At 44.9% G+C, this 144,179-nt stretch overlaps 1 protein-coding gene across 1 annotated transcript; it reads right to left on the bottom strand.

Annotated features, from left to right (window-relative positions):
* Positions 1-34,215: 34,215 nt before the first annotated feature.
* LOC119178717 (thiol S-methyltransferase TMT1B) lies at positions 34,216-118,386 on the bottom strand. The gene is made up of 4 exons (XM_037429953.2): positions 118,334-118,386; positions 68,843-69,542; positions 52,341-52,490; positions 34,216-34,603 (listed from the first exon to the last, which is right to left on the bottom strand). Exons 2-4 carry the CDS (start codon positions 69,248-69,250, stop codon positions 34,370-34,372), a joined length of 792 nt encoding a protein of 263 aa, XP_037285850.2. The 5' UTR covers positions 69,251-69,542; positions 118,334-118,386; the 3' UTR covers positions 34,216-34,369.
* Positions 118,387-144,179: the final 25,793 nt, after the last annotated feature.

Below are 144,179 nucleotides of genomic sequence, written 5' to 3'. Positions count from 1 at the left end.
AGAATTCAACAGAACACTGTGCAAATTAGGTACTTCAGTATGGGAGCACCTAAATTCTGCATTGTATTGTTTTTGTAGCCGTCTCATAGCCATAAATAGAAAACTATATTTAGAGCGGTCATTAGTACCAAGCTCATGCGCATGTCTGATACACGGCAAACACATATCTGTATATATGCATGAGTGACAATTTCACATGGCATCCTAGGTCCAATGACAGTCTATTTATATGGTGTTCACCCGTGCAGCACATTCCACAATGCTAAGAGCCACACAAATACTCTAAAACTGTATTAATTTCTTTCTGCACGTAAAGACTTGACTTCCATGAGCTCAAGCTCCTACTGACTGCAATGTTGACAGGTGATGCAGATTACAAATGGTTTTATAAATTTCATTTACTTGTGCGGGCCTCATAGCTTGCCAAAGCTTTAAAAGTAGCAAAAATTGAATGGCTTAGATTTTGTGAACTCTGCATTCAAAGGTAATCATGCAAAAATTACCAATTGCTTTGTTTAGTTTCAAATGCAAGGCAAAACCTTCAAGAGTCCTAGATAGTGCACTAGTAAATATCAGTGCACCTCGAAAAAATAAGTACGCATTAGTATCAGTTCCTACTGTATCCTGACACCATGACATGATGCAAGCTTTTCGTCACATCTTCACCCAAGCTCAAGATATTGACACATTTTTATTGTTGGCTCTGTTGGTGACATATAAGCAGCAATTTCGTTTGTTTTGTCCCTGACATCATCAACACTGCCCATACTGGTGCACGGTGCCACCAAAACCACACTATCGGGTCAACATCACAGCGTGCACCAAGACAAGTTAATATTTTCCACCTTTCTCATGTTTCACAATAGCTCAGAGTCATGTCCACATAAAAAAAAAATATTTGTCTGGCAGAGTTAAGTCAGCTTTGAAAATTGGTGTCTGTAACCTTTCAATAGATGCAATTTTTTTGCAAAATATTGCATTGTGCAGCTTCAGCAGGCTATCCACCTGTGTCCATTGCAGTCTAGTTGTTAAAAGAAAATCAAGAACTAGCACAAAGCTTCCAATCTGCTTACAGAGAGGCCAGAAGGCATTACTGCTGAATTTATCAATACAAAATTCAAGATCAGCATTGTCATCGATGACTTGAGGATCCTCAGGAACTTTTTGACTACTTTCCGAACCGTGAACTTCGCTTACTGTTAAAAAGAGAAATCATCCCATATAGTTGCTTCATCTTCGAGCACAACAATATTCTCAGCAAGCTCATTTGAACTTGCCTGCGTAAAAAAAAGAAACAATGCAGCAGTAAGACACTAATGGGGGTTTATCCATTCAAATGTTAGGTCATGAAGTGTAGGCACATAAGGGAATTTGTAGACAAAGCAATAAATGGCATGAGATTGACATGACAAAGTTAGCCGTCACCTATAGAAGCCGAAACCCACGGCAACGGTAGCTGTCGATTATTGTCGGTATGAAGGCAGCAGTACACACTGAAGCTGGCATGACACATGCTCTAACAAGTTAACCATGTTTGTTTTTTCGCTCCTTCAATGTGACCACCCGTATAGCCTGTTATTAAAAAGTACATACTATTCAAACTTCGTGCTACTGACTGGTCTCTTATAGCAATACTGGACAATAAGCAATATATTCTTAATTTCTGCAACTAAGCAATCTAGCAACGGGAACGAGCTAGGGATCAGGTCATGTAATAGTCTATTTCGTGTCATGCCACTTTTGCATTCAAAATAGCTTTCATATTGGGCTTTAATTGATTGCACTCACAACATGACAGCTAGCAGATGTGAAACTGAAAGTGAGGACAGCAAATTGATGCGATCTTAAAAAGATCACAGAAGCTACAATACCGGACAAGTCATCAGAACACACCATTCATGGTTCTGGTAAACAAGAGTATTAGTCATATTCACGCTGTTTACTCTAACATTGCCTTTTCAGAAGCTAAGAATTTTGAATAACTAGAAACACCGAATGAAAAAGACATCACAGCCCCGCTCATTTATTATTCTTTAAAATGATTTCTGATTAGGTTAACTTTTTACGAAAAGTACACAGTAGCTTAAACAGAAAGACTCCACGCCGAAAATTCTTCCTATCTCAGCATTCACTGAACAATAATTACTTCATTCATATTATTAAATTAGAATACAAGCTGCATATATAGGCTGCAGAACTCTTAGTATTAGACTAGAATTCCCATTATTACACTACTACAATCCCCCCCCCTGCTCCTCGCGCTGGGTGCCCAGCTGCTGCACAGATGTGAAACAGCTGACTGCATCGTCCCGCAAACAAAAGCTGTCAGTTACGGCAAAAAAAAAAAAAGCGGTTGCCTCACATGAGCGCGAACGTAATGACCCCATGTGAGAATCGACATTGCTAGATGACAATAGTTACTTCAAAATAGCACTTACCTAGGCAGCATCTAGGGTGGCAGACGATCTTTTTCTGGCTCACACATTCCGCAGAGGAATTTTGATGAGTCGTTACGCGCCGACGATTGTGACTGGCCAACACTGCCAGTACCTCCACGGGCCCATCATTTCAACAGGTGCACGGTACGGACGCAACCAGAAATAACACCTGCGCACGCACGTATAAACACACATACGCGCACATACACGCACCATCCTATATTACTAAAATAGCAGTATTTTGTTGTACAATAGTACATGTGTTGTTATTGAACGCCACTCCTCGCTCTGCTGCGATAGCTCCATTCCACATCTGGTGCTCTATTAGACCAGACGCGGGATGGCTTGCTCCTTGCGAGGAGAACAAACGGCCGACGCTGGCCGGATGGATGGATGGGTAATGCTGTACCCTTTAGATCGGGCGGTGGCTAGCGCCATCAAGCCGTAATACTTAATGAACCAAGAACTAGATTTATTTTTTCCCTTAAATAGTGAGGTTGACGATTCGTACTTTGCAGCAAAAGGTTCAATTTTCACTCGTGCCTTGACTTTAGCCACCAATCAGATAACCTCCTTCTAGTTAATTCTACCCGCTTAAAGTCTATTTTGCACTCACTGTCCCTAAACCCCAGTGCTTTCAAAAACTCTGCGCCACCAACCTGAACTAGAGGGTGAAGCCCTTTACAGAACATTATCAAGTGTTCGGCAGTTTCTTCTTCCTCTCCACACGCACTGCATACCGTGTCTACCCCTTCGTATTTGGCCCTATATGTCTTAGTTCGCAATACTCCCGTCCTGGCCTCAAACAGTAGAGAACTACCCTGAATATTATCATAGACCCTTTCCTTGGCTGTTTCCTGCTTAAAAGTTCGATTAAGAAGTGCGGACTTCTTAATTATGCCAATTCTCCACATATCGGCCTCAGCTTCTTTTTGGTTTGGCCCCCTGCTGTTTTCTAAGTATTTACCAGTCCATTTTCTGGTTCGCTTCCGCCATTTTGTATCAACATTATTCATGTACAAGTAGCTGAATACCTTCCTAGCCCAACGCTCCTCCCCCATTTCTCTCAATCACTTATCAAATTTTATCTTGCTGCTAGCTTCCCTGCCCTCAAATGATGTCCACCCATATCACCTTGTAGTCCCTGATTTGGTGTATTCCCTTGAGCTCCTAAGGCAAGCCTACCTATTCCACGTTGCTTAATTTCTAATCTTGCTTGAACTTCTGATCTCATGCACAAGACCACATTGCCGAACGTCAGAACATATGGACCCCTTTCCATATTCCTCTCACAACATCGTACCTATGGGATTGATTGATTGATTGATTTGTGGGGTTTAACGTCCCAAAACCACCATTTGATTATGAGTGACGCCATAGTGGAGGGCTCCGGAAATTTTGACCACCTGGGGTTCTTTAACGTGCACCCAAATCTGAGTACACGGGCCTACAACATTTCCGCCTCCATCGGAAATGCAGCCGCCGCAGCCGGGAATCGAACCCGCGACCTGCGGTTCAGCACACGAGTACCTTAGCCCCTAGACCACCGCGGCGGGGCGTACCTATGGGATGAAGCTATTTCGTACCCTCCTCCGGGCTACCGCTTTTTACTGCCGACTTTGCCGACTGGTGAAGGAGTGGAATTTTGTGTTTTTCTCCACGGAGACCCATCGAAGAGGCCCTATCGAATCGAAGATTACCGGGAACCTCCTGAAGAAGCCGGCGTGCTCAAGGCCGTAAGTGGTATAGGTGCGTTCCAGATGAGCCATGTCTGGCTTGTCAATTTTCGCACGTGACAGGCAAAGAACACTGTGGTTGGCAAAGGAGGCTTACGTGTGAAAGGTAGATGTTGTGCAATAATTGATCCTTGTAAGCAGGACATTACGCTGAAGATTCACTGGGTGCCTTTCCACATCTCTGGAGAGGCTCTGCGAAAGGCTCTGAGTGAGTTTAGTGAAGTGAAGGACGTGCGTCTTGACGAGTGGCGTGTTCCTGGATTTGAGTTCGCAGAATCGACAACACAAGTTGTACGGATGGTCCTCAATGAAGGCGTGTTAGTCGAAAAACTACCACATCTGTTCAAGTTCTACAACGGTTCTGTACTTGTCGTTGTTCCTGGACGAACGCCAGTTTGCCTGGGGTGCCGAAGGCGTGGGCATATCAGACGTGATTGTCAGACGCCACGTTGCACGGGGTGTCGTGCTTTTGGACACGTCAGGGAGGGCTGTGCTAGAACGTATGCAAGCGTTATTGGCGCGTCTCCTACTAGAAACGACAGCCACGAGAACAATATAGACGCCGACGAGGCTGAGACTACGGCACCAATGGCGGAAGACTGTTCTCCGCAACGCGGACCAAGCGGACAACCTGAGCGCTCTGAAAGTTCGCTGACAGAGCCTGAGGTCACCAACGAGGAGACGATCGAAGACCAAAACGCAGTGGAGCAACAGGAATGTGGAGACTACCGCGGCTGTGACCTGTCGAAGGATAGCGTAGCGCCGACAAAGCGCCCGAGGACGGACACTACCTTGCCAAGAGAGAAGGCATCCGACTGCAAGCAGCAACGCCGTGAGCGTCCGTCGCCCAAAGCCGGTGGTCTGAAGGGCAATACATATGCAATGTCTCGATCGGCGTCCTCGTCGCCTGCGCGCGGCGAACGGCGCAGAAAGTGAGCGTTCTGGCCTTGAGCCTGGACGCACACTGGTGGTGTTGAGCTAACCGTGTAAGTCTGTTTACACTTGTGCAAAATGATGCGTCTGAGTGCCATGATTCGCATAGGCACGCTTAACGTGCGTGGATTGTCTGCAAGGCGTAAAGGTGTAGGGGGAGGCGTCTCATTGACGAAAAAAACTTGGACATACTTGCTGTCCAAGAGACAAAGGTCGAAAGCGAGAGTGGAAGTGAACATATGGTTGCCCCTTTCACCACGCGTTATAACGTGTGTGTTAGCCATGAAATAGGAACTTCTGCAGGGTGTGCAATATTTCTTAAGAAATGCCTAGGCATTGGTAAAGAAACAGTGGTTACATCTTTGTATGGAAGGTTTGTTTTTTGCGATTTTACATATGAAGAGGCAAAATTCAGAATAATTTGCGTGCACGCACCAACAGATCCTCGTGATCGCTTATCTTTTTTTCAAGAACTGTGTCCTTATTTTGAAACGAATAGGCTACTTGTTGTTTTTGGTCATTTTAACTGTCTGTTCAGTGCAGATGATCGATCTAGTTGCTTAGAAAGAAAAGATGACAGTGCTAATTACCTAAAAGAGAGTATTGACAGGCATTCCCTTCAGGATGTTGCTTTCTTTGCTAAAGGCGGATTGCGGCGTCATTATACCCACTTTCAGGGATCTAGCCACGCTAGAGTGGACAGAGCTTACGTGGTATTAGAAGTGGCAAACTTTTGTGATGGTTATGATGTTGAACAAGTCTCATTAAGCGATCATTCACTTGTTATGTTTTCCTTAGGCCAAAAAGAAGCGCCTAAACGTGCATTTATATAGGACCTCTGGAAGTTAAATGCCAAACTACTTAGCGATGATAAGTTTTTCAAATGTATCAAAAAAGAAATACACAAACTTTGTCACGTGTGTTGTTCAAGTACGACGAACCAACTCGCCCAATCTTCATAGCGCTCTGTCCTCTTGTGTCGGTCTGCTCGGCCGTTTCTTCTTCCCCATAATGCGCTATACCAGTTCAAGTACAAACTTTGCACCCTTGCATTTAGTAACTGGTCGAAAAATTGGGAATCTTTTAAATCTACTGTGAAAATGTGCGCCATGGAAAGGGCTGCAGAATAACGGTACAAGGAACGAGTGGAGGAGGACAGTTTAAAGATGTTGCTTCTAGAATACAGCAAGGCAAAAACAGAAAACCCTGGATTTTACGACGAAGTTATTCGAGATATTAAAAACAAATATGAGGTCATTGACGTCGCTAAATTTCAAGGTGTGGTTGTAAGGGCTCGTGCAGACAGGTTACTTGAAGATGAAATGCCTAATCAGAGATTTCTCACTCTGGAAAAAAAGTATGCGCGTGCTAAAGACATCCGAGAAATTGAATATAATGGACAGTTAACGACTGAACCCGAAGATATAATCAATGCATTTACAGAATATTATCGCGAATTATTTTCCAATCGTATACCTAAAGAAGCCACTTTTAAAAAAGATTTTCTTAGCTTCTTGCAAACGCTAGATCACCAAGACACAGAAGGTATATCGGTTGATATAACTGTGGGAGAGATAGAAATAGTTATGTACCAATTGCATAGCAAGAAATCTCCTGGCCCAGACAGGTGAACGGCCGTATTCTACAAGATTTTCAAGGCAGAGTTAGCCACTGTTTTACAAAAGGTTTTCGCTGAATCTTTTAACAAGGGTAGCCTACCACCTTCATTCAAGAAAGCACACACTGTTCTAATCGCGAAAAGTAAAGACCCTTTAAAACAGAAATATGTGTCTGATTATAGGCCGATGACATTGACAAATGTTGACTACAAAATACTAATGAAAGTTCTGGCGATGCGGTTGCAAACAGTCATATGTACACTGGTTGGCCCACGTCAAACCTGTGGAATAAGAGGAAGATCAATTTTTACGAACATACATGTAACACGAAGCATATTGGAGTGCTGTGACGCTGACTTCAGAAGGGTTGCAATGTTGAAACTCGATCTAGCGAGGGCTTTTGATCTATTTTGTCATAGCATTTTGTTTAAATTGTCAGATCATGTTGGCGTTGGCTCTGTGATACCAAAGGATGTTGATATGGCTGACGACAATTGTTCAACCAAGTTGATTGTGAACCACGAGTTAAATAGAAGAATTAATGTATGTTCATTTAAAAGGCAAGGATGCCCACATTCAATATTATTATTTGCTTTGTACCTGGAACTTCTGTGTGTGGACATTACAAAAAATTCAAATATACAGGGTTTTCATTTAGGAGCGTGTGAGGTAAAGATATTGGCATATGCTGATGATGTTGCAATACTCTGCACTAGTCAGGAGAGCATATCCACATCCATGAGCATTGTACGAAGGTTTTGTTATGCTACTAGTAGCATATAAACATAGACAAGTGTGTTGGACCTTGGCGTGGAAATTGGGAAGCGTTCCCAGTGGTTTATGAACGGATCAAATGGTAAAGCAAGCCTAACACATACCTCGGTGTTCGCTTTACCAGTATAAGAACAACGATGATCTGTGTGCCGAGAAAACCAAAGGGCTATCTGTTTTGACACGGAAATGAGGAGGCCGTGATCTGTCCATCTTTGCTCGCGGGACAATATGCAACGTCTTCTTAGTATCGTGGCTGGTTTACTTGCTGCAAGTACTGTCATGTTCCAGGATCAATATCCAGAGGATTCATAGGCTTCTTGCTGTTTTCGTGTGGCAATCCCAGTACGAATGAACAAGCCGCAACAACTTCTTCTTAAGACTAAAAAGAGGTGGTTTAGCATTGCCACACTTGTTTTTGAGGCAGGCTGTATCAAGGTTTCTCTTTCTACGAGACCAACAAAATCCGTTTTTACACACATTCCTTCAAATCAGGCTAGCATCGGCATTGCCGAACTTTGTTACCTCAAATGATGAATTCCGCTATGGTGTCAGTACCTTTCTTCAAAAAGTTGTTGTGGCTTTTCGATTTCTTAGTGTCAGATTTATTTTGGAGTACTTATCTAATGTCATTCAGAAGCGTTTGTCGAGAGACTTGATTGAAACTGTTTTTCCTGTTCCTTTGTACTGTTCTATGTATAGTTGAAGCCAAGGAGAAGACGTTTTGAAAAGAGTTAAAAAGATGTTCGTACCAGCTGGAGTTAAAACATTCTTTTATAAGATGCACATGAACACGCTGCCGGTTAAAACGTGGCTAGAACGTAGAGGTGATTTTTTACCCTGGGGATTCAACTGCCTATTGTGCTGAAAGCCTGAGTCGGTAGAGCATGTTTTTGCAGATTGCTGGGACGCATTTTTGTTCTGGGATGTTCTACAGAGAAAAATTAAGAAAACTTTACCTCTCACTTCACATGAAATTTTATTTTTAGCAATAGAACCTGGCCTACTTAAATGTATGTTCTTTCTCCTTGGCTTACACAGCATATGGCTAAGCCGCATGACAGTCAGACATTGTGATTTAGACGCGCGGCCAGTACGTATTTATATTATTAAACATATGTGCATGTTTTGAGACGTTTTTGCGAAACTTTGCTACAATGATGAACTACTAAATGTTATGGATGAACTATGTCAATTGAAACAATTTTAAGTATGTGTGGCAAATGGCTCATCTGCCTTGAAGCCATGAAGTTGACCTAGAAGCTCACTCCGAGTGTGTTTGCTGTTGTTTGAATGTCACATGCTGCAATAAAGACAAAAAATTCCTGCTTTGATAGCTCAGTTTATTAAAGCACTGTCTCCGAGTACGTGACTCTGCCAGTCGCAAGCTCGAATCCTAGATGTCATTACTTTTTTTCAAGTTTTTTTAAATGTCAAATTGAAGCAGAGTTGGCCTGACTGCTTTAAATAATTCGTTCTTGTTTTTTTTTTCAGAAGGAAATCAGGCGGAAGGCTGAAGTTGTATTTAAAAGGCCCGACACGTACGTCATTATTGCTTTTTCTGCTGGTGCGTCATTTGAATGAGGCACCAGTGTGATCTTGCCAGCTTAATATATTCCTAGGAGAAATATTCTTGAGCCCAGAAAAAAAATAGTGGAAATCCTTGGCGCACTAATAAAAAATCCAACTAGGTTTGGTGTCGTCTGAAACAGAAACTGAATATGCAAAAAACTATGACAACATAACGAAATATTGCTAGTGTTTTTACGCTTGTTACTGCTATGTTTACGGTTGTAAGTTCTGGTTCTTTCGAATGAAAGAGCAAATTTGATAGGTTAAAAAGATTTATTGCTAATATACCTTTTAATCTTTGCCGTGAAACATTCACTTTTACGGCTCTGTTAGCAACACTGGCGTGTTTTCTTTTTCATGGCTTTCACGAAAAGTCTTGTGTGCGTGAAGGATCGCTCGCATGTCAACTGTTGCGCAGTTCTTTTACATATTAAACCAGTTTGACACGATCAATAGGGTTGTAAGTGCGAAGAACGTGTGGAACCTCTGGGGTCGCCAACAGTGCTTACAGGGAGCACCGATGAAAGGAACAAAGGCTGCCGCTACGACACCGTACTTCTGCATACAACAAGTGAAGTAAAATTCGTAATTTCTCATTACATGGTCCGCGTTTTGTGTGCGTATGTTTAATGTCTTTTCTCGCTAGGCTCGTCCAAGAAGAGAATCCCCCCCCCCCCCCCCCCGTACTTGCGAAGTGCTCAACTACGCCGTGTTTAACCAACTAGGTCACGTTCCATAGCGCTTGCTGAGCGCTCGCTACATGTAACCTGCGTATCGAATACCGTGCGCAAAGCTTGCAGGTGTAGCTTTGCGAGCGTCTAGTAAAGGAAGCCCGCAAGAGGTTGGCTCAGAATGCACGCGCATGACAAACGCGAAGCTTTGCGTGTGCTGTTCTAAAACTGCATATACAACAATATGTGCTCACGTAGAGCTGCCGACGACGCGAGAGAGGCATGTCAGCGGACGCTACGCTTTACGCAGAGTGCAAATCTATGGAACCATTGTTTGCGAAGATTTTCTTAATCGGAGTGATCCTACGATAGTATTCAGATGACTTGTCGAATACCGCAGTTCTTGATCACGTGTTTTGTCCCGAATGGAGTGAATGTGACAGGCGCAAGCGACTGATTATTATTATTGAGTTTTTTAGGTACTGCAGCCCAATTCAGGGCTAACAGGAGTTGGGTACATAATTACAATTGGAAAGAATAACGATAACAGCACAAGTTCTTCAACAGAACAAATATTGTACATCCTAAGCATAACAGGGTACGAAATGAAAGAAATGTACCCTATAGGTCATTCAAATAAATATTAATGCTCGAAAAAATAGGAACATAATATTACATGTAAAAATGGCCTTAAGATAGTACCTACGTCTCGTTGGAAGAGCATTAGCATACGCGATGTGATTATCATTAGATAACTAACATATGTTCTTAAATGCGCTGCACCACAGTGCTCGTGCTTCAGGAAAAGCTCGAAACAAGCATGCGACCTGCGAAGCCCGAAGCTTACCAGCTTTTAGGTTCCTTTAGTGCCACTCATACATTATTTTGCTCCGTGTGAATATAAATATTTCTTCAGGTGTTTGTTCATTAGTCGTTATTTTTCCAACTCAAATGAGCAAGGTTGCCTGTGTGTCGACACCACCCTTTTGCCGCTTGTGTCTCCAATGATGGACGTCTCGTCTTTAGGTGCTATCATCATTGCCTAATATTCCCAAAAATTATGATCAGCTCATGCAACTCAAGAAAAAAATACAAGGAGTCTCACCGTCACTGCCATGCCACTTTGAGGCTATAAAATTGCTATGCTTAGTGAGACCGTAAAGTACTCTCATATGACTATGCATATTATTTTAGATTTTTTAGCGGTAGCTACATTGGCTACATTATCGCCGTTTTGCTGCATCAGGTGGTTGCACCACTCACCGCGTCATTTGGCATGTGACAGAAAAGAAGCAAACCCCATTGCAACTGCATTTACAATTGAAAGTCAACATTGTGCGTGCGTGTTCTACTCTATTGTGCTGTTAAGACTCAACAAAGGAGAACCTGACATTGCATCGTAAATATAGAAGTGACGGCTCAGTCGGAATCGTTGGCAGATATAAAAAGTGAGTCGGAGCCATGGGCTTAGAGGAGCCGTGGACTTCAGAACGAAACCAAAGAAAGGCAGCGAGCTAAGGACACAAAGGAAGAATGAGCCACATCCCTTCACAAGCATACCCGTGCAGAGAACCAATTTGAAAACGACAGATTTAACGGGCATACGCAGCAGCTCGGTGTATCCAGCCTGCCAGTCATTTCCTGTGGCAGGCTGTGTTCACAAAGCTACTGAGGATGCCAGCTAAATTTCTCCAATAAGAATAACTGCACATCTCGCTACACGCACCCAGGCATAGCTGAATTAAGTCACAGCCATTTTTAAGTGGCATTCTATGCCAGCCAAATCAACCAGACCATCACGATTATGGCTGAAAAAAATTTCTTATCTTTCTTAAAGTTCGAAACTCGTCCTGCTTCCCTGCAGGACTGTATTATCGCTCATTCACACTGGCTCACCTGGGGCAGTTATCGCTATAAGTGAGACTTTTTTTTGCCAAGTCTTGACAATAGTGGCACTATATTTATTAGGTGGATGTGACACAACTGGTGCTCTAGAGGTTGTTGCTGCTTATCTCTTATAAGTTAATTCTCCAGGAAACGTTGCACATTTTGTTTCCAAGTGCGTGAATTGAAACTAAATTTTGTGTGGTTCAGTACAGCATTTATTGTGTGGTTTATTTTACAGCACTTAAGTTTATTTCTTACTGTCCTCTCAAGGATAAATCAGTGCGGGTATACTGCGTGTGTTTTAGTTCATAGTGCAATTCAGAGCTTATGAAACTCAGCACACCGTTTCAGTCATTGGGATGAAGTAATCAGTGTTGGTTTGCTGTTTTATTGTGGAATAATTTTCGGTTTGTGTGTGCGCAGGTTCACCTAGCTAATGGTGTGATGCTCTCGAGTGCCGCCTAGAGTCGGCTGATATGAGGTCCAAGGACTTCCATTTGGTCAAGTGGTCTACCATCACAATGAGGCGGACCGAGGCCGGTACGGCACGCATAGGAGCTTCACGGAAACTGTTGGAATTTGATTGCGCCAGAAGGCGGCCAGAAGCCTTCGCAGCAGCAATTGCCTCCACAGGAAGAAGCATAGAGAGGTTAGTGAGGAAGCTTGCTGATTTCAATGGAGCGTATGTTGTGTCATGCATGCATTTTATAAGCCGATTCCAGTTTGGCAACTACAGTGCACAGCTGCAAGTTATATATCTAGCCACAGAATTTCCAGCTATCAGCACACTTACCTTGAATGCTTCGACGCAGCTCCTTAACTTGCATTCACTGATGCCAGTGCTGCCAAGTGTTGGGCTCTGCATGTTTGCCTCAGCTTATAGTATATATGGAGCGGGGGTTGTATTGAGTAGTAAATTTTTGTTTCATGTCTGCCTGACCGGTGGATTTAATGCACTCACTTGGCAAATCTATTTTTGCCATGTTTCGCTCATGGCTATATTCAACGCACCACCATAAAATTCGTTGCCATATGCTTGTCTATGCAATGAAGCATTGTGTGTGACAGCTAACACACCATTTGTTTTCGAAATTGCAGTTGCTGCTTGAACAAAGTAATATATTCGTACAGAAGATCAACTGCTTGCTCACCACATTTCAGATTGAGTTATAGTGGAATATTTACAAGCACTATGAGTGTGAGTTTCCTCTGTTTTTCCAATACTTTACTTTTTTAGCAGCAGTATCTATTTCAAACCACAAAGATGCGTGAGTTGTCCCACACGATGGGTCATTGCTGAGATAAGCATTGGCAATGATTTTCATGGGCTTACGTAAAAATATCCGCAAGCAAAATGTGGGAAAAACGGACCAGCCAAGTGTGTTTTCGACCTACCAGTTAGGCAAAACTGAACTGGAAATTTACTGGAGAAATCGACCCGCACTTGAACTATTATTTGTTGCACTAAATAAACCGTGTCCAACACTTGGCACGGTTAGCATCAGTCGAAGCAGGTCCCATGTGGTGGAGTAAAGCAGATGCTGTACAGCCGTCTGCACCTTTAACTTGAATGGTCCGATGCGTGGCCTCAGCTCGCTTGAACTGAGGTCAGCGCCACCAAGCGTTGAAAATGATATGCTTGCTGCAGTAAGGAATAGATGTAGCAGGCATAGGTTTCACAAGTAAATTTCTGGTTCCAGACTGCCTGACCGGTGGGCCGAATGCATTCACTACGCATCCCGTTTTGGCCACGTTTCGCTCGTGGCTACGTTATCGCATGCACCCATGGGCGCCCATGGCATTCGTTTTCTCATTCATTTCTCGACAAAGAACCATTGCGTGGGATAGCTTACGCACCTTTCGTGATTTAATTGGAGTTGGCAGCTGCTGGTAAAACTCATCACACGTATAAAAAGCAGAGCAAACGCACGCTTAAGGCATTTGTAAAAGTTGCACAATACATCTGAAATTCAGTAGCATGGTTAATGTTCTGATTCAGCAATTTTAAGACAGCATGAATAAAACTGCTCTCGAAATTTAGAACGTGCCTTCCTGCTCGTTTTGCGCTGCACGGAAGATGTGGTCTTGGGGCACAACCTTTGAGTGGGCAACACTACCTGGCCTTTAGCATGCCTACTACAATTTTATTATGAGATGGCAGTTTAAGCTTTTATGCGATAACTACGCACAAAAATCCCTTTGTTTGTGTTGTATTTTTGTGCCTTTCTTGCTGAAAACACGCACAAATATTGCACTCCACATGACTTATTCCGTGCAGCATGAACCGAACAGAAAGGCACACTCTAAATTGCGAGAAAAGTTCAATTGACGCTGTCTGAAAAATATTGAATCAGAACATGAACAACGCCACCACATTTGAGATTTCTTTATTGTGCAACTTTTACAAACGCCGTGAACGTGCATTTGCTCTGCCATTTATACATGCGATTCCTTGCTGCGAATTCAAACTCATAAGAAGGGTAAGCTACCTCACGCAATGGCTCATTGTCGAGATAAGCATAGAACAAGGAACGCCATGGGCGTGGGCGATAAGGTAGCCACGAGCGAAACGTGGCTAGAACGGGATGCGAAGTGAGTGCATTCGACCCTTCGGTCGGGAAAACTCGAAACAGAAATTTGCTAGTGAAACCGACGTGCGCTAAATCTGTTAACTGCAGCAAGTATATCATGTTGAACGCTTGGTGGCGCTGATCTCAGTTCGAGCGAGCCGAGGCTACGCATCGGAGCGTTCAAGTTGAAGTTGCTTACGGCTGCACATGCCTGGTGGGGGAAATGCTGAAAGGCATCGCTACTTTGCTTTTGTCATTAGCATTTAGAAATAATTTTGGATTGTTGAAACTTAGGTAACATCTACTTGTTGCATGTTCTTCATTGTCTTTAGTGGTCTGCGGAAGGAAAACCTCAACTGTGATCCATGATTGTACCGACATTCCAGCTGTTGCTGGTTCATGATGTGTGAGCCTTTCCTTACTCACGGTTTGTTTGAATGATAGTCCTACCTTTAAAAATGAGTCCCTCAGTTGGCTAGGCTGTATGAGAAGCACAGTAGTCTTTACAAATGAATATTTACTGCTAGTGCTTCCTTAGTGAGCTGATAATCAACTGCCATAGTTCAGCGACAGGCGTTTCTTAATAAACAGAACTGAATCTGTGTTCTTTATTTTTGTTGGAGCTGTGCGAATAGCGAAATTTCGTGTGCGAAACAATTTCCAATAATGAAATGTGAGTTTCAATCAAATACTTTGAACATTCGTTGAATATTTTTAAACCTCGAAGTGAAGAAAAGTTGCTAAAGATTTCTAAGCACATAGAAATATGGCATTGTTTTTTTTTTTTGCTAGGTTGGTGAATATCAGGGAGGAACGTGCTCCCTTGTTTTGTCTAAGATGAGTCATTTCAGACCAAATCGTATTTATTTATTATAATTGGTGGAACCAATGGCGTGTCGACAGCAGTTTACGCGTAGTGAAAGGTTGCTCCCCCCCCCCCCCTCCGTCAACATCTGTGGAGTCCCTTCTTTGGTAGACAAGGGCGTGATCCTTTCGAATTTGGAGTTGCTGATCTGCTATGCAGATGTCTGTGTATAAAAACACCTGAAATTTCACATGTACAGTTTTTGTCGGACTTTTTGGTCTGAAACATTAAACAAAGCTTCCACCCCTGCCATGCAGGTTTGAAACAGCGCTTTCGTGGGTCAATCTGATTATTCCCGTAGCGTAGCTCATGAAGCGATGAAGCATATTATTAAAAATGAAGGGGTGACTGTAACGGAACAGTGCATCTCTTCATGTTGGAACCAGCATTTTCTCGAATCAATGCATTTGCTACTGTAGCCTGGAAGGCAGCTTTGCCAAAAACTGAGGTTGTAGTGAGGTGAAGCAATGAAAAAAAAATCTGATGGGCTGCATTCAATTGAGCATTGACTGTTGTCTTTGGGAAGTTCTAATAGTAAAGCTTTCAGCGGAAAATAATCGACTAGTAAGTGCTATACGAAAAGTGTTTGAATAGCCGCGCAATGTTATTTTTTTTTCTGAAAGTAACAGCAAAAATCTCCAACAAACATATTTCACTTCATTTATCAAATTGGGCAATGTTGTAATGAATTGTTCCTCTTTTCCATGCCTTGCATTGCTGCCTGAAGCCTTGTGGAAAAGGAAAACAATGCAGACCAACTCAAGGATCAAGCTCAGATGGAAAAATAAAAAAAAAAACAGAGAAGTCAATTTCAGTCCTTCACTACAGTGCAAGCCTGCTAGTTTTACCCCTGCGCACGTAAAAGTGCATGTTTACAACCACAATACATTTATTTACGTAAAGAGAAGGAATACACGAGAACCCATCATGCAAAAACACAGCAGCCCGGTTCTTGCCGAACCACACAAGTCCGGGTTTTCCCAAAACACACCAGCCCCGGTCTTGCCAAAACACACCAGTCTGTCACACCAGAAAACGGCCGTGTACACCAAACGGGCCGTATACGCCAGAAACCGTGTCTGAATTTCCGCTCTGGTGTAAACGGGAAAAACACACCAGACACGGCCTGGTGGATTTTCGACTGGGATCCGTGCATCGACACAACAATAATGAGCACCGAACGCGTTATTCTAAGGTCGTAGGTTCGATTCCTGCTCACGGCAAGTTATTTTTTCACCCACAATTCTTTCTTCTTATTTACATTACATTGGTTCTAATATCTAATAACTTCCCCTATACATCATACCTTGGCATTATTATCTGTTACATCTCATTCATATATATATATATATATATATATATATATATATATATATATATATATATATATATATATATATATGTGCACGCATTTAGGTCAAACGTCACCGCACCCTCAACAATATTCATGCAATGCCCCTGTAGGACCGCGGTAAGAATCGGTAGCGCGGCAATTTTGGTGTGCTTTTATTTGCTTTGCGGTGTAAGCTTGGGAGGGCATGCCAGCCGCGGGCAGCCAGCGTTGCTTGAGTGACAAGCGGTCGAAGCGCGACCGACCGGTTTTGCCGCGAGCGCAGACACGCGGCGCCAGCATATTACACTGCTTTGTTCAACGCCAGAGACGGTCGAGCGTTTCCAGTTACTACTAACTCAAGGAAAAGGGAACCAACCGGGGCAACGAAAGGGATGAGATTATAAACGTCGGTGTGACGGCCCCCTAATTGCCTCTCGGAACGGGCAGTCGGCGCATCAACGGGCCTCTTCCGAGACCCCGCGCACCGCGATGACTCCTCGCATCGGTTCGGCGTATGGCCCGGCCACGTACTGTTTGCGCGCCTGCAGAATCAGCGGCACGCGTTGCGAAAACTCCGAAGTCACCGACGACCTTTTCTGCCTGTCCGGCTTTGGTCCAGTAACTCTCAGAAGCGGGCTCGCGACACGGGAAATGGTGACGGCCGCCCGTTCGACGCCTGGGTTGCCTATTGTTGAATCGGGCATGTCTTCGACTGCGTCCCCATTTATCTGGGCAAAGGAACTCGTAAGCAGAAACATGCGCGGTCAGCGAGCGGTTCCTCGTACGGCGCACAGAGGCAAGAGGATTATAGCCCCGTCGTCAAGAAATTGACGTGGTAGGGGGAAATCGCCCTACGGCCGCAATACCGAGTACGGCTAGCTCTGTCTAGATAATTGTGCGCCGCGAAGCTGGCCCTGGCCTCTATGCTTTTTCTAGTTTTGTTTTATTTACGTTTCGGTTGTTGTGTTGTTTGGGGAGAGTGCATGAGTCCCACGTGCACGAAGGCGGGATCCTCGTGGCGTTTTTTTTTTAATCTACCCGATGTACTGTCCAATCAAAGGACAAGCAGGTGATTATGTGCCGAGAGTGTGGTAAGGGCGGAGCGCCAGGAAGGGATAAGAAGAGGCCCCGTGGCTCCGCCGAGTGGTCTGAACCGAGCTTGCGGTGTTAGGCACGATCCGCTCCGCCGAACCCCGTAGGGTCGCCCTACAGAAGTCGGTTCATTTCCAAGTTGTTTTTCTTTTCTTTTTTTTTTTGTAACATTGATGTCCATTGTTTTGTAAAATCTGTAAATACAAGTTTTTCTCAGCCATCTAGAACTTCTTCAGCGTTGCTTCTGCTTCCTCGTCAAGCGACCAGCAGGCCAATAGCCGCTATTGGGATAGCGGCGTACGTTTCTTCTCCCACTTTGCTACACCACCGCGGGTGGTGCGCCTCGGGCGCCGAGTGGGGAGAAGTGGTTTCTTCTACATCGAGAAGAGAACCTGATTTTACTACCCTTAGAACAGCCGCTATTCTTACGCCGTGCATTCTCTGTCCAACTACATAAGACTTGAACTAGTTTTGAAACCTCGTACTGTCGAAAAGGTGAAATTTACCGTGCCGCATTAGTACAGGGGCACGCTATATTCAGCTTCGCCAACTGTAAACGTTCGGCGCAGTGCTACCCAGGATTTTTTTTTTTTTTGAGGAAGGGGGAGGGGAGAGGTGCAGCTAACTTTGGCAAATGGTGGTCACTGTGAACACGTGTAAATATTTTATTATACCCTGAAAAGGTAAATTACGAGAACAATTCGTGGTGTAAGGTGCTCAGGTTCCATTCCTCTCCGCTTTTTACTTGTGGCTTTCTGGTTCTTCGTGCCTTTGACATGGTATTTTTTTTCTCTTGTCACAGCTTTCTGAGCGCAGCTAACTGCCAATAAATCGAATCAGTTATTCTTAATATTGTAGACGCCTGCTCAAACAAGAAAGAGTTGAGAGAAGAAATCAGAATAAGACACGCCCTTCTAAATAATTTTTAATATCTCGCAAGGACTTTTATGAAGCTCAAATTCAGTAGATTAGCGTGTCAGACTTCAAGGGTTTTTGCATCATGTGCTAGACATGAATGATGGGAATGTACGAAGAAATCTGCATCAAAAAAGCGCACCGGAGAAGCCGAAGCGCATAGCACTTCCTGCGCGCGGAGCGCGGCTATATCACTACTATTCGACTGCAGCGCCGCTGCTACGGGCAACGCGGAAGGCGTCAGGCAGCAAGGCACGGCTTCATCACTCAACACTTCTAGTACACTCTAACTTCGTGCTGCAGCGGATAACAGCCCACATCGGAATTCACGGCAACCAGTCCACCAACCAGCTGGCGAACGCGGCGCACGCAGCGGCCACGACCACAACATCGACGGTGAGCCCCTTCGATATAGCGCGCAGACGGGTTTCCCTTGCAATCACCTCCCGCCACCCGGATGCACGCGTGGAACCGGCTCTGACAACGGCACCGGATTGACTATGAGAGAGCGTGCTTTCCTCCTCCGCCTCCTCGTCGGTCAGCCAAGAATGGCGGAAAGAATGCATCGGCTAACATGAGAGAAAAGCCAGTCCTACTCGCATTGCCCGGGACCAGAGACTTAGGATCACATTCTGCTGCGGTGCGGTGCCTGTACTAATGAGCACCGTGATCTCTTTGCTGCGTATCGTCCACAGGGGTTCGTCAATTCCACCGAGGAGGAACGCTTGTTCCAAGGACGCACGCGAGTGTTTACAAGTGCGTGCTCGGAGCGCTTATCTCGTTCTTCGTGGAAATGCACTCCTGTGACTTTGTGGACGTGCGTGTCTTGATTATTTTTTTTTCTCTTCACGGACACGGCGCTCTTCGAGCGCCTGTGACTTCGAGGACGTGTGGATCTGTGTTCTTTTTTTAAATGCGAAGCATTCCTTAGCGAGCTTCGGTGACATTGAGCGTATCTATCTATCTATCTATCTATCTATCTATCTATCTATCTATCTATCTATCTATCTATCTATCTATCTATCTATCTATCTATCTGTCTATCTATCTATCTATCTATCTAGCCGCTTACGACTGTTAGCTCTCCTGGCCGTTTAGTTAATGGTATCAATACCAAATTTGGTATGGCATAACATGACTGTATGACAAGCATGACTATCATGACATGTTAGTCGTTGATGTCATGATTTACGTTTCAAGGTCTTGCGGTGGTTTCGTTCAAATGACATGTTGCGAAATTGGCATGGTATGACATGACTGCATGGCGAACACAAGTGACAGACCCTAACGTGAAAATCATGACATGCATGTCATGTAAGTTATGATTCATGACTGCGCGCCACGCTCATGGTACGCTCGCAGTCGTTTCGCTAGCTTCCCATATACCAAATTTTCTGTTACGGGACATGCATAGATGACGAAGGCATGTGACTGGTGCAAACATGGTAATCATGACATGCGTGTCATGTAACAACATGACTCGATGAAACATATTTCATAGAGATTCACAGATTTCATAGAGATGACACAGATTTCTCAGAGAATCGAGGACAGAAATTTCATAGAGATATATACACGCACACACATTAAATGCATAATACAACACCACTCGAACAGATCGCACTTTTTTTTTCTTACAGACTGCACGCGTTCTTCAACTGTACTTCGATAATCCGATATATATGGGCACAACTTTTTGACCGACCATGTGGTACCAGTAGGAGAGCTGTTTTTTTGCATCGATTTACAACAATGGTTATATCAGCAAGCGTAAACTTGAGGTGGGCTGCCGGCCGCTAAATGTCACACCAACCTTTTATTATAAATCTTCCCCATGTTATCTTTTTGGTTATACAATAATTACTTTGCACACCGGGCTCTTGGCCCCGCACGTGTTAGCACTGCTAATGTCCAAGTCCATAAAATATACCTAAGTACATACAAACCATGGCAGCTCAATGATTTTTATTGAGCGATGGTGCGCAAACACATACGCAGATGTAATCATGACAATGGACATAGAAGAGCGGTGCACGCCTGCATACAAGCTGCTTACCGACGGCGTACTAGACCTTTTCGAGGAGCAGGCTATGAGATGAAACACAGCTGGCGATCACAGAATACACATCCTGCGATAATTTCGTAGTCATTTTAGACACAAATGAACACGTGTCCGCTATCTGCGGAGTCTTACGGGGACGGGGCGATGTATGTACTTCCAAAGAAAGAGACGGCCCGTCTTGGTTTTCTTCGTGCTCCCGTGCAGCCGCTTGTTGGTTCCGTCTGGCTCGTATCGGTGTTCACCTTCATGCTACATCTTTGGCGCATGGGGTGGACAATAAGGGCTGCACTTCACTCCAACAGACATTCTCTTCTGTGGAATCAAGTATATGCGATGCTTCATTCACCTGCCCCGGCGACACACTCCCACTGGTCACTGGCAGCGCGGTTCGGTGCAGACGACAGAGTGAAGCATTTTGCTTATCGCTTCTCCAGGAAGCAACCACGGACGATGACACCACATTGATTTTGTTGCCACTGGCCGATCTTCGCGATTCGGCACGGAAGCGAAGTATCCGGGATGTGCAGATTCGGAACCGCTCAAAAGCGCTTGGTCGCTCAATGATGTAGGAAACACGTGGCATCCATCAGCTCAACCAGACAAACAGATCCCGAGCTTCTTGCACCGTCTGTCTTCAAGGCCACCGCAGAGCAAAGGCCCACAATTTGCGAAAATATGCAGCGCAACTTTCCACAGCAGGTTTTCTTTTTTTTTTTTGAGAGCCGCCCCTTCCCCCCCCCTTTTTTTTTCGTTCACAGAATGCTGTCCTCGCTCGTTGTGCTTATGCTGCCCCCAGTTGCAGTGAAAGTGCGTTGACTTGACAGTCATGAGGCATGACGATGCAAAAAAAAATATATCTGTGGTCCTCGGGTACCTTCAGGATTCACTGAGAGCGTTACTATAGGGGTGTATGGGGCAAAAGCCGCCGAAGCAGCTGCACCTTGCAGTCACGTGGTAATAAGCTCTGAAACGCAGGTTAGAAATCACGTGATAGAAAACTCCCTGCGTGGTAAAACACATCCTTTTACTACGTGCCTCAGAGGTAGTGGTAAAACTATGTCTTGTACCATCTTTTACTCCAACAATAGGTAGTAATTTTAAACGCGAGAGAGTTTTCAGAGGTCATGAGCTGAAAAAATCCCACACTCGGATAGTTTTTGCTTACAGCGTAATGTAAGAACATGACTACGTGCCACACTCAAGGCGCCAAAACACTTCGACGTGACCCGGCGCGCGTGCGCGTCGGCGTTCGTTTTCTCGCGTCCCGCTGGCGATGCTGTGCCAAACGCCAATCTGCCTGGCATATATTCGCAGGCGCACGTCGCGGTGCGTTGCTTTGACGCATGCGCGTTTGAGCGCGCCCGGCGTCCTTTCGTCACGAAGACGCGGTGCTGTCTATTTAACGTCGTCAGCGAGAAATGCAGCAAGTCGCATTTCGAGCCAGGTGCCGCCGGGCCTCGCCGACAGACGCTCGTCGCGCCTTGTGTCAGACAATAGAGTGCTCGCGTCAGACGATAAAGTTCTCAAGATTCAGCATTCATGCTTGTGCGATTGTGAATAAAAAAGTTGCGAAAAAAAGATGCGAATAAATGATTTTAGCGTTTATGCACCACCTGTTCGGTCGTTGCTGTATCATCCTCGTTTCGTCATTCGCAGCACAAGAAAAAACCATAATCTCCCAATATAAGCAATCGTATTGCCGCCATGCATCCTTTTTAATAGATGTGGGCGTTTTAGCGAAGATTTCTATTGAACAAATATTGAACAAGTACGCCGTCGTGTACAAAGCACCGGGTTGTTGAGCCAGGGTAGCTAATTTTTTAGTTAAGCATTTTACGTTTCGGAAGTACCATTTCCCTGCTTCAGTAATATTGTTCATCATTGTATGCGCAGCCTGGATGTTACATTGACTGGGAACTGAGGCTTTTGATCAAGTTTTACACTCCTAGCATAAAAAAAGGCACGGTTATTGACGCAGCCAGCTTGGTGTACAAGAAGTGCGAGGAGCTCTCTTATGGCACCTAAATAACGACACCAAGGACATCAAGGAGTTCATTCGCGCCTTGGGCATCGACTTTAGCGAGCACTATGCGAACTTGCCCAGCTCTCGTCTTGAATTCACGGTACACGTCACGTTGCAGTATGGGGTTCGCCCGTTTGTTTCCTTCAAAACGCGTCTCGAGTACAAGGTGCCTGCAGGTAAACCGAGTGACGTCGTGGTGGAGGTATACATTACTGCTTGGTGAATGCGCTGGTGCCAGAAAGTGATTACGTGCGCTAAAGGCACGGAAAGCGCAGAAATTTCACAGCCCAATTAATACTGCGATTTTCAAGGAATGTTCTCGCTAGTCTGTGGGAAAAATACTCAAGAATGTTTTGGTTCAATTACTCGGCTACAGCTGTGTTATACATATTTTGGAGAGCTTCTCTTTCGGGACTGGGAAAAGCAACTTTATTTTTAATTTACCGTTAAAACAATACATTTCGTCCAAAATGAACAGAATACAATATTCGCATTATTGTGACCTATCTCCCCTAAATATTGATTTATTGTGTTTATGAAATGAAACTGGCTTTAATATGTAGAAGTTACACTCTAAATAGCAATACCTCGCGTTTAAAGAAAAAGGGCCAGTATTATTATAATCATGTAATATTATCTATTGGGCCCACCGTTCACCAGGTACATTACTGAAATTGTTGCATTTTTTCTGATAAGTGGTATTAGAAAAAATCATTTTAACTTGAAAGGAAGCGCTGCTCAACTGATAAATAATAAAATCTCTACTTAGTAGCTGGTAATATGCCCAAATATCAAATTATAGTCGTTAGAGTTTATTTATCCTTCAAATTAATTTCAGAAACTGTACCGCGATGTGTTTGCACATCTGACAAGTATACTCATTCGCTAATGCTTTTGTAAATACGCCCTTGTTTAGGTGCCACTCACTGAGTGCCACCGAAACAATGTCATTAATGGGGATTATAAGGCTCCATTTTTTCTATTGCCTTATTGAGAGTATGAATACGGTCTATTGTGCGTACGCTTATACGAAATCTTCCTTGGTCCTTTGGTTGACAAAAACCTAATGTCGCCTTATTTATCAGCCAATATTTTTGTGAATGGTTTGTAGAGGAGGGACAGTAGGATGATCGGCCGGTAGTTTTTCAAGTGCTTGACGTCTCCTTTCTTGTGGATTAAGATGGTGCTGGCGTTCCATAAGACTCAGGTGGCTTTCTTGTTAAGATACTCTTCGTATATTTATTTAGTTAAAATACCTTACAGACACAACAGGGCATTGTGTAAGGGGATCATAAAAGGAAAATATACCCGAATTGGCACAATTTCCATATAAACAATAACATAAACTAATTGTCAATTATTAAACAAGTCCTAACAGGTATAACAATGAGAAAAAATTAATGATAATTTAATAGGAATAGAACAGCAATGAAAATCAGATCAGTATACATTTGAGATAATGACTTAAAAGGAGGTAAAAAGCAAACACAAATTGTGAAAAGACTTTTCATTATTCAAAAGAAAACATCGCTCAAGAATAGAAAACAGAACTGTATGGCAGAACTGTATGTAGAAAACAGAACTGTATGTAAGTATTGAAACCTTCAAAAAAAGTTTAAAGTAACAGGGGAAAATGCGACATACTAGTAGAGAATAAACGCGTGATTGCTGATATTGATATGAATAAAACGAGTAGCTTATCCTCGAAATGCGTAAGTAGAGAGTGCCGGAATTGTTCTCCATTGCGTTCAGCTACGGTTTCATCAAGAAGGTTGTTCCAAATGCCGATGACATGGGGGAGTGCAAATTAGTTAAAATTCTGTGTTTTACCTTAAAAGCGTGTGAATGGAAAATGATTATTCAGTCTGTTTAATGTGATTGCAGATGTTTGCAATGTCAGTGATAATGGCCTGGTTTCATGTACGTATTTATTAAATATTGAGAGAAGGTTTATATCACGTCGGCTGCTCAAAAGTGAAAGTGATAGGTTTTTTTTTTAATTTGTGTTATGCTTGCGCTATGATCGTAGTTTTGTGGGATGAATCTAGCGGATCTATTCTGGATTGACTCCAGCATGTTAGGTAAATAGGTGTAATAGGGGATCAAACTGCGTAAGCGAATTCGAGCTGAGGGCAAACAAATGTTACGTAAGCTGAAGGACGTATATTTGTGGGCGTCTTACGTAGATTGCGGCGTATGTAGCCTAATGATCGTGAGGCGTCACTGCAGATGTTGGTTATATGGGTAGTCCAGAAAAGGGTAGATGTGAAGGTTACACCTAAATATTCTAAAAAATTAACCCTGGATACGTGATTGCCATTAATAAAGTAAGAAAAATCAAAGTTAGAATGTTTGCGAAAGGACATTACTTTAAATTTACTTGAATTTAGGGAGAATAACCAACAATCACACCAATTGCTGATGAGGTCAAGGTCATTTTGAATTATTACGTGATCACAAGTACTAGTTATTGCTCGCTAAATTATGCAGTCGTCAGCGAAAATGCGCACTTGTGAAGATAAATTACTTGGCAAGTCTATAATATAAATAAGAAAGAGCAGTGGACCGAGAACACTCCCTTACGGCACACCAAAACAAACATATGAAAGTGGGGATGAAAAATTATTAACAAGGTGAATTGCTGCCGGTTTAAAAAAGTTCTGTATTCATGACAGAGTAGATGTATCTATACACAAAAAAAGAGAATTTAGGGCTTAGGCGGCAGTGGACAACACGATCGAAAGCTTTGGAAAATACCAGAAAAAGACAGAAAATTTGCAGGTTTAGAACTAAGCGATGACATAGGTCAGTCGTGAATTCGAAAAGCTGTGTTTCGCATGATAGGGCCTTTCTAAATTTATGTTGGTTTGGGGAGAAAAATTCATTCTGCTCTAAGTGATTGTAAATATGGGGAGCGATTATTTGCTCAAGCATCTTATAGCAGATGGATGTCAGAGAAATGGGTCTGTAATTTTGAGGTGAGTTTTTATTGCCGCTTTTAAACATGGGGATGACCTTTGCAATTTTCCACTCATGTGGAAGCTGTCCTGTTGATAGTGGTTGCTGAAAGATGTGGCATAATATTTTACTCGAGGGTGAGGCTGTACTCTTTAGTATCTTCACTCTAAAAAAAGAGCGAGTAAAAAGGGTGTCTTTTTGTCCCACAACAATATTCGTCATCTATGTTGCGTTCCATCCTTGCGCTATCGCCCCGCGCCCGGTACATTCCGGTCACGATCGACATGCCCATTATCAGGGATACATTGCATTCTCGATAGGAAAGCGGCCAGCGTCGAGTTTTCAAGAAAGGAAGCGCACGCAAGCCTGATGACGATTATTGTTGTGGGACAAAAAGACACCCTTTCTACTCGATATTTTTTATAGTGTAAGGCAAAAAGGTGTTAAAAGAGTGTGTGGTTCATCCCTTTTGGGACTAATGGGGCTGCCACAATCATTAATCCCTTTAGGACTAACGGCACCGGGTCTAACAGTTATTCCCCACAGATGAGCTCAAGGGATTAACATTTAGTCCTCACACTTACACCTTAGTGAGTAACCGTTAGCCTCACAATTCACCTCAAAGGACTAACATTCAGTCTTCACGTTTCCACCTTATAGAGCAACTGTTTATCTCCACATCTACACCTTACCGGGCAACCGTTAGTCCTTACAGTTGCACCTTACCGGACGAACGGATGGTCTACTCTAGTACTCCAATCGTATGAACCCCCGTTCAAACATTGTTTTTTGTTTATTTTCCGCCAAGCTTGGCACTTTTTTCACCTGTTTTTCTGTGCAGTGAGCAACAAATTGCACAGAAAAGAACACGCGAAAAAGTAGTTAGCCACCTATGTGTAACTGCTTTCGCAATCACGGCCACAACGAACGACAAAAGTGAGACATAGAAATATTTTATTTTTCTACATACAGATGAAGTTTCTCCATTCTTTTGGGTTAATTCATGGTGAAGTGTACAAGTCCAGTCTCATTGTCAAATCTTGTTCACTCCTTGGGGAGCTCCTCCGACGGAAGTGATGGATGACAGGCATTGCAGACGCCAGCGCACGCAGCCTTCTGCCTGTTGTGCTGCCATGGCTGCACGTACAATAATATAGTAAAAATAGTTAGACACACCTGACAGAAGATGAAGATGCACGCATATGACAAGTACGTGTACGTTAATATAAAAACAAGCGTTAGATTATGACACACAATTAACTTTACCTTCAGATCTCGCACAGTCCTTCTGAAGCTGCTCTGACGAAATGGATGGATGACAGGCATCGCATACGCCAGTGCACACAGTCTTCAGCACGCTGCTTGCCCACGGCTGCACAGTAAAATAGTGAGTCACACGTGGCAGAGGATGAATACAAATACATATGAGAAATACGTGCAAGGTGAAATGAAAACATACGTGAGATATGACATACTAATAATTTCACCGTAATGTCACACATCGTCAGACTCATTTCGATCCCCGTAGCGCAACAGCTCAGGAGCGGCGGCTGCAGCCACAAATCCGCGAACCTCCGTGCCGCTAACAAGTTGGTGAGTCCTAAGCGAGCGACGTCGTTCAGCTCGAGCGAGCGAATGCGAGACCAAACATGGCGTTGCACGCAGAGTGTCTGCCGCCAGCGAACTTTGAACAGGAAAGCAAGCGTACGCTTCGCCGCCGCCACGAACAGCGCCGAGCAGGTTTGGAGCTAGCGTCGAAGAAATCGACGGTAATGCGGCCCTTTTCCACTAACTCGAGCGAGTGCAGCGCGCAAACGCGAGTCCACCACTGTGGCCAGCGGACGGCGCCGAGATTCTTGCGATCGACTGTAAAGGCGACCGATTTTCAGTGAGTTCCGACGCGAGTGAAAGCCCCGCCAGCCCGTGCTCGTGCACTTACAGCGCGCGACATACTACAACCAAGCTCTTTGCGAGAACCCGCAACGTGTTTTCGACGACTGCCATACAGCGACGAGGTCTCAGCCCAATATCGTCAGCCCGGAGCTCATCGCGGCGGCGAAGAGAGGCGAGCACTCGATGAGCGAGCGTACGGGAGGCCGACGGCAATGGCGGCCAATTTCAAGGTGGTCGCGAAGCACAGGCGAACTGCAGGCGCCGAAGCTGACCTTCGCGATGCATTTCGTGCATGCGATATACAACACGACCGAGCCTGTTGCCGGTAAGCGCGATCCGTATCGCACACGAGACAAGTATAGTATAATAAAGAATGATAACCTACTTGCCTTAGAAACCAGCGCTGTTTTTTGCCCTGAGTAGGACTGAAGTATATATCTGATAGGCCTGTTGACTTCTCGGCCGCCATATTGGCCTCCCAAACTGTTGCTGTCGTGTGTTGGTCGTGACTATCTTGAAGCCAGAGATATACAGTGTGGCGTGGTGACGTGTCGAGGCTTGCATCAGACTTCATGGGTGCAGCGAAATGCAAAAGCAGCAGCCCACGCTCATCCAAGCGTATGCACAAGTACCACGTCGTAATTCTTAGATCGTGGAATCCAGGCGGCCGTGGTCGAGCACTCCGAGCGCGACGCACTACGAACCGTCGCCGGCAAAATATGGGGAAAGACTAGCCAGTGGAGAAGGAAAAGGACATGTGTTCTGTGGAAAAGGAGGGCTAGTCACCTAGGCAACGCTTTTCGCGCTGCCTGCCATCCCCGGGCGGTTCATCCCTTTCGAGAATAAGTGCTTTCGCGCTGCACGTTTTCCTCTGTGGTTGCTCCTGAACGGTCTATCCATTCATAGCCCCTGCCTATTGGGCTCCGTTACTCCTTTTTTGGGTAATTTTGCCTTAAAGTGTAAGTATTAATCTCGTGAAGGCCCGCTGACGTGGACAGTTTAAGATTATTTATTATAGATGCGATTCCGTCAACAGTGATTTCAACGGGCTGCAGAAAGGAATAGTGAAGATCGGCTACATCGGGGACGCTTGTATGATCTTCAGAGGTGTAAATTGATGTAAAAAAAGTATTCAAAGCGTTAGGACAGCTTTGACCTGGAATGGGAATGTGGTCGTCAATTTGCAACGTGATTTTGTTATCGTGACGTTCTGGGCACACTTGTTTCCAAAACGTCTTTGCGTTAGTGGTGAGCAGTGACGGTAGATTGTGAGAAGAATAGTTATGCCGGGTGGCGCCTATCGCAGAGCAGTAGCTATTCAAGAAGTCTCTATATCTTTGGCACGACGCAGCTCTTTGCGCGCGTTAAGTGACTTATTGAACCATAGATTTTGTTTATCAGTTGTTATTTTGATTGTAGGAATATGTCCACAAACTAATGAAGCTAACTTGTTTTTGAAGAGGGTCCAATTGTCTTGTACGGATGGGTTATGAAAGGATGGCAAAATTACGCTCTCAAAAAATGTACATATCTCATCATTTATAAGAATGTATTTACCTCTATTATAATCGCGGATTGTGTTTGTTTTAGCTCCAGCGAGACGAAATGGGACGTTAAGAATGATTTGCATTAACCGGTGGTCGCTGAAACCATCAATGTATGTTATATTTGATATAGTATTTGGTGCCGTTGTTAATACCCAGTCAAGTATATTCGAGTCACGAGTGCATTGGCTTATGATCAGGGCTAGGTTAAAATCTAATGTTAAGGCAATGAACGCAGTGGAGACGGGACAATTCGATGAAAGCAGCTTCCAGTAGATTGAACGAAAATTAAAGTCGCCAAATGAATAAACGAGCTCAGTTGTACACGTCTTAACAGCATGAGTTATGGCGCTTCGCAAGTCGCTTAGAATTGATGGATTAGTGTCTGGAGGGCGGTAGCTGGAACCAATCAATAATTTCTCAAATCCAGCTCTGCAAACAACCCATACGATTTCTATACTTGTAGCACGCGCCATTAGATATGTGGTGATTGCCTTTTTAATGCCTATAATTAGGCCTCCACCCCTCCTGTTAACGCGATCACAACGGTAATTGTTAAAATTATTTGGTAGGGGAATAATTTTATTGTCTAAACTATCTGCATGCAGCCATGTCTTAGTGAAGATAATTATGTCATAACCTGTGTCATCAAGGAAGGAACAGACCTGGTCGAGCTTTAGCAGAAGGCTGCGAACATTGGTAATTAATATGGTGAGTGACGATAAATTTTGAGGCTCAGGTGCCTGCTTGAATTAACAGGTGCGAGTACCATGCCTTAGCTATCTGCCAAGTCGATTTACCATGATTGTTGCGTGGTCGTACACGTATGTTGCGTCGTCCATGCGCAATCTGTCAACAGATAGCTTAAAGAATTTTTTTTTTCTGGCCTTGGCGAAATCGATAAGCTTTCTTCTTGCCTCTCGCGCGGCAAGAGAAAAGTCTTCCCGAATAGAAAACTTGTACCCTTTAAGCTTTCTTGCAGCGGACAAGATGCACTCTTTGTCCTTATAGAAGGTAATTTTCGCAGTGATAGGCCTCTTTTTGCTGTCACTATTCTTGTCTAACCTGTGCACTCTTTCGAAATTTGTGCTGGATAAGTTAGGAGCGACAAATGAAGTTTTACTCCAAAAGCTGTTATGAGATCAAGCCTCGAGTCACGCGCAGGTGTCTTCAACTGCCGCCTCCGGTGTCCGTAACCACATCGCGCGAAATTTGAAAAAAAAAAATTGGCAGATCCCACGTACAGTGGTAATCGATGATATGCGAAGCACGAATGAGAAATGTTGATATGTCACTTTAATATTAGCTCAACGTTACGAGGTGGAGGTAGATGTTGCCGTGCATGAATTTCCTGTCATGATTATTATGTTTGAATGTATCGTTTACATTCATCATCTATTCACGTAACGTGATAGAGAATTTAGTATATGTGGAGCTAGCGAAATGGCCGTGAGCCTGCTATGAGCTTAGCATGTAGTCATGTAATAACATGACTACATGCTAAGCTCATAGCAGGCTCACGGCTATGTCCGGATTATCATGTTTGCACCAGTAATATAATTCATCATCCATTGACGTCACGTAACACCAAATTTGGTGTATGTGGAGCTAGCGAAACGGCCTCGAGCGCCTAATGAAGGGCCCCATATACTCCTATGTAGCGTTGACGCGCAAGCACGCTAAGCACAGCGACGCTGCGTTTGCGAAACGCAAGCACTATATATTCTGACGCCAGGTGTGACCAATGAGCATCGGCACGGCCCGACTGCAACCGGCAAGAAATCCGACATGCTGCATTTCGTACCGATGCGTTACCCAGAGAACACTACGTCTCCCTCTTTTCGTGATGGAGGGACGCCGGACACGCTGAAACGCGCATGCGTCAAAGCAACGCAGTGTGCCGCGCGCCTGCGAGTATATGGCAGCACCGGTGCCTGGCGTGAAAACGCTGGCGTGACGCGAGGAAATCAACGCCGGCGAGCATGCGCACCGCGTCACGTCGAAATGTATTGGCGCCTTGACTGTGGCATGTAGTTATGTTCTCAAATGACACGCATCTCATGATTATCATGTTGGCACCAGTCACAAACCTTCGTCATCTATTGGCATCACATAATAAGAAAATCGGCATTTTTGAAGCTAGCAAAACGGCCGCGAGCGCATCATCAGTGCGGCATGTAGTCATGTTATTACATGACACGCATGTCGTGATTATCCTGTTTGGGTGTGTAATTTACCTATATCATCCGTTCGCATCACGTAATACCGTGTTTGAAACATGTGAAAACTACCAAACCACCGCGAGCGCATCATGAGCATAGCATGTAGACATGTTGTTACGTGACACGCATATCATGTTTATCATGTTTGCACCAGTATCATACCTTCGTCATCTATTCACATCCAGTAATACCAAATTTCGTATAAGTGAAGCTAGCGAAACGGCCGCCAGCACATCATGAGTGTGGTATGTAGTCCAGTTGTTACATGACACGCTTCTCATGAATATCATGTCTACATCAGTGACATACCTTCGCCATTCATTTAAGTACTATAATACCAAACTTGGCATATGTGAGGCTAGCGAAACGGCCGCGAGCGCATCATGAGCGTGGCATGTAATCATGTTACATAACACGCATGTCATGATTTTCATGTCAGGGTCTGTCGCTTGTGTTTGTGTTAGAAGCTGCCACTCTAGCGTCGCCAGTGCGAAGTCAGCGACGGGAATGACAGCAGGTTAGTTCGTTCCGTACGCAAGCAGAGACAGTGAAGAGATCAGAGACGCGAGAAAACAAAACAAACTTTACTCTAGTGATATTGCAGCACACGGCATGTAGTACAACACTTCAATACAACTAACAAAATACGTCAACACTTGATACAACTAAGAAAATACATATAAAAAACAATAAATCAGCTTACGAGAGAGAACTATTACAAAGTACACAACAATAGAACTACGGAGGAGAAAGTTCGAAGATATAAACAGGTGAAGGCATACGTGTGATGACCGGCAGCGTTGCGTCCCCGATGATCGGATGCGAGAAGTCGAAGAGAGTTCTGGCCCGACTGCGATGTCGGCGGTGTTGCAACGCTGGTGGCTCCGGGAGGCTAGTGCTTGCAGGTGACCTCGGGCAGGTTGAGCTAACTCGAGGCGAAGTCCCGATGTCTACGTTGCAGACGTTAATATCGCGTCACAACTAGACGAACGGCTAAGTTTAGGTGGCCAGCCGATACAGAGCCACACTAAAAACTTCTAGAAGAGATACTTGTTGATCTGCTTCTGAACCATGTTGGTCAGCGGCTAGTCTGCCTAGCAGGGCAAAATCCTGCGCTAAAATCCCCCTCGTGTCCCCTCGCTCTCTTTCTTGGGGACAAGAGACTTATACATGGGTCCGATCATGCACGTTTCATTGATGGAAACTCCGCCCCAAAAATATATTGACCCCACCCCTTTTTAATTAAGAGAGGTCCCTCAACTAGCGAGAGTGACAACCTGTTGGGGTGCTGTCATACGGCTTGGCCACCAGAAGTTTTCCCGCGGTATTCCCGTGGGAACGGTCAGACAGTTGGACTCTCAGCCGGTGTGTACCGTAGTCTAATCCTTGTTCGGGGTACATCGCGGCCTTCCACGACCCTGCAGACGCCGCCGCAGTTACAAAGGATCAAACGTCGGCGGCGACGTTCGAAGAAGAGCACCCCATTCTGCACTTCTCGGCTCTGTTTCATGCGCCCGCCGTTTCCATGGTCAGTGGGGGAGTACGGCGCCCGTTAATTGCCGTGACGCGGGATCGCCAAAAATGGCCGTCCGTGAGAGTTTGCTATGCAATCATGCCATACCGTACCAGTTTTGCTACATGCCATGTGAACGAAACCACAGCAAAAGCTGCAGGACCATAAAATGCAAATCATGACAATAATGACATATATCCCTATTGAAACGATCCGTAAGCGATGTCCAATAATTCCGTATGTTTCCGTAAGAATCTCACAGAAATATGTGGAAAATATATAGGAAACATATGTGTTTATACGCAAACATACGGAATTATTGGACATCGCATACGGATCGTTTCAAAAGGGATGTCATTATTTCTATCTCATTAGTGAAATGCGTTCTTCCTACAGTCATGTTATGCCATACCAATTTTGTTATCGATACCTTTATCGAAATGGTCAGGAGAGCTAAAGGTCGTAGGCGGCTAGATAGATAGATACATACGCTCAAAGTCGCCGAAGTTCACTAAGAAATGCTTCGCATTTAAAACTTGGTGCCAGCCTAGTATTCTACTACTGAGCCACACCGGTGCTTGGGACTTGTTGGCAAACTTGCCTTAGGCAGGCTTGATGTCAGGGAAGCATTGTGTTAATACAACTTATAAAGGGCTTTAAAACAGCGAAAGAACAAGCAGTCGTCGCACATTGCGAATGGCGTAAAAAGTGGGTCATTCAATGCTCAACCTATTACAAAAGCTTGTTCTTAATCTCCTATCAACAGTGGTGCTCAACCACTTCAGCCATTTTTTCATCGTCGTTAGCCACTGTATGAACAATTGGCGCAAAATTCCTTGCAGGTGTTTAGCGGATGCGACGCTTTTCAGAAGAATGACGAAAAAATAGCACTGCGAATGTCGGCCTACTACCTAAGAAAATTTATCATTATTGGCCTACTGGGTATCAAGAAAGTGTGCTTGCAGTTGTTATCCAATGAGTGTTTTGAAAAGCTCTGAAAGGCCGCTCTTTTAGCTTTCGCTGTGACTATGCTACACCTTCCGTGCAGGTCTGGCGTTTTTTTTTTCATTCTCTTCATTGGCCGTTCTGCTTTACGGTCCCCCATGCTTTGCTTTCTAAGTCAGGGTACTTAGGTTCCTATAAGAAGGAATAACTATACACTTTTCATGAGAATGATGTGTGCAACGTTTTTCTGTAATTACCTAATGAAACCCAAGAGCGTTTGTATTACTTCGTGCAAAGTGAGACGACGTAGTTGCATGAACACTTGCCAGGAAAGTCATACACGCTATCGCAGTCACCTTTTTGCTAGACTAGCCAGACTGTAATTGGCGATTGCTTTTGTACGAAGATTCCTTCCTGGCTGGCTACTAAGAGGTACACAAACAAAGATGGGAGCAAAACAAGTGAACTCCCACATTGGAAGTAGTGCAAGTAGCCCACTGCGCGTCTAAGGGTGGATTCTGGGAGGAGCGATTTCGACAATCGTGTGTCTGCGGAGAAGTTTATAACATTGTACTGTGTGGATCCAACGACAGGCATTAAAATCTTTTTCTTTAATGTGAGGCATGCTGTGAAACTGACTGAGTAATCATAAGTACTGCAGCATATTTTATTTCATCCACCAAGCACTCTATATGACAAAACGTTCCGCGAAGGAGCCGCAAAACCTAAAGAAGTAGATTGGCGTTGTGTAGCGAGGACGTTGTAAGCAATTATTGCGGTCAAACAGCTCGCTTTATTAGACATGATTCAAGCCGTCGCTACACCGTAAATGTTATGGCTAAACATTAGAGGCACATTGATGTCAGCCGTGTTTATATCTATCCTGGAGAAGCCAGCGCTTCTCAACAAAACGCCGCTTTCGCGATTCAGGTGGCAGCCGCAGCCAAAGTTCTTGGTCAGTGGAGTCAGGAGATCCTGTATAAACCTTGAAAGAGTGCCTTTCTTGTGAGCGACATGCTCGGCGAACAGAAAGTGACCACCCTGAAAAAAATAGAATGAAGACACATGTGTACGTGCTAGCTAAATTAAGGTGAATAGAAAGGATGAATCTGCTGCCGAACTCACAGAACCTTGGTACGATGAGATTTTCACGTATGAGGCATTTTGCAACGTTAATTAATTTATAAACAAAAACAAAACAATGGTTGCCACAGTTTGTCACAAGAGCCACATGGACAACGCGCGGTGCGAGTCTCCACGTGAGCTACGGTGAAGCACTTGCCATGTTTCTGAAATGAAGAAATGCTCCGAGTGGATTAATGATATTTTCGCAAAAGCTGCGTGTCTCTATTCAACGACTAAGAGTGAGCCACAAATCTTTTAAGAACCTTATGGCGACAATGAAATATACAATTTTGGTTGGTCTGCAGGGTGGAACTGTTCGAAGCGACTGAGTCTATGCGAGACTCCCCGGTGGAGTGCTCATGATATATCAGATCACCTAGGATTCTCAAACGTGCACTGATATACACAGGCATATGAAAGTCTGGTACTTTCGCCTTGATAGAAATGCGACTGCCGCAGCCGGGATCCGATTGCGCATCCTTCAGGTGAGCAGCAAAGCGCGATATTCACCAGGCCAAGGCGGCGCTACCTAAATGGAACAGTGGTGTTGTGGCTTGGGTTGCCGTCACTCAGTGCTGCAGACATTCTTTTTCTAGTGTCAAAAATTAGTGTACAAGAGCGTGTGGTTGGATTAACACACCTTGAACCTAATGGATTATAATAGTCGTACGTGACGCACACGTGCCTGGTAGTTTTGTTGTTGTCTTTTCTTCATCCCACTTTTGAAGTTTTAGAGTGTAAAACGTATGACATCAATGAAAGCCAGAATATATTGAATCCAAAGAAAAGTATAGGGGACTGTAATTGTGCCGTTCAGGTGTATTGTAGTATTTGTGTCATAGACGCGAAGAAAGTTAGGTGGACAAAAACATGACTTGCCTCCAGAAGGGACTAACCCAGCAACATTCAGATTACGCCGCCAATGCTGTTAGTCATCGACCTAAAGCGGCGGTGGTTCATTGGTCCATATTTCACTGTATTTATGTGCATGCAAACTCTGGGAGTGTAAATCAGCGCAGCCTGCAACCGTGATGTTTAAGCACTCATTCGGCGCCATATACACTGGAGAACTCGCCAATTTAAAGGCAGTTGCGTGTGAAAAACTTTCATTACAATGTCAACATGTTGTTTTTACCACAACCCAAGCTTTCAAGCTAGTTGCAGGAAATAACTTCCCCCAATTTCACTCAATTCACAGCTTATTTGAGTCGCTGTCAACGTACTGCCATCGTTTGTCAGCTATACTCCAGCGAACGTTTTGTTCTAAAGAACGCTGCTATGCGATCTCGGTTGACATTCGCGCTGTACGATGCCACATATTTGAAATCGCAGCATTCTTTAGTGCTTTACCCTCCTACTTTTTGGTCTACAAACGTTTTATTGCTATTTTATACCTGCAAGTTTATTGAAATGAAAAGAGAATGGTAGAAATCAAGCTGAAAAAAATGCCCACACGTTCCTGAAGGGAAACGTGAGGAAATGCGAATGCATTGCGTGCGTCCATAACTGAGTTTCTCACGTCAAAACCAAGCGTTACAAGTTTTTTTTTTCTTACACCGTGCAACCAATAGCACCGTTCACTGCTCTAGTAGTTCACCGGCTCAAGTAGTTAGCGTGCAAGGTTAAAAAATACTATGCAGTGAAAAAAAACATATAGCGTTCTCGGCTCTGCATTGGCGTTTCACAGTGGCGCCTCGAGCACACATTTCCGTATGTTCTTGAGAGGCGCCCAGCCAGTGAACGGTCGAGTGTTGGTGGTGATAGTGGTTAGAAGAGGAAGAAGGCATCTAATTTCTGCAGCCCGGTAGGGGGCACGGCGCAGTGCCTAAGAGAGTGAGGTGCGAGCGTACGGGAAAGTGTGACGAAGAAAGGAGAGAGACGGATCAGCGAAGCACTGCACCTACCCTTTTTTACACTCTCTCGCACCACATGCAGTTGCTAGGGGCAAATATAAGCGCGCGCGCCCACAGCTGTCGCTATGGTAGATGGAGTGATCGTGGAGAGTGAGAGGGGCGCCGCGGTGAACGTGGGATGCTTGTCACAGCCTGACCAAGAAATGCATTCGCATTAAAAGCAATGTGAGAGCCAGAAGTGCACTGACTAGATGCCGAACTTTGTCTAAGGTCACCTACTCGTGGCATGTTGGAGTCATTGAATACTACTGCCGACCAGAGCAGAACGCAATGCGCGTCGTGCATTATCTTTGGCCGGCCGCAATTAATCGCGGGGCGAGCTTATTGTGCAAAACGTACCTATATCCAGGCAAAATAGGCGCATTCCAGAGGTTGATTGATCGATATGTGGGGTTTAAAGGGGTTGTGTAATGACCACTTTACAACGACAATGCGGCACAATTGGCAGCTACATGCGCTAACTGTGTCATCAGCCCGAGTGGACCTGCATAGATGCTTTGCGTATCGTGGAACGCGGAACTCTATGGCATATCGAGCACGCGCAAGAGGCGCTCATCGACATCTGCCATAAGTGATCCGCGACCTACAAAGATGCTGCTCAATATGACGTCAAAGTTCGAGTTAGCGCTGACTGCGTATGACAAGGACGCTGATGTGTGTCCCAGTTGCACGCATTTGCAAGTACCGAAGAGTTGCGCGTTCCTCAATAGGCAAAGCATTACTTGTGATGACGTCACCTAGTTAGTGCATGTGGACACCGGTAGCTTTGCATTGTCGCTTTAGAGCAATCGTTTCCCGACCCCTTTAACGTCCCAAAATCACCACATGAATATGAGAGACGTCGTAGTGAAGGGCTCCAAAAGCGTTGACCACCTGGGGTTTATTACCGTGCACCCAAATCTCAGCACACCGGCCAACAGCGTCTCTGCCTCCATCCAAAATGCAGCCGCCGCAGCCGGGATTCGATCACGGTCAGCAGCCGAGCAGCTTAGTCACTAGACCACCATGGCGTAGTATTCCAGAGGTTGCAGAGCTATGTTTGGTATGAATGGATGCCTTGAGTGGCGCCGACGCTCGCGGTAAGGTCGCCACCGGGGGTGTATTAAGGTGTTCACAAAATAGAATGATACGGATCCTTAGAAACGACGCGTTGAAAGAACTACTGGCAGATTTCGCGGTCATACCTAATTACTGCACTTTACCAAGAACGCTGTGAGAGGACAGTGGTAGATACAAAAGGCGTATTTTAAACGCATAGGTTGTGTGGCAAGAAACAATATGACCATAAGCCGTGGATATCGTGCCCGGCATCTGTTGTCGTGTACCTATAGGTCATAGGTTTGACTACTGTTGACGGAAGATTTTTTATTTGTCGTCGTATCATAGTTATTTTTATGTGCCATTTCTGTCACATAAATAGATCACTCAAGCTTTAGTGGACCCCGTCGTGCTTTGTTGAAGTGAATTAGCTTGACTAATCTATATAAAACACTGTCCTAGGTTCGTATCACTGATCCGGTGACAGACGCAAAAGGACGGACACACAGATAGCTTGGGAGACCAAACTTTTTGCGTTCTGGCATTCCAAGAAGTACTATCGTCTTTGATAGTTGTGGAAGGCTTCAGTTCTCGCTCGGTAACAATTCCTATAGAGTGCTTGGGCAGTGATTAATATTATTCTTATTTTTATTATTATTATTATTATTATTAATATTATTATTATATAATTTATTCATAAATGATTTTACTGCTGCTGTTTCAAAATGTCTTGTATTTCAGTATGCAGACGACCCTGTTCTGTTAACGAAACATGTATGTTACAATAAAGCGTTGTCACTACTACAAAACAGTGTTTATGAGGCTGCGTCATCATTTACGGATAATTGCCTGGTGAATATTCAGAAAAAAAACGAAGTTATTTTGCTTTAAAATTCATTGAAAGCAATGGTTACGAATGCACCTCTAATTCTTCATGCCCGTAATTGTGCCTCCTGTAAGTGTACACCTATTGAGTATGTTAATTCTATAAAATATCTTGGTGTGTTTTTCGATAGCAACCTGTCCTGGAATGATCATATGGCTCACATTTGTGACAGACTACGAAAAATTTCGTGGTTACTCTTCAGTATTAGATCAATTGCACCCACCAATTTTAAAGTGACCATCATGTTTGCTCTTGCGTATAGATGCTGATGGTGATGACCTCTGATGGATGACGCTTACCCACAAAGGGGGATGGGCCAAGAACCGGGTGGCAGGATACTTAAATGAAACTAAAATGAAAATGAAGCCAATCTGAAAATGTAGCTTAAATTATTACTACCAAAAACAAAAATGTTTGCTGCGCAAGTGGTCAAACCATCTTTTGTTTTTGAAAGACATAACTACGAATTATAAACTAAAGATCTGAAAAGGTAGGGGTTCACTAGCATGGTAATCCTATAGTTGCGTTGATGTAATCAAACACAGCGAAGCCTACATCCCTGTGGCAGTAACGAAATGAAGTTCCGCCAAGTGATAAAATTACTGGTAGATTTACTTGTATTCCTAGCTTTTGTAATGGGGCTACTAAAAGTATTTTTCTCATCTAAGAATAACGATCTCAGAATAAAAAGAAATGTTCAATTGTTTCAATTTCGTTGCACCAAATGCATAGCGGTGACGCCTTGAGCCGAGCTTTGTTAAGGTAATAATTTAGTTGTGGAACTGCACAGCGCAATCTGGTATAAGTGACCTCTAACTGGCGAGATACACACCACTGTTTATTCCAGCAATAGCTCAAATGCTCGAAGTCTTTGAATTTATCCAAATTACCTTTTCCCCATTGCAGGCAAGCATTTCGGAACCTTAGCGCGGTTACGTAAGCCGTATCTGGCAAAACTGGGATGGTGGGCCCACCCAGGGATACTGCTGCTAAAGAGTCCGCCATTTCGTTCAAATATAATCCGCGGTGGCCTGGTACCCATAGCAAATGCATTTTTTTACGTTTTTCGGTACTAAATGTCGAAACGTATTCATCAGCTCTATAGATATCCTACGATATGGCATCACTTTATTTGCTTTCTCTTCTTCGCGAGGGCAGCGTCGGGTTGACAATGTTTTAAAAGTATGTTGAAATTCATTGTGTACAATGGTTCCTCAACAGACAATGTAAATTTATTTTCTCGACTTCGCCTGCCGTCTTTCAAAGCGTCTTTTAACCAAACTGTCGCATATTACGGAATTTCTGGGGTTCTCAATTAAAAAACGAATGCATTGCTCCTCGTATATTCAGAAAAACTTCCCGCTTTTCTGTACCATTCGCCAAAACACGATATGGCAAAGCTACTAGAAAGGTCTATGTCCCTACTGTTTTTAATGACATCCCCGACAGTTTTTTCGGCAACGACTAGACGCAGACTACGAAAGAGCCTAAGGTCTCTTTAATGCTGCATCAGTTATCGCATTATGGGTAAAATCTGCCTAAAATTTCTCAATACTTATCTTCACACTTCTGCTGTTTAGGTAGTACTGCTTCCGCTGATTTGATTCTTGACTGTTATTGTGTTTTTATGTAGCGTCAATGAGTTACATGTATTCTTTCTCTGATTGTTTACGTGAAAAGCTTTTCAATATGTATGTCATATCTCGTTTGCCGATGTGCCGGGCCAAGTCCTCCAAGCCACCGTCTGGCTTTGACAGGCCTGTTATTTGTTTCGAACAACTCAAGATGACAATAAAGATTATTATTATTATTATTATTATTATTATTATTATTAAATTTTGCTATCGTGCACGTACAGAAGTCAGTGTGAGCATCCCACGTTCGTGAGGCCTAATTGACTTGCTTGCAATTCACTTAGACGTTTCCTTGGGCCATCAGCGTAGTTGCCTGAAGCTCTTCGTAATTGTTTATTCTGAAGACGTCCAATTTGTCTGTTGCTGCACTTCGAGGCAGGAACAAAGCGATTTGATATGACATGATGGTGACGGCATCTGTTCATTTCAGTAATTTCGAAGTCTTGACGGCCAAGCGCTTACATAGGACGGCTGATTACAAATGCTTGTACCTATAGTGAACTAGAGTATATTCTAGTTCACTGTACTTGTATCTGAATGAAGAATGGTGGCTGCATGAAAATAACAGCCGTTTTATGAATCCCTTCCTCCATTCTTGTAATTTTCTTTCATCTTAGCGGGAACCATTTTTGTGATATATGACCATGCATGTAATTCAAGCTTCTTTTGTACTCTCGCTTATACCACTTTGACGGTACAGTTCACCCGGTAATTGCTTTTTACCCAGAAGCCAATGTCTCTTTCTTTGTTAACTTCATGTATGGCCTTTTCGTTGGAGGTTGCGTTGACTGGTGCTATTGTGCGTTGACTGGTGCACGTTTACTGGTGTGATATGGCGTATTTTTGTTTTGTGCAAACTCAGACTTGTCTTGTGCAGAATTCATTTCGCCGTGGACTGTTGAGAAAGCAGCCATTGCATTTGCCGCGTCCCGCAGTGTCTGTCGCTGCGCCCTGCGTTACATATAATGACCTGCATGGCAATTTATTCCGCCGAAAGAGGAGATCCTAGGTTGTTGATATTGTCAAACGTGTGTCTGCCGCCTTGTGCATGCGCATGGTTAACGACAGCTATGAAAGTGCTGTGATCATCATTCGGCGCAAAGACATGTAGAGCGTGCTTCAGTGAATTCTCGAGCAGCATGTTGCTTCTTCCAATCAGTACGGACCCCTCAAATGGTTGGCCAGACATTGAAGAAGAGAGGAAACCGGAAATGCTTCCAGTTAGCTGCTCCACATCTAACAATTGAGTAACGAACACAAATCAAAGAGAAAAGAGGCAAGGAAATAAAAAAAAAAACAATAGAAATGACATACGCATGCAGGACTGCACCACAAGTCAGATATGTTCGCACAGTGACCCCCCCCCCTAAAAAATGACGCAAGAGTGCCGCATTTGGCTTGTGGGCTTAGATGGTGTTCTAGAAGCGCATGCACGAAAAGTGGCCGATTGTCCAGTCGTCACAGCTTGTTAGAAGGTGCTTTATTTCCGAGGCAATCAGTGGCAATGGACACTCCTGGCTGATTTAAGGACACGCCTGGTTAATTTTTGCCGTTGTCATCACCGTCAGGTCCCAGGTATGTATATTTGTCTATATATAAAAGCCACCGAGAAAAATAAATCAGAAGAAAAAAAATGTCAGTTTTCACCTACAGTGGGAAGTAATGATGTGCAAAGCATCAATGAGAAATGATAATATGCCACTTTAGAATCAGCACAAAGTTACGAGGTGGAGGTAAATGATGCCGTACATGACTTCCGTGTCATGATTATCATGTTTGAATGTGTCGTTTACCTTCATCATTTATTCACGTCTCGTGATACCAAATTTAGTATATGTGGAGCTAGCGAAATGACCGCGAGCACGCTATGAGCGGGCCATGTTGTCATGTTCTTACATGACACGCGTGTCAAGATTATCGTGTTTCCACCAGTAATATATTTTCGTCATCCACTAAAGTCCCATAACACAAAATTTGGTGTATTTAGAGCTATCAAAACGGCCACGAGTGCATCATGAAGGGCCCATTATACCCCAATGTAGCGTTGACGCGTGTGCACGCTGGGCACAACGCCGCCACGTTAGCAAAACGCGAGCACTCTATAGCCTGACGCCACGCGCGACCAGCGTCCGTCGGCGCAGCCTGACGGCAACCGGTGCGAAATGCAACCTGCTGCATTTCGCGCAGATGCGTTACCCAGACAACACTACGTCTCCCTCTTGTCGTGACGGAGGGACGCCGGACGCGGTGAAATGCGCATGCGTCAAAGCTACGCAGCGCGCAGTGCGCCTGCAGGTATATATCAGGACAGGCTCATGGCGTGGCAATACCGACGTGACGTGACGAAATGAACGCCGGCGAGCACGCGCACCGCGTCACTTCAAAATCTATTGGCGCCTTGACTGTGGCATGTATTTATGTTTTCACATAACACGCATCTCATGATTATCATGTTTGCACCAGTCACATACCTTCGTCATCCATTAGCGTCAGGTAATACCGAATTTGGCATATGTGAAGCTAGCGAAACGGCCACGAGAGCATTATGAGTGTGCATGTAGTCATGTTGTTACATGACACGCATGTCAAGGTTCTCATGTTTGCATGTGTCATTTACGTATGTCATCCATTCTCGTCGCATTCTACCAAGTTTGGTACAAGCGAAGCTAGCAAAACACCCGCGAGCGCATCATGAACGTAGCATGTAGTCGTGTTGTTACATGATACACATCTCATGTTTATATTGTTTGCACTAGTATCACACCTGCGTCATCCATTCACGTCCCGTATTACTAAATTTGATATAGGTGAAGCTAGCAAAACAGCCGCCAGCGCATCATAAGCGTGGCTTGTGGTCATGTTGTTACATGACACGCATGTCATGGTTTTCATGTTAGAGTCTGTCGCTTGTGTTCGCCATGCAATCAAGTCTTACCATACCATTTTTGCAACATGCCATGCGAACAAATCCGCCGGAAGAGCTGCAAGGCCATGAAATGTAAACCATGACATTCATGACATACATGTCATAATTTTCATTTTATGACTAGTCAAATGTAAGTCAGCTATATCACCTATCTTACTATCTTAGTTGCCATTTTTCAGCAATTGGTTGATACAGCATTCGTTCCTGACACTTGGAAAACTGCGCGCGTGGTTCCTATTTTTAAATCCGGCGATTCATTGATGGTGTCTAACTAGAGGCCTATTTTACTAACAAGCATATGCAGTAAATTGCTAGAGCACATCATACCATCCACTGTCATGACATTTCTATAGGAACAAAGTTTTTTCCAACAGTCATCACGGTTTCCTTCGCAGACGTTTATGTGAAACTCAACTGTTTGAATTCATAACGAATTCACACGAAACCATTCACGCTGGTTTGAAAATGGACGCTGTATTCATTGACTTTGCAAAAGCATTTGACAAGGTTCCACACATCCGCGTAATAATGAAGGTAATGAATCTTAAGAGGAACAACAAAATAATTGCATGGATAACTACTTTTCTGACCAACCGCAGCCAATCAGTTTATGTCAATGGACAAATATCTTCACTTTCACATGTAAAGTCTGGTGTTCCACAGGGATCGGTCTTTGGACCAATTTTGCTTCTCATGTACATAAACGACATTGGTGATGGTTTAATATGTACAATCAAATTATTTGCAGATGACTGGATTATTTACAGAAACATTGATAGCACCACATTTAACGATATAATACAGTTCCATCTTAATAAACTCGCCCTTTGGCGCCACCAGTGACAAATGCAAATGAACACCTCCAAAGCTAAGAACATGAAATTTTCAAGAACTCATAAAACAGAACTTAACCAATATAAAATTCAAGGTGTCCCCATTGAAAAAGTATCCACGTTTAAATACCTCAGAATACATTTATCATCTGATGTATCATGGAATGAGCACATAGATAGAATAACTAGTAAGGCGTCGAAAACACTTCGATTTATTAAAAGAAACCTGTACTTGACGAACTATACCACTAAAAAGCTAGCATACATTACGCTTGTCCTTTCAAAGTTTTATTATACATCCATCTTCTGGAACCCACATCAATCATATCTCATCGATTAACTCGAATCAATACAAAATAGAGCTGCAAGATTTATCACCAAGCAGTATTCTCGAAACAACAGCAATACAGATATTAAATACACACATTCATTACCCCCTCTTGAAAAACGCAGACTGTCATCACTGTTGTCACATTTTCATACATTTTGTGATTGTAAATTCTGCTTTGATTAAGCCCACATAAAGATACCTTATAATATTTCCAAACTTGTTGATCACCAATTGAAAATACAGCCCTTCTTTGCACGCACAAACACGTATCACCGGTCACCATTACTTCGAGCCATACATCATTGGAACACCCTACCGGGTGACATCTCTTCAATGATTGATCATGCTACTTTTGTAAATGAGTTGAACATTTTTTGACATATGACTAATCTATGTATGCGTGTTTTATGCATATATGTTCATTCGTTCATGTTATTGTATATTTATGGCAACTTTCTGTATATTCATACTTTTTTTCGCACGATAGTCGTGCGAAAAAAAGTATGAGTTTGGAGTTTTCATTCATGTCTCCATTTCTTCCCCTTCTGAATTTTTGCCTGTAGATCTGTATTTTACTTTGTTTAACATTTTTCATTATATATTAACAATGTTTTGATTTGGTAATTTATTGTACAACTAGAATACCCCTATATATTTCCCGAATGGGCCTTTGGGGTATATATGAATAAAAAAACTATGTTCTCCATAGAGTCATGTTACGCCATACTAAGTTTGGTATTGATATCATTATCGAAACGGCCAGGAGAGCTAGACGTCACAGGCGGCTAGATAGATAAATAGATAGATAGATAGATAGATGGATAGATAAATAGATAGACAGATATATAGATGGATAGATAGATAGATAGATAGATAAATAGATAGATAGATAGATAGATAGATAGATAGATAGATAGATAGATAGATAGATAGATAGATATGCTCAAAGTCGCCGATGTTCGCCAAGAAATGCTTCGCATTTAAAACCATCTGCCGGTTGAAAACAATTCAGGGCTGAAAGGGTTAACAAAAGAAATGTCGGCGCAATGGGTTTGAGCGCAGCGAGAACATACTCGCCTATTTTACAGCGAGAACATACTCGCCGAGACGCTCACGATTTCGCGCGCGACATAGCAGGTGCTTTCTCGCTGTTGATATGCCATGAATATTGCTGTCTTCTTGCAGAAGGCACATGAGGCGTCTCCTGATAAAAAAGTGAAACGGAGTAAGCGGTTGCCGTTCATTTTGGCCGCTATCAAAATACGTAAGAGCTTGACTGTTCATGACCCCTTCCACATTGCATAACACCGTAGCGAGTTCCTCGGCATCGAGACTGTGGCGCCCAAGTTAGTGTTTCAATGGGTTCTTTGTCGATGTAATGGGGCGCTCTCATTAGCCGCCCCACCACGGAGCTCTCTAAGCGATGAACTTCCATTTGATCTTGATGTTGGCCGCATATTCTCGCAGAGCTGGCAGAATGGTATGGAGAACTCGCGCTGAGCCGTGAAAAGACAGCCTTTTATCTGAGTAAACGGTGTCACGGATTCCACGCCATGAGATAAAACGGCGGAAGATGAAAAGAGTTGTTGTCGTTGTCATGTCGGTCGTCAATTCCAAATGTATAGCACGAGTGACAGCACAGGAGAACATGAGTATGTGTGCCTTTTTGCTCGTAGCAGCCGTGTAACGCGTGCAGAGAGGTCCGCAGAAATCTAAAGCAACGACTAAAGAGGGACTTGCTTCCGTGATGTGGTCTCGGGGCAATGGGGCAAATGGAGATGTCTCAGCGACAGGCTTGAAGCGTTTGCAAGACAAACAGTTTCTCAGTACACTTTTAACGGTCTGTCGTCCCTTCACAACCCAAAACTTCTCTCGAAGCTGGCAAAGCATGGCCTCTACTCCGCTGTGAAGGACGCGTTCATGCGCGGCTAAAACCACAAGATGGGTCAAGGTTTGCTTTGCTGGTAACAGTATTGGGTGCTTGACATCAAAAGAGTCGGCTAGCTCCTACAGACAGCCTCCAACGCGAAGCAGAGCACCTTCGTCCAGAAAAGGATGTAATTGAAGAACTGTGCTTGTGGATGGTAGTGTTTTTGCTGCGCGGAGCGCCTGCATTTCTTCGAAGAACATTTCTTCTTGGACTTTTTGCAACCAGTAATGTTCTGCCTTGCGAAGCTGTGCTGATGTTAACGGTCCGACTGTAGAACACTGCTTTCTTGACGCATTTGCGGCGAAGCGGTAAACCCATCCGGTGACTCTTAGCAGTCTGTCTGGGTTGCTGTACTTGCTTACAGATGATATAGTGTTCACAACAAAGCCCGTGAGACACACCGACATTTCTTCTGGACTTTGTTCGAAGACTGAAAATTCGTCTGTGAATTCAGCGCACTCACTAGGCATTGGCTCTCCGGGATCATGAAGCCAAGTTGGACCATGTCACCACATTATTGACGGAAGAAGATGAGGTGATGAAACCCCTCGTGCAACCAAGTCAGCGGGATTGTCCTTTCCGGAACAATGATGCCACTGTGTCGGCGTGTAAGGCTATGAATTTCGGAGACTCGATGACGTACAAACGTCTCTCTTTTGGCAGGCGTGTTCCGAGTCCAATGCAAAGTCACGAGTGAGTCGGTCCAGAAGTGTTCAGGAACAGAGCTTAGCACTGGTACTGTCTTCACGTATGCGCACAACCTTGTGCCGACAACGCATGCCAAGAGCTCTAGACGTGGCAGCGAAATATGTTTAAGTGGTGCCACGCGGCTCTTGCTTATGAGGAGCTGTGAGTTGTAGCCGCCATTCATTGAGCGCGCCCGTACGTAGATGAAGGTGCCATACGCTCTGGGACTTGCGTAGCAGAACACGTGTAGTTCGATTGAAATCATCGCATCAGCTGCTTGCAGGAATACGTAATGGTCCCGGGTTTCGGCACCAGAAAGAGGTCGCGTACTCAAGACCCGAGCCCTACATCAAGAACGTCCAAGTTTATTTCTACCACTTGTGCCCTACCATTCTTTCTTTGTGGTTCTCCTGCTTGTTGTTGCGTGGCCGCAATCATCTGCAACGTACTCTCAAAGGGCCAAGACGATCACGAGGCAGTCTCACTAGTCGAGATCACGTGTGTCGCTGACTTGCCTCGGGAATATAAGCTAATTGAACCAGTAGCTTTCCTTGTCTATCCAGAAGCTAGTCACTCTAAAGCATGCACGCAATATCGTTCTCTCCAGGGCGCGCTGACCACCACATTCAGATATTAGAGCACTGAACGTGCGCTATCATCAACACAGGAACACACTTCGCAGCTTCTAACAGCGAAGCCTTCGGCATTCAAGATGTAGCACAATTGACCGCTTCGATGTCTTTCCTGCCAAGTGGGTGATACAGTATAACCGGTACTCCGACCAAAGATCACCCCCGAACTTCCACTGGACGACTGCTTGGCTCTGGAAGACGAGCGGCAACTGCACAATATCAGCGTTGAGCTTTGAACCCTTCAGCAGGGCATCGTTGAGGCAGGCATGACCTAGCGCGTGCGTTGGGGCGTCAGACACAGCACGAAGCCTTGGTGTGACAGCATTTCATAAATGACTGCACGATGAGGCTCATAATATCACCGTCTTGTGGCTGTGGTATTTCCAATCGCCTTGTCTGTTTTTCACTAAACACCATTGTGATCGCCTTGCCGCGGTGTCTATACAGTTCAGAACGTTTCTTGAACCAGTTCAATTTCACTTGTCGATAGTCTTCCCCTAATCTTCGATTATCACTGCCTGAATGTCTACCCAAAACTTGTTGACTTTAGCGGAACCTTGTAGCAGCCGTCAAACTTGATGATGCCCTGTTTAGATGCCTCAAGTTCTGGTGGAGCCATCCTGTTTTTCTCCGCAGGCGCCTTGATCTCCTTGACGCCGAGATGCCAAATTGCGGAAAGATCACCATTAGGAACAAACTTCGTGCTACGGAACAGGAATAGAGCGCTCGTGTACGCTGAACTTCTCTCGCGTTCCATGGTGCCCTGAACGCTCCAGCCGAACTTGGTTTTTATGACCGTAAGATCACCGAACAAGTAATGTATACAGAACAGGAATAGAGCGCTCGTGTATGCTGAACTTCTCTCGCGTTCCATGGTGCCCTGAACGCTCCAGCCGAACTTGGTTTTTATGACCGTAAGATCACCGAACAAGTCATGTACCCTTCCAGTTGCTACCTTCCAGAAGACGTCGGAACCAAGTAAAACGCTTACTTCCTCTGGTTGCCAGGGGTCGGGATGAAGTTGGGTTGCAGCATCATAGTTCTTGTCGCACAAAAGCAGCGAAACATCAGTACTGAGCAGCGGACTGGTAACTGCACACACTTTGGGTACTTCGAACGCCTCTATGGTTATCCCCATGTCCCCATGTTGGCCTCATAAAATCAAGGCTACCCGTCGACTGTGTGCTACTTCACGGGTCCTTCAGTGGCCGAACGTAACCAAAGAATGTTCTTCAGTTTCGATAACCGGGCATCTGAGGTCCTTTGAGACATCCGCTCGGATGAATGTGCACTGGCTGCCGCTGTCAAGAAGAATGCGAACGAGACGCTTTCGGCACCCGCACTTGATCTAGACTCGTCCTGCCTGAACTTGAAGAAGAACGGCGTTGATTCCACTCTGGGCGCTTGGGGCCGATGTCACTGAAGGCGTGTTAGTGCCTCGCCCGGCGATGCGCAGGTTGTCCTGTTTCATTTTCGTCGTCATTGTACGGGTTGGGGCTGCCGGTGTGAACAATTCACAGACGATAGTGAGGTGTCGTCGGTTGCACTTACTACACGTGATGATTCGTGCATGTCGGCAAAAACGTACCGCGTGGTTTTGCAAACCAAAACAATAAGAGCAGCGAGCAGTGCGCAACCAAGCCCATTTTTCCTCAGCCGAGAGTTTAACGTGGCAGCTCAGGATGGTGTGCTGACAACTGCTGCATAAAGGGCACACCTCTTCCGTAACAGTAACAGATTCGGCAGCAAGTGCGGATGCCGTAGGCAAACGTCCTATCGGTGCCAATGGAGGTTCGACCTCTTCAGGCCGCGACCGCGAGAAACCACACGCCGTTTGTTCTGGCTTACTTTCCTCCGAACCTCAATCTGAATGCGCAGAAAATTTTAAAATTTGGCAGCCTGGCGAGCTTTCTGTTCAGGTGTTGCGATGCCGGACGTTTCCTGCGGCGCTTCCTGCACCTTTTGGTGGTAGAAAATTGCGAGATCAACCAGCAGACACTTCAACATAACGCGTTCAGGACCACGTCGTACTGGTCCCGAGAGGCGCCCAAACTAGTCAATGCAAATACTAGAAAGTTGACCTTGTTGTAGAGCAAACGAAGCTTGTCCACGTCTGCCGACGACTTGACTGGCGCTAAGGTGAGCTGGTGGTTACCGTTCTCATTGACAAGCAAGTCGCGTTGACCAAATCGCTCCCTCAAGGTCTTGGTCACAATGTTGTAATTGTCCTCGGTTAGTCAGATGCCTTCGATTGCTCTCTTTGCTGCACCGCTAAAATAGGACGGAAGGTACTTGAACTTCTCGATCTGTAAAAGATTCTCATTCAGGTGAATCGTGGCACTGAAATGGTCCCAGAAGGACTGCCGATTGGGAAGTGCGCCCAAAAACTTCGGGATCTGTAGTTTCGGCACGACCGCCATGTGGTGACGCGGCATCCTTTCTTGACTGGGAATCGCATAGTCTACTCGAGAAGAGTCACTGCGGTAGTGCCAACACCGCAGACTCTGGTCTGCCGTGTTGGCACCACCGGTGCCGGCGTTGGGTGATGTAGCCATCGACCTCGCAGCACTCGTTACTGTCGCCTAGCTTGCGGCCTCTCGAAGGAAGAAACGCACTCGGGATACGGCGTAAGAGACCCTTCGGTCATTCTCTTCCGCGACCTCGAGCTCTTCCACGTTGTCATCGTCAGTCGCATCGAAAATTTCTTTGTTGAAGGTGACAAAATCGGCTTTCTTCTGAGTGAAGTAGGCAACGTGGGAGTCGACCTGACTGGCACCGGGAATGGAGGCCTGCAGCTCGTCGGTCAGGAGCGTGATAGTTTGTGTGACGCAAGGCCTGACGACGCACACGGTTCTTTCCGCAGCCGCTCTAAAGACAGACGCCATCGGAAGTAGAATCAGAAGTAGAAGTCTTGGAAGGGCGTGACCGGTGGGGGGGGGGGGTATGGCACCAGAAAGATGTCGCACATATTCAAGAACCGAGCCCTACGCCAAGAACGTCGCGTTATTTCCACAGCTCGTGCCTAAGCATTCTTCTTTATCCTCGGTTCTCCTGCTCGTTGTCGCGCGGCTGCAATCATCCGCAACAGTACTCGCATCAATAGACAGCCAAGGATGTTGCAAAAGCCACGCATGCAACATGTGCTAAGACTGAATCAGTCGACCACTTCCTGGTAAAGTAACACTTGTTCAATTTTGATAATGTGAAGACACGGACACCGCAAGAATCCTTTGTAGAAAAGTTGAAGAATCATGGTTCATTCATCTTAATCTAACTTTACGTAATCCGCAGTCCCCTGCCAGACTTTTACAGCAACATATCAGTAAGATGTGTTCATTCATTGGAAGTCTGTTGTGTAACTACGATGGCACCCGCTAGCGTGACGAATCGTTGTGTTTTGTTATTTTCATTATTGTGTAAAGCCAGTGATAAAAAATGTTGAGTAAGATTCCCCTGGCTTTCCAAACACTCACCCAGTGTTATGTTATATGCTATGACAGGTAAGTAGACAATACTTTGTGCCTAAGTGCCATAGCTTTTAGTGGTGCTACCAGTATGGTGTGTAATACATATCCACTGTGATCGTGCCATACGCAAGCGTCTTTCCATTTCACTTAAATTTGTAACAGCAACAACTCACCAGATAATTTTTGCTCCAAGTACATTGCGCTGCATTGAGCTCCTCAATACATTTAAGACGTGTTCATGCTGTACAAGTTTTAACTCACAAAACGAATACAAATAATCAACACCTTGCAAACATACGTTTATATTGCGATCTATTAAACAGAATGCGAAAGATCATTACAACATTCGTGCTATCTTTATGCACGACGTGTCAAAATAAATGCCCTACCAGCGTTATTGCAGCAGCACACCTTTCCAGTGATCGGGTGCTACGTAAATAGTAACATGTGTTGTGGACAAGGCAAAGCAATACAACCATATTTTCACAATCGTGCATAGGCTCCCTGTTCACGTTCTTGCAACTACGCAAAGACTTAGGTGCCAGTTTACCGGCCAACTCCATCATTTACAAGAAGGATAGGCATTTACAAGAAGAAAGAGCTTTGCTGCTTAGCTGCTAATCCCACCCTTCTAAACTGTTTTAGAATGAAGACATTCTTTCAGGAAGACGAAAGTGACCATATTATGGACATAAAAGAAAGTTGTTTGGACAGATTAGGTCGCGAAGAAAATACCTTGGCGTGTACAGGATTGTTGATGCGTTTTGTAAATACATGATAAACACAGAGTAAAGTTACCACTGAGTCTTAAGGTTTAAACGGAATGTATTCGACATGAATTGACTTCAGTGGCACCTTTGATGGGAAACTCCTATTCTCGTGTCATCTTGCTGACACATTTACCTTGAAATTACGTTTTCTCTACAGCAGTGCTTCGCACAACTTCACTGAAATCTTTAGTACTCTGAGGCGACTGGAGTGAACCTTCAGTGAGTTTACCGTTGTGTTTCAAGGCAAGCGCAGAACCTGCAAAGTTTACCAAGGAACATAGAAGGCAGCAGACGAACATAATTTAGCTGCTCAAGCTTTGTGCATGCCTGTTGTTTTACAGCGAAATCTGTTATGAGGTTGCAACACTGGCCACGCGCGGTGCCGTAGTTGTCCGCTCTCAAAGGCCGGTATTCTAGATTTCGCTGTGACTGTGCTGCGCGTTACACGCAGGCCCGGCGTTTTCTTTTATTGGTCTTTAGAACAAGGAAAGGAAAAGTAGCGTCTTCTGGAGTAAGTGACGAATTGCGTGTTCAGAACCTCCAAAGGCTGAAAAGCAGCAAGCTTACTAAATGGCGAATGCCAAGGAGTAAGAAATAAGTGTTCACCTTCTTAAGTACACGCTTGCATTCACTCAGGAGTTTCGAGCCGTCCTTTGCAGAGCAGAGGACATAAAACAGCACAACAGCGTCGAAATGGCCGTCGGGCAACATGCTCATGTTTTCTCCATGTCCAAAGATCAACCACTTCAGCTCCACCTGATGAAGAAAAAAAAAACAACACTTGTTTTGCGTTCGCAGATAACTAGCACCGATGACGTCATTGCAAAAACTGAAGGTCCGGCCTTTTAACAAGTAAAGTAGTTCTACATGCACCCCATGATTGCATGAGGAAAATCTCAAAAAAGAAAGAACTCCTATCGACAAATTTCAGTGTACGCAAAGCGCTACCTCCACGAAACAAAACTGGTGCGAGATACGAGTAGCACAATACTACTGCGGTTCGTTTTAAATGAGAAGCAGGTCCTCGACTAGCTTGTGGGACGCTGTCCCTCCACACCAGGGTGGTGCCAAGTAGGCCACGCTTTCCCTCGCAGTGCGCGCGCGTGACGTCACTCTCTTTCTAGTCAGTCACCATTTGCCGCCTGCCATCTCTCTCGCTTCATCCTCTTCACCGCTCTCAACGCTCGAGCGCGCTCCTCACGTCAGCATCATCATCCCCCCGCGCCACCTCTCTCGAACTGTCAGCGAGAAGAAGCCGCTGGTAGGCACGCTGCGCACGCCCGTGCGCTGTCGTCAGCCCGGCAGTGGTCCCACGGCGCCGGCAATCTGGGCAGCGCGCCGCTGCTTGCCGCGCGATGACACCGACGGGCGGGACGCCGCCAGGGCATGCTTCCCCCTAGTGTTCGCGTACCTTTCCTGGCCTTCGCTGGTTTTGCGGGCTAGCGAAGCCGATCGCGTTCGTGAATGGCGACATCGCGCCTGGAACACCAACGAGCCGCGAGCCAGGGAAACTGAACGCAAGCGTCGGCAATGAAAGACCAACGGCACCGAGGAAGTGCGAGTCAATAGCGCCGATTGGTTTAGAGAACAGAAACGGCGCGCGGGTAACACCGATGAAACGCGAGCCGATGAAGCGCAAGCATCTTCAACGATTCCTTCTTCCCATGTCTTTGCTTTTCAAGCAGACGTTTACTCAAGTAAACGCTACACTGAGTTTCGCTTCAAACCGTTCGTTAGCAGCTGCATCGACGCCTGGTTCAATCGGGTCAGTGCCGTGCGATCACTGCCGCTTCGCATTCCATCAGGGTCCCAATCGAGGAGATGGATGAATGGATGAAAGAAAGTTATTAGGCTGCAATAGGTCTTACTAATTTCCTAGCCCGAAGCGGGCTGCTCCCACGTTGGGACCGAAAGACCTAGCCTTTCAGCGGCTTCGCGGGCCCGTTGGACTGCCCATAATTGTCCCTCTACTGAAGTACTGCACAAAATGGTGTCCGATTATCCTTCAGTATTTTCCTTGACGCTGCGTAACGCGGAGCAACGCCACAGCATAACAGCAAGATCTAGGGTGTCGTGGCATTTATCGCATGTTGTAGGAACATACTACTCCGGATATATCTTGTTAATTAACAAAGGGTTCGAATAGGTTATTGTTTGTAATCGCCTGAGTGTAATGGCTTGAGCTTGGTTTAGTTTATTGTGTCGAGGGGGAAGACTCTGCGTCCTAGATAGAAATGTTTCGTTAGCTCGTTGTACGACAGGAAGTGAACCTTGCATGCTGAAACCTCACCATTTTCTCGCTTTGTGGTTGCATGGTTGACAAGCTCTCGTGCAGCATTGTGGGCAGATTTGTTGAGGTTAGCTGGAGCACCATTGATTTCTCCTATGTGAGCAGGAAACAGAATATTCCTGTGTGGCTTGATTACTTTTCTCTTGAGCATTGCCAGAGGCTGTTTAGAGATGGCTAATGCTCGCATGGCTGCTCTGGAGTCGCTGTGGATTATCGATGTATTTGGGTTCATAAGTGTCAATACAATCCATCCCCTGAGTTTGCGGCCTCTTCTCCTAAGCCTGTATAGCAAAAGTTCAGATTTATTGGGTAAGCATCGGAGTCCCGTTCGAATGAGGTGCTCGTCTATCATGTTTACAGCTTCTTGTAATTTCTCTTCTGTTTCTCAGTGACTGCCTCCAGTACACCATATCGTGACGTCATCTGCGTAAATAGTTTACTGTATGCCTTCGATGTGTTTAAGTCTCCTGGCAAGAACTATCATAGATATATTGAAAAAGGTAGGCAAGATGACCGCTCCGAGGGGTGTGTTCCAGTTGCCTAGCTTTTTAGCCTTCTCTTGAATTCAATATGTTACCCTCAATAACCAGCGGTTATTCTGCCTGCGTGCTGTGTCCAGCTCATGTCCATTTATTCTCCTTGATTTGAAATATGTTATCTTTAACGTTGGTTTGTTTCCTGGGCCACTCTGATAACTTCCTGTCTTTTAGTTTTACACATATCAATTCACTTTCCATCACTCGCTGCGTCATTCTCATTTTAAGCGGAACCCTCTTTCAAGCCTCCAAGTTTCTGCTCCATAGGTAAGTAATGGTAAGATGCAGCTGTTATATATATATGTTCGGTTGAGCGTTAGTGACAAATTACTGTTCATGATTTGAGAATTCTTGCTGCATGTGATCCACCATATTCTTGTAGTTATTTCAGTCAGAGAGCCTTCGCGCACCCGCACCGAGAACTCTCGCGCTCGGAGGCACTAAAATTCCGACAGTTGCAGACCGAGTGCGTGCTGACTCCGGCTCTGTCCCGACACATGTGCACCGACATGTTCGTGGGCGCAAAATGCAGTGAGTGCGAACGTGAACTAGCTACTCTCCGCCACATCGTGTGGGGAGGGTGTAACAGTGCTATGCACAGTGGGAACGGGCAGTGCCAGGACGCCACGTATCCCGAAGAGGTGAGAGCGTAAATATGCTCCGAAGACCTGAAGACGCAATGAAGGGCCATTCAGTTGCTTGAGGAGGCTTTCGTGAAGCAACGAAGAAACGGAGCCGACGACCCATCTAACAGGTGCGGAAGCACCCGAATAACCGTCGCCTAGTCGGAGCAAAACATCCTCGAGGTCTAGGCTCTGAGATTATCGGACTCTAATAGCCGTAATCATAAGATAGGGAACATCCGCGCCCTGTGAGGCCGGGAACTTCCTTCACGCCGGATGTACAATTAAATGTTATTTCTCTCTCTCTATCTAATGGTTCGGCTCCGCGGTTACCTCCTGTCCTAAGTAGGCATATTTCTTACAACTTCCAGCGTCTCTCCACCTATTGCAAAGTGCTGTTTTATGCCTTCACAGTTGGGCATTACTTTAGTTTTGTGCATATTAATTTTAAAACCTACTTTTTTGCTTTCCGTGTCCAGTTCAATAATCATGAGCTGTTATTCGTACCCTGAGTTACTGATCAAGACAACGTCGCAGGTTACTAAGATACTCTTTATTAACTAATATTCCTCAGCCTTCCCAATCTAGGGCCCTGAAAACCTCCTGTAAACATTGCGTGTTTGCAGGAGAGATTGCAGGATAGAATTGGAGAGATAGCGCCTCCTGCTTTACAGTCTTCTTGATTGAAATTCTGTCGCTTTCTTTATAGACAACTAGAATGGCTGTCGATTCACTGTAAACTTCTTCCGGTACGTTAATGTAGGGTTTGTCGATGCCATGATTCCGTAGTGCCTGCATTACTTCTGATGTCTCGATTGAGTCAAACGCCATCTCGTAATCTATGCAAGCTATGTATTGGGGTTGGTTCTATTCCGCGCCTTTCTCTACTACTTTATTGATAGTATGAATATGGTCTATTGTAGAGTTGCCTGTACAAAATTCTGCTTGTTCATTTGGTTGTTTGAACTCTAGTGCGCCTTAAGTTTATTAGTTGTTTTTTGTAAATAGTTTGTAGAGAACAAATGTTAAGCGTATCGGCATATTTTTAAACTCTTTGACGTATTCTTTCTTATGAATTAAGATTACCTTGGCGTTCCTCCAAGAGTCTAGTAGCCCTCCCATCAAGAGACTCTTTGTGTATAAGTTGGCGAGTTTTCTTAACTCGATTTTTCCGCCATCTTTCAGCAGGTTCGTTGTTACCTTATCCTCACAAGCGGCGTTGGCTTTCGAAATTATTTTAGGGCATTGTTATTTCCCTTCTCATTTATTTATCTTAGTTATGGCATCGCCTTCATGATCCCTGATGCATACATATGATTTTTGCCCATGCACAAGCTTACCTTTGCAGCTTTCAGGCTTTGAACACTTCTTACACTCTGCTCATTTCTCTCCTTGTTATACCTTCTGATGTCGGCTGCCTTGCGTCTATTGATTAACTTCGAAAGCTCTACTAGCTCTCTATTGCCGGTTGCATTTAAGACTTTTCTTGTTTATTGCCTCTTAATGAGATTTTTCATCTCCTCAGATAGTTTGCCAGTGCCATGTCTAGTGACTGTACCTCCAACTTCCGTTGCACACTCTTTCATCATACTAGTAATATTATCTTTCACTGTGTCAACCGTAACGTAAGTTCCCTCATTTAAAACCTCAAGTCTATTCTGAAGCGATACTCTCAATTCCTGTACTTTTCCTCTTATCACTAGCTCAATAGCTGCCTTCTTGCGTTTCAGTTTATGGCTTCGATTTTTTTTAAAATCTAGGTGAATACGAGATCTTACTAATTTGCGCTCACTGCATCAGCTGTTGCAATCTATTTATACATCATTTTTTCTTCTTCATCCTATTTTACTTTCATTTTTACCATTAGGACGTCGCCAAGTCCACTTACGGTTAACCCATTTTCTGAAGAAGGTATTCAAGATCCATAAACTAATACGTGCTGCGAACTCAACGAATAACTTTCTTCTGGCATTTATATATACGTTGCCATATTCCCCATCTGCATAGTCTTCGGCCTGTTTCTTGCCTACCTTAGCATTAAAGTCACCCACCAGAATGGTATACTATGTCTCTAATAAAGGCTGACTCTACGACTTCATAGAGGCGTTCCACTAAATGATCGTATTGGCTCTATGTAGGCGCGTAGGCCAGTACCACCTTCATCTTATACTTTTGTTAAACTGAATTATGATTCTTGCCACACTCTCACTGATGCTGTAGTATTTGTCTATGTTGCCAGTGATATTCTTGTGTATTAGATACCCTGCGCCAGCTTTTTTCTGTCAATTAACTAATCCACGGTCGCATATGACGTATCGTTTCTTTAGTAGTGTACAAGCCTCACTTTTCCTCCTAACTTCTCTGAGCCATCTTAAATCCCATTTAACACCCTCTCATTCCTCGAACAGCACAAGTAAACTAGCCTCATTAGATTGAGTTCTCGCATTGAACGTTCAGATTCCATTGGCGACCTGTCTGAACCCAAAAATTCTTAGCACCCTCCACTGCATCACAGGTTTGACCGCCACCTTGTACAGTTGTTTCGCAGTTGCTGGGGACGGAGGGCCAAGGGTTGATTTGTAATTTCATAAGGGAGGTAATCGCCAAGTACTGCACTAAGGTGACCAAACCTGCTCATTAACGGTAGCTGGTCACCAGTGAGGCCGCACCCCAGACCTCTTCTTATTTTAAACGGATCCTTCACCCAGCGTTTTAGATAAATATACAATTGAGAATGATGCAGCATCTGTACTCGAACGAAATTTTGTAAATTTATGTTAGGCTGCTCCGCTATCTTTAAGTAGAAGGCTTTGTCGCACTTTCCTAGCACTGCAAAATGCCACCTGACAGCCTAGCAGCTCTTAACCTCACGTGACTCGTAGGTCGCTTTGCCTTTCATTAACTGTTTCAAAGTTCATATATCCATTAAAAAAGAAAAAAGGTCCTGGTATGAACTTCTCACCTTGCGAGCTTACTTCTATTTTCAGGTTTCCTGCCAATTGACGAGTGGCGCGCTCCTGTTGTGCAAACGAATTGACTACTTCTATCTGATTGTTACGTTGGGCGTATACATCGCAGGCGGTTGGAGAGCATCAAAAGTAAACGCGTAAAGTTTACAACGGCTGAAAAATAGATTGGCGCAACCTTTAAGGCTGTATGCTGCTTATTTAAAACTCTGGTAATTTCCGGTAAAACTCAGGTAGTATTATTTAAAACTCCGGTAATTTGATATAGTGGCTGTCTTCAGTCGGAACTCGAGAGTAAGATTTACGTACTAGTAATTACATATATGGCTAGCCTAATAACGTAGAATGGCAGATAAAAGAAAAAACACGCATTAGTTATAATTCTAGAGAGCGGTGAAAGGCAACAAACTTCGTATGAAAGAAATGACGTGTTAGTATCACTCACCGCAAAGCATAATCTTTAACTGATAGACCTTGACGACTCTTGGCACCACACACATACAAAACGGTAAGTCCACGCGACACGGTGTATTATCGCAATGTGAAAAAACGTTAACGGCGCGGAGGCGTGACTTTGTCTAGACTCAGTCGAGCTTCGACGTGCCTTGACTGTCACAAGGCGAATCGGCGCTTTCAACCGGCGTCACCGTAGGACTGTAAAGTCTTTCTCTTGGCTGGCACTTTCGCACCGCCTGTGTGTTCCGAGTGCCCTACAAGGCTGGAAATTGGTAAGAACATGCGGTGGATGAGCGCAAGTCAAACCGCGATTCTAGCACTACCTTCGCGCCATTTTGAAGCAGAAACTCGGTCTAGCCATAGGCAAGGTATGCAGTAGTTCGACAGAGTCGAAATCAATGCTTTTTGTTGTTCGCGTTTTTTTAATCGTAATAGTTCGTAGCTGATGAAGTTGCTTGCACAGTTTCCATTTTACGTAGACATTCCGTGCAGTAGACATTCCGGAATGTCGAGGAAGGTCTTTTAGGCTTTTAATGCGAAAACAGCAGAAAATTTCAGAGAATGAAAAGCGTGAAACATGCTTGAAAATCGTGAACAAGAAGCTGAAACATGAAAAGCGTGAACAAGCTGGACTCGGCTTGTGAATTTTTGTGTTTGATTGGCGCAGCGTCTTCTCGCATGGCAGTTCAGGGTGTTGCTTCACCGCGCTTGCAGCTGATGGTGCGACAGGCATTTATCTCAATATGACAGAATGAAGTGAGCTCACTGTGTTCCGGTGTATATATATAGTGAGAAAGATTCGGTGCCTGATTGCGCCTTTCAATACCGGCGTAGAAAGCCACATATGTGGGCTTCGAAATCAACCTATTCAGAAATTGGCGCGCGCTACCTTCGATGGTATTATGGGAAGCCGGAGTGCCGGTGTAGTGTTTCCTGCTCGTGGAAGCGTTAACTCACCTCCTTTCCAGCCGCGCACGGTCGTACGAACACATCGTCGTGAGAATATCACACGTATAACCCTATTTAAATATGCACTCACAGTAGACCTACACCTGGGGCAACTTGAAGTCAGCAAACACTAATATTTACGACTTATTAATGACCCGGGAAGATCCTCGCGTACCCTGAAAAGGCCCTTCGAATGGGACACTTTCCTCGGCTTTTGCGGCGAGTGCCCTGTGCTTCGTTGATCGTGTTTCCACGTAGCGGAAGCTTTGCTCATTTGTTTTATCGTTAGCGCAGCCGTACGGCTTTATTATTAGTACTTTATGGTGGACACTATCACTCGTGATATGCTTTCACGCAATACGCAGTGCGAGACCGTCGCACTTCGCACGAGATAATATCAAAATCATAGCCTTAAAAATGGGGTCGAGCCCCCATATGCTGTGTAGCTTTAAATACTAATCGCCTCTTTTAAATGTTAAGTGTGAGTAACTGTGCACTTCAGACGCTGAGAGTAGCAAAAACCAGCTACCAGCACGCCCATTGAGCGGACATCAAACGAGGGCTGTCGGGTACGGAGATAGCATATTTATGGCGCAGTGTCGCACTACATGAAGCGAGAATACTCTGCAGCGTTCAGTTCGCATGTAGTATTTGTTTTGAAACTGCATAAAACATGCCCTCTCTGTGCAGAAATCCTTGTTTTCACTACTGTGAGTTGGAAACTAAGTAAGGAATTCATACACCTAAGTGCGCAAAAGGTCGTGGCTACTTAACATTGGGAAGAAATATATAACGAAATTAGTGTTACTGTGGATAATTTACACAATAGTCTATTTAACTGCTGGATCCCCCATGATCACTTGTTTCATTGCAGCTTATGATTATGCTAATTTAGTAATTTGTTGCTTGGATGCAGAAGCGTCTCCCAGCTCGAAAAACACACAGCCGTTCCTGTCACCTTTGTCAAAAGGGACACGGACAAAACTTCTGAAGGAGTCATCACATGCGTATCCAGAAGGGAAACTTCCACAGCATGAACATTATTATAGTGCTAATAAGCACTCAGTATCAGGGGCAGTATGTTGAAGGCGCAAAACTTTCATATGTAATGCAGTTCAAGGCTCCTAATAGTGAGACTGACACTTTATAAGCAATGATGAAAACCTCATTTAGTGTGAGAAAAGTACAGAAGGCTTCAGCCAGCAGCAGATTCACTGGCAATTTAAAATTGACTGACGGTGAGTGGTGCTTTTGTATCAATATTATTAAAACTACAACTAGCACTTTTTGCCTTGACACAGAGAAAAAATTGAGATGCGCGAAGGCAACATAGGTAAATCCTCTAGGTTTATGGTGAACAACAAGCAGATTTGATATAACATAACCATGCAGTAAACAGCGAAATAAACACTGCGTAGAAGTTCCATAAAACGCAGGGTTTCTTATGCATTCACTTAAGACGACTTGAAGGCGTAAGTCGTCTTCTTTTTGTTTACGGTCAACCTATTGGTCCTTTCTACTTTCCTGCAAAAGTTTTCTGCACCTAAAGTGGCTCAGCTTTGGTTCTTTGACCGAAGGCATTACAGATCATTACCACGTCACCTGCTTTTGTTGGCCCCGTGATTGGTGGGCCAATCACAGAGACAATGCTAAGCGACGATGTCGTGTGATGACGTGATTCTGAGACCGTCATGATGACCTTACATATTCTGGTGATGCGTGATCTCACGATGAAGTCATATAGTGACGCTATTCGGGGATAACTTTTGCATCACTTTTGTTGGTGCCGTCACCACAGGATGCCAGAGCTACCGACGATAAATTTTTATTTTAGGGCAAAAATCTTAGATGCCGCAACAAATAGGGAACTTGACTTTTTCCGTCCCGCGTCAGCTGCATCGAGTGATCCGAAATATCACCGCGTGATGACGACAGCATGACATTAGACATCGCCGAAAATTGTGACTTCGTTAAAACGTCAGGTGACTTTATGTGATCACGTCATCGTATGACATCCTAGCTAGGTAAGAAAGAGGTGGTCTCATCATGGGAACAATTCAAAAATATGTTTTAACTGCCTTCGAATTTGGGAGCAGTGCCAACCCATTTGGGTGCAGCAAGATTTCCAAGTGAATGGTGGTGGGAATGGGTGTCGGCCGCTGGTGCAAAAGAGGCACTGATTCTCTAGCAAGCCACTTCAGCACTTGCCCACACCCAAGTTATACCAGTGCTCTGCCCCTCCTACAGCTGTGATGCAAGACAGGTTTGCACCCAAGGCAAAATCTCGCTCACATTCGTGTACCTGCTGGGTAAGAACAGTACATCAACTGAGAAGAAAAAGAAGATGGCCTTTGCCGTCAAATTGTTTTAGGTGGATGGGTGGGGGACCTAGTGAATTTTTAATGAGGTATGTGAGTCTCTAGTTTTAATAAACTTGCGTAGTTATAACAAAGTATGCTTCATATATAAAATCTCAACCCCGCAATCACAGTGAGTAAGGACACAAACACCTTAAGAAAGGTCAAACTGAGCTGCATAATTACATAAATGAACGTCCTGAACTCGCAGCGAGCAAGAAATGACGTCCGAGGACTTTCGCGTATCTTCACATTGAAGAACCGAGCAAGTGTGTGTAGAAGAAAGGAAACCTCCTCCTTGGAATCATGGAAAACGGGGCGACTATATTGCCCTGAACACCGTTGCAACTCGTTCATTGTCGGCCGTTTCAAAACAGTTTATTCACGCACCACGCGATAGTCCCGCAATCATCCTTTACTTCTTCTAATATTTAACACACTTCGGAGCCTGAGGTGGCGAGATCTAAAAGATGCAGTTTTCGCACAGGTCTGAGCAGCTGAGAGCCATTAGGCATTCTTAATCGACATGAGCGAACCATGCTATATATAAAAATGGACGCGAGACAATGAAAAAGTCCAATTACCCTTGTTCCAAGCACACGTTGGTTAACCAGTACTTGTACAATTTTCAGGTCAATCAGTTTGTGACAATCCTCGTTTCTTCCTGTGCCTACTCTTCCATCAGTGCTTCTGGTGCTTGTGCCACGCTCGTGCTTTAGAACACGTCGCCTTCGGTGATCTTGTGCTTTAGAGGATCGGTTTTCGTTTGCGAGAAAAATTCGTTATGCCAACTCTTCTACGATGTTCTATTTGCGCCCCTTCTGAAGGGTGTCCTCGAATTTATCGTCTACGCTTCATTCACCCTATAGACACTAGTCTTCTCGCTCTGCTGGGCTCTGAGCTGTCTAAATCGCGGTTGTGATGCTGTGTTGGCGTTCTTTGATGTCGCTTTGGAGTAGCTGTGCAAAAAAAAAAAAGCCATAGGCGTCGCACTGGGTTTCCTGTTACACCTTCCTTCACGTGTGCCGCGAAAACTAGACTCGTTTTGCGCACTTTTGTCGTGGTCTTCTACCTGCAATCGCAGATGGTCTAACAGGTGCTGAGGCTCCACCTCTAAAGAATAAGTCTCATTGTGCCTTTCTGTAAACTCTGTCGTTTGAAGTGGTCCATCACGGTGTCATTGGTATCACCTTGGTAGGAATCTCAAGAAGCATCGCAGCGTCTGAAAGTTACGATCGTCCAAGAGCCTTGAGACCTCTCACGTTTTTGGTCCCCGTGTCTAGGAGATTTCTCATGGTGGTCACGTGAGTGGAACTTCGTACAGGCTTGAGCGTTCTAAGGTTTTTCAAGTACTTCAGATAAATGATCCTCATATTTCTGAAGCAGTTGTTCAGGACTTTGATGGCATCTGCAAATGAAGAACCCGTCCCCTGAATTCTCTCGATTGTTCTGGCTGCCTTTCCAACCAAATTGGATATCAGGTAGTGAAATCTTTCAGCGTTCATAAGCCCGGCGGGTGTATGAACGGCATGCATAATCACGCCCCAGAATGGCTGCCACTCTATCACTGCTCCGTTGAAGTGCACTAAGTCAAGCTTCGGTAGTCTCCGTGCATGACCAATGGAACAATTTCCCGAAGCTGTACCTGGAGTCGCATTATTGTTGTGTATCGGTAGGCCTTAGTCCATCGTAGTTCCAGGCTGAAGTTGCTTGATGCGATACTAAAGAAGGGACATCGTTGTTGCTGCGTAGTCTTCATACTCGAAGACTGATAAGTATTTCTCAGCTGTTTGGTCATCCGCGAGGAATCCCTCCAGTTGTTCGTTGAGCCCGCGTAAACCACCCTTGAAAGTTCTTCAGTCGTTCGTGCACAACTCGAAGAGCGGGAGCGATAACCTGGCTTGATTCTATGAGTAGGCCTGCCTCGTTACGCAGACGCGTATGTAAAGCTCGTTGGTTCGCTTGTTTGCCCTTTATCCGATCCATATTCGTAGGTGAGGAAGTCCTTTCGTAGCGGGGTCAATAATTTCACAAAACCCGAGTTTCTCGGCACCATAATATGCAGAATAAAGGAAGCATCTTCATTGTAAAGATGAAAAACAGGGCGTCTTCATTGCCCAGAGCGCCGTTGCATAAACGCATCTATTGTCGGCCGTCACAAATCAGATAATGATGATGATGATGATGGTGATCAGCCTTTAGCTTTGCTGGCACTCGCCCACAAAGGGGGATCGACCAAGAACTGGGCGGCACGATCCTCAAGTGAGTTAGTTATGAGTCAGACATTCAGGTAGCCTCGTAGTCGGAAATAATATTAACGATAGACTAACAAGGTAATCTTTTCGTTGCCATTTACGCACACACAGCGCAGCAAACTTCCGTGAGGCTATAACCTAATGTAATCCCCCCGAAGGATAAAATAAATCAGTTAAGGCACGCACCACACGCTCCGCGCGCTAGTCCCATCATCGTCCTTCTCTTCCAATATCTAACAGTGTGCACGCCTTCCTTCTTCGGCGTTTTCAGTTATGATTACGGTTATAAGGGACAAACAACACAGCCTACTTTGCGTGCACGAAACTCAGAGTGGTCCTACAAAGCCGCTTCTTCACAACAGGAGTTCCTTAAACCAACAAAAACCACTCACGGCGCGCGATGAAAGCAGAAGAAACCGGGAAAGCGTCGCCTGCTTTGCCCGCTGGCGCTCCGCTCTCACACAATTCCTCAGCGCCAACCCACCAGGAAAAGGTGCGAAGCTGTGATTACTGGAAAAGTTCATCGCCGACTACGGAAGTTGTGCTTTGACAAGTCGGTAGTAAAGCAGGTAGTCTCTAATGTACTCGTCTAAGAGCGCTCCTTTATGTTCATTTTACCAACCTCATCCCGGTGATGTTAAATTCGTGTAACATATGCAGGTCGATGTTACTTTTAAATTGCTCTCTTTATTTTGTGTCAGGTTTATCTGACACTACATTTTATTAAAAGTTCAAATGTAATGTTTTATGTAACGACACGTTTCTATATTGAAAGAGTGACTGCAGCGAGTTCCTTTTTGATTTACGAAACTTGTTACGGGAACTGGTTTCAATATTTGGAAAGAAATGAGGAACGAGTCTACGTTACTGTTAAAGAGAGTATGTACAACACTTTTCAAAATCACACAGTACACGGGTTTCTATTATTTAACCTCCATAGAAATGCTCGCATTCATTCCAGTGGCTCCAAAATAAGCCGCCAACACAAAACTACGCGGAGGCAAAACAAGTGAATGCCAGTGATTACAATGAACTAGCCCGCATTACCACCCATTGAAAGTGACCACAGCGGCCAGCATCGAAACCCGGACCTTCGGATCAACAGCCATGAAATATTACCACTGCTCCAGTATGGTGGACAGTCCAAAATGAAGCGCTGTCATGTCGCCAAACCATCCTTGATAACATCAATAACTTTGCAACGTACCTCATACACCCTCAAACGATAACGTTGCAGGTAAGATTCCTGCGTCGATTCAAGACACTTATTGCTTCAGAGAAAACGATGACACAAGTGACGATATCCAATGGACGCGAAAGTTGAAGATATCCATGGAAGGGACACAGCGTGTCTTCACAGATCGCGTGAGCATATTTTCCGAAAGTCTGCGCTGAATCACACACTTGTGTAATCTTACGTTCTTTTCAAGCGTTCATTAAAATGCATCACTTTAAGCAAGATTGCTTTGTTCTCATTTTCTAGATATTGCTAACATGAGATAGCTCACAAGGCAAAAAAAAATAAACACCAGTGCAATTGGGAGGCATGCACTGCGCAGTCGCTTGAAACAGACCTAAGAATAAATGAATATAAGCTGCAAAGCGGCTTTTATGTAATCTTATATGCGGTCAGGCTTAGTCTGCCTGTCCTAACTTGCGATAAATTCTGCGCTATTGGCATCTCTCGGGTTTCTGAACACAGCTTGACGTTCCATTCATTCATCTCTTTATTTGCATCGGAAGAATAAACAGCGCGGCTATAAGAATAACACAAACTAACACACCACGGGTAACCATCCCCAAGTAGTGGTCAACTTCAATTTCTTCGTTTATATTTTATTTAAAAACACACCATAGTAAAGAAAACAGTCTGCAATCAGAAATAAAAAAACCTCCATTTAGGCGATTCTAAAGGCAAGCTGGCGTCACTCACAATCTCTAATTATGATTAGAATTGTACCTGAGTGCTTCGTAACGTGTGGGCCTCCAAAACATTCACTAGTTGCGCATTACACACGCTGTTATGCCTGTACGACTCTACGCTTCTTCTACAGAACATTATGTCTGCCCCGGTAAAGTAGCGGTTAGGATGCTCGGTTGCAGATCCGAAGGTCACAGGTTCGATTTGATAGAGGCAAAACGCTAGACGCCCGTCTACTGTTCAATGTCAATGTGCAGTAAAGAACACCGGGTGGTCGCAGTTTCTGGCGCTCTCCGCTACGCCGTCTCAAACGATAATGTTCATATCGTAGGTTCAGGACGTCAAACCAGAGATATTGTCCACAGAACATCACGCGTGCTAGTGTAAATCTTCAAAAGGAAGGAGTCTAAGGAAGATACAAGCCTGTGATGAAAAAGTTGGGATGGGTTCTGGATGCAACGCTTCTTCTTCAAGGGTGCAGCCTTCAAGGGGCCAACTCTGCTTGTTTAAACGTCACCTTCAGCATAGAAGCCCTGTTTACGACTCCTTGAACCTGACCTCTTGCACTTCATGACGCCTGTCTTAAGCAACGCAAAATGAGTGGCACGGCTCACTGGTAGAACACGTGATCACGATGCAGAAGTTTTCCCACAACTGCTAATATTTGAATCTATGTGATTCTTGGCTAGTAGCCAATGACGCCGGCAACAAATTTCTGCCACGCTTGCTCTTCAACGCTGTCGCGTTGCAATATATAACGCACTGCAAGATTTAGGTCGGAAAAACGTGTGCAGATCACTCACACTCACTCATGAAACATATTTTGCGCTAAGGACTTGTTCGGACTCAAGTTCACCAATTGACCTTCTTTGTTGTCCATTATGCCTATGCTATATAACACCAATATATCACGTGGTACCTCACATGGTACCCTTGAATACTAATTATGAGTGCTCCGGAACCAGTAAGATATTTTTTCTTAAAAGAGATGACAACATAAGATCTATTAATCTGGAACGTTCTTGGGGGAGTTCGCGAGCAATGGGTAGTCAAGACACTCCTTTACGTTATGCAAGCCTCCGATCAATAGATAATAAAATCGTGTATGAAAGAAACTGCTTTGGAATGCACGTATGTACACCTGAGTATAAACATGAGTCCAGGTAAGGCTGAGAATAACGCTGAAGATGAGTAGGTAAGACTATAGGTCGGCAAAAAATAGGTGGAACTCACTCAGACTCACTCAAGAATCGTGCGCTTTGGATTAACTCGGAGTAAGCGAAGTTTTCTTTTGCGGACTAACTTGGACTCACACTCACAAAAACTTTGTTCAACAGAACTCACTCGAACTCAGACTCGTCAAAATATTACTCCTCGGACTCACTCAGACTCAGACTCACGGCTCGATTAGAGCCTGAGTGAATCAGCGTGAGTGCACTCATGAGCGGGTTTGCCGACCGATGTGCGGTGCTCATGTGAACTTTCGCAGACTTGTGTTGGAAGCAACTACACTGTCAAACCTGCGCAAATTTCTCATAAATATAGAAAGAAGCATTAGGATGCGTCGCGTTTAACGTTTCCTATGCTGATCCCAATCAACAATTATTTTTTCACAGTCAAGAAATAAATGCCAATTTAAGTTTTGAGCCCCATCTATTGTACTCACTTTTCATTTCAAATGAAAGTACTCAAAGCTTTTAAAGAAAACTGCAATTAAAAACAAAACACAAACAAGTTCGTGTTCCTAGAACCAGAAGCCACTAGAAATGATTGTTGGCGCGATGGCGCACTACTGATGGCACACAAGCTCTGCCTTTCAATGTGTCGTATCTTTTCAACAAATATCAGAAAAAGCGTTTCAATTTTAGCATCATTACCAAAAAAATTAACACGACCTTTTCATGTCTGATTTGGCAAACAACACTACTGTTTTATTATTAGTAGGCATTTATTACATTCTTGGTTGTAATACACTAATTGAAAAACTTGCACTATCATTCTAGGTAGCCATGACAAAACGGTAAAAGCAATCATGTCTAAATATACTGAACGATGTTTTCATTGTTTAGCGCAATTTCCTTTCTGTTTTCACGTATCTAAAGTGTAAATTTTATGTTTAGCAGTATTTCTGTCTTCCTAATTTGTTTTTTCTGCTATGCAAAATATTGTTTGATTACTAATTACAATCATGTTGAAAAATATGTATGTGAACACTACTTTTTGTACAAGCCGGCACATTCAGGTTGCATTTTTGGAGCTTTTTGCTTCGGGTGAACCCCAAGCACTACTGGTGGAACTAAACTTTCTTGGTTCAACGTTTGTCACTTTGAGACGATATGAAAGAGCAAGTACTAAGACACCTGCCTTCATATTTTCAAATACAGGAGGTCTGTTTATGTGTCTATAGTTCCTTGTAACGTCGAATTTGAAAAGGTAATAAATGTATTGAACGAAAGTTTCGTGGTTTCGCTGTATATATGAGTAAAATTGGCTTCTGTAATACAGCGGTTTTACTCAAAGAAGTCTGAATTAGCAATCAGTGGTAGTGTACTGTGCTGTTGGTTTCCCTGTGCACTTGTTGTATTCCTGCTGTTTCATCTTTAGTACTAAATATGAAGAACAAAGCTACACGATTTGCCCCTCAATATCACCCAATCCTTTCCCCCCAAAACCTTGGTGAAATGGTATAGTGATGAGGCTCTACAGGAAAAAAGTAATGTCATTATTATCTACAAACAAAAAAGGGGAATACAAACTTTTGAGTTTTTCTTGATGTTTTCCATGAATGAATCTTTGAAGCTCCTGTTGGGTTCCACCACCGAGTACTCAATGGGTCGCTCGACGAACTCGAGGTTTGGTCCATACGCCACACCAACTTCCAGGACTCGCACCGAGCCGTGGGCCTTCAAGGATGGCTCTTGCGACGACAGGCTATCGAGGTGAGACATCAGGAAACGTCGAATCTCACTTACCTCATCATTCATATGTCGTTGCAAAATAACGTATACAAAGGCAAAGAAGCTTTCTTGGAAGCGGTGGCTGACGATCAGCAGGGGCAGGAGCAAAATGCCTAATATCCCAACTAAGCCGAGCAAGGCGTAGTTTCTCAGGAGTCTTGACCACTTCCGGCCAATGGTGATGACTGATTGTGTCCGGGTCGGCATACTTCTGCGTATTAAGTTTCTCCTCAAAGTACGTTGGGCGCGTGAGCTAAATTCGTGTTTACAGACTACGCTTCGCCTAGTTATAGTGCTCGCTTGCTTATATGGAGTACAATGAAAGTTTTGTTCCTGACATTTCACCCAGGGTTTGGAACTCTATCAGGAACAGAGCATCAAACTTAGGTAGGTAGCACTGGAATGAAAACTTGAATTGATGTAGCCTCCGTTTGAGCGCCAAACATATCGCCGGGAACGCCAAAATGATAAGGACTATCTTGTGCTCTCCGTTTTGCTCCTGCAATAACAAAAAGGGCACACAATTACACGGGAAGGAGTTAAAAAGAAAATAAACATGAATGGCAAAGTTTTTATTCGCCGCTTCGAAGCATTCTACTTTGCTGATGATGGTTGACAGGCGTGAAAAGCCCGCCAATTTATTGTCTTGTCATTTTCTTCATTGGCGTAATTTTATGAGTGGCTCACACGATTTCATTGCCGTTTTCGCTTGCAATAATAATTTGACATGAAATTTCAAAACAAAACGACATGAAAAATGGCTACACAATTTTTGTGTAGTAGTACATGCAGTTGAAATTAAATTTGAGGAAAGGTGTAGAGCACGTTGCCAAAGTATCTATGCTGAAGTTGATTGTAACTACTGCTCTACGATTTGAACCGTAGTTCATGTTTGAGTATGGCGGCAATCACATATTTCTACTAAAGCACTATCGAGAAATATATCGGTACATCCCATGCATGGTGGAAACAAATTCTTGTGACGCATTCAACGTTAATCTACCTCTTCATTTGGATTTGGACGAAGCGTTGTGAGGACAATGGATATTTTATGTAAATTGAGGCCGATCGACTACCGTGTGGCAGCATAGGATCGCGTCCAAAGTAACGTAGGAACAGGCGTTCGATCACTTACGTCAGTTTTATAGCAAAAAAACGGCACAACCCACGCAAAGTGTGAATCAATGATATGCAAAGCACGACTGAGCAAGGTTGATATGTCGCGTCTCTCATAATCATATGGTGATTTTGAGACGTTAAACCCCACAAATGAATCAATCAAGGTTGATATGTCACCTGAAACTCAGCACAGCGTTACCAGATGGACGTAGATCATGTGGTGCATGACTGCAATTCCATGATTATCATCTTTGGACGTCTCATTTACTTTCGTTGTTCATTCATGTCACGTTATATCAAATTGATTATATGCGGAGCTAGCGAAAAGGCCGCGAGCACTCTATAAGCGTTGCTTGGGGTCATGTTTTACATAACACGCATGTAACGATTAACATGTTTGGACGTGTCATTTACTTTAATCATCTGTTCGCTTTTGTAATACCAAATTTGGTATATGTGCAGCAAGCGAAACGGCCGTGAGCGCATCATGAGTGTGGCATGAAGTGATGCTTCTACATGACACGCATCTCCTGATTATCATGTTTGAACCAGTCATTCACCTTCATCATCCATTCACGTAATGTTATACCAGATTCGGTGAATGTGAAGCTAGCGAAAACACCACGAGCGCACCAAAAGCATGGCTTGTAGTCATGACTTAACACGCATATCATCATTTCCACGTTAGGGTCTGTCACTTATGCTTGCCATGCAGTCATCTCATACCATACCAGTATTCAGTATGTCATGTGAACGAGACCACCGCAGAGCAGCAAGACAGTGAAATGTAAATCATGACATACATGTCATGATTTTCATGCTAAGTGTAGTCAATTATGCTCGTCATACAGTCATGGTAGGCCTTAGTAATTTTGGTATTGATACCATTACCGAAACGGCCAGGAGAGCTATAAATAATAAGCGGCAAGATAGATAAATAGATAGATAGATAGATAGCTAGAGATAGAAGAATAGATAGATAGATAGATAGATAGATAGATAGATAGATAGATAGATAGATAGATAGATAGATAGATAGATAGATAGATAGATAGATATACGTTCTTAGTTATAGGAGCGGTCAAGGCGCTTTGAAATTGCCAAGAAATGCTTTAAAATAAATAAATAAGATTGGCATTACAGCACTCTGAAACGCGATTCCGAAAACACAGCGCGGTTTATTAATGCATCTCTGCCGTTGTTCCAACTATTTCTTCCTTTTTTTTCAGCAGACTACCCACTACTAGCTTATGTCCCAAGTGTGTCGTTCCAGAAGAAGAAAAAAAGTATGCCACAGATAGCCCCCCCCCCCCCCCCCTGCAGACAAGTGGCCGTGGGTACTTGAAAAAAAAAAAGATCAGACGGAGCTTGTCAGAATGGGTGCCGGCTTGATCCTTTCAATGCTGACTGTGTCTTCATGCCAATTACGCAGGATTGTAACATGATGTTCAGAACGCTTGATGACTGGGAGAGGACCGTCATAGTGAGGCTGAACAGCACGGCGAGACGCATCGACACGAACAAAAACGTGTGAAGATGTCTGTAGGTTTGCCGGCAGAAAAACGTAGTTCTTTGTGTGAGCTTAAGCTGGTGATGAGTGCAAGTGTTTCATGAAGATCCGCAGACACTGGGTGAAAGAAGATGGATTCGAAACACTCTGGGTAGTAACGGGGCTGATGAGGTCACCAGGCAAACGGAGTGTGCAGCCATAAACCATCTCGGCTACAGGGCAGGCCAGTTCTGGCCGAAGTGTTGAACGGAGGCCGAGAAGCACGACGGGCAGGTGTGATACCCAATCTTCGGCGTGAGGCTGCGAGGCGAGTGCTGCTTTTAGATGACGGTGGAGTCTCTCCACTAAGCCAATGGATGCTGGGTGATACGCTTGTGCGAATACGCGCACAACCAAGTAGAGATGTGACAGAGGTGAAAAGCGCTGACTCAAACTGTCTGCCTCGATCAGTAGTCACCGTTGATGGTACAGCAAAACGGCTAATCCAGGTAGCAAGAAAGGTACGAGCAACTGTTTCTGCTGTGATGTCAGGCATAGGAGCTGCTTCAGGCCACCTAGTGTACCTGTCAATACACGTAAGCAAATACGTATTTCCCCGACATGGAGGTAATGGCCCGACAATGTCCAAATGAATAGTGTCGAAACGTGCATCAGGGAGAGGGAATTTTCCCCGTGGAGGCTTGGTGTGCCGTTGCACCTTGATACGATGACATGCTCTACAAGTGCATGTACGCGTTCCGCATAGGTATGGCCGACACCGCCGACTGTGAACAATGCGGAGATGAAGAAACCATTCGGCATATCCTGTGTGACTGCCCTAAATACAACCTGGAAAGACAACAGCTTTCCAATAAACTAAACAGGTTAGATGACCAGCCGCTGTCAGAAGAAAATGTACTGCGCCATCGTCATGACTCATCGTCACAGAAGAAAGCCGTCCAAGCGCTACTGGGCTTCTTGCGAACTACTGGCCTGTCGGAACGCCTCTGAGTGGACTGATTTTGTGTGTGCGTGTGTGTCGGTTTTTTTCTCTTATTTATTTTTTAACTCTCCCTTTCTCTTTCAACCCCCTATTCCCAATCCCAGTGTAGGGTAGCATACCGGATACTAGCATCTGGTTAACCTTCCTGCCTTCCTTTTTTTCTCGTTTCCCTTCTCTACAAGTGCGAACCCAGTCACGAATGTTAGACCGTATGCGCCGCCAGACATAGTGTTCAGTGACCAGATGTTGCGTAGCTCTTACGCTTGGATGGCAGATGGAGTGGAGGGTGTCAAAAACAGCACGACGAAGCTGTGAAGGAACATAGATATGAGTGCAGTTGTGTGAAACATCGCACCAGAGCGTAACATCGTCGTCGGGGAAGTTGACTTGTTCTTGTCGGAGGGAAGTAGAGGATCGGAGTCGTGGAAGCTCATCGTCTAATGCCTGTGCCTCCGCGAACGAGGACAATGAAAGGTCAGTGGCGCCTGTCGTGGCATTGATGGTAATACGACTGAGAGCGTACACTGCACTGTTAAAGCTGCCTTTTACGTAACGTATGTCTGTGGTGAATTCGGCGATGAAAGCAAGGTGTCGAAGTTCTCTAGGAGTGTGCGTAGCACTGCGGGAACGTAAAGCCGAAACAAGGGGGTAAGAATGGCAAATTGTCACCCTTCAAGGAAGTACCTGAAATGCTTCACCGCAAGGTGGGCCTCGAGGAGCTCCCGTCCGAAGTACTATATCGGCGCTCAGTGTCGCGTAACTTGCGGGAAAAGAAGGCAATTGGAGCCCATGCACCATTGATCCATTGATGAAGAGCGGCCCCAACTGCTTTTGAAAGAAGCGTCCACCATGACGCTAGTGGGAGCAGTTGGTGAAGGGTAATGCAGGAGGGTGGCCTGGGCGAGCTTGGTCTTAACGGCGGCAAAAGCTTGATCCGCGACTGTGTCCCAGGAAAGTGCAGCTGACTCGGCTTGCGAAGTCGAGAGTAGTGCTTCTAGAGGCTGCAGCAGTGTAGAGCATGTAGGGATTAAGCGGCGATAAAAATTGACGAGTCCGAGAAAACGTCGTAGACTGCGTATGGACGTGGGAGGCGGGTACTCGAGGATAGCTTGAACCTTGTCAGGTAGAGGAGTGATGCCATCTTTAGTGATCTGACGTCCGAGGAATGCTATCTCCGAGACTTCAAACTGACACTTTTCTACATTGATGGCAAGGTCATAATCACGCAGTCGAGTGAAAAGCTGACGTAGATGTGCCTTGTGCGTTTCAGCGTCCTTGCTGGCAACGAGATGATCGTTGATATAGGCGAAACAAAACGGTAAGCCTCTTGTGACTTCGTCTATAAAACGCTGAAATGTCTGAGCTGCGTTTCTCAAACCGAAAGGCTTTCGTAAATACTCATAGAGCCCAAATGGGGTAATTAATGCAGTTTTAGGAATGTCAGAAGGCTCAACGAGGATCTGGTGATAAGCTTTCACATGATCAATCTTTGAGTATACAGTTTTGCCGGTTAAAAAGACAGTACAGTCCTGGATATTGGGTAACAGGTATCGATCTGGAACGGTGACTGCATTGAGAGCCCGATAATTACCACAGGGCCGCCAGTCATTGTTCTTCTTGGGAACCATGTGTAGCGCCGACGACCACGAGCTTGATGACGGACGAATGTTTTGCAACTGTAACATATGCTGAAACTTGTTGCGAGCAATTCGAAGTTTATCAGTGCCAAGTCGGCGAGGGCGGCAGTAAACTGGTGGGCCTGTGGTAACGATGCAGTGGGTCACAGTGTGCTTGGGGGTCTTATCCATGGGAGACTGCGTTGTAATCTCCGGAAACTTGTTGAGCAGAGCTGTATATGGTGACGTGGGTGGTTTCAGGAAAGTGGGGTTTAGGGCCGTATCGCGTGACAGAAAACCATTGACCGATAAGCCGGTATAGCTATCCACCAGGCGACAGCGGCTCATATCCATGAGCAGATAAAAATGCCTTAAAAAATCGGCGCCTAAGATTGGGTAGCGTACGTCTCCTATCCAAAATAACCACTGCAGTTTCCTCTTAAGACGAAGATCAAGGGTCCGAGACTTCTGTCCGTAAGTTTCGATGACTAAAGTATTCATCGCTTGTAAAGGAGTTGACTTCTCGCGAAGACGCCGGTCAGTTTTGGACGCGTGAATTATGCTGACTTCTGCTCCAGTGTCCACCAGCAAGCGCAGACCTGTGGTTCTGTCGGTGATGTGGAAGAGGCGGCTTGATGCTTGGCCTTGATCACCCGCCGCTGTTATTGACGAGCGGCCGGAGCATTTCCCATGCGCCATGAGCAAGGCAGCACACATCTGCGAGCCGTGGCACGAAAACGCCGGTAATAATAGCATGCGTTCTGCGGTGAAAATCAGTGCTCGGGCTGGTGGAGTGGCCGTTGCGGAACAGCCGACGTGAGAAATGGTCGATGTGGACGAGGCTGGTCATTTAAGTTGCGAATGCTCAGCAATTGCAGACGCAAGTTGGTGACTTCAGCTGCGAGATCTTTTACCGTTTCTCGAAGGGAATCTACTTCGGAAATCGTAAAGGTGTAGGCAGCGTTTATGACTGCCGGAGCAACGTTCATCATGTCATCGGCCATTTCTGCCAGCTCCGACAGCGGCTATCCTGAGCTGGGACAAGAGCCATTCGCATGGTAGGTGGAAGACACTGTAGAAACAACTCACGTAGTATGGATGTTTCCGAGCCATCCGGCTGGTCTCCAAGCAGGTGCTGCAGGTGACGTAGAAACTGTCTGAGACGGCGGTCCCCGAGCTCTTCGTTGCACAGAAGTTTCTGATCGCGCCGATGCTTAGGCGGAACGAGTCGGTGAAGAAGAACCTAGTTGTCTGTCGTATATGGAGTGTCAACAGGCGGGCCCACGAGGATGTGGCGTATTGCGGCCATTGCCTGTGGCGGCAACGCTTCAACGAGGAGCTCATGCTTGCGAACTTCTGACGTGATGCGATGGATGCGGAACTTGTTCTTGACTTGAATGAATCATAAGGAGGGATCGGCAAGCCACAGCTGTGGTAGCGTCATGGTAGTAGTACCTCCAACAACACCCGGAGAGGGTACATGGCCGGGTGCAGTGGCAGCGGTACCACGGCTGAGGCTGTTGAGACGCTCACGTTGCTCCATGGAAGTTCGCGTTTGTAGTCCGGGTCACCAATAAATATAGCACTCTGAAACACGGTTACAAAAACATAGCGCGGTTTATTAATGCATCTCCGCCATTGTCCCAACTACTTCTTACTTTTTTTCTCAGCAGACGACCCACTACTAGCTCATGTCCCAAGCGTGTCGTGCCAGAAGAAGAAGAAAAGTATGCCACAACATAAACACGAAACAAACATAAACTAGGTTAATGGGCATGCAAAGAGCCCCCTTTTGGTTTGAACGCTGCTTGTACAGTAAGGCAGCCAATCGTGAAGCTACAACAGTGGTGTGTATCTCTGAAGTTAGAGGTCATATATAACTGATTGCGCTGTACAGTTCCACAACTAAATTAATACCTTTGCAAAGCTTGACTGAGTGCGTCACCGCTGTGCATTTGTTTGCAAAGACATTGAAAGAATTCAACATTTCCTTTATTCTGTCGTCATTACTCTTATCAGACAAAATGATTTTAGTAGCCCTATTACAAAAGCTAGGAATACAAGTAAATGTATCATTTATTTTATCACTTCACGGCACTTCATTTGGTTACTGCCACAGAGGCATATGCTCCCCTGTGTTTGATGACGTCAATACAACTAAAAGATTACCGTGCCAGTGAACCCTAACCTTTTCAGATCATTAGTTTACAATTCGTAGTGATGTCTGTCAGGAACAAGAGGTTATTTGACCACTTGCTCAGCAATCATTTTTGTTTATTGGCAGTAATATTTCTAAACTAAATTTTTATAGTGGCTTTAATTTCATTTTAGTTTCATTTAGGTATCCTGCCGCCCGGTTCTTGGCCCACACCCTTCTGTGGGTGAGCGCCATCCATCTGAGGTCATCAGCATCAGTATCAAGATCGGGTGTTGTCTCTTTTCTCTCAGTTACAATGGCGCAGTCGTCAAAAACGAATCCTTTAGAAAGTCACCACCTGTGTTCGCTCGTGCATCCTGAGCATTCCGGACCCGCCAGCCAAGGCAAGCCATCCTTCAAAATACGGAGTCTCAATCGCCACTGTTAGTACCGGAGGCCCCGTCATCTCCGTGGTCATAGCTCCTGGTTCCTCGGGCTCCTCGCACGCCCTACCTACACACGTCAACAGGCGACATTCTTGCTTGTACAGGAACTAGAACGTCACGCGCTGCGTACTACTGGGTGTCTGTACTGCACACTACCATCTACAGTTGCATCGGAACAACCAGAGCTCCGAGGGTTCCAAGACGACGCCGTTCTATGGGTCGAAACGGTGATTTCTCTTGGTAGCCGCTAAGCCTGGCCAGATTATTGGAAATAACTGGTGACAATTAACCGCCTTCGCGATGCTGCTAAAGCCTGGCACAACTACGAAGGCGTGCAACAACAGTCCTGTCATCAATGATGTGCCAGACTGACTTCTGTTTTTCGGTCGCTTTCGTAGGGCATATCTGATCTCACTGCCGACTCAAGTTGTCCCATGGGTGCCAGAGGGGAGGCACACCATCCCGACATTAAACCATTCCGTCAAAGATTGCTGCCTGACCCTATTCTTGTCGACCAAGACTCAACCGTAGATGGGAGCACTGCGACTCACCATCGACAGTGCACCTCTTAGAAACCTATCTCGGGAAAAACATCGTCCCGACGGCGCAGCCCTACCCCCTGCCAACCAACCCTCTTTCGGAGAAAGAGTTTGTAAGAGATCTTCGATTGCCCATCTGTTGCCCTGGGCCTCTTCGCAGACATAACAGCGGACGTGGTAGGAGACGCGCTTGACACCGACACCGGCCACGAGCAGGACTCCATAACACAAGTTTCGGAATTCGTGACTTCTGCACCACCACACGAAACTACCACCCACAAGCCCCAGCCAGAAGAAGCCTATATCTGCCATTCCCGGACCCTGGCATGTGAGATCATTCCCGAGAACCATTACTTCATTCAGACTGTCACTGTAATACCTTTACGCCGCATGGCCCACAGCACCAAACTTTCTCGCATGGCATCTGTCGCTGATCGACCGGGTGTCGACAAGTTCACAGTGAGAAGCACTACAACTAAAGTACTTTTGGATAGATGTGTCAACCTTGTCGAGGCGAGCCGAAAGGTCCGAGCTCCTTCGCAGCCTTCTTCTAGCCAGTGTGTACAGTATCTTGGCGTAAACGTGGAAAAGAATCACGAACTACCTCATACGTACGAACGCAAACTGCATGCGGCCAGCTGAACCATGCAACCACAACGACACAGTCAGTGCCGCAAACCAGAATCATCGTCAGGGGCAGCATTCCAAGCCAGACCACAGCACGTTCGGAACCAGTGCCGACTGCTACGACGTAACCATTGCCGCCCACCAAATACGCTCATGGAAAATCCGCGAGCCAAGTAGCAGCGAGGCCAAGTGTGACCACTGCGATGCTGCCAGCCACGCCCACCAGAACTTCACGCATGTGCATTTTCGGCCGAGTGTAAGTAGGGCATTTCCGCTAGGGCTTTGGCACGGGTGCATACTCGGCTAGAAAAAAGAAGAACGAAGTCATATAATGAACAGCTGGCCCAGGATCAAGTGTTGTCTCTTTTGTCTCTGTTACAATATATATATATATAAATAAATAAAGAAATAAATAAATATATATATATATATATATATATATATATATATATATATATATATATATATATATATATATATATATATATATATATATATACGCCGCTGTGGTAGCTCAGTGGTTAGAGCATCGAACGCGTTATTCGAAGGTCGTAGGTTGGATTCCTACCCACGGCTGGTTATTTTTTCATCCACTTTTCTTTCTTCTCATTTACTTTCCGTTGGTTCTAATAACTTCCCCTGTACATTCCTTGGCATTACTGTCTGTTAGATCTCATTATTGTGTTAAAACACGGAAAAACGAGCCCTTAGGTATACACTTCTTTCCCTTATATATATATATATATATATATATATATATATATATATATATATAAATATATATATATATATATATATATATATATATATATATATATATATATATATATAGTGGGAGTAATAATTCAATGGGCCAGTTAGTCTTCGTGAAGGTATGGGATATGGCACAACGGGAGCGTTATCAACAAGGATAAATATATTTATTTCCCAACAGTTTCGGGAGGGGACCTCCCTTCATCAGGGGATGAGTTATACTGACATGAACTTCCTTGCTGCCGCGTCCCTCTCGCCTTGAAAGACGTTTGCGAGAGTGAGAGGGAACTGGAAGAAGGAAAAAAAAAAGAGAGAGAAAAAAGACGAAAAAAGAAAGAAAAGAAAGAAAGTAAAAAAAAAAGTAAAAAACAGGAAGAACCACTGTCAACACTGAAAACGAAGCCAACTGTCCGTCTACATCCACCTACGGTTCATATCACGTGCTGTTCAGTTCTTGGCGTGTGTCGGGCCACCCGAGATTGTCGCCGCGGTGCCGGGAGGGTCCTGGACGGCGTGCCTAAAGAAAGGGGTTTCCCCGTAATTGGTCGTTCGGTCGTTCGGCGGGCGGCGGGCGGTGTGTGTAAAGGAAAGGTTTCTCGTTAATATATATATATATATATATATACATATATATATATATATATCGGTATTGTTTGTATGCAAATTGTGCAAATTGGTGTATCCTTTTTATGCTCCGCTTACACAACGCTTTTTGGGGTCTGTAAAGTATTTTGAATATACATATAAATATATATACGGAGAGAGAGAGAAAGGTATGAAGGAGGCACTTCAAGAGAACTTCATTTATTACGTTGACATTTCGGTCAGAGCCTAACAAAACAAAATTTTTGCCTCTCTCTCGTCTCTTATGTACACAACAAACGAGAAAAGATGAAAAAGGGAGAGAGGGAGTGGGAGAAAGAAGTGACAGCAGTAGGACAACGCCACCGACGACGGAGGGCTTCGCGAGAGAGGTTCTGCAACGGTCATCATTCCTTGTTGAACGTCGTCGTTGTATTCTGTCACGCAGGCGTACGAACAGCCGGCGAAAGTGAAAAACAGCCACTGCGCGATTCAACCTCCCTGATTTTAAAAGGGTGGTTGAAGTGGATGCAGCTGCCGAAGCGGCATTGGAAAGACCGTGTCCGTGAGATCTGCTGCTGCGGCCTATTGTCTTTTTGGGCAATTCAGAAAGACAGCCGTTTCTGCCACCGACGTGCTGAGCGTTCTCGTTTGTCTTATAACAGACGCGCGCTTCTAAAGCGAGAAAAAAGCGTCCAGTGGAATTAGTGACTTCCGGTGTAGAAGTCACTGAGGAAAGCAAGGAGAAAAATAATGAAAAAAGAAAAGAGGGCTTGGCAAAAAAAAAAAAAACAGGAACAGAGTGCTTACAATGTTCAAGTACGACTCTCGCCAAGAGTTACGATACAACAGAGTGGTATACAGAAGGCGGCACACATGAAAGGGTGAAAAACACTGCAGGGGACGCTACCGAAGGCACTGGGTCGCATATGCATCGTCCCGCCGGTTTCATGAGAGGGAGGGGTGGTCGTTTATTTGTGCATTAAGGCTCGTAAAGCACGAAAAGCACTCAGATGCTCATTCATTCAATGTTCAACCTTGTTGAAGTTTTATACTAGGCATTATTCTCGCTGTTCCTGTCCTTTCTGCGAGAACTAACTCGCTTGGAGTAGTGTTATTTCATTGCAATCAAAGCTGTGCCTTTCTGACTTAGTATGTTTGGAAATGGGAAGGTTTGGTTGTGTGTTCACAAGCGAGCGGTGATTGTAGAATCTCATTTCAAAAGGCGTATCACTTTGTACAATATATTCTTTGGCGCAGATGCCACATCCCTACAGGTAGGCAACGTTTGGGGAGTCGCAATCAAGGTCGCAATGTACGATGTGTGTAAAACTATTATGCGTAGTTTCAGCTATCGCGGTTGTTTGTGCATGCTTGCGCACCTGACATATATATTTCCCGCAAAAAAAAACCACCGACTCGTCCTACTATGTTTGTTTCAGAGTGTACAACGCAGTCCTTAACATTTTTCGGGCATCTGCGTACCAACCGCGGCGAAATAGTGCAGTTGTTTTTTGTCTTTTAGGCCGTCACTTTGTTTGATGATATTGGAGTGTTATTTTTGACTTTTTGTTAAAATTCGGTGCGTTAATGGGTAATATGTGAATCGGGTTGCTTCGTTTCTCCTTACTTTCTTTGCTCCGATTGTGCAGGATTTGGTGGCGGTTCAGATTTCTGCTTTTTGTATCGCGTCGCCGATGATAGGACGTAGATAATGCTGCTTTATAAGGACGTTGCCTAGGTGACTCGCGTTCTCTCTGAAGCATTTCGTTTGTGAGCAGATTCTTCTAAATTCGTGTGCCAGGAATTATGGGATGCTGCTTTTACAATGCCGTGGATGACATCTCTTAAAATGGAGGTTTAGTTGTGCGTCTCTGGGCTTCCTGTAAATACCACTTATCAGTTTATCCCTTTGCACATTTATGTTAACCTCAAGAAAGTTCACTTGAAATTTAGATAATGTATACATAACAGATATAATTCTGTGAACATTGTTAAGTGCGTCAATCAAATTAATTAACTTCTTCTTAGAGCCTGTTCAAATAAGAAATATGTCATCCAGGTATTGCTAATAAAGAGCGGGGCACGTGGGATATGTTAACAGAAAACATCGAATCAGTCTCCTACACTGATGTATTGGCATGATTAGATGTCATTCTCGTTTTCACCGCCGTTCTATTTGTTTGAAGGAAATATAGGTTGTTGAAGTCAAGGCTGTTTAATTCAAAGATGATTCTAGCCAGATTATCAAGCACAATTGTTTGCGGAGAAGTTGGTGCATTTTCTCTGTTGCCCCGCCGCGGTGGTATAGTGGCTAAGGTACTCGGCTGCTGACCCGCAAGTCGCGGGATCGAATCCCGGCGTCGGCGGCTGCAATTCTGATGAAGTCGGAAATGTTGTAGGCCTGTGTGTTCAGATTTGGGTGCACGTTAAAGAACCCCAGGAGGTCGATATTTCCGGAGACCTCCGCTACGGCGTCTCTCATATTCGTATCGTGGTTTTGGAATGTTAAACCCTCAATAACAATCCATGAATATCATTTTTCCTGTTGCATTCGCTTGTTTTCTTCTCCTCTCGTTTGTTGTAGATATAAAAAAGAGAATAAACAAATACATTTTGTCTTGATGAAGGTCAGGCTCGCACTCGTCGGCGTAATAGGTAAAGTTTTCTTGAAGTGCCACCTGTGTCTCTCTCTCTCTATTTCGATCACAAAAGGCTTATGTTATGGCTTACATTACCAACAGGAGTTAGATGGCAGATATATACGCTAAATTTGCAGTCACCGCTGAAAAGTGTCGGCCCAAGTAGCCAATGACCAAAGCAACAAAATCGCGGATATTGTTGGAAGTTATACAACTACGATAGGCTACTTTTTCTCGGCCTTTGCCCCTTAAACAGGTGTATTGTTTTGCTACTCTCTTTTTGACTACTGGGATTCGGAAATAATACTCGCAATGTCACAATTTTTCAGCTGCGGTATTATGCACCTATGCTAATCAGGCATATAACAGTTTGTGCTGATCCTTTTCTGTCGGGTACCCTTGGTTTGCCAAGGAATGCTTCGCATTCATAATAACCGGCAGTGCCTTAGTAAAACCTGTTGGTTCATGGAAAAAAATTAATACTTAAATTAACTGAACGAGTGCTCTTGCGTTCAACACGCTGTCTAAAGAAAGCCAATGCAAATAGATCCGACAACATTGCTTAGCAACATTGCTATTGATTGTTGGTTGGTTGGTTGGTTGGTTGGTTGGTTGCCGAACTTTTTTTTCATTCTCAAGGTGCTTCCTCACGTGACACAAGAGATATTGATCATCGAATAACATCGCCTTGACTTCTGTTCTTACAGGTGCCGAAAAGATGTCACTTTGCTTTCGCTACATATTCGACGCCCGGTTGCGAGAGGAATTTTTCGGCTTGATCCAAGTCACCAACCTATCTGGGCAAAGCCTCGCTTCATCAATCCTGACAGCTCTCGTGAGCGAATGCGTTGACGCATTCTATACGTGTGGACAAGGCTACGATAGAGCAGCGAATATGTCGGGCCGCTTCAATGGCGTCCAAGTTGTAATTCAGAGATGGCTTTATCGGTTCACTGTGCATGCTACTCGTTGAACCTCGCAATATGCCATTCCTGTAGTGTGCCTGAATTATGTAAAAAATATGGTGTATTGCAGGAGGTGTGCACATTCTTGAGGAAATCTGCCCCAAATCCAGTTCTGCTAAAGGAAAAACTTGGTGATCTATGCTCACGAGTACACAAGCAACGACTTCATTCATTATGCAAGACACGTTCGGTAGAGCGTCACGAGGCTATGCGAACGTTCGTGGAGCTTTTGAATACAATTGTTTCAGCACTTGAAACTGTTCAGGATGGAGGTCCCAGGAACGCATTCACCAGAGCACACCAGTTACTCACCTGTGTTTTGACTGCCACTTTCATTGTCAGTGTACACATTACGCCAAAGTACTCTCTGTAACGCTTCCGCTTTCGAGATTGCTTCAGTCTAGCTCTCTGAACCTAGCTGCGGCCTTGGTGTATGTCGACGACGTCGAGGCTGCAGTGCTCTAGATGCAGGAGTCTGGATTTAATTATGTATGCGATGTCTCTGTAAAGGCTGACGAGTTCGCAAGTGTTGAAATCAGCATGCCGCGTGTTACTGGTAGGCCACTTCATCTAAGTAACGCGCCAGGGGTTAGCGTTGAAAAGCAGTTTAGGCGTTCTGTATTTCTGCCTTTTCTGGACTATCTTAAAATCCATATAAATGAGCGCTTTGAAAGGCATCGGAACACCTTGTGGATGCTTTCTTCCCTTCCGCCGCAGAACATTTCCGAACCTACCAGTCTTCCCAATGCCGAAAAATTCGCTGACGTGTACTTGAACAATATTTCAACTTCTGCATTGCAAGGGGAGTTAGCAGTATGGGATGCGAAATGGAAGCGTGAGAAGCGAGAAATACACAGCACTTCTGCGACACAAATGGTTGACAATGGCCCAGATGTATTCTTTCTAAACGTGCAGTCTCATAAATATTCTGGCAACTCTCCCCTTGAGCACAGCTGAAGCGGAATGCTCTTTTTCACCGCTGAAACGCCTAAATACCTGAAAGCTACAACAAATGAAGGATTGGTTGGCATTGCTCTTTTAAACGTACAACGTAAAATACAAGTCTGTCCGGAAGATATATTCTCTGTTCTTTACCGGGAACGTAGACTGCTCCAGCTGAATGTGAAGTATCAACCACAGCCACCCGCTGAAAATCAAAGAAGAAATTTAGGTGAAGTTTCTTTGGATTGAAGTTTTCTGAATACCCGCAAAAACGTAGTTTTTATAAATAAATTGATAGGGTTTAACATTCTGAAATCACAAAATGATGATGAGACACTCCGTAGTGGAGGGCTCCAGGAAAAGCACCAGTTCGGGTCCAAAACCTGCACCTAAATTAACGTGCTCGGGCCTCGGGCATTTCGGCCAACATCAAATATGCGACAAGAATTTCATTCCGCGACGAGCAGGTCATCAATGGAGCTCCATAACCACTGGTCTAGCATGGTGGGTAGTAAAAAAAAGACAGGTTTGGTAAAGTTACTATGCACCACTTTTTATCCAGCTGTAAGGATGCAAGTTCAACTGATTGAGATATATTGCTGAAAATTACTGTCACACCATGACAGAGTGATCTCATTTTCTACCGTTGCCAACTCCTTGCTTTTCGATGCCACCTTTCACTTGCAGACGAGGTTGGTGGATATGAAATGACGGAACCACACAATTCTCGCAAATTTTGGTTATCATACGTGGCATATAGTATGGCATGTATTGCGCAAAAAGAAAATTACCAGTATTCCGCTATGCGATGTGTCTGCTGCGTGAAACGTTGTTTGCAGAGAGTTTATTTCATTCCTTCAAAATATTATGGTTACTGTGTATATTGTTCTTTATTTTACATGATAAACATGTCCACTTATAATTTTTTGTTTGCATTTCTTGCTGTGCGTTACGTTGCTATAGCTGCAGAAATCGCTCGTGCCCTTCTAGTCATGTCAATGTAAAAAGACGAACAGAGAAAACAAATCAATATATATACATATATATATATATATATGTATATATATATATATATATAAATATATATATATATTAGTCCTATAAATACTCACTTTATGCACCTTATTCTTGCATTGTTTGCCACACTGCTGAAAAAGAAAACTTGTGCTCACTACAGCTGTCCACACTGCATTTCTCTACACTGCTTTAGATTTATGACCACCATCTTTATAATTATCAGCTTAAGTACTTGATGAGTAATTTAGCTGGCCTTTCTAAACTTTTGATTGGCCTGCTCGTTTGTCTGTGTTCCACCTTCGTCACTAGACAACACTTCGTAGTGCCTTCAGTAGTTACTGCATAGTAAGATATGTTTCACTGTATTGCACATTCGCATAGAAGCGAAGTTTGGTGGATGAGCCAAATATTCTGCCACGCGCGCACACGTGCGTGTGTGTCTGTTGAGATGTTAGCGGAACGCATACAGGTTCAATACAAATGTCTGTGTCTGGCTTGTGTGTACTTCAGCACACGTACGAAGAGTCAAATTGTAATATGTTTGAATGGGGCCTATCAGACTTTGGAATTGTCTCTCTCTGTGACAATTGAAACAAACATGTGCCTAGTGTAAACTACTGTAGTGATTGACTCCGGCGAGTTTTCTTCAAGGGGGTACAAGTATAAACACCACTGCAGCATTAATCGTGTCGCCGAGCCAACTTAAAACGTTCGCGGTAGAAACTCCTGCTGAAAATTTCAGAGTGGCAAAGCCTTGACAAACACCGCGACATGTTTTTCCTTATGCAGACATTATTGACTCAAAAAGCACCCAGGCCTAATATTGTGATAGTACAACCGCTTAGTTTCTAAAAAATGTCAGCGCGAAGCGATGACAAAAAAGGTAGGTAAGTGGCAGGGGGGGGGGGGGGCATCGCGCGAAACCTTTCAGGAAAAGTTTAAACCCCTCCCTCCCCCCCCCCCCGTGGCTACGCCTCGTCTTTAATCTGGGGGCCTGCCATTTCGTTGTTCGGATTGCAGAATTACGGCCGTGAAAATTTTAGACCAACATGGAGGACCACTGCTGTCGCATTCCAAGGACTGTTTAATTCTTATCATTATTTTTGCGAAGCTAGAAAGTTGGAACAGCTTCAACATATTTGCATTGTGCAAGAAAACGCGCAGTTGCAGCGTAAATATCTAGGCAAGAGACATGGAACGGAAACAGCGTTGACTTGAGCTAAATTTCACTAGTACCTGAGGCAAGTTATTTTGGGTAGGACGGGATCACTACATTTACACTTACGCATTTATACATGTCATGATTTTCACGTTAGGGCCTGTCACTTTTGTTGACCGGGCATTCATGTCATACCGTACCGCGTTTGCAATATCTCATGTGGACCAAACCACCGCAAGAGCAGTAAGACCATGACATGTGAACCGTGACATACGTGTCATGACTTTCATGGTATAGCTAGTCACTTATGCTAGTCATACAGTCATGTTATGTCATACGAATGTTGTTATAGATCCCATTATGGCAACCACATGGAGAGCTAAGAGGTGCAGGAATAAACCGAGAGATAGGCTGATATGGTCAAAGTTGCCGAAGGTTGCGAAGAAATGCGTCGTATTTAACAAGTAAGCATTCTCGAGTGGTACAACGTAGTCAGCATAAATACGGCACGACCGTTTCCATGGGAACGGCAGTGGCTTGATTTGCACCCGTCGCAGTAATCACTGACTTTTTAAGTGTGAATACACTTTATAAGCGACCCCAAACCATCCACCGCCGTCGGCGGCGTCCGCAGTCTTCTCTCTATCTTTAAAAGAAAGAGGACTTGGCGGGCCGCAGCGCGACGCTCTACCGAATAAGCCATGGACGCGACGCTGATATCGGTGTCAGTAACGCGCCTTATATCTTTAACGCCGCTGCACGCGTCCCCCTCCCCCTTCGCTCGCTCCTCCGCTCTCCTCGCTCGGAGTTTCCGACCACGATCAATGGTGGCTTCATAGACTTGGCGTTCAGTAGGAACTGTACGGTCCGCTCCGTCTTGCCGGATCCGCTTACCGTACATTTCTCGGATCACAAAGCGCTGGTACTAACCGTGAGCTACAACGATAACACGAATAGGTGCTAATCTGTAGTGTAGTTTGTGTGTGTGTGTGTGTGACGCGCTCGCGATGTGTGCATTTAATGCATCGTGCGGAAATGGTGAAGTGTAAATAAATAATACTTCGTATATATTGTATCTCTGTACAAATGCTTCATGACAAACAACACTTAAATTCATTAATTACACTTTAATCATCATCATCAGTAATAAAACTCCCAAGCATTTCCCCGAGGGTGAACATGGTTAAGTGCGAATGCACGGGGTGATGCTATGAGAGTAGTAAAGTTAAAATCCATTGGCATTCGCCAGTGAGTTAACGTAAACTCCCCTGTGTGATCAAATTGCGATTCCCAGGAACCATTACACCATAAAGGCACCATAGTGTGATTAATAATTATAATAGTGCGATATAATAAATACCCCTCAAAGCATCACCCCGTGCATTCGCACTTAACCATGTTCACCCTCGGGGAAATGCTTGGGCGTTTTTTGGCAGGTGCGGCATGCTTGCACCACTGCAGGGACATCATATTCCTTCGCTTGCCGCCACACGTGATTAGGGGCCACCACTTTCATTGTCGCCACTTCTGGATGCCCTTCGTGTAGCAGTCACAGCACGTCAAGCTGCACAGACGCAGGCACAACCACCATGCCTCCAAGCTGAATGCAATCCCTCTGCATGCACATTCATGTCAAGAACGCGAGTGCCTGACTGTTCCCATGGAGCTTCTAGGCCCACTTCCCTACCAGCCAAACAGCTTCGCAAAAACATGACAGGAGTTGGTCTTTGCTCAAAATGGTCACAATAGCTTGTGCTGACAACACTCCGGGGTAAGACACTCGGAGCATAAAAATTTCTGGTGGGTTCTCGATTTGAAAATCAGCTGTTGGAAGCGGAGGTTGGCTCATGACATTGGCGTGTGGAATGTACCCACCAGGTCTCTACTTCCACACGTAACCATAACCCTACAGGAAGAGTGCCGAGTGGTGTAATAGAGGTGAGTAGTACTCTAGAATCGGCTTATTTGCCGCCAGAAAGCCAGAAAGCGGCTTATGATCGGTTGCTAATTCGAATCACCGCTCTCAGAAGTACTGCTTGAAACGTGTTACCCCGAACACAACTGTTAAGGCTCCCTTATAGAGCTGGCTGTAGTTTCGCTCAGCTGTGACTAAGCTTCTGGACGCCAAAGCGATAGGCTCTTCTCCCGGCGCTTCCTGCTGGCCTGAAATTGCGATAAGACTATATGGCGAAGCAAGTTACAAGCACTAATTCTATTCGGATCAAAGTGTGCCAATACTTTCGCAGATGCCAAGAACTACTTATTTTCGCACAATGTCTCCTGTTGAAGTGGTGGCCTGGTCTATAGTGTACCTGGTACCTATAGACCATTCGATGAATTGAGTACCTCGGACAAGCGAGGGAACAAGTTTCACTAGTAGCTGACCAAACCAATGAAACGTTTCGAAGTTTTTCCGTATTGTAGCCGAAAGACTGGTTTCAACGTCCCGGGGGCTGGGATGCAAGCCTGCCGCAGTGATGATGCGTCCAAAGTACTCAACGTAGTCTTTCAGAAATTCACACTTTGCTAACTTCAGGCGCAAGCCGGCATCTTGGAGGCGCTTGACAACTTTGCATACGTTTCTCCCGTGGTCATCGTCAGTGTTTTCTGTCACCGGGATATTATAAAATTAGACAACAACGTGCACAAGATCATTCAGCAAGTTGTTCATTTCCCCCTGGAACAACGATGGCGCTGAAACGACACCTAACGGAAGCCTTGTGAGTTGAAACAAGCTTATCACTGCGCTGATAGTAACTAGCTAGTGCGGCTGCGCGCCTAGCTTTATCTGCTGGTAGGCGTCCTTGAAATAAACTTTTGTGAACTTCTTTTCGGCACACCATTTCGTGAGTAGCTCCTCGATTCTGGTAATCAGGTAACCTTCAGTGACCGTGGTGGGGTTAATAGTGACCTCATATCACCACACGAGTAGTCTATCATCTTGCTTCGCCACCATAACTACTGGTGTGGCCCACTTGGATGTCTTTCCAGGGCGTATGATGCCTTCGCGCAGTAACCGCTGCAACTCTTCGACATACCTCTAAACAAGCGCGAACGGCACTGGTCGCGCCTGCAAGAATTTTGACCTGGCTTCTTTTCAGCTGCCTTATCCTGGCCAAGACTCCGTTCATTGTACCATGTTTGTCTGGAAGATCGTCGCCGCACTGTCCGTTCAAGCTTTCCGCAGCACTGGTTGTTCTCACGTCTAACGTTTTCAAGACGGTAATACAAAACACTTTCATCCAGTCCCTTTCGAAAAGTGTCGGGCATGCTCCGCTCACAGCTATTTACGGCAAAATTGCCTGCTGCACGCCCGCATTCTCTGTGTATGACATTCTCTCCATTACTGCTGACAGCTCTCTAGAATAGCTCGTGAGCCGCACGTCAGTACGCTCCAACGGCTCTCCTGGCATGAGGGCGTTTGAATTTTGTGTATCTTATTATCTAAACATTGGCCCTGGTGTCACGCTTCATAACTAGAGGCACTTTATTTACACGAGCTTCAATTTTTATTGGTTCTGGCTTGGTGGTATGAAGAGACCACAAGGTGCGTTGCTCACCTTGTTCCAGCCCTGTTTCGGGAAGGTCGTTCATGTTGGGCACGGAGCGGGAGCCCATCTCATTCTTTCCGTTATTCGCAGCTGTCTTGCAACCACTATCAAGGTGGCCCTGCTGACCGCACTTGAAGCTGGTAGCGTTGCGGTGCCAACAGCGCGTCGTCTGGTGCCTTTCACTTCAACAAGCAAACCTTAGCTCCTTTTTCTTTCTTGTCGGCTGCTCTGCGAAGTTTGCTGAGTGTACCATATCTGCACAAACAGACGGGGTGCCTAGCATTTTCAGGTCTCTTCTTGTGGTTTCTATCACTGTGATAAGATTTTTCGTCATTTACAGTATTCCGTTTTACTTTTCAAAAAGCCAGTCTCCATTTCAGCGTTGTTGATTACGACGACAATCTGGTGCCACATCATTCACTTGCGCACTGCGCTAAAGTTCAATCCATCTACTAGCTTGGTAAGATCAGCGATGTATTCACCAATGGTCTCGCTTTCGTGCCTTTTTCTTGAAAAAAAATTGAAACTTGCGACACTTCGGAAACTTTGTGCTTGAAGTGTGCGCAGAGGACCGCGAAGATCTCTACAAGTGTCGCATTATTGGCTTTTGTAGGCGACAGCAGGTACAGTAGCAACGAGTGCGTTTTTGCTCCGCAGCTTCTCAAGAATACCGCCTTCTTTTCATCCGGCGGCCCACATCGTTCACAGCGAGAAAAAGCAAAACACACTCGTGATATTCCGACCAGTCACTTGTGCTTGCCTCGAACGCTTCTAATCTGCCCATGGACGATATTCTTGTCAATCCAGGCGTGGGTGTTTTTTGTCGCTTCAAACTAGCAGATTTTAATCCTCGTCGCCAGTCGTCATGCTCTCCCTAGGCAGCACAAAGGCGAGGCCCAGCTCAATGGCTTACTGATGTACGCGGCCAGCAGCTAGTTTGTTTTATTGATCATAAAAGCGATAAAAGCACCAACACATGCGAAACTGCCCAGGCTTATTGGAGCAACATAACACTAAGGTGTCTTGGCCGTTTGCTTTGTCTCTAGACGCGATGCCCGATGCACGTCACTTAATTCACCACCTATAACCCATATTTTTCTCCAAATATCCTGCTACCAAAGTGAATGGCTAACTCCTCACTCTAAACACATATCTTCCCCTGGCAGCAGGTTGGTGATGTGTCCCACCAATACCAAACCACTTGGATGCTACAATATAGGAGGCCATTTTCCTCACCTTCTCGCCCATAAGCTGACCTACGCCGTTATTCGATCAGCTGTTTTTGTCATGCTTCTGACCCACCTAACAGCCTGAATACTGCTCGTTTACCATCGCATCAATGCCGTCATTTACCGGCACCTCAACCATGCCTCTAATTCTTGGCGCCCAACTATACGTCTTGTCTCGGAGTGTAGTTTTTTGCGCAAAAAAAAACATAGAGACGGAATATGTTCTACGTTTTAGAACTTCTTCATTTTTATCCACGGTACACTTTTTACCTTATGGGAAGGGCAGCCTTACACACAGAAGCAGAGAATTTGCATTGGCTGCTGTATTGCACCTATTCTCAACAATTTATTGTAAGCTGAACTTGACAAGAACATGAGTGGTCAGCTCTCATATTTTTAAGTTAAAAATCAGATATCTCGACAATTTAAACATTTTTTCACCGCAGTGCTGACTCTTTTGGTTCTTTACCCGCTACCGCTCTCTTGTTTGTACTTGAGGGCTTATCCCCTCTGGTTGTAACATATGAGTTGAGGGCTGATGGCAGTATTCACTTTCAGAGCGTCAGCGTTTTATTGCAAGACGAAGACAACCACTGAAACTATGGCCCTCACCTCAACAAGCCACTGCTTCCATAGGAGTTAGCACACACTAAGCTAGTGAAGAAGGGAAAAGCGAAGACCTGCTTGCTCAGTACCCTGCGCAAGTCATGCCTTCAGCCCATGAACCAAAGTTTCAACGAATCAATTGGCTGTCTTTGGTCCACTAGTTACCCTACGCATGAGCTTGTCAGTAATGCGGAGAATCTTCTCAAGTTTAACTCGTCAAAAAGACTTCCGGCTACGAGCCCCCAGCTGATACGAGGAAACTCGCAGTCATACCGTAGTGTGCGGGTCTTCACACTGACTAAAGAAGATAGGACAGCGTGAGAAAGTAAAAGAAGGCCTTCCTGCTCCCACAAAAGTGCATTTTCTGTGCAGACTAACCATACCTGCCTCATAAAATAAGAAGAAATGCAGAGTAAAGCATAAAAGGAGGTTCGGAGAATGCAACGACACAGTTGTGTACAAGCTCCCGTTAACATGTGACAAGAATGATGTGGGTCAAAGTGGGCAGTATTTAAATTAACGTTTAAAAGAACACAGCTACAATGTGAATGAAACAAAAGATATGGGCTCCTGATGACCAAAATAGGTATTGCAATAATTCAAGTGGCAGTGCATTTAACGATGTCCGAAACATCGGGATGTCGACTTTGCAGAAGCGTTCAGTTGTCGGTACCAGCAGATGCCAGCTGTCCAGTGAAATAATGGAGGCTTATTGGAGCACCAAAAAAAGCTCGCAGTGTCTAAGACCTAATATCGATCGTGCATGACTTCCACGATCGTTTTGATCGTGGTAGTCATGCTTTTTTTATTTTCAGTCAATGTATTATATAAGGAAACAAAGAACCATGAGCTGCGGCTTCACGTGTCGCTTCCAAGCACCACCTTAATTTTTTCTATTGAAGTCATGTGCTCTGCGTTTTTGTTCGCTGCCCAAAGGAGGACTTACAACGACATAATAAGGCGTTTCGTCACATGTTGCCACGCCGGAACTTGTGGCGCAACGATAATGACATGCAGTGACGTCATGACAGGACAATTTTTTACATCACCCGTCGCCGCTGCTGAGAGACGGTTGCCGCTGGTGGTCGAATTTTCCGTTTCATGAGGCGTATATAAAAGGCTTTCCTCTTACTATAAGGATTCTTGCTGTTTAACGTCCCGAAACCGCAATGAGTTGATGAGGCACGCTGTAGTAGAGGTATTCGAAAATTTTGACCACCAGGCGTTCTTTAATGTTTACCTAAGGGTAAGTGCATGGGCCTCAGGTATGTAGTCTCCATGAAAAATGCAGCCGCCGTGGCCGGGGCTCGATCCCTTGGCCTGCGGGTGTGCAGTCGATCAGAATAACCACTAAAACACCGTGGCGAGCTTTATTACGTCAAAGCAGAAGTTAAAAGCAGCCAGAAGTCAGGCATGGCACCTAATTGCAGTTTTTGTTGCCGCATGCGCTCCTAATCTAGTCAACTAAAGTAGCCATCAACGGCAACCCTAGCGGGGCTGATGAGAAACCTACCGAAGACCGTAAAAGCAATTGCGCTCACCGCATTTCTCTAAAAATCTGAGAAAGAGGAGAGGAGGGGGGTGAGAACGTTGAAATTGTATACGATTATGAACTACGGAGATAGAAGGTGCACACTGCATAATTTTTTATATTTTTACTGCAGCAGTTGTTGCGAAACACAAATAATACCAAGGAAAAACAACAACATTAACTCTGACGGTTCTTGAACATTTTACAGAAAATTCTTGAAGTAACTTGAGAAGGTCAGAAAACCGTTCGCTGCAGAAAATAAACAGCAAACGGAATAAACCAAAGTGTTACACAGTTAACAACGAAGTTTTTGGCAGGCTCTTTTGTCTGACATGTAAGCATTTCCATGCTTACATGTCAGCCAGCTGATGGGTGTGCATGGATGCCCAAAAATTTATTACGATGATAACGCGAGCTAAAGGAATAGACGAAAGACACACGAAGGCACCCAAGGCAGTATATGTGTTTTCGTGTGTAGTTATTGTGTGCCGTTCATTTGCATTAGTACCATAACAAGAAAAAAACATAAAGCACATATACCTCCATAGTCTTTTATTTTTTGACTGGCAGTGACTATGGTGATGGGGCCCTCCAGCACAGTAATATCGCTAAAGAGAGCGGGCCCGTGAGTGTAATGCAATCGTGATTAAGGTGACAGGCCCCGTTACAATAGTGAAATCATGACACTGACGAGCCACGTTACTATAAAGCAATACTCTGTTGTTTGTAGCTGCAGCTGTGCCACTCACCTAGTTTCACACTTCTTTTTGGTTCTCTTTAATTTTTGCTGTACCCACCATTGTCTTGCAATTTATATTGGTGAACGCCTTCGTACGGCTAGCAGTATGTGTGTTTGGACAATGCGTGTGTGTGTGTTGTTTTTTATTGCCATTGTTCTCCCAGTTCTTGTTATTCTCCCAGTTTTTGTTGCTCAGTTGCACCGCCGTTGCTGCTCACTTGAATTATATACCTACGCCTTCCGAATTTCTTTATTGTGTTTCGTTCATGTACCTTGAATTTCTTGTTATTCAAGCTTTCTCCATATCGGTAAGCAATCGCGTATTACATTTGTTTGAGTGTCAGTGACTAGACACGCTTTGTCACGATGTTGTGTTATTTTCTGTGTATTCCATGTTATTGATGACCGCCCTATTACTCTTTGAAGTTTGTACCCCCCTTACTCAATGCTCTCATTGAGCTTGTAAGGTATCATAAATAAAAAAATACGTACGGTGAGGGGCCCCGTTACCCCACCCTAATAGTAAAAATAAGGGGGGGGGGGGAAGGTGCCGTAATTTTGTAGTCATTTTAGCCGCTTCCACCTTGTTGTTTCCGTGGCGTAGTAGACTGACGCGCAGTTGTAGAAGTGGTCGTGCCGCAGGTCGTCGAATCAAATTTCGTTTTGTTATATTTTTATATTTTAAATTCGGCAGTATCGGTGTTACTAAAAGGAGGCGTAGTTTTGCTTTTTTGCGAGAAAATCACGTCGCTATCACTGCCGGTTGTTATCCCTACCGCGTTGATTTTTCGAGGCGCATTGGGCACGTTGTTGGTGTGCTAGACGATGCGTTGTTGGTGTGCAACTTCGGTACAAGTCGCGCTGACCAAAAAAAACTGCATTTCGTTTTAAAATGGCATCCTACAGTAAAGCGATTGGAGGGGCCCCCGGCATGCGGGAACCTGGACTCTCAGCTAAATCGAGGTTCTCGCTTTGGTTCTCGCTGACAGAACCGACTCACTGAGTGGCAGCTGCTGCAGAACCCTGATCTGAGCTCCCCCATCGTGAAATACACTGCTGTACTGCAAGTCAAGCGAGTTGTCACCGCCACCTTCAAAAGCACGTGCACAAACACTGCGTCATCGTGGCATATATTAGACAGCGGGAATGATGTAATTATAAAGTGGCCTGTTTTAACAACGCTGCCTATAGTGACGGGCCTCGACATAGTGCTACTGTATGTGGTCCTATCGAAGCTATTTGAGAGGTTTTTCTTTGCTCTTGCTGCGCGAGGTCACTTCGTAAAAGCCTCATACGGCTTCCTTTCCTCATCGTAGGATACATCGAAACTGCTAGATGCATGTTAATTGTTGCGTATTCGTTTGATTGACTCGGCCACACTACATGTTTTATCCAAGCCCGCAGCCGCACTAGCTACCACATCACAATTAAAGCATCCAGATGACCAGTCATGCCCACGACTTTGGCGCGCTCGCATTTTAATGTCCGGGAACGATACAGAACACGTTGCGCTCCTGCAGGACAAGCGTCTTCTCAGGATGGAAAGACTGTTACAGAAAGCACACCACCGTGCAAGTATCTACTGCACCGTAGACAGCTCGAATTTCTATATTCGTTTGCATAGCAATAGCACATACTCAAGGTACGAAAGTGACGTGCATTTTCCCTTCTTTGAACAATGTCGATTTGAGGATATGAATATGTGTGTGCGATTTAAGGCGAAGCAGGCTAGAAGTTTGAGTTACATGTATTGTAGTCATACGTGTTGTGGTTTTGAGATTTACTGAAAGATATTGTCCAACTATGCAGCCCTCAGAGTTGAAACACATAAATCTATGTTGACCTGCACAACGTTTGGCATCAGTCAGTATATTGTCTTTGTACAGCGACACAAAAAATACGTGGAATGGATTGATTTGGGAACATAATATCATGTGTAACACATTTTTTGTTAGAGCGACAGTATTAGGTATATGCGTTTCCTGGTATCAATGCAAAGAAACGGGAACCCCGCCGACGGTGGTCGTTCAATGCGATAGCAAAGTCAATTTGTACGCATACAACGGAATCTGCTCGCCCAGCACAGTATCTATCGGAAATATTCAGCAAAGGCCTTCAATATACAATAGACGTTAAAGAAACTTGATAATTATTCCCTCAATCAACGAAGACAATTGTCATTTAAAAAGAAGTACTAATACTTGAAACAAAACTAAATATAGGAAAGAGTGCGATACTCATCGAAGTCGGACACAGACGACAATGCGCCATGAAATCTCTACACGGTAGGGCTGTCTAATAACCACCACAGTCACCGACATGGTTTTTTCGCAACACTACTTTGAAAAAAAGGGGAGGGTGACTAAGACACTCGAAAACGCAATTGCAACTGACGACCTGCGTAGTACCACTTCCTAAACTTCGCGTCAATCCACTACATCACCAGAACAGCTCGACAGTGGCATCTAAAACGAATACAAATTGACAGCAACGGGCCACCTCGTTTTTACCATTACACTACGGTGACGGGCCCTCTCACCGTATTCATTGGTTTAAGATTATGGGACCTTCGCGATAGCTATCGTTATTATTACGGACCCCACACTTTAACCTTAATACTGCGCCTACATAGCTGCCGTATCTCTTCAACTCTCTCGTGAGATACGTCAAGTGGTTTATGTTGATACACGAGACAGTAATCACATTCCAATCTACCTTAACACCAAAGGCTTGTCTAGTTGTGGTTCACGGACGATCGTTCGAGCAGTTCAATGAGCCAACTTCAAATCTGAGATGGAAGATGCTTGCAGCAGTGGCTTACGATCTGGGTTAGAGCAAACCATTAAGAGCACAATGCAAAACGCCACAAAACGACTTTGGCATACAGTTGGAGCGACTCCGAACACTTCGAAGCCGGGAGGAGCATCGGCATCGGCGCGCGAAATCGATTCATGATCTCGGGGCAGCCAGGAAGATGCAAAAGAACATTCAGCGTCGTATGGATAGATTAGCATCGGAACGATGGACAACATTTTGCCTGTCACTAGACCCTCACAAGCCACTCTCACACATTAGGAATTAGTGCAATGTCTGCGTCATCCAACGGAACAGCGTTTTCTAATCAAAACGCTTGCGCTCTTTTAAGGTGGCAAGACATCGATGTCGCAGAAGATTTCTGTGCGCGCATCGCCAACCAAACCACTCGTTCAGATTTTTCAGTGAAAGGCGACGCCCCCCATTCCCGTGACTATCACATGAACCTCCCTTTTACGACGGAGGCGCCCGAGGTGGCCCTAGCTCTCTGGAGGCGTTCAACTTCTCCGGGTCCAGATGATATTTCATACCCAGCCTTGTGCAACCTTGAGGAAGGTGCAATGAAAGAACTGTTGAGCCTTTACTACACCTCGTAAGCGGATGACAATGTTCCTGACTGCTGTAAAGTAAGCAGCTTGTTACCCATCTTGAAGCAGTGCAAATACCCACTCGAACTCGCCTCATACCACGCAATAGCACTGGCCAGCTGCGTAGGAAAAATAATGGAAAGGGTGATTCTTGACTGCCTGGAGTGGTACCTTGAATACAAGATTTATATGAATTCCATGGCTGGGTTCCGACGTGACCACTCTGACATTTATAATATCGTTGACCTAGTTTCGTACGTTCAGAACAAAAGATCCTGTAAGCGACTATCTACAACTTTGTTTCTAGATGTGAAAGGTGCGTGTGATAATCTAGTACAAGGCCATTGTGGGTGCTCTTGTGGTGGTTGGCGTTGGTGGTCGAGTCTTTCGGTGGATTTCGAGTTACCTGGCTGCAAGGTCATTCTTTGTGTTAACAGAATACGGACCAACTACGCGATGCTATACTTCCAGAGGTGTTCCTCAAGACGGAGTTTTTAGCCCGACGCTAGTCTATCTTGCACCTATTGACTTTGCTGATACTTGCCAAGTACCATTAGGATATTCGTATACGCAGACGACATCTGTGTCTGGACTTCGGCAGTCACACGTACTCAGATACGCACTTGACTTCAAAGAGCAGCAACTATGATTGCCAACTACTTGTTAAAACAAAGTTTCAGCATATCACCAGAAAAATGCGCGCTGGTGGCCTTCACTCGCAAGAAAAGGACCCCTACGTCTTCTCCATAAGTGGGCGACCCATTTCTTACGCTAAAACCCACTGGTTTCTGGGCATCATTATTGATAGGGACCTCTGTTGGAGTCCGCATGTGTCCTATACGAAGAAGCGCTTGATCGCTGTTTTCCAATTGTTCAAGTTCCATGCAGGAATGCCGTGGGGGATGTCAGTAGACGCAATGATGGAACTCTACAGAGGCCAGCTGTTTCTCGGTTTCCTGAGATATAGCTTGTTCGTGCTGAGCAGTACCTGCAAGACCAATGTTCGTGTTCTACTGGCAGTACAAGTCTAAGCACCGATAGTGTGCCTTGATCTGCCCAGATGTACGCCAACAGAGGCAACAATTGCAATTGCTGGTGACTGTCTAATACAAACTCACGTTGCTGTAGAAGTCCTGAGAACGCACATCGAACACTTTGTGCATGCTTTCTGTCATCACCTTGTACTGTTGCCTTCAGACAGGTGCCAAGCATCGTTCGCTAAAGTGATTGTGAAGTACAACGATGTCATTTCCTCGGGCTTTACTCCTACGTCGAAACCATTGATCCCCCCCTTAGTGTCTTATTCGACCCACAGTGCATTCTAATGTACCAGGGATCCGGAGGAAATCTGAGCTTTCGTCGCCCGCGCTGAAACAACTGTCTCTGCTTCTTTTGCACGAGATATATTCAGACAGTGTACATATATCTACCGATGCGTCCACGAACCGCCAGTGTTGGTTCGGTGCACGGTGTGGTTCGGTGCAGTAGTTCTCCCAGCAAGAGGTGTTACCATCATCTTTAGGACTGACCACTCCACGGCGTCTACAGCAGCAGAACTAGCTGCTTTCCACGCTGCAATTTTTGTGGTCATTCGGGAACCACCGCAACAATGGTCGATTTTCAGCGACTCAAAGACTGCCCCACAGTCTGTGCTCTCTGCACTGCGTCGCGGGCCGTACGAACAGCTTGTTTTCGAACTTCGATGGCTTCTCCAAACTTCACACGAGAAAGGGCACCACGTGACCTTTCAGTGGCTGCCAAGTCACTGCGGCGTCATAGGGAATGAACATGCCGATACTGCCGCACGGGCAGCTCTTGAAGGTACTCGTGAAGAAGCCATACCATTTTCATGGACCGATGCTGCCATTATTCTTCGACGGCTTCCGCGGGAAATCACGCTTTCACTATGTTGCCCACCAAGCAACCAGACCACCTAGACGAATCGTCAACAACGCCTGTCCTCTTTGATGGCTCTCCGCATGCATTCTGGGCTCGACCGAAGAAAATCCACCCTTCTTCTCCGCTTATAGCTAGGAGTAGCATTTACAAAGTCTTAATAATTTATCACAGGGATGGCCGACAACGCTCTCTGCGATGTCTGCCCTTGCGAAGAGACGCTACACCACATCCTAAGCGATTGTCCATTGTATGACATCCAGAGTGAGTCACTGGCGTCTGTTTTTACGCGCATCGACAACAGTAAATGTCTGTAGACATCATTTTTTCAAGTGCCTGAGAGAATACATTACAACATAAGGCAACAAAAGCACTGTCTAAATTTCTACGTGCCAGAGACTTGAACAAGTGGCAGTAACAGCAACGTCACACACCACGAAAGACAAGGCTGGACTATGACTGAGTGTGCGCGCGTGTGCTGCTTAATGTGCTGTGCTTATTTCTCTTCCCTTTCTCGTATTTATCTTTCATCTCCCCATCTTCCTCCTATGTGCAGGGTAGCAAACCGGCTGCCTATAGACTGGTTAACTTTCCTGCCATTCTTTTTCTGTTTTTTTCCTTCCTGCGCCGATGCGCCCCGTCACTAGTCACGATTTCACAAAACTGAAAGGCCCCTCACTTTAATGATATTACTGAGTTGACGGGCCGCATCACCATAGTCACTGCCTCCTTTATTTCACATACTGCAGCCCTGTAAATGGCTATTGCAGAAGTCGGAATATAGAGAGCAGAAAAAATCACAAAAGAAAAGATACATGAGGAGTAACAAAAAACAACATAAAAATACATCTATAACAATAAAGAAAATGAGCTTCGGTTGTATCATTACATTCAACAAGAATAGTCACATAATCAATCAGGGAGAGAGATCGAATGTGACCAGGTAAGGAATTTAAAAATTATAATGTATGGTAAAAGAAACTATATATACCTAAATGTATCTGTGCGTGCAATAAGAATAGCAAGATTGAGATCGTAGAAGTAACAGGTAGACGAAGGCTGGACAAATGATAAAAAGGGTGTGTTTGAAATGCAATATGAATGATTCATTAGGTTGTGCAAATATTTCAATGATTCTACGTAATAACTTACCGAAAGAGGTTCTAGCTTTACCTCATGTAATGCTAATGATGGTGAGATGTTGTGGTCATACCTGTGAAAATTAAAATGGGCAGCTTTCTTTTTAACTGCTCCCAGTATGAGAACGTCGCATTGTCTGTAAGGTGACCACACTGTAGAGGCATAATTGATAATAGGTCGAACAAGAAACTTATACATTAGAAGTTGAATAGCGCTAAAGACATTCTGCGTTATTCCACAAAGATATCCTAGTAGCTTCAAGACGTCAGAAAATGTTAAGAAAATCTCAGTTGACCATGAAAGATCATGAGTGAATGAGACATCAATTTATTTGTACTACATTACTCTGGTTAGAGAGGCACTATTGAAGGAGTATGTTGCAGTAAGCGGCAGTACTTTTCAATTGCGATTGTAGGTAATTGGACAGCCTCAGATGGCTCTTGCCGCCCCCGTAATTCAGGTACTAATAATCGCCGCTTCTAGCAACCAGCTAAAGGGTCACCGGACTGCGGATTGCCGGCGGGTGACATGAGGACAGTGCATAGCCACCCATCCGTCAGGATTAGAGTCCGCGGGATGGCTGTCGTGCTGGACAGCGTAGTCATCTCGCGGTAATGCAGGAGGCCCGCAGCCAAACGGCGCCACCATTGTGTGCGTTCGCGGAACGTTGTGTGCAGGCCGGTCCTTTCGCCCCTCTCTTTCCGACCGAGCAGTCGAGTGCGGGAAGAAGAGAGCGAGAGGAGGGAATGGCAACAAGTGTGTTGTCTGTCCAATAAACGGACTAAATTGCTTTGGTTGGCCGTGAGGAGAATCGGGAGGGGCAACCAAGGTATTAAAACCTGGCTTCCGAGTCTTCGCGGGGGGGGGGGGTCTGGTCGCAAGAAAGAGTGCTATGCACTATCGGCACTGCCGAGGCAACATGCGACGGTTCCGACGGTCAAGTGTTGTAAATATGTACATAAGTTTCTGTATATAAAGTTGAGTTGTTGCAACGCTTGAAATGTGCTGGCCTCCATCCCCGAACAAGCAGCAGCAGCCACGACAAAACAGGACGGACACCGAGAAGCAACCAACCTTCCACTCTCCTGGGAGAGCTCTGCTCAAGGGAACAGAGGGAGTGGGTAGAAGGTTGAAAGCTACTGGCGTGGTCCGACAGGATCGAGACGACGACGACAAGAAGCGCTCTGTGCAACAAGGAAATCGTCGTGTTGCGGAGAACACGCAAGACCAAAAGCCAAGACATCGGCTGTTCCAACAAAGAGCCAAGCCACCGAGCTGAGGAGGCGGCAGTGTGGCAGCCATCGACCCGAGGAAGCCAGGGGTCCAGCTATGGTCATCCCAATTCATCAGTCCGGCGACAACCCCGGCGACATCGAGCAACCAGCGAACAGAAACTTCAAAAGTGGTGAGTCCTCTGGTGTTCTTACATCTCAGGGGTACCGCTGCTTTTCTTTTGAGTTTTAAGACGTCCTATGGACACGAGGTTTGCCCACTTAAACCCGGACAGGCGAGCGCAGGCCATGAGTCGTGAGTCGGGGGACGAGAGCGACGTGGGAAACCCGGGAGAGGGTAGTGCGCGGGAGAGCCAGAAAGATGAGCAGTTCGGAAATCTCACGCCGGAGCGTAGACTGCAGGAATTGCGGTTGGAGATGGAGAGGCTGTCGCAGATGATGGGCGGAAGCTCTCGGTGGAGTGGACCCGAGTTCGGCAGGCGGGATCCATGTAGCGAACTGAGACGCTACTCAAAAGTCCTAACATGGTTGTTACCCGAATTTCCAGCTGAGGCTGAAGCACCGGTATGGTTTTAGTCCGTTGAAAGTGCCCTAGAAGCTCACGAGGTACCGGGGGAGTTTTGGGGACGTTTAGTTTTCCCGTTGGTAGCGGAGAGAGTCCCGTTTTTGTCCACGCGGCTAAGCCCAACAGAGCACAAAGATTACCGGGTAATCAAGCAAACGGTGCTGGACGAGCTCAGACTTTCAGCCGGGGAATATTTAAAAAGATTTTTAGGATCAGGCAAGCGTGCGAACGAGGGGTGGAGACCTTTTTCGACACGTTTAGAGAGCTACCTCCACTTTTACCTGGAGGCAAGAGGGGTGTTGACATTCGAGGGCCTGGTCAAGCTTTTGGTGGCCGACCAATTAAAGAAAAATTTGTCGGAGGAGGCCTTGCGATATGTGACACTCCAAGAAGGTAGAACGTGGATGAGCGCCCCAGAAATATCCACGTTTCTGCGAACGTTTGAAGAAGCACAGGGGACGAACAGCGCCTCGAGGCAGGTGAAGCAAAGCGTGGCGTAGACGAAAAGCGTGAGCAGGGCTAGATCCGACGAAGAGACAATGAAGGGCCACGGGGCTGGGAAAAACCGTATCGTGGAGGGGAAACCAAAGCGCAGGGCCTGCTACAGTGGCGGCAGTACAGGGCACCAGAATTAGAATTGCCCGCAGCGTCAGAAACAGCTGGCGGAAGTGCTTCCGAACAGTAAAGAAGACAGCTTAGCGGCGCGTGTTTTGATTGAAGGTCCCCCAGCCGCACACAGTGATTTAATCCCAGTATCGCTTGTTAAGGGTCGGAAGGAGGAAGTTGATTGATGGCTTCCCACCGCTGCCACCAGTTGTTATGGGGCGGAAGAAAGGTCGCAAGAGGATACGAGAAACAGACAGGTTTATGACACAATGTACACTTATTTACAGCAAAAAAGTGCAAGCGTTTCATGGTCAGCACAGCGTGATAAATGCTATACGGTCCTTAGAATTGCTCATGTATACCTTTTCTAGTAAAAAAACGCACATACATAATATAGAGTTGCTGTTATGGTGCGTCAGAGTTGCGCGATATTTGCTTTTAATTGACAATCGCACAAGTATCAACGCTGAATCTTGACCAACATTGGTGGTTGCTGCGGATTGGGTCGGCCGTTTCGTGTATCGGCTGGTGCCGTTTAGAGTACCCGGTAACTTAAAGGGTGCAAAAACAGACAGTTGGACAGGCAGACCAAAATTTTTGCGTCTAAGGTCTCCAAGAAAGACTATCGTTTTTAAAAACGGCACCAAAAGTGTACTTGGAGCAGCCGTCCAAATATAGATGCACTCAATACATAACTAACTGCTACCAGCGGAGACACATGACATACAGACCTTGGCGCCAGCATGCGCTGCACACCACGAGAGGCACTTCTCATCAACGACGTCACTACGCAAGAGCCTTGTTGTGGTCCTCTACTGCGTCCGCGCCGCAGCAAACTTGGTTACTTAGTTAGCGCATGTTTACTACAATCATTGTTGCTAAAAAACTTTTAGCTTTGCTACGTAAAACTTTCGAATATGTTGATATCGCATTCATTGCTTCGACCTTCTGGCGAAGCTTTCACTTTTTTTTAAAGGACAAAACAACAGTCTCTTTGAAATTGATGTTCATTTCCCACTTTTCATACCAAGCACAAAACGAGGTAAAGGATTTACTCAAATTCTTTTCGTCAGATGCGGAAACACTCACGTCATATAAAGGGCAATCATCTGCGTAAAGCCTTTTACCTGTTAATTTTTTTTTCTGTTGTCAAGCGAAGGTGCTATTTGTTTTAGGTCTCGGGAATACTGTTTTTGCCCGTTTGAAAAGTTCTCCAGGGCAGATTGCAGCATACTGAATTTCGCAAAATGTAATACTTTTTTCAAAACATGTACCTTGTAGACCACCGAAAATGTTCTAGAGTGATTAAAAATCTGAAAATTGTGTAAATTTTGGTTGCCAGCTGATAAAGAGGGAAATAAACAACAGTACAAATGCAAAACTGTTCTCGACAAAGAAATTTCCGAATACACATTTTGAAGATAAAGCAGGAAGAGTATAAACAATATTAATAGTTGTATAAAATGTTTCTAATCACATAAAAAAAGAAATTGAAACCTAGGTGCTACTTCGTTGCTCGTGCCATGCAGTGAAGCATTGCTTGGATTTTTGTAAGGCACAAGCGAACTAGTACACTTTACTCAGTAAACATTATTTTCTTGTGATAAAAACCTCCAGGTGTTCAAATACAGACGGATACCCGTGATGTGAATAATACCTCTATACACCAGATGTCCTTTCAACCTTGCTATTTTGTCTAGCGTAACCTTTTTTCATGAGCTACCTCACTCAGCATAAGTTGGCGTTCCTGTGTATGCATGCAATCATATTTCTCTGCATGTTGTACATCATGTTGAAAAAAAAAGTTGTATATAGTTCTACCACAGTTCACGCTGCTCCATAGCCAGAGCCAAAACGTATTCCGGTGGTCTCTTTGTCGTTAGGAGAAGCACTGCATCCCTCGCCAGCACACCGCGCATCAGGAAAGTGTGGACCTCGAACGTAACCAGAGTAGCTTGAAGATTGTGCACAAAGAGGGAAGCTATGCACTTGTGACAAAGAAGACAATTGGAGGCTGTAAACAAGACAAACCCATGAGCGGTTGTGGATGTCTCAGGCTGACGCGAAACATCGTCACCACAAAACTTGGAGCTGGAGTTCTGTTTTACACGGATTGTAAGCTCGTCCTCACTCCATTTAGGTGAGGTTGCAAGACATTGTCGAGCGGTGCGTGTGTTTTGCAGCGCTGATGCACGCCCATGCGTGGTCAATGATACGCTCTAGGAGCGGCAAGTGACAATAGATGTAAGCCTGTGTCTGATACAAGAATTCAAACGACACTAAAGCTACTGGAAACTAGCTGAGAAGGCCACCTCAATATTTCAAACATGCAACGAATCATTGAAAATGTTTTGTGTAAATTAAATTTTGGCTGACTCCAGCAACAGCTCTTTATTAAAAATCTGTCATGAATTTCCGTCAATTATTACTTCTCAATACTGTCAAACTGTGAAGGTCACTTTTTATTTTGATACTTAGTTTTCAAAGGTTCTTTGATTACAGACCTTCTATGCTACTGTAGGATCGAAGGTCAGCAATCTGAAAGGGCATGCACATTTGTGAAGTTAGACAGCCCAGTGCATTTTTAACGCAATAGCGTTAAAGAGCTCGTTTCGCAGAAATTGTCGCATCGGCGTCGTTGGTTATGGGGAAAAAATCATCGTCTGATGGGTGACCAAAAAATAGCGAGCGGTGGAAATAAATGGACAGTTATAAAAATCATTCCAAGAGAGTGGGGACAAAGCCAGGGTTGTTTGTGTTCAAGTGGGGATCAATCCAGGTTGTTAGCGTGGCAAGCGGATGTTATACCACACGGCCAAGCCTCTGTTTTTTTTTCACGCATGGAATTCAATAAATTATTTGCATATTAAAAACAAAACCAAGCAAACAAATGTACAATCAGATGGCGACAATAAGCGCTCATGCGTTACGAGAAGCACTCAAGGGCTGACACAGCGTGAGTTATTCAAATCAACAATTCTTCACATTGTCTTATACAAAGGAGAAAAAGGTGAGGCCAAACACCTCTCCAAGATGGAGTACCAGCCCGGTTAAAAGTCTAAATCATCGTAAATATTTTTGATGTGAATACTCGTTTGAATGAAGTTTGTGCTTGAAGAGGTGGTGGGTTCTGCATTGCGGCCCATCTTATGGATTCGCGTCTTCTATAAGATGTGCATACTCATGAGAGAAAACATATTACATGGCCCGTCATCAACCGATGATGGTAGATAACAGAGCAAATAAAAGTACCTTTTCCTTTTAACCACGTGTTTACGGTCACAGTTTCACAGTGGGATTTATAGAATATTGTTTTTTTTGTATTTGGTGGATTGTACATTTGGCACACTCGCTTCAAGAAATTGTGGCCTGGAAAATTGGAGTACAGTGAGCGGTAAAACAGAGGTGGGGAGATCATAGTTAGTAGATTCTTAAGCAGTACTTTGTGTCATATTGTGTACAGGTATTCCACAGAAAAGTGAGCTTTAAAGAACTGAACTGCAAAGTAAACTTTCTGCATGAATCCCCACAAACACGGGCATTCAGATAAAATTGACGAAACAAGTGAGTCTGGTAAGCAATCTACAAGAGTAACCTGCAAGAGCGAACAAATTACAGGATGGCAATTGTCTCGAAAAAGAATAATCGTGACACTATTTGCCACGAAAAGAGGTGTTTGTTTTAACGGCGCATGGGCTCAAATGCCGAAAACCATATAAAAGTAACGAAAATTCGATGAAAGCGTTGTATATAACATTTTCTGCAACGAATAAGTTGCGATATATGGTAATGCATTGTTGAAAGAGAACTAATGCAAGCTTCAGCTCTTCCAAACATTGAAAGTCGATAGGAAACAAATGTCTGGGTCTGTCAATCAAGCGTGAAGACGCGCTCCTTCCAGTAATGCGCACTGAATCTATACGCACGCAATGGTACACCGAGCTGTGTTAGAGGAGTTCTTGCTCAATTAATCCCGGCGAACTTATTCAGCGTGCTACCACAGAAGCACAACCCCAGTCCTAAAGTTCTAAAGGCATTTTAATGAGCTCCTGATATTACGCCAAACTTTTCAAAAGTAGACACCACATTTTTGACACTTGGCTTATCTGTGCAAAACAAAGCATCGTCGTCTACATAAGCTAAAACTTTAACTTCGCTGCATAGTTTACTGAACCCACAAATGCAACTCAACTGTATCATGCTTAAGCACAGCGGTTCTGCTTGTGAAACCAGCGAAAAGATCTTACTCTGCTTGAACATTTGGTGAAAGTAGTTTTCATGCTTCACAAACACACGCATACTGTATGCATGCTTCACAATGCAACATAAAATATGGCAGTAATAATGTGTAGTACGAGCGTTCATAGCCAACACGCCTCAAAATATGTGATTATCAAAACAGTTCCGTGTTTGACAGACGGTACTGCACTACAAAAGGCACATACGCTACTGTGCCTATTCTCTTAAAGCCACGTAGTGAGTCTATAGCAAATTGTAAAAAATGTTTCAAGTACTGAGTACTACCCACAAAGAACGAGACGTTGCTATCGCGTTCAACTTCTAAGCGCGAAGTTTTAGCGTCCCCTAATTCTTTTTGCAACAGTACACGCACATTGGTTTGCGCAGACGTCTTTGAAATATCACTATGTTGCCAAAACTGGCAAGTTCAAATTTATTCTGAAAGTTGAGTGTACCGAATAAGAACGAGAAAGTTCTGGGTCGACGAGAAACAAACTTAACATGCCAAAATAAAAAAAAACGCAAGCGTCGATCATTGGTGATCGATTTGAATAGGCGCGGTAATGAAAACAGTAAAAAAAAATGCATAGCTGGGCTGTTTCTGCATCTAGCGAGCAGAACGTCATACATTATTCTTCATGATGCGTCTAAGTTTTAGGTACTGTGCTAATAATTCTTTTAAAATACGTCGTATTGATTGTAAATATGATTGACAGCTCAAAAGTGTACACATACACTGCCATTCTCTCCTTACTGATAAATAACAATATAGTCGTGCGCACTTACTGCCTTTCGAACGCAGATTCCTTGGTCACTCTGGCGCGTATGGTAAGTAGTGACTGAGTTCGTTCTGTCAGGCAACGACACTTCCGGCCAGCATGGCTCTCGTCGTTCTACTTCCGTGGTCCGTTGAATGGGTGTTTGGTGGTCGCTGGCTTGGAAACGTGCGTTTTTTTTTACATTAAGATTTACGTGTTTCTGGCGCAATGGTCAAATGCTCTGTGTATGGATGTAGTGCTCACTCGCGTAAAACTGGAAACGACATAGATGGAGCACATTTTGGATTTTTCAGCGTTGCAAAAGGGAACACGCATCAGTGTGCGCGAATAAAGGAGTTTTCCGTTCACAGGATGACTGAATGACCTTCCCGGATGACTTCTAAGGGATGTAGATCTCGATGCAGGCCACTATGAAATGTGCCGGAAGCGCTTCATTTTCTGAAAGTTTGCAGATGGTAGTACATGTCAGCTAGCGGTTGCAGTGCACGACGGAACACCACTGTTTGGGCATTTAGGATATAGCGCGCAGCGGTTAAACCACTTTACCGAGATTCTCTAGCATACTTTATGGACGAGTCCAATCCAGACAACACTTGGTCGTTTTTTTTGTAGCAATGAAGAAAAAAAAACTTAAAAGCCTCGGCATCGTGATCCGACTTTTCATTGCTATGATGAATGGTCCGCTCAAAGCAGATGCTGCTGACTTTGGAAAATATTTTCTTTCACCACTAAAGAGAAACTTCATGATATTGTGTTCAATAAATAAATAAACACAAGTTTACTTCCTTTCGGGACGCGAGGCAAAGGCGACGAGCGGAGTGGAAAGCCTCCTAAAAGAACTAGATCGCAATGCACACAAGGGAAGCAAGGCTGCGCCAGATTCGCATGTCACCTCCGAAGACGATGAACGGCGTTTTGATGATAAACCTGATGTCCGTGAGACCACTGATAAAGAACATACTGGCACACTAGTGTATGGATGGAGTTAATTAGGGTAGCTAGCGTTTATCTGATGTAATGTATATTTTTGTTTTAATGTGTTAACTGGGCTTAATTGGCCTTTATTTAAAGGAAGGAAACAGTTCTTGGCTGTTACGCTAGACCAAATTAATTGCGACTGCGCACTAATTGACAGGTTTTGCCCGGCTTGCTGCACTTTTCAGGCTAAGCATACTTTTGTCAAATTCAAAACATGATACTGGTAATTTTTTAGCATCTAGCATCCTCAGAATGAGAATCGACACCTGTTCTCAAAGGTCGGGGAAGTATATATACAAGACAAACTGAAGATGCAAATTACCGCCGAAGGCTGCCTGAGACGAAACGAAGATATGCTGCAGTTGTACAAATGTCTACCAAGTTTGTGTCCTTTGGTGGCCCCCCTTAAAATGCGCAAATTAAGAACAGTATGGACAAACCCTAACAGCTCCACCGTTTTGCAGGAGCAGCCCATATTCCTCATCCGCCTTCGCCTGAATGTGCCATTGCAGGACCAGGCGACCACAAATATGACATGAAGCAAGCCCACGCTGTTGCTGTTAGCCTAGGCCTTTCAGACCCAACCTGGCAGCCCTACGCATATGGGCGTGCTGCTTGCACAAAATTATTAAAATAATTTCTTTCTATTCCAAGGCGGTTTTGTTGGAATGCTAGGCGAGTTCTTGGTCTCCTGGCTCTGCGTCTGCGTTTCGCGGAGGTTTCTTCAGTGAGAAAAGCGTAATGGGCTCTCCGTCAAGCGCACCGCCGCTTAGGCACGCGCAGAGCTTTACGGTAGACGGCTTGTTTTCGGGACGGAGTACAGTTCTCAGTCTTGCCGCGGTGATGGCCAAGTTTGTAGCCAAGGAGACCGCTTTACCGAGGAGAAATACTAAAAAAGCACGGGTGTACTTAGGCTGTTTCGCCGAGGAAAAATACTAAACATAGGTGTTTTTCAAAACATTCAACAAGTGCAAATTCCATCAAAACAAAAAAAAAAACCAGCAGGCCTGTGCGTAAGTTGCAGCACAGTCACAGTGAAAGCTAGAAGAGCAGCCCTTCAGAGCCTTTTCTAAAGACTCGTTCGCTAACTACTGCAAACACATTTTCGTGATACTCATCAAGGCTTACGTTATTAATACATTTCTTCTGTAGAATTCCGGCATTCACTATGGTATTTTTCGTCATTTTTCGTCATGCTTCTGAAAAATGTGGCATCCGCTAAACACTTGCAAGAAATTTCGTGCCAATTGTTCATGCAGTGGCTGACGACTAAGAGGAATTATGCCAGAATTGCGTAAGCGCCACAGGTAATAGGGGAACATGAACAAGCTTTGGTACCGGATTCGAGCATTTCACGGCCCACTCGTTATGCTATTCGCACTGTGCGACAAAAGGTTGTTTTTTCGTTGTTTTAGAAGGCTTTAAAGTCGTATTGACACGATTGCTTTCCGGACAACAAGCCTCCCTATAGGGCAAGTTTACTTAAGAGTCCTAAGCACCGGCGTTGCTCACTGGTAGAATAGTGGGCTGGCACCCAGCGGAATCGGGTTCGAGCTTCACTGTGTCATTGGCGCGGTGTTTTTTTTTTTAACTTTGAGCGATATGGTTATGCACCCCGGTAGCGGCGGCGGCGGCGGCAGAGAACTACGGTGGCGTGACCCGAGTTGTAATCTCATAAGAGCTTTCGCTGTAATAATCATAGCTATGGGCTTGGCGATGGCATAACAATAGTGCCTGCACAGCGACACGATGCCTGCACAGCGACACCATGTCTGCACACCGGGACTTATAGGAGTATTGAGGGGTTAAATGTATATTTAGGATTGAAATGTAGGTTGCCGGCACAACTATATCTTGCGAAGTTTGCAGGCAACTACCTCAACTGGTTTCCTATTTTATGATCATATGGAACCAATTGCTAATACATCAATGACACTAAGATACTAAGGCTGGGATGAGTGAGATTGATTCATCTGCAGACATACACATCTCCGTTCCTTCCCCCCCCCCCACTTTCGGCAGTGGGCATTCTCGGCTGTCCCCTCAAGAACGAACGGAGGCGAAATTTTCATTCAGCGCAGCAGTCGCGTAATTGTATAACATGAGATTTCGTAATATTTTTCCACACTTCCGCTTCTTCATGTTTAGCGACCATGCACTGTAGACTTTCTACATCGTAGGCCGCGTATGCAACGCTTTCGCACCTTACGCTCGAACATTGCAGAGTACGCTATCATTCAGTTGAGGCTCTAGAATGTCAGAAAACTCTCTCCCGCCTTCATTGTGGTTTGCCTTACCAAACTTACGTCACAAGTGACGCAGACGGAATGCCGACAGCCGACGGAATGAGAACCTTGCTCTCTCACTTGTGAAGAAGTCGGTACGCCACTGACATTTCCGTGTGACTGAGCGAGATGTGGAGCCCCTCGCGATGCCGATATCAACCTGGTGATAGTGTCAACGATTCTGTCACCAGTTTTGTGTTGGCTGATTGCTCGAACGCACCGTCCGCTTGCGGTATGAGTGGTTTCTTCCTCCGCGCCTGCAGGCTTGCTCATGTTAGGGAGCCTACATGACCATCTGTTTTGTTGGCTCTCTAGCTCATGTTGGCTGTCAGCGTCCGCTCGCGCATCTTCTAGCGCACACCGCCACGTCACAGGTGTTACGTTCTGCCACTCGTATCTCCAATGTGTCGAATAGGCAGGCGGCTTTGTACGTTATACAACTACGTTTACGGCTTTTAAAAACGACAGTCTTTCTTGGGGACTTACGAAGCAAAAACGTTGGTCTGTCTGTCTGTCTGTCTGTCTGTCTGTCTGTCTGTCTGTCTGTCTGTCTGAACGTTTGTCTGTTTATCCACCTTTAGCGGTACCCTAAACGGCACCAAAGTGGCCAATAGATACTCCCAACGGCGGACCTCATCCACAGCGCCCACGAATATTGCTCAAGATTCAGCGTTGTGACTTGTGTGATCGTCAAATAAAAAAGAAATATTGGAACATTTGGGTCACCATAACAACACGTCAATATTCTTTAGGTGGGTCCCCTACTATAAAAGCATACATAAGTAATTATAACGCCCATACCGTTTATCACGTTGCGCTGACCAGGCAACGTTTGCACGACAAGGCAGGTGTTTCCAACGCTTTGCTAAGACAACCCAGTGGTGCCACTTACCCGTCACCTTTCGTTCTACACCTCAGAAAACCAGCGCGCCGGGTGCGCGCACTTCGTTTTCCAAAACAACTGCCAGATAGCGCTCATGTCTCACGTGTGACGGGAGTTGATGCGTTCATTCGCCTCCGCTGCACGCTCGAGGCACTCTAGCGCAGCGCCTCCAGTATATCATTCACCAATTGTTTTGCGCAGAACATCATATAAACATTTAGTTCACTCTCTCCAGACGCAACACTCTCGTCTTTCGACGACATTTGCAGTGTAACATGCAGATGCGGGGCCAATTTTTCTCCGCGCGGTCTTTTCACTGTTCGCTTATCTTTGCAGGGCGAAGGGCTTCCCTCGAATGACTCGTTCCAGGTGCGGCCAGCCAGCAGCTCTCCGTGGTTGTGGACACATGACCTAGCTACTGCTTTCTCGAGGCAAGCTGAGGCTGCAAGTCATGGTGCGGTGATACGCGGCCCGAACGTGAGGAAAGGGGTGACAGGCGAAAACCTCTTGCTTCCCTGACTGTCCGAAAGGACAGTGGCGGCCACTTCCCATTTATTTTTAACGACCGGCAGTGCGGTTTCATCTCGCCGATTGCGGAAAGACGCTGCAAAAGGTGCCAGGGCTAACACACCGATATCTCAGGCGTGGTATGCAAACCTGCTGTCGCTTCTGTTGTTCGGGGTGAGTGTGCCAGCGGACACGTGGCGCAGAATGTGTAAACGACTTTGGAATAAATCGGCGCAGCAAGGAATCGCTGACAGGTTATGAAGAAGAGGGAAATAGCCATAATAAGAAAGAGTGCCAAGGCCTGCCGAAACTATCAAAACACTGGTATCGAGATTAGGTCAGCCCTAAAAGGAGTGGCTTAAGTTGGCAGTAAAGAGACTGGCAAACAGAACTTTGAGGCGGACCAGCAGTGGTCAACCCCCCCCTCCCCGTTATCTTTGATTACCGCAAGGGAATCAATATTGGATGAAACTCGCTTCTTTCAGTCTAGGCTGCAATTACTTGACGGATAGATTAGTAAGACTCCGTACGATGTCATTTTTGTCTGGGCCGTAACCACTCAGTGGTCGATCAGTGAGACGAGGTTTTTTTCTATGCAGTAACAGTGCTCTAGTCTCTAACTTTAAAGAGTTAGGTAGAAGAGTAAGACGCTCTTTACATCTATGTTGTTGTCAGTGTTCTTGGACAAGCTGTAAATATCTGACTGTACATATTCTGGTACAATATATCTTCAAGTTTTCATTATCTCCAACCTGCCTACAGCTTCATCAACGCCGATAATAATCGCCTTGACGAGACTTCGATCTTCCTCAAGAAGAACACACAACGAACAAACTTAACTACAAGTTTGCGTGGTCACGCGGCTGCAGTTGTGTTTACTTTGTTACTGGAACAATTCCAGTCCGGCGAAGTGGTCTGAAAGACAAACTGCGGCTGGATGCTCTAAATGGGTCGCTGAATAAATAACTAACTTGCACTCGCGCAAACGAGGTTTTGAGCCCTGATAAGTCGTTTATATGCGGCCTATTAGAAAATAAGCACAGCATATCCACGGAGTGAATATTGATGAGTGGAATTCAAAAAGTTGGATGTTGGGTGAGTAGGCGCATTGACATAGATACCGATTGATATGTGGGGTTTAACATTCCAAAACCACCATATAATTATGAAAGACACCGTAGTGGAGGGCTCCGAAAATTTCGACCACTTCGGGTTCTTTAACGTGCACCCAAATCTGAGCTCGCGGGCCTACAGCATTTTCTACCTGCACCAAAAATTCAGCCGCCGCTGCTTCAATTCGATCCCACGACATGCGGGTCAGCAGCCGAGTACCTCAGCCACTAGACCACCTCGGCGGGGCTTTGACATAAAAACCTTGGTGAGGGCGCATCTAAACACAACACAGAGAAAGAAACAGACGAGAACAGGCGCAAACTACGAACGGGTTGATACAAGGACGATCCACATTATTGATGACACATCAATATCTTGCACTGGGGCACCCCCACAACAACCAAGAAAATTCAAATTAGGCGAAACAGAAATTGAAAATTCAGCATTGTACAGCGCAATAGAGGTTTCACTCGTGCACACGCCACCTGCTTTTTTTTTAACTAAAACGCTTCTAGCGTTTCGCGAGCCGTTTTATCGTTACTTCTGCCTAGGATTTGACTATTTCTTCCCAGGATTGTGATTTGCGATATTGGTGTGCAAAAATCTTAGGCAGAAGTATATAGATAGAACGGCTTGCCAAACGTTTGGAGGTTTTCTTATTGAAAAAAAAGTGACGAGTGCGTGAGTGATTGCGCTTTTAAAGTGCTGATTTCCACATTTTTCTCGCTTGCTTTAAATCTATTTGGTTGTTCTGGCGGTGCCCCTGTGTAGGATATGTATTGTAAAGGTGTTTATTTTGCTTGAATAAATGAGTGCGTAGTTTGCGCGTGTCTCGTCTGTTTTTTTTCTGTGTGTTACGTTTAGTGTCGCCCTCATGATTGTTTCTACGATTAGTGGGGCGAAACGTCCCATTGTGCATCTATGCTTCTTTCAGTCCACCCATCTATCACACTAGCGACCCCCGCTGAGTGGGTCATAAAACTAGGGGTTATGAACCGGTCAGACATGCATGGACAGACCCACGGCTTTACACTGTAAGCAAGAACTATCCGAAATTGAGGTTTCTGTGGTTCATGACCACTGAAAACTCTCTCCCATTTAAAATTAGTACCTCATGTTGGAATAAAAGATGGTAAATGACATAGTTTACCACCACCTCTGAGTATATATATATATATATATATATATATATATATATATATATATATATACATAAGTAAAATCAGTGTAGGCCTAAGGGCTCGTTTTTTCTTGTTTGGCACAATATTAGTGAGCATATTATTACTGACTGACCGACCGACCGACCGACTGACTGTGGCTGACTGACTGTGACTGACTGAGTGACTGAACTGACAGCGGTCACGCTTGTAGTTGTCAGTGTATTCGAAAATGCAAAACATTAACCAAGTGCTGAGGATGTTAGGTTAAAAAACTGTTTATTGATCAAGCTGTCGCGTGCCGAAGTATGTTTCTTCCAAGACAAACGTATCAAAAAGAAGCACCAGGGCCATTGGATGAATTTTCTTGCCGTCTTTCTTCAGTGGAGGACACGCCCACCACTTGTTGTGACACATGCGGTGCTTGAAGACCTCGTCTTCTGGAAACACCTCATTGTTTGAAAGCAGAATGACGAGTGTCCTGGAAATGGTCTGGTCAGCAGTGTATTTGACAACCGCCGAGTCTAATCCACCACCAAAATTTTTTGAGAGTACCAAAAGCAGATGACTCACAGTTTGGCTCGTTCCATACCAGGATGCGACAGCCCATGGTGTCCTGTAGTGGAAAGCTAGTGTAGCGGTTAAAGTTACGAATTGTATCGTGGTTAATGTAAAATTAAGAAAACAGGATCAAAAACAAAAGTTTTTGCCTGCACTCGCAGGGGACAGAATTGCAAATTTTGTGTGGGGACCACCTTCTTGACCAGGCTGTACAGGTTTTTGACAAAGGCCGAAACTTCCTCATAAATGCCGTGAAACTGTAAGTTTGAAAGTATCATAATAACATCAAACGACATGGGCACGTCCATGTAAGAGGTAGTGATGTTGCCATGTGGGGTGTGAAGGAGTGACTGCGTGTTTTTGTACATTTCAATGAAGTAGAGAGTGGTGTACGAACAAATTTCATCATTAAACACTTCAATTGCTCGTTGAATGCACTTGTCGCCAGGCGAATAAACAGAAAGACCGGGTCCACCGGCCACTTGGGGATGCGCACATTGTTGCTCAATGGCGATACGGGGATTTCGCGTGGTCAGTTCTAGATGGATTTTCCGATGCTCCTTTTGCGCGCTTTCGGCACTTTGACCCTTCCCTGCGCATACTTGTCAGCGTCTCCACCGCTCGTCTAACCTCCATGGGCGTCGTTACATGCAACTGAATGTGGCAGTTTCGTGTGCGGTATTTCCAAAACTCAGCCGATTTCGTGTCCAGGATCTTAGAAATGTCAGAAATCCCCATGTCTATTGTCACGACCCCAATCTCTTTATCCCACTTTAAGGTATTCTAGTAGCCGGGGCTCAATCGTGAGATACTAGACGATATTGTAAAGGTCCACTGCGCTGGTGTTTGTAGATCGAATTGGCGAGCGATTTGGTCATGTGACGAAGCCAGCGAAGATGACACATCAGCATGTGCCATTGCTCCAGCTGCAGTCGTGTAGGACGTAGACGTGTGGTAGAGTAGTTCCTCGGGTGTAGAGTGCGACGGCAGCGATTCCGTACTGGGTGGGTGCTTGTTCAAATCTTCTGACAATATCATTACAAATTGTCTCAGCTTGTCCATCACCTCGAGCGGAAAACACAACATGTACAAGCTCTCTTCGTTTGCGAACTGAGTGTAACAGCAGTTTCCAGCGTGGAGGAGATTGTAAACTTTTATCCATCTCCTCTAGCCACTGTTCCTGGTTCGGACACATTTGAATTTGATACTTTCCCCACGCCTCAATCAGGTTCCGCAAATGTCGCCATGGTTTCATTGTGTCATAGGCACTGTTTTCATGGCTTGAATAATAAAACTCTGTAGTCTGTCCCGGGGAGTATCGATGGCGTCACCAAAAAGCAATTACAAACGGTAATACAGCGGCACGGCGTTTTCTTACTCATAATGCTGACGTTTACGTGGTTCTGTCATAGTCTCTATTGAAAAGGCAAAAAAGCAACAATTCACAGTGTAGTATAATCAAGTAAAAAATTGGCAGATTTCACGTACAGTGGGAATCGATGATATGCGAAGCACGAATGAGAAATGTTGATATGACATTTTAAAATCGGCACAACATTCCGAGGTGGAGGTAAATGATGCCGTACATGACTTGCGTGTCGTGATTATCATGTTTGGATGTGCCGTTTACCTTTTTCATCTATTCACGTCACGTGATACCAAATTTAGCATATGTGGAGCTAGCAAAACGGCCGCGAGCACGCTATGAGCGAGGTATGTTTACATGTTCTTACATGACACGCGTGTCAGGATTATCATCTTTGCACCATACATATATTTCGTCATCCGTTGACGTCTCGTAACACCAAATTCGGTATATGTGGAGCTAAATAAACGGCCGCGGGCGCAACATGAAGGGCCCAATATACTCCAATGTAGCCCTGACGTGCGCGCACGCCGGGCACAGCGACGCAACTTAGCAAAACAAGAGCACTCTATAGTCTCACGCCAGGAGCGACCAGCGTTCTTCGGCGCGGCCCGACGGCATTCAGCGCGAAATGTGGTATGCGGCGTTTCGTGCCGATGCGTTACCAAGACAACACTGCGTCTCCCTTTTTTTTTGTGACGGAGGGACGCCGGAAGCGCTGAAACGCGCATACGTAAAAGCAACGCAGCGTGGCGTGCGCCTGCGAATGGAAGGACTGGCGCCTGGAGTGGCAACGCAGGCGTGACGCGACGAAATGACTGCTGGCGAGCACGCGCACTGCGTTATGTCATAATGTGTTGGCGCCTTTGCTGTGGCAAGTATTCATGTTATCACATGACGCGCATCTCATAATTATCATACTTGCACTAGTCACATACCTTCGTCATCCATTGGTGTCACGTAATACAAAATTTGGCATATGTGACGCTAGCCAAAGTGCCGTGAGTGCATATTCAGTGTGGCATGTAGAGATGTTGTTACGTGACACGCATGTCGTGATTATCATGTTTCGATGTGTAAATTACCTATGTGGTCCAATCCCGTCGCGTAATACCGAGCTTCGTACTTGTGAAGCTAGCGAAACGGCTGCGAGCGCATCATGAGCGTAGCATTGTAGTCATGTTGTTACATGACACCCATCTCATGTTGTTCATCTTGACACCAGTAGCATACCTTCGTCATCCATTCGCGTCCCGTAATACCAAATTCGTATAAGTGAACCCAGCTAAACGGTTGCCAGCGCATCATGAGCGTGGAATGTAGTGATGTTGTTACATGACACGCAGCTCATGATTATCTTGTTTGCACCAGTTACATACCTTCGTCATCCACTCCCGTAGTGTAGTACGAATTTTGGTATATGTGACACTAGCGAAACGGCCGCGAACACATCATTAGCGTAGCATGTAGTCATCTTGTTACATGACACGCATGTCATCATTCCCATGTTAAGGTCTGTGACTTGTGTTCGCCATGAAATCCTGCCATACCATACCTGTTTTCCAACATGCAATCTGAACGAAAGCCCCTTAAGAATTGCAGAGCCATGAAATGTATATCATGACATTCATGACATATACGCCATGATTTTCATGTAAATATGTTCTTTATACAGTCATGTTAGCCCATAGAAAGTTTGGTATTGATACCAGTATTTAAACGGCCGCGAGAACTGAAAGTCATAGGCGGATAGATAAATAGATAGATAGATAGATAGATAGATAGATAGATAGATAGATAGATAGATAGATAGATAGATAGATAGATATGCTCAAAGTCTCACAAGTTCGCGAAGAAATGCTTCGTATTTAAAAGGGTGCAGACTCTCACCGAAGGCGTCTTTAATGTCTGCTTGAGGTCCTCTTGTGTGGACAGTCGGTTGGCGTCTGCAATTTTTGAGCTATTAAAGACCCCTTTATATACCCTTCGTGGTGGCTTTCGAAACCTGTTATAGATAGCATAGAAAAACCCAGCTCTTGCGAGAGCTTGCAGGAGAGTCTAGCTCTTTCGCAACTTCTAGTTAATATTCAATATTCTTGCGAGATGACGAAGCATTATGCAATGCAGGCAAGATTTTATAGTTAGTATGAAAAAACACAGCTCTTACGAGACTTGTTATGCAGCTTGCAGGAGACTTATTGTGATTCAAAGCAGGGGTTCACTACATATTTTTCTCGTATGCCGTTGTCTTCGTAGGTCCACTCAGAAAGTGTATATATATATATATATATATATATATATATATATATATATATATATATATATATATATTTATATGTGAGTGAGTGTGTGTGTGGTTAAATATGTACCTTCTTAGTCTTCGATGGCAGCGACAGCAACGCTCCAGTAATAATAATAAAAAGTCAAACAAAAAGCTTAGTTTATTCTTGCTTTTATTGTAAAAAAAAGGCACCAAGCGTTGGCTTTTTGAGACCGAGTAATGCTACTGTGCTTCCGCAGTTTTCAGGAGCTTTGCCTTGTGTTCGGCCACCTCGGTTTCCGTACGGGCAAGGTTTACTGGACGTTCATGACGTGTGAGGCTGCTGTAACTTGCTTTGGTGTTCTTGTTGGCTTGACGCAAATACGGCACCACGCTTGACGGCAGAGTGACGCTGTCGGCTGCTATGTCGCCTACGTCCGAATTAACCACCAATTCTGTGTATATTTGAGAAAAAGCGGCAATGCCTTTCAGAAGGTTCAATACTGCCGATATTGTCGTTGTTCGACTTGCTTACCGCCAACACGCCGAAACTCAAACTCGGTTGAACCGTGCAGTGTGTCTTCAGGTTTAAACCACGGGTGAAGTAAGTGTTTTCCGTGGGGTCTAAGTATATCACGTGGCGCATGTGCATATTGTCGGGTCGAAGTCGCATGGTGACGTTTAGATCTGGCTTTTGCTCGTACGATTCATAGTTTGACAGGTTGCTAGTAGTGTAGCATACAACGTCAGTAGCCAGGCCTAGCTATGTTCGAGTTAGCAACTAATTCCCCGCGTTGTAAGTAGGACCCATCTTTAGCCGTGCGTCACCTCCAAACTGGTACTCATAGTTGACTATAGGTGTGCCCACGTGACCTTTGAAAGGAAACTGGTTGACAAACTTGGTCAAGCGGCAACTAGCCTTGTCAATGTGAATAAAGTAGTAGGCACAGTTGTGTCGCGACACATCCATGCAAGCAGTTGTGCTCTTTTTGTCGTCGTCATCTTGCTCGTCGTTTCGCGGTGTGATTTTAAGGCCTCAGTAGCTCTTAGCCAGATCAGAATGGTCCTTCTCCTGAAATGATGTGTGAGACTGCGGTTTCATTGGGTTTTTCGTCTTGCCTTTCTTAGCACGGCACATGCCTGTATTCAAGAAGTGGTTCAATCCGACGGAGCTAAGACCATAAACTAGCATGTAAGAGTTGACAGGTTGGACAACCGAACAGCCAGTCTTCCAAGGAGTGCGTAGACCATGAAGAGCGACCTTGACAGGGCAACTCACAGCTCTTGTGTGAGATTGTGTGTTAAGGTAGGTGCCGTGAGGAATGTAAAGATGTGACTGGTCCAATGTCAAGCGCGAGAGGCTAGTTAGAACTTCTGGAAACGTTTTCTCGGTGTCATACGCTAAATTCGTCTTCAGCATTGCTTAGGCCTAAGTGGTGAGTATTTTGCTCTCACGGAAGACTGTGACCACTCCGTGGTTATGAGACACGCGCAAAATCTGCTGAACGAGTTCTGCGGAATTTTCACCGTCACCTCCAATTCTCGCTCCGCCTAGACGAACGGGAGCTTCCGATTGCATGTGCGCCGATATTTCAGCGTCACCGGTGCTTGAGTCAGGCTGGTATCACTTTGTCTGTTGTATTCGATTGCCCGTTATGTGCAAGTTTCTGTCTATCTCCTGGCATGCTATAGAGGCTACGGCTCAAAACGTATTGTTCTACATTATTATTTGTGCCCAGACCGACTGCACCTAATGCTGAGTGCCAGTTACCAGTGTGTCTAAAGTCATTAGAGAAGAGAGCTGCAGATACCTGGTCAGCCGCAAAGACGTCCTTGTCACATGTAGCTCGATCGTAAGCATCGTCGTGCGACTTGACTAACCATCATGCTCGTCCTCCGGATCTCCGTTGCGCAGTGTATTCCTGGGACCCGTGTGCCAGTGGCCTGAGGACAAGCGCATACAGTTCAGGTTAGAAGATATACAGATGGTAGCGGTAGTGACATGGACCGCTAGACTCTTAGCCGCCTCTATTTGATGTTTAACTGACTGACTGACTGACTGACTGACTAACTATGCCTGACTGACAGACTGTGACTGACTGACTGAACTGACAGCTGTCTCGCTTGCCGTTGTCAGTGTAGTCATAAAGTGCAAAGCATTTTGACTGACTGGATTGACTGACTGTGGCTGACTGGCCGGCTGACTGACTGAGTGACTGAACTGAGAGCTGTCACGCTTGTCGTTATCGGTGTAGTCCGAAAATCCAAAGAATTCTGACTGACTGACTGGCTGACTGACTGACTGACAGACTGACAGACTGACTGACTGACTGACTGACTGACAGAATGACTGACTGAATGACTGACTGTGACTGACTGAATGACTGACTGTGACTGACTGACTGACTTAGTGACTGACTGACACTCCTACGTTTAAATTCACATATATACCCAGTAAAGTGGCTGGGGCTTTATAGGTTTATGTATGCTTTGAAAAACGACGGGTGAACGTGTGAAAATGTTTATTACTTCCTACGTTTTGGTAGGAGGGCCTGCCTTCGTCAGGAAATACAGGGCACAAGTAAAAACGCACTTATTATTAGATGAGTATGACGGGAGCCCCCAACACGTGCTGAACTGTAACCGTAATAGATACAGCATATATAATATCACTATCAATAAACTAATGCGATATAGTTATGACTTCATGAAAACTTTTTTGGTCAACAGTTTTCAAGTACAAAGTGAGAGCTATGCGCATGTACAGGCTAACTTGTGGACATGAAAACTCTCGTAAGGAAACAAATCAATAAAAAGAGAAATTGACAAAAACATTTTTTTACACTGTCACTGCGGTATATATGCGCAGTGAGCAGTGAGCAATGACTGCGAGCGCGCGCAGCTGACGGCAATGTTTCATCTGGGTGGGCTTGGCTTCATCGTTGTGGTCGGCACAGACAACACTAGAACATGAAGTGGCAGTCTGCCAGAAGCGCCTCTAATGAACGACACTGCAGTCTCGCGCTGGGCGGTCTGGGCCACCGTGCGCCTCAGCTTGATAATTTCTAAGTGTGGTTTCTGTTAGGCGTAATTGGCTTTGTCGCTCGGGTCGAACTCGTCCATGCTGCAGCGTTTTCTGACAAATCCTAGACGACAGTTCTCGCGGGCGGCCCCGAATGCATCGCCATGCTCACAGAATCTCCGAAGGCTTGCCTTGTCTACCGACATGGTGAAACTGCTTGATGTGGTGACGCAACATAGAGCAACCAACAGGGTCGTTTGCGCATTGTGAACGGGGTGGATGGACGTTTACGTATGCGCAGGGCCAGCTCCCGCAGTGACCACCTACGTCGCCTGTGATTTTGCAGAGTTTTAGTGGTGATCCTCAGTGTTCCCCAGCCACCATTTCAGGAGGCTTCGCAGCGTACAGGCGATAAATCTGTATTGCAAGCCCTTAGGATTGTGCCTGCAGTCTTCAACTTCTCAAGCACGTTGGTGTCTTCTGAAAAGTCGTCTGTCAACAAATGATTATAACACTTATGTTCAGCCAACGAACGCTTCTCACATATGTCAACTTCTGTCTGGTGAGAAAGGATGTTGACTGACTGCGTGGACAGGCATGTTTCCGGTGGTAGTACGTCCAGCACGGCGTTGACCAGTGCCTTCATGTGCTCCAGCGATCGCGACCTTAGGTGAACCTTTTTCTTTCGATAAGGGTGTAAAACGCTTCCCACCATACGAATGTATGCTTGGGTGTCGCATACCAAGGTAGAGACAAAGTGGGATATTCGTCCTATGTTTCTGCCAAACCCGGCTGCTGGGCTTTCTGGCGATGAGCTCCAGTGCGCAGTTCCAACCTCAAGGTTGGCCCCCACCTGTGTTCTACACGCGGTTGTGATCTGGTTAGACGGGAAAGTGGTGGCGAGGTGTTAGGGAATATGGCCGAAAGCAGATGCGAGCTCTCAGCTCCAGCCCGTCCAGCGCTGCTACTTCACACCTTGATAACAGTGCCACACGGAGGCATCTTCCCAAAGGTTGTCTATGGCCACGCACCATTTCTGAGACTCCGTTCATGCCTCGCGCACTGCCAGCGCGTTGATGGTTGATACCTAGTCACCAGCGTTGTTTCCGATGCCGTAGAACTACGGCAGTTAGCTTATGGACGGAGATGATGGGGTGGAACGTAAAAATGCCGAGATCGCTGAGGCGAAGCAGCCGAGCTGGTGTAAAGCTGAGAGTGCCCCTGAGCCCTCGGCAATGCTCAGACTAGCAGGCCTCCATGTCTTGCGAGGCGGCTACATTTAGCATGGTGTTGCTTGCACTCGGGGCTGGTACGATTGCAGGGAAGAGCGCCGAGCTGATCGCTGTCAGTGCGTTGGCCGTAACGAGGAGTCGTGCGATGGTACGCCAGAAATCTACGCCGCTGTCGGGAGTTAAGCCTGACGAGTCGGGGATAACGTTTTCCGAGTCCAGTGTCATTCTCGCACTCACATTTTTTAGATACACGAGCAAGGAAGACTGGACAGCGTTCCTTGGCGGTTCGTGTGTTGGCAGAGTACTGGGAACAGGATGCAGGCCGTTGGATGTGTTGAGTCGCTAGTTTTTGTTTTAATGTGTAGTCTTGCAATAATAATTGTGCTGTTGTCCCACATATACAGGTGTTCTAAATAAAGCTTCAGGCATTTTGTTGCGTTGTAGAAGCGGGTCCGCTCTCTTCTTTGTGGCTCCAGGCCACAATAGCAGATTGGCGACGAGTTTAATACAGACGTTTCTTCGCCTGTAACCACGTCAGCTCATTATGAGCTTCTCCGACCTCACCCCACCACCACCGTTTTTTCCCGCACAGGTCCGCTCACCAGTTCCGTGTCCGCAATGGTTTCGTATGTTTAAAATCTTTTTTTTGGCCTCCGAGAAATCTGACTTTATACCCCAACGATGAAAAGCCTACCTGCTACACAGTCTGAGAATCGAATGTCACCGTATTTTTATTACACAGCTACCGAACGTCTCCTAAACCACCCCTAGGATTCCACAGTGACTGAGACCGATGAGGTCAAGAAGCTGGTCGCTGTTTCATTGTCATACGACCAAGTAATTGCTGCGTTGACGCAGCATTTCGCCGTGAAAAGCACTGTAGTCGTGGAACGCCATCGCTTTCGCCACCGCACCCGGCAGCCTGGTGAGTCCACACAGGAGTACGTCGCCGCTTTACGGGAGCTTGCTGCTCTTCACCACGGACGACTATCTCTATGACCAGTTTGAAGAAAGAATCTCGTCTGAAAATTTTCGTGAACGTCTACTTTTAAAAGGGTCATCGTTCTCTTTTTTGCATGCCATGCCCCTAGCACAGCCACTAGAGCAGGCTGCTCAGCAAGTTTTTGAGCATGTTCACTGGTGTGTTCCGCAGGTGAATTCGCGAAAATATTGTTTTTCAAGAGGTTTAACGCGACTGCGCTCGTCTTCCCGTCGGTTATCATCACCGCAGTCAAGCCCCCATCGACAGTTGCATGATAACTTGGTTTACCCTGAGCACTTCAGTGGCTCGAACAAAGCATCCCTGTACTGTTATCGTCGTAGTTCCCGCCAACATGGTGCTTTGCGTCCTCCTGTCCTGCGCAATATCAGCGCTGTTTTCACTGCGGACGCACTGGGCACTTCCGGTCAGTTTGTAACAGGCAACAACTTCATTGCGCTGATGGCGTTCGAGAATCGACTGCCAGGACTTGTGCATGGATGCTGAAAGGTTAAACGTCCTCACTGTGGCTGGTCCTGTGCGATCCGGCCTTTTCGTTGAAGGTTTCAACGCCAGCAAGTCTGTGAAACTTTTTGTTGACCCGGGATCGTCTTTTTTCGTTCTGCAAGGAAACATCTTGAAACAAAATTTCAATAATCAGTCGATTCTTACCACCCCTCAAGTGAAGATGCTCAATTACTTCAAGCGCTAAATTCCCATACGTGTTTCTTTTTTCACGGAAGTCACGTCCTGAAAGCCGCCGAACACCGGTGCAGCTGGCCAAACATTCAACGAGAGCACACCGGCAAGCGACCACCCGAGGTTCGACGATGCAAACGGTCAAGCTGCTGTGTAGTTACGCAAGTACACGCAAGTTCTCTGCCTCGTTCTCTGGTGAGGCTGCCGACGAGTTCGAGGTAGAGTTCACGATTATGCCCGCTTTGTCCCTGGTACTCACGGGGACGTCAGAGTACGAACAGTAAAGAGACGCTACGCTGTCCAGTTGTTGCGACAGGTGCGGGACGGCTCGAATACTCTGCGCTGCTTCGTCGGATAAGCCACCCTGAAAGCCCTTGGTGGTTACCGCGGAATATGTGGCCTTGGCAGCACTCAGTGCGGCTGTGAAGTACTTGATCACAAAAGCGGTGTAAGCGGCAGTCCCGGAGCTCATGGTGGCGGGATCTATAGTTGACTTCGCGTGAACGGCGTCGCCTGTCGTAGACAGGTATCGCACGTCGGTGCGGTGTGGATGAGCCGTCGAGGAGGCCTAGCTGCCGTCCCTGAACGGTGATGGCACTGGCGGCAGGTGAGGAAGGCCGAAGAGACCCGGATGCTGTCCTCAAGCTGCCCTTACTGTGGCTGCACAGTGTCGTGCGCTTTGGACGAAGAGCTGCAGATGTAGGAGTTCATATTCGGAAACTGCGCCATTATAAAGGAGATAAAAGAGACAACGCCGGTATGCCAGGCCAGCTGTTTTCTCTCCTGCACTATAGCCGATGTCGCACGACACTATTTCTTCCTAATATATATATATATATATATATATATATATATATATATATATATATATATATATATATATATATATATATATATATATATATATATACACTGTGAAAGCACTACGCATTGTCGTGCGCAACTCTTCCCAGGGCAAGCTATCTTTTCACCCACGTTTTTCCTTCACATTTGCATTGCATTGCGGTCTAATACCTTCTCCTATATTTTTCATGGCATTACTGTCTGTTAGATCTCACTGATGTTAGGTCTCACTGAATAATTACCGTCCAATTTGTGTACTTCCTTTCTTTAGCAAAGTAATCGAAAAGCTTTTTTACTTGCGTTTGATGGGCTATTTGCTTAAATTTAACCTACTCTCTCCCCACCAATTTGGTTTTCGACCTGAATACTCAACATAGCTCGCCTTGCTCAGCTTTACTGACCGAATTAAACTAGCCATAGACGATGGATTACTTACTGGGGCAGTTTTTATTGACCTCACGAAGGCTTTCGACACAATTAACCACCGGATCCTTCTGTGTACACTTGAATCTTTCGGAATTGTGGGTCCCGCTTTGCAGTTCATTCGCAATTACTTAAAAAATCGCTCACAGGTTGTTTATGTCAATAACATAGCGTCATCTGCTAAGCCAGTTACCATGGGCGTCCCTCAAGGTTCGATCTTAGGCCCTCTTCTATTCCTACTTTTTATTAACGACCTACCTAGTTCCCTTAACCATACTAACTGTCTTCTTTACACCGATGACACTACTATTTTTACATCCCAGAAAACAACTGCTGAACTTGAAAATAGCTTAAACTCCGATCTCTGTAATATTTATCAATGGTGTGTTAACAATCATCTTTATATGAATCCCTCTAAAACTACATTTGTGGTGTTTTCATCCGCACAGAATACATTTCCCTCACCAGTTTCCATATCTCTTAACAGCCACATTATTTCCGTATCAGATCATGTGAAGTTCTTAGGCGTAATACTAGACAAGCATTTGAAATATAACTATCATGTACTCTCAATACTAAAAAAAAGCTTCTTTTGGCATTCATGTTCTCATTAAAGCCCGCCCTTATTTTCAGTCACGCATCATTTTATCATTATAATATGCATATATTCATAGCCATCTTTCCTATTGCATTTCATCCTGGGGTAATACATACGCCAGTCACCTGGAGCCCCTTCTACATCTTCAGAAACGGGCACTACGTCTGATCACCTTCGCTCCATTTCAATCGCCTTCTACGCTACTCTTTATTTATTTTTCCGTGCTTCCAATTAATCTTTTATTCACTCTAAAGTTAGCTATATTGATGTACCGCCTCATTTATTATGGTCTATGTGTTTCAGGGCTATCCACACAACATCTTGTCAATACTAATAACACCAGGTTTTCAGCCTGTTACAATTTCCTTCTCCCTAAAGTGCGTAGCAATTATGGAAAACTAACTCTTAAATATACAGGTGTATCCGTATGGAACAACATCCACTTGAAATAAAGTTATGTCCGACATTCTATTCGTTTCGCAAAATGTTTAAAGAGTACCTAATCACAAAACGTGTTTTCTAAACTCTGCCGTCGTGCCTTACTCCTAATTTTAGTATTTATTTTACTCACTATACCACTTGCTTTTACACAAAACTTTTCTTGCCTTGTTATGAAATTTTAACCATTCTTTGTTTAATTCGTACAAAGTGTTTTTCACTGCTTGCTGCATTGTTATCGCACTTGACTTATTCTCTAACGGAGGTCCCCCCGACAGTTTTCTAACTTCGGGACCTCCTCTGTACTGTAGAATTTTATTCATGTAAATGTATGCATTCCTGAAATAAAGTTTGATTGACTGATTGATTGATTGATACTGCGTCAAAACACGGAAAAATGAGCCCTCAAATAAACACTTTTTTGACTTTTTCATTAACGAGGGTCTCGTACTGGCAAACTTGGTGCCTTAGGTTGTATACGAGGCACTATTTGTCAGCTGCCAGCTCGTAACAAGTTCACGTGCTACGTGATGTCAAACAGGCTCATAAAGGGAGTGCCACACTCACCGCCATGGCTACTGAGGGTGCTCACTGACACTCCTACGTTTAATTTGACATAGATACCCAATAAAGGAGCTGGGAGGATAGCCGCCGTGGTAGCTCAGTGGTAGAGCGTCGAATGCGCTATTCGAAGGTCATAGGTTTGGTTCCTGTCCACGGCAAGTTATCTTTTCACTCACTTTTCTTTCTTCGCATTTACATTACGATTCGGTCTAATAAATTCCCCTATACTTTCCTTGGCAATATTGTCTGTAAAAATTTCTCCTATACTTTCCTTGGCTAATATTGTTACACCAGCGCCAAGACGGCGCTGCCAGCGGTGGGGGGTTATATGTTACACGACGGCGGCAACGAAAGAGCATCATAGACGACGAAGACGATGAAAGCGACCGTGCTCGTGTTGTTGTTGCTATTGTGCCTCCATATTGGCTGCAGTTGTCTCTGACTCTCCCTGCATAGTCTGTAAACATATTTATTTCATTCATTCTCTCACCCCCGTGAAAAGATTGTGTCCATACATAGAAAAACGAGCTCTTAAGTATACACTTCTTTCCTTGTATATATATATATATATATATATATATATATATAAAGAGAGAGAGAGAGAAGCCCAGGAAGAAGAGGTGTGCATGATTTAAAATAAACGCAGCATGGCAGCCTCTGCTCAACATACAGAGGTTCAAGGGAACACCATGACCGGCCACCTTCATGTCGAAAAAAAGAAGCCACTTGTCGATAAAGACCATCGACAAGTGGCTTCTTCTTATCGACATGAAAGCGGCCGAGGCATCTTGGCACACTTTGCCGACATGAAATCAAATACAGCATTGAAGCAAGGGGACATCGTTCTCGTGCATGCGGACCACACGCCACGCCAGCAATGGAAGCTTGCAAGGGTCACGGAAGCGTACCGCAGTGCAGACGGTCTCATTCATTCTTGCAAGATCAAGTTGCAAGGCGGTCACCTTGCGATCAGGCCGATACAAAGACTGTACTCACTTGAACTATGTCTTCAACTTTGCGCGGCCGGGAATGTTGATTATTTTTCACGTTCTGGGCTGGGACAAGGAAACAAAAAAGAAGGAGAGCGCGAGCGAGGTACGCGGGGACGCTCAAGTGACAGCAGAGCACTTCCGAACGCAGTTAAATCAACAAGTATTTTTGCCTTATACCTTAAAGACGGAGTTGAGTCTGATCACAGTGTCTGGAACGCCATCGTCTTAATACCGTTCTTGTGCAGAGGACAAACGGACTAGAAAGAGTCATCAGTTATGCTATCCGGTCGTTATCAAAGGCAGAGGCCAACTATTCTACAACAGAAAAGGAGTGCCTTGCAAACATCTGGGCAACATCGAGGTTCCGCCCCTACGTTCACGGCAGGCCTTTCAAAGTCGTGAGTGACCACCACGCCCTGTGCTGGTACACTAGCACCTTGCATGGTGCTAGTCACCTAGCATGGTGGAGCAGAGACTTTAGGAATTCGACGTTACCGTCGTTTACAAGTCTGGAAGAAAACACTCTGACGCCGACTGCCTGTCTCGTGCCCCCGCCGAGCCACCACCGAAAGACAACCCGGAAGATGACTGCTTCTAGGGAACCTTAAGTGCCGACGACATCGCCGAGTGACAACGAGCGGACCCAGAACTGAGGCGCCTTGTCGAATACATCAAGGGCAAGACTGACGTTCTTCCAAAAGCATTCAAACAAGGAGTTGAGTCGTTTTTCGTGTGGCAAGCCGTTCTCCTGAAGAAAAACTCGCCTATTCGTGCCAGCTACCTCGTCGTAGTATCCTCATATTACGTCGAGAAGTTTTGGATTCTCTACACGATGACCCGATGGCTGGACACCTTGGTGTTTTTCGCAAACTCGCAAGAATACAGAAGTACTACTGGGCACGCCTTTCCGCCGATGTCACCCGTTCTGTGAAGGCTTACCGAGACTGCCAATGACGAAAGACATCGCCGACTAGGCCATCCGTACTTCGCCAGCTCATCGAGCAACCTAACCAGCCGTTCCAACAAATCCGCATGGACTTACTGCGGCCCTTTCAGATGTCGAATTCTTAAGAACAAATACATCGTCGTAGCCAACCACTACCTCACACGTTACGCCGATTGAAGGGCCCTCCCCAAAGGCAGTGCCGCCGAGGTAGCAAGGTTCGTCGCCGACAACATCGTCTTGCGTCACGGAGCTCCACAGGTCCTCATTACTGACCGAGGTATGGGTTTTACGGTGGACCTTACTGAGGCTATCTTGAGGTACAGCCAGACAAGTCACCACCGGAACACCGCCTACCATCCACAAACCAACGGTCTCACCGACCGTCTCAACAAGACCATCGCCGATATGTTGCCCATGTCCGTCGACGTCGAGCACAAGACGCAAAATGAAATCCTTCTGTACATGGCCTTTGCGTATAATACGGCCATTCAAGAAAAGACGCAGATGACACCTTACAAATTCGTCTATGGAAGGAGCCCGTCAATGACACTCGACGCTATGCTTCCGAACGTCGATGACGAAGAGAACCTCGCGGTCACCACCAACTTTCAGCGCGCGGAAGAAGCTCGTCAACTCGCCCGCCTGCGCATCGAGAATCAACAGGCGACCGACAGCCACCGTTACAATCTTCGACGACGCTTTGTGGAATACCAGCCCGGTAAACGTGTTTGGGTGTGGACGCCGATAGACTGACGTGGACTCAATGAGAAGCTACTTCGTACCGTACAGAGTAGTTCAACGTCTCGGCCCACTTGACTGCGAGGTTGTTCCCGACGGCAACACGAACTGCGCTCGACATGAACGCCCTGAAGTCGTCCATGTCGAGCGCTCTCATGTCGTTTCACGCCCCGCTGTGATGGTCTAGTGGCTAAGCTACTCGGCTGCTGACCCGCAGGTCGTGGGATTAAATCCCGGCTGCGGCGGCTGCATTGATGACGGAGGCGGAATCGTTGTAGGCCCGTTGGCTCAGATTTGGGTTCACGTTGAAGAACCTCTGGTAGTCAAAATTTCCGAAGCACTCCACTACAGCGTCTCTCATAATCAGATCGTGGTTTTGGGACGTTAAACTCCACAAGTCAGTCAATGAATCATGTCGTTCCATGCGTGGGAACGAACTGAAAGTGTATTTTGTTATTGGTGATTATGAATCGTACTTTATTGCTTGCAATTTCTTGCATTATTTTTTTACTTACATCTTCTGTTAAAACTTCGGGATGATACCTCCTTCGAAGGAGGAAATGCCACATTCCTCATGTTTTGTTTTCGCCCAGTTACACTTTACGTATTCTCAGCGCAAACCATGCTTGCAATGTTCGACAAGCTTCGGAACTCTGGTAGATCATTTAGTTAAGATAACGGTCACTTCGCGAACATTACGGATTAGTCTGGAACCTACGTCACCGCTAGCTACGACAGTAGAACATTAGAGGGCAAGTGTAGAAATTCCGACTCGCTTCGACGCTTGTTAGTTGATCGATGGCCGACGCTCCGTGCGCCGCTATCAGTACAGGTCTGCTACTGTGACCCAATTTTACGTTTACTGGGCAGTGGTTAGCCCAAATAAACAACTTTATCTGGCCATCCAGCCTCCTGCCTTCAGAAATATCATGACCCCTTGAAACTATATATATATATATATATATATATATATATATATATATATATATATATATATATATATATATATATATATATATATATATATATATATATATATATATATATATATATATATATATATATATATATATATATATATATATATATATATATATATATATATATATATATATATATATATATATATATATATATATTCAAGTAGATCTTCCGTGAGTGGTCACGACGTGGTTCATTTAGGTGTTTAGGTGTTTCGGCCTGGAGTCCGGCCTTCATCAGGATTAAAGGTACAGTTTGTTGGTGCTTAGCTTTATACAATCTCAAATCAGAGGGAAAAAGGAAAAAGACAGAAAAAAGAAAGAGAAAAGAAGAAAAAAAGAGAAAAAAGTAAAAAAGAAAAAAAGAGAAAAAAGAATATAAGCAGGACTCCCCCTGGGCGCCCCCTTCCACTCTTTTTACACTGCTGCAACTAAACGATTCTCCTGCTTGATTCTGGGCTCATTGCATATTTTCAAATTGGCAATAGGCACTTCAAATCATATAACTAACTAGCATTTTTAGAACTGAAGCAATGCAGAAAGTACGGAAAAATTCACCTTTTAATCTACCTATCACCTACATTGGGTACAAGCCATGTGCAGATAAGAAAAACAAGAACTACTGTTGATGTATCTACGAGATAAACATAAAAGGGCAATGACATGGCGTTGATCCAGTGACATATATGGAAGGTCCTCTTTTATTAAGGTGATGCTTGAATGCTCGTAGTTGCCAGTGATAAATCTCGCTGCCCTATTTCGAATGGCTTCCAACATATAGGCAAAGTAACTGAAACGTCATTCAGTGGTGCGGAGCATAATTACTGGCTGCAGAAGAATAAACCAACAATATAAAATTCGCAGATCCCACAGATAGTGGGAATCGATGACATGCGAAGAACAAATGAGGAAGGTTCAATTGTCACAATAAAGTCAGGACAACGTTACAAGGTGGACGTAAATCATGACCTACTTGGCTTCCTTGTTCCATGATGATCTTGTGTGCATCTGCAATTGGTGCTCGTCGTTCAATCACATTACGCAATACAAAATTTGGTATATCTGAAGCTGGCGAAACGGCCACAAGCGCGCTATGAGCGTAGCATGTAGTCACAGTTTACGCTATACGCATGTAATGATTATCAAGTTTGGACGTGTCATTTATCTTTGTCGTCTATTCACGCCACGTAATAACGAATTTGGTATATGTGAAGCTAGCACAATGGTGGCGAGCGCACCATGAGCACGGAATGTGGTAATAATTTTACGTGACATGCATATCATGATTATTATGCTTCCTCCAGTCATGTACCTTCGTCATTATTTCATGTCACGTAACGCCAAATTTGGTACATGTGAACCAAGCGAAACAGCCGCGAGCGCACTATGAGCGTAGCATGTAGTCATGTTTTACATGACATGCATGGCGTCCCTATTGAAAATCCTGGGTTGGTGGATGCTGGAATCGTTGGCGGATATGGTGGAAAGAATAGTGGATATGGTGGAAATATTAGGGGATATGGTGGAAACTGTAGTGGGCATAATTGCTGATGGTGGCGAGAGTGGAAAAAATGGTTGCAGATGATGGTGGTGGCGGCAAGCCGATGGTGGTGACGGTGGAAAATGCCCTGCTCATGGTGGCGAGGCAAAACGTGTTTGGTGGAAGGCTTGGTGAGCAAGGTGGATGACGGTGGCATGATGGAAACTTGGTGGATGACGGTGGCAGGATAAAAAGCACATGACAGTATGTCAAATCACTTAATTGTAGTGTTCCATTCTTCAATGCGCAGAGATACATGTTTACGGTCAAAAGAAACCAACGCTGCCCAATACGCTTTCAGTACGTTTTGTTTTTTATTTCTGTGTTGTCAACAATTAACGCTTCCATTTTTGTGAAGCATAAAATATGCGGCCGGGAATGTGATTACATTGCGCGCACGAACTCACATCAGTTTGACATCCGCGATGTGTTTCTTTGTTGTGATGTTTAGAAGACTAGAGTTGTCACTGTGAACATGACAATAAATGTTTGACATCAGTGAGCAGTTGTCGACAAATAAACGAGCTCCAGTTCACAATTGCCTTATTTAATGTTAGAGCAGAACACAGCAGTCACTGGATATCGCTGCGCTAGAAACGAAACTCTGATAATTCTTGCACTCTCTATTGTTTGAGCCGTCTCTTTAGGTTAAGAAACTGCGTGCGAATCTGCATAACTTTCACTTTCGACATGCGTCGAGAGGAGCCCCAGGGAATTTGACTTTCACCCTTCTATTCTACCACCATGATTTCCACCAAAGGTTAGTCATACCGACCGAGCCCGTACAAGTGTTGTCGGCGCTTCTGTGTTTCAGTATACACGATTTTGACTAGTAAAAATGATAATACAGCACAGCTGCGGCATCATTTAACCTAAATGAAACCTTTTTTCTTGTGTACAGTGGCCGCGCAAAAAGCGAAAAACAGTGATGCGACGCGCTTGCAGCACTTCCACCAAGAGTACGCCTCGCCTCACGGACAGCCGCTGGTCGCACTCAGCGCCGCTTCGCTGGCTCTTATGCGAGAACATAGACACGTCAATTCGTAAGCCTACTGAACCAATATGATAGCATAATGTTTCTGGCGCACTGCATTTGTTTTGGACAATCCGTTATGTAGCTGTTCCTAACGACAGGGCAACAACGGTGCGCTGGCACGACTGCGGTGTGCGTTGCGTGAAAAACATCCAAATAAATTGTGTGGGCCTATCTATCGAATGAGAATCGAAGCGTCATAAAGCATGAACAAATATCGCCCTTTGGAAGGAGCGAGAAACACATAATCAACTTGGCAGTAATTGCTGATAAATTCTATCTGCTTCTCGGTCCACTGAGGTGTTTTTTTTCTCGCGGTTGTAAATTGCAACAAAAACATAGCGCTATTGCCATCATCGCAGTGGCAATCGTTACAAGCAGCACTTGTTCGTGTTTAACAAATGTGAAAATGTTAGTAGCAGGTGCAAATGCCATCAATCTCGAATAAACAAGAAACAGTACTGAAGTTAAACAGTGACTTTGTGATTTGACTACTTCTTTAACACACAGTCGCCATCTGTCGGCGTGGCGCTTCACACGCCCTCTTCATGGAGTCAAGTCCGACGTAAAAAGTTGTACAAAGACCTATGTGATGTGTTTTTACCAGTACCTTTGTATCGGTCCCTTTACAATGTTTGCCATGGCCACACTGTACTAAAGCGCGTCAAGGCGATGAAAATACCGCCAGGTGCTAAGAATTTCTTTTTTAAATTACATACCGGTACGCTGACCGTCAAAACCTGGATGGCTGCAAAGGGGTATTACGTTCCTTGGGGCACGCATTGCACAATATGCAGAAAGGAGGAGACAATTGAGCATGTATTCCTTGACTGCTGGGATGCTGTCTTTCTTTGGGAGGCGCTTCAGCGCACGATCAAAGAAGATTTCCCCCTTGATGCACTTGGCATCCGCTATTTGCACATACAAAGTGACGACGGTACCCCATATGATATGATAATGCTTATGGCTCTTCATAGCATTTGGAAATCCAAGATGGCAGCCATGCACTTTGATGTAGATGCACGAGCGCCCACCCAGTACTTGAAAGAATATATAAGAAATTTTGTGAATGAACAAAAGTTGCAGAAATTCACCCCCGAGTGGTTGCGGCGCGTCGAATTACTATCGACGATAAAAACATTTTAACAGATGCGTGGCCACATTATTTGAGCCATGGTTTTTACAATGTTTTGGATTGTGTTGTGTGATTATCTGTTAAAATGTGTATTGTTTACGTGAGCCAAAAACAGGCAACAAAGAAAAAAAAAGTCGGCGTGGCGCAGTGGTTAGTGTACGCAGTTCAAAATTCAGAGGTGCCATGTTCGATCCCGAGCTGGCGCACCCTTTTATTTACAGGTGCCTGCTAAATTTTTTATACAATTATTTTTAATATTTCTTCATGGCAGCCCGTCACGGTGATTCTTACGCTGCTTCGCACTCCAGCATTGCCGGTAGGAGCGTGCCATCCACCATCCGCTCCACCATACGCCACCATACACCATGTGCCACCATTTCCACCGCCATAATTCACCAAATTGGTGGATGGCGGAATCCACCATTCCTATGATGGACGTTTTTTCAATCGGGGTGATCATCATGTTGGGACGTGTCATTTACCTTCGAGGCCCATTCACTTCACTTAACAACAAATTTGGTATATGTGAAACTAGCGAAATGACCGCGAGTGATTATCATGTTTGCACCAGTCATACATTCGTCATCAATTAACGTCACGCAATATCAGATCTTGTATATGCGAAGCTAGTGAAACGAGCATGAGTGCATCATGAGCGTAGTATGTAATCATGATAATACATGACACGCATGTCATGATTATTGTGTTTGCACCGGTCATTTACTTTCATTATCCATTCAGATCACGTAATACCACATTTGGTATATGTCAAGCTAGTGAAACAGCCGCGAACGCACTATGAGCGTAGCATGCAGCCAGGTTCTACATGACACGCATGTCATGATTTTTACATGAGGGCCTGTCACTTATGTTCGCCTAGCAGTCATGTCATACCATATCAGTTTTGCGATATGATATGTAAACAAAATCACTGCAGGAGAAGCAAGTCTATGGTAATCATGACATTCCTGTCGCGATTTTCATGTTATAACTAATCACTTAGGGTCGTCATACAGTCATGTTATGCAATACCAATTATAGTGTAGATCGTATTATTCAAACGACAAGGAGAGCTAAAGGTCGTAGGGTGGCTTATAGATAGATAGATAGATAGATAGATAGATAGATAGATAGATAGATAGATAGATAGATAGATAGATAGATAGATAGATAGATAGATATGGTCAAAGTCACCGAAGTTCGCTAAGAACTGCTTCGCATTTCAAACAGGTATGTTGACCTCGTAACGCTAGGCTCTAAGCAAAAAATGTAGCATAGGCAATGCAGTGGCTAACCGCTTCACATAAAACCGATTGGCTCAGTGCGTGGGCTCTTAATTTTCTTTCAGATGCAAAGTAGCATAGGGTCGAGCGTAATCAGGCGCGCAGCGTGACCCTTCATTACTGCGCATGCGCGTCCGCACCCCTCCTCTCTCCTCTCCTACGCTATCCCATGTCGCCTCGCAATGCTAACGTAGGGAGAGTATGCTAACCTATGCTAATAATAAAAAATAAAAGCACGCAGTGCAGATTGTGCTGAAAAGTGAGGATCTTTGCATATGTTGTCGTTAAGTTAATGCTAAGGTGATGTAAGCGGCTAAAGTGGCGGTGACTAAAAGCTGTTGGCGTTTTTTTTGACCACTTGCACTCCTTGATGTTGCGCTCACCCCTTCAGCCATTGAACATACATTTTTTTCAAAGCGAGGCACAGTTTTACTGCAACAGGGGCCACTATAACGACCGCTGGATTTTTATTCAGCGGCCATACCCCAGCTTCAATAAACGTATCTGTGTGGAGATGTGTCTGTGCAGGCAAAGATGTTTTCTCTCTCCAGATAATGCGAGTGAACTGCTTGCCAGACTTCGCTTTCATAGGGAAGCGCATAGCATTAATCTTTTCTTTCATGCGACTCTAATTTAGCATGAATAAGAGTTCCCGCCAAGGTGGTCTAGTGGTTAAGGTACACGGCTGCTAACTCGCAGGTCGCGGGATCAAATCTCTGCGGCTGCGGCTGCTTTTCGATGGAGGCGAAACTGCTGTAGGCCCATGCGCTCAAATTTAAGTATAAGTTAAAGAACTCCAGGTGGTCGAAATGTCTGGAACCCTCCACTACGGCGTCTCTCGTAATCGTATAGTGGCTTTGGGACGTTAAACCCCAGCTATCAATCATTAAATAAAAATAGGTTATCTTTATGCGTAATACACGCACGCAATACAGGCTGAATAAAAAAAATAAAAAGTAAGACTTTTTATAAGGATAACGTTAAGAACAATACAATGTCTTAGAAAAAGAAATGTATCTGTTTCTTGCTCAATAATAGTTTCAGCGGCGTTGACTCAGTGACGATCACGATCGACGCAGCGTTATTACATAACCACGTCATTTCTCGGTTTGAAGAAGTTTGCACGGTGTTGTTCATGCAAGGCGTTCGTACTTCGGGCGTGAGACAAACGCATATACAATGGGCACTTCAATCTGGCACGTGATTATGAGCCGGTGGCAATAGAACCCGTGAAAGTGACGCAGCTGTGCCAATTGGCACAGGCCAAAATTATCCAACACACATCATGACCACATTTCGCTTTAGAATGCCTAAACCAATGCATATTTTCCTCACCTGCATTGTTTACTCTCGTACTGTGTCATGCTAGAAGATCCTCTTAGTTGCCTTTTCTCACACCTCGCCCACACTTACAACCCTCATACTGGCGTGCAACACAGCGCATATCGCAAAGGTCACCAATGTTCTCACGTTGCGAAACCCGAGCAACACGCTCACTCAAGCTTATGTGGCAGCGCTAATGCCATGGCTTTAGCGAGCGGTAAACCACAGACGCGCACAGTCCACAGTAGAGAGGCGCGCACATTCAGACTTCATCTTCACCTTACTATACACGAATGACAACTACAATGGTTGAGAGCCTATAGAGTTTCCTAAATATACACTAGAGGAAACTCTGGCGCTTGTGTGTAGGGAAGCTGCCACACATGGCACTTCAGCGAGTATGAAAATGATGGGTAGTGCACGTATTTGTCTAAATTTCGTACTTCAGGGTCCGTGTGTGTTTATGTGTTTCAGAGCTTTTTTTCATGAAGTAAAAATCAGCAAGTCTTTAGCACTTATGCTTCACCAGCTTATTTTTTTAGGCTTAGCTCTTCAAATCGGGTCACAAAGTTTAAAAGGGTTCGTTCGTTTCTTCGAAATAAAACCGTAACACAGCAATAAACAAAGCCGCCAGTACAATTCACCATCCGCAAGCATGAATACTAGGCAAATTCGTGTACTACCCATCATTTCCATGGTGGCGGAACGATTGTAGCGCCAGAGTCTCCTCCAGTTAATGTTAGAAAGCTCTACGGCCGAGAGTGCTCGTCCTATCGACGCAGAGAATAAACGCCATGTTGCTGCTTCACACCGCTGAACCAATGAACACGATGAAGTTCTGCTGCTTCGGTTTACTTGAAACGCTGCAACATATAAACACCAGCATCGAATGACACCCAACGAGGATGACGCTGAAGAAGGGTGGATGAAACAGCTTTTTCTTGACGAAGAAAACATCAAAGAAGAAGCGAATAAACGCCTGCCGCTCTCGGTGCAGCGGCGCATCACCTCTCGTTGTGAATGGCACCATGCTGAATGTGAATTGCTTCATTGTCACTGTTACGTCATAGTAATGTGTAGTAACGAGCAGTCGCAAATGTACGTGCATAGTACAAATGGATAGTGGTGCGTGCACTTTAATTTTGATTGTTAACCTGTCACCGACTATATATGACATCAATGTCCCACCGTGGTAGTCAAGCGGCTGAGGTACTCTGCTGCTGAGCCGCAGGCTGCGGAATTGAATTCATGCTGCAGCGGCTGCATTTGCGATGGAGGCGGAAATGTTGTAGACCCGTGGTCTCAGATATGGGCGCACGTTAAAGAAACACAGGTAATCGAAATTTTCGGAGTCCTCCACTCGGCGTCTCGCTTAATCTTTGGTGGTTTTGGGACGTTAAACCCCCTAAATCAATCAAATATAATGAAATAAGAAGTTCTGTAGCTGAAAGAGATGGGTACAACAAAAACTACAACCAATTCTTGTTTTTAGATTTAGCACAAGAGTGTTAAAAAATTCGCTTCGCAGCGATTCCGGCACCCACATAGTCATAGATGTCGGCATGGCCGTGTTGGTTGTGAATGAAAAATTATTATTTTGTGCGTGACTGAGAAATTAAAAAGAGAAAAATAAAATAATACTAAAACAAATAGAAGTTATTCCCGTGTCGGAATGAGGATCTAACCCTGGACCTTTGCGTGGAAAGCAGGGGTGCTACCACAAAGCCACTTGTCTGCTTTGAAATGCAGCCAAAACAACTTCGTCTGCTTGAAAAATCATACCGCTGTCACACGGGCATCCTTAACGGCTATCAGTGCCAATGTGAAATAACCGCGATCCATCCTACTTAGCTGCTACACGGTCACTTTTATTCGCGATTAGGGCCGACCCGGATCAAAACTATCACAATCCGCGGAACGTGATCTGGCTGAGAGATTGCGATTTCTGTCGTCCGCACCCCCTGGCTGAGCCTGTTGATAGCAAAAGGAAAAAAAATGCAGCGTAGTACTGTAAAAAAAACGTGGTCATAAAGCTAGATATTTATTTTTAAAAAATTTTAAAACGTTTCAATAAAAAACTATCGTTAATGTGACATAATTTAAGATTCATATTGACCGCACCTAGTTCTGGGAGAAGCAGACAATAAGCAGACGACAAGGTCAACTCTCGCAGCAGCTGGAGCACTTCGAAGCAAATGGATTATGAGTTTTGCTAGCTCTTCAAATACATCACAGCATAATTGCACTTCATGGTCGCATTAAGAGACATTTACAGTTATTCACCACTGATAGGAGTAACTGGGAGACTTGAGGCACCTGAAGTGAAACTCTGGCGTGTACAACGAGATTGCCGTTTGTCTGCGACTGGACGGCTACGAGCAGGTGTCATGATAAATAAAAATGAAGACTAAGATTCTCGCACAGAAGTACAAGTGCATGGAAAACTCTACCTAATTGTAAATTTATGAATTTTTTTGTAGTGGCACCCAGACGTTTGATGTTCGAGTGGTTCTTGCACAAATAATATATTGCTGATAAATGACTTTTGTCAATAACAAGGACGGACGGACGGATGGATGGATGGATGGATGGATGGATGGATGGATAGATGGATGGATGGATGGATGGATGGATGTGTGGATGGATGTGTGGATGGATGGATGGATTGATGGATGGATGGATGGATGAATGGATGGATGGATGAATGGATGGATGGATGGATGGATCGATGGATGGATGGATGGATGGATGGATGGATGGATGGATGGTGGATGGATGGACGGACGGATGGATGGATGGATGGATGGATGGATGGATGGATGAAAATGGCTGTACCCTTTAAATAGGGTGGTGGCTAGTGCTACTAAGCCGTACTACTCAATGAACCAAAAACTAGATTTATTTTTTCCCTTTAAATAGCGAGGTTGAGGATTCGTACTTTGCAGTGTAGGAATCAATTTTCACTCGTGCCTTGACTTTAGCCACCAATCAGATAACCTCAATCTAGATAATTCTACCCGCTTAAAGTCTATTTTGCCCTCCCTTTCCCTAAACCTCAGTGTTTTAAAAAACCCTGTGCCATCATCCTCAAGTATAGGGGGAAGCCCTTTACAGAACATTATCAAGTGTTCGGCAGTTTTTCTTCCTCTCCACACGCACAGCATACCGTGTCTACCCCTTCGTATTTGACCCAATATGTCTTGCTTCGCAATTGTCCCGTCCTGACCTCAAGCAGTAGAAAACTACCCCGAGTATTATTATAGATCTTTTCCGTGGCAATGTCCGGCTTAAAGGTTCGGTAGATCTTTAGTGCGGACTTCTTAATCATGCCCATTCTCCACATATCGGTCTCAGCTTCCTTCACCTTCGTCTGAACCAAAAATTCTTTTTGGTTTGGACACCTGCTGTTTTCTAAGTATTTACCAGTCAATTTTCTCGTTCGCTTCCTCCTTTTTGTATCGACATTCTTCGTCTACAAGTAGCTGGATACCTTCCTAGCCCAACGCTCCTTCCCCATTTCTCTCAATCGCTTGTAAAAATTTATCTTGCTGCTAGCTTCCCTGCCCTCAAATGATGTCCATCCTATTTCACCTTGTACTCCCTGATTTGTTGCATTCCCGTGAGCTCCTAAGATAAGCCTACCTATTCCAAGTTGCTTAATTTCTAATCTTCCTTGAACTTCTCATCGCATGCGAAAGACCGCATTGCCGAACGTCAGTCCAGGAACAATGACCCCTTTCCACATTCCTCTCACAACATCATACCTATCGTAATTCCATAGTGCCCTGTTTTTCAGTACCGCTGTATTCCTGTTACCTTTAGTCGTCACGTATATTTCGTGTTCCCTAAGGTACTCGGCCCCATTGCTTATCTATGCGCCCAGATATTTGTATATATCTGTTATCTCTATTGTGAGCTCCTGTATTCTAGGCTCACTACCTTCATTGTCATTATAAATTATGACTGTTGATTTTTCCTTACTGAATCTGAAATCTAACCCATCTCCCTCATTACAGCAGATGTCCACCAATCTCTGCAAATCTTCCTTGTTGTTGGCCATTGGCAATATATCATCTGCGTACATTAATGCTGGTAGTGCCTGTTCAATGATTTTCCCTTGTTTGACGAAAGAGAGGTTGATGCCCACTTCACGTCCCTCTAATTTGGCCTCTAATCCTTGTAGGTACTTCATGAATAATAAGGGTGACAGAGGACACCCCTGCTTAAGCTCCCGTTTTACCTCTGCAGGCTTGTATACCTGTTTTTTCCACTTTATAGCTACCTTGTTACCTTTATAGATATCCTTTAAAACATTAGTGACTACATCTTGTACGCCTAGTGTGTCCAATATTTTCCACAGTTCCTCTTGAACCACGCTATCGTACGCTCCCGTGATATCCAAAAGTGCTATTCATAGGAGTGTGTGTTCCTTTTCTGCTATTTCGATGCACTGCGTCAGTGAGAACAGATTGTCTTCCAACCTCCTGTGTTTTCGAAGCCCATTCTGCAGTTTTCCAAGCACCTCCTCATCCTCTATCCTTGCCTGCAGTCTTTCCTTCATAATCTGCTTCGCCAGCATGTAGACCACTGATGTCACTGTTGTAGGACGCTAGTTGTTTATGTCAGCTTTGTCCCCCATTCCTTTAGAGATCATGCTCATTTTGCTAAGTTTCCAATAATCGGGAATTTCACCATTGATTATTATTTGCTCACTGCCTCTCTCAAAGCCTGCTTAGACTTCGAACCTAATGTCTTTGTCAGCATAATTGGACTGCCATCTAGGCCTGTTGATGTACTACTAGGAACCCTTTTCCACTCTCGTAGCGAAAATGGAGCCCTTGAGCCATTTGATTCATCCTTGTCTATTGTGGTGCATAAAGCACTTCTTTGTTGAAATTTTTCTGTCACCTTTGTTCTTATATATTAAATAGCTTCGTCCCCTTCTAGCCCAGCACCGTGAGCGTGGTTATAATCCTCTGCTCTAGGCTCGTCTCATTTCTTAGGGAGTTAAGATGGTTCCAAAATTTCGCAGCTGCCTTCCTATCTTTTTTATGTACTTCTGCCAGCCACTGAGTTCCCTTTATTCAAATCTTTTTTTTTGATCAGAAGGGATGCATCTCTTCTACAGCTTAGAAAGATGTCCCATTTTCTTTCAACATCATATGTCGGTTTCCTCCGTTGCTTAGCATGTCTGTGTTTCCTAGAAGCTTCCTGAGATTTTGTATGGCTCTCTTAACTTCCTCATCCCACCAACTTTTGGGTTTGTGTCTTTTTTTCCGGGGTGACTTGTCACGTGCCTTAGCAGGCTCCATCTCAAACAATCTAATTAGATTCGTGTATGTCCACACTGTTTACGCGACTAGTATGACGGCACACAAGTGCCACCTGGTGCATTGCATCTGAACGAAGCTCGAACCAGATTAGCGTGGACCGTGTTCATCGAGATTAAGAAAACTGACCCGGATCATCACCCTGGTCGCGATTAAAAGTGCCTGTGGGACACCGGCATTTGTAAAAGTTATGTTCATGCTTTGCAAACACACGCATCCTGTATACAGACTTCAGACTGCAACATGTAATATCTCTGCAGTATTGCGAGGTTCAAGCGTGCATTGCCTTCGTGTGTGAGGACATTTGATTATCTACATGTGGTATGAAGCCGGCCAGCGTTTACAAAAGGCACACTGGTTATGCGAGTTTGCTCTTAAGACCACGCAATGCGTGCATGGCAAGTTTGAAATGATTTCACGCGCATAATTGCTCGTTTTTAAAGCGTGGTAAGCATTACAATTAATTCAGCCATGTTCGAAAGCTTCATTGACAAAAGCCACTTTCAATTTTATTAATTACATTGTGGTTATCCACAATTGAAACTTCTTCAGGAACATTATACAATAAAAAGCACGCAGTAAATGGTTGAAGTCAATACTAAGGACCGGATATCACTATCGCAGTCAACTGCTAAATGCGAAGCTTCGGGGTCTCTCAATTTTCGAACACTCGCTTGCACACAGTAATGATTGGTTGCATTTTAGCTGGACCTCACAATATATAATATTCCAGCTGGGCTCAGTTAAAACAGCTATATCTATTCGTCATTTGTAGGTAAACTCACGGCGCAGCGCAAAAAAAGATGGACGAACACACTCAGAGAAACTAGCGCTAGCTTTCGAATTGTATACTTTTGAAGGCCCCTATTCAGCGACATTGTGAAGTCAAATGTTATTGCTTTGCCCGGGGTTAAGCTGCCAGAAATTCATTGCGTTATTTCGCTTATGGACAGTGCTGATTGTTCACCCCACAACCGAAGACAGCGAAGATAACAACACTAGATTTTTTTGTATGAAACGTCAGTTTGCTAAAAAATTTGAGCAGCTTCTCCTAGAACAGACTCTCAGATACGGCCCCGCCGCGGTGGTCTAGTGGCTAAGGTACTCGGCTGCTGACCCGCAGGTCGCGGGTTCAGTTCCCGGCTGCGGTGGCTGCATTTCCGATGGAGGCGGAAACGTTGTAGGCCCGTGCACTCAGATTTGGGTGCACGTTAAAGAACCCCAGGTTTTCAAAATTTCCGAAGCCCTCCACTACGGCGTCTCTCATAATCAAATGGTGGTTTTGGGACGTTAAAACTCACAAATCGATCAATCAATCAATCAGACTATCAGATACTATACGCCACTATCAGTTTGCCAAATGATACTGCAAGCCTTA

The sequence above is a fragment of the Rhipicephalus microplus genome, chromosome 1, assembly GCF_043290135.1.
Source record: "Rhipicephalus microplus isolate Deutch F79 chromosome 1, USDA_Rmic, whole genome shotgun sequence".
Taxonomy (NCBI): domain Eukaryota; kingdom Metazoa; phylum Arthropoda; class Arachnida; order Ixodida; family Ixodidae; genus Rhipicephalus; species Rhipicephalus microplus.
This window is presented reverse-complemented; position numbering and strand designations above follow the sequence as displayed.

Excerpts from the sequence above, each read along its gene's own strand:
- LOC119178717 (XM_037429953.2), bottom strand. The coding sequence starts at position 69,250 with ATGCCGACCCGGACACAATCAGTCATCACCATTGGCCGGAAGTGGTCA. Across the intron at positions 52,491-68,842 it reads ACATCAAGAAAAACTCAAAA|GTGGAGCTGAAGTGGTTGAT; the intron begins GTTTGTATTCCC and ends TTTCTTCATCAG. Across the intron at positions 34,604-52,340 it reads GCAAGCGTGTACTTAAGAAG|GGTGGTCACTTTCTGTTCGC; the intron begins GTGAACACTTAT and ends TATTTTTTTCAG.